The sequence below is a fragment of the Somniosus microcephalus genome, chromosome 7 (assembly GCF_052327205.1).
Source record: "Somniosus microcephalus isolate GS21.2 chromosome 7, FLI_Smic_1.0, whole genome shotgun sequence".
NCBI classification, from domain to species: Eukaryota; Metazoa; Chordata; class Chondrichthyes; order Squaliformes; family Somniosidae; genus Somniosus; species Somniosus microcephalus.
The window spans coordinates 51,052,785-51,196,963 of NC_140993.1; positions in this window are offsets into that span (position 1 = coordinate 51,052,785).

Consider the following 144,179-nt stretch of genomic DNA (forward strand, 5'->3'; position numbering starts at 1 on the left):
ACACTGGTTGTCCTATTTCGAAACTCCGAGTGGTCTTGTTATTTATATGCTGGAACTGTTTGTTTTCAACTTCCCTCCGCACATTTGGTTTTAACAAGTCCAACCTGGACCGCAACCTCCTGTTATAGAACATCATGGCAGGACTTTGGTTTGTCACTGCATGAGTGGCGTTTCGATATGCCAGTAGGAATTTGTCCACCTTGTGTTGTAGTGGAATCTGATCTTCGCTCATGGCCTTTATTGCTTTTTTGAACGTTTGTACAAATCTCTCGGCCAACCCGTTTGTAGCCGGATGATATGGGGCAGAGGTATAATGTTTCACCCCATTCTTCTTCATGAATTTCTGGAATTCTTCTGACACGAACTGCGGTTCATTGTCTGAACATATTTGTTCTGGCAATACATTTCTTGCAAATATCGTTCTTAGCACCGCGATCATCTTTTCCGAGGTAGTGGTAGTCATCTTAATCACTTCTGGCCATTTAGAATGTGCGTCCACCGCAATTAAAAACATGGAGTCCATGAATGGACCAGCAAAGTCAATATGTACACGTTGCCATGGGGTTGAAGGCCATTCCCATGGATGCAGCGGTGCAATCGGAGGTGCATTTTGCACTTTTTGGCACCCTGAGCAGCTTTTCGTCAGATCCTCTATCTGTTGGTCGATACCCGGCCACCACACATAAGCCCTAGCAAGGCTTTTCATCTTGACTCCCCCCAGATGACCTTCATGCAGTTCCTTTAGAACTCTCTCTCTTAACTTAGGAGGAATAATCACCCTTGTTCCATACATCAATGTTCCTTGACAGACGGACAGCTGTTCTCGTCTTGCTGAGAATGCCGGTAACAGTGGATCACCATGTGCTGGCCATCCCTTCACTGCCACTTCGTAGACCTGGGACAGTGTCGGGCCGTTCCTGGTTTCTCTTTCAATACTTGCATTGGTGACTGGTAAACATTCGATGATGGTCGAGTGAAATAACTCAACAGGGTCAACCGTCGGTGCCTCCTCCTCTGTAGGTAGTGGCAGGCGCGACAGCCCATCAGCATTACCATGCTGCTTTGTACCTTTGAATTCAATCTGATATTGATGTGCCCCTAGGAAAAGGGACCATCTCTGGAGTCTCTGTGCTGTCATCGCCGAAACACCCTTCTTAGGGTTAAAAATGGATACCAACGGCTGGTGGTCTGTCAGAAGCGTAAACTTTTGGCCCTGCAGGTAATGATTAAACTTCTTTACTCCCCACACAAGGCTGAGAGCCTCCCTATCTATCTGAGCTTAGTTGCGCTCAGTGGAGGTCAATGATCTGGATGCGAACGCAACTGGCCTCTCCAGGCCATTTGGCAACTTGTGTGAGAGTACTGCCCCAATACCATATGGAGAAGCATCACAAGCCAAACGAATAGGCAGCGTTGGGTTGAAGTGAGCCAACACTTCCTCTGAGGTGATCAATGCCTTGCTTTTGCGAAAGGCCCTCTTACAGTCCTCGCTCCACTTCCATGGTACTCCCTTCTGCAAAAGAGCGTTCAGCGGGTGCAGCACCGTGGATAAATTTGGCAGAAACTTATGGTAATAGTTAATCAACCCTAGGAACGACCTCAACTGGGATACATTATCCGGAGCGGGTGCGTTCACAACAGCTTCGATCTTGTCAGGAGACTTATGAAGCCCCTCCTGGTCAATGACATGACCACAGTACGAGATCCGCTTCTGAAAGAACTCACATTTCTGGCGATTAACTCGAAGTCCATATTCTTTCAATCTGGTGAGCACTAGTTCCAAATTTGCAAGGTGTTCCTTGTCATCATCTCCTGTAATCAGAATATCGTCCAGGTAACATTGTGTGCCTGGAATTCCCTGTAATACCTGCTCCATGGCCCTCTGCCAAATTGCTGGAGCTGATGCCACTCCAAAAACCAGTCTATTATACCGGTACAAGCCTCTATGCGTGTTGTTCGTGAGATACTGGCGTGACTCTTCCTCAACTTCCATCTGTAAGTACGCCTGCGCCAGGTCTATCTTGGTGAAGTGTTTCCCGCCAGACAACGAAGCGAAGATATCCTCAATCCGCGGAAGCGGGTACTGCACCTTGTGAAGCATCGGATTAACAGTGATCTTGAAATCTCCACAGATGCGAACCTTCCCCGGTTCCCCCGGCTTGTTGCTCGATGAACGCTTCATGACGGGGACAATGGGTGTGGCCCACTCACTCCAGTCTACCTTAGACAGTACTCCTGAATGTTCTAGCCCTTCCAGCTCAGCTTCCACAGCAGGTCGTATCGCATAAGGTACCGGTCTGGCTTTGAAAAATTTCGGGTTTGCATGTTCTTCAACCTTGATGCTTGCCGTAATTCCTCTCAGTGTTCCCAGTCCCTGTTGGAACACCTCTTTAGCATCGTCCAATATTCTGGACAATCGTTTATGTTTGACATCTTTTTTACCGGAATCTACCGTTAGTGCTTTTAAGGAATGCCAGTCCATATTTATTTTCCTAATCCACTCCCGTCCCAGTAGTGGTGGACCTCCCTCAGGTAGCACATATAAGTCCATTCCGCGGCTTTCTTTGCCCTTGTGGACCACCTTTACCTCTATCTTTCCGATGGGGTACACTCTTTGCCCCGTGTATGTTTTCAATACAATCTCCGTATCCCGTAGGGGAATATGTGGGAATAACCTTTTGTAATCTTGCTTATTCATGACCGTCAATGCCGATCCAGTGTCCAATTCCATCTTCACTTGGACTCCTGCTATCTGAAGTGTGACCCAGATTGTTTGGAGGTCTGCTTCATTACCAACATTGTGTACTCTTAGACTACCCAGTTCATTACTGCTGGAGTCTGAATTTGACTTCTGTTCATTCGAACTGTTCTCTGTCACCTTGTGTACCTTTCTGTACTTTTCCTGCGGTGACTTTTTGCTGCTGGTCTTCTTTCCTGACCGGCATACTTTAGCTATGTGACCAAGCCTGCCACATTTTCTGCATTCCTGATTTTTGAACCAGCACTGGTTCTGATCGTGCGTTGACTTTCCACAACGATAACATTTTACTGTACCCAAGACCATTTGATTGGTGCTGAGTTCCGGTGACCGTAGCTGCATTTCCGCAGTGCCTCTCGCTGCGGCTTCGTGCGATGCTGCAATAGTGACAGCTTTATCAAGCGTAAGATCATTCTCCTCAAGCAGTCGCTTTTGTGTTCCTTCTTTTAACAATCCACACACAAATTTATCTCTCAGCGCATCTGCTAGTCCTGTTCCAAACTGACAGTACTTTGATAGCTTACGCAGTTCAATTAAAAATTCAGCGTTGGTTTCGTCTTTCAGCTGCGTTCTTCTGTAAAATTTAAATCGTTCCGCTATCATCAGCGGCGTGGGGTTTAAATGATTTTTCAGGACAGTAACAATATTCGCGAAAGTCTGATCCGCTGGTTTATCTGGTGACAGAAGGTGCTTCAATAGCCCGTATGTCTTCGCACCCATTGAGCTTAATAAGGTTAGTGCTTTCTCATCATCTGGTACCTTATTTGCTTTACAATAAACTTCCATGCGTTCTACATACGTGGTCCAATCTTCGCTATCGCTATCAAAGGTATTAATGTTCCCATGTTTAGGCATCCTTGCAAGTTTTTAAATTTTTCTTTTTCTCAAAATGGCGGCTTCCCGCACTTGTCTTCTTCCCCCGCCTACAAAATGGCGGCTTCCCGCGCTTGGTGGTCTTTCCCGCGCTCGTCTTCTTCCCCCGCCAACTACAATGGCGGATTCCCGCGTTTGCCTTCTTCCCCCGCTGGCTGCAATGGCGATTGCCGTGCTGCTGCCGTTCTCGCCTCCCCAGCGGTTCTCAATTCCCCGACGCTGCTTTTACTCCCCCGCGGTTCCCGTGGGCATTCACGCTTCCCCTGCTGTTGCGCCTCTCAGCCCCGCATGCAGCCCAGTCCTTTACACCGGCTGCGTTTGAGTTCTCCGCGGCTCTCATGCCTTAAGCTGCCCCAGTCGCTGCGCCTCTCAGCCTCGATTGCAGCCCGGCCCTTTTCACCGGCCGTGGTCGAGTTCTCCGCCCTTTTTCCTCCGTTTTCCCTCCCCCACTCCACAGTCAACGCGGCCGACTTTCTGCTCGTGTCGCTGATCGGCTTACCCACCACCGTGGTAGAAGGGATGATCACTGCCTGTCGCTGATGGAGGGCTTCGTGGTCAGAATTTTGCTTTTTAACTCGGGTTCTCGATGCCTCCCGTGCGATGGTGCTCAGCAGGATGATGAGGGCGGATGCCTCTCCTCGACGCCCATTCTGAGGACGAAGCTGCCTTGGATGTAAAACTGCCGCAGGGTAAGTTCGGACTCGTCGCCACTGTTAAGTCTGTGTGTCCCAGTTATGCTTATTATAAATCACTGGACACAGACCACAAGAATAACTTTAACAGGTCTTTACTATTCGGAGGTCAGGGCTGAACTGCCCAGCAAATCCCTACACAACACTTATATACCGGTGTGGTCACAACCGATATTACAGTATACAGCAGCCAAGAGAAAGTAGTACATCTCTTAAGGTAGTTCTCTTAAGGTGGAACAGGTTACATACACCGCAGTATCAGCACTACCTCTTTTCATATTCCAACACTTCTATTCCTTCACAACTCTTCCAATGTATGATGAAAGAGACATTTTAAAGGAACCCCAAAAGTCTGCATTGTAAATGAAGTGCTCTGACATTTCTTCTTCTTTGGCAGTACCTCAGAACCGAGGATGACCTGCTTCCACATTAACAATGAGTTTGCAGGTGACTGATGAGTCCAATGCAGGACCTACAGTCTCTGTCACAGGTGGGGCAGACGGTGGTTGAAGGGGCGGGTGGGTGGGGTGCTTGGGTTGACTGGCGCTCCTTCCGCTGTTTGCGCTTGGCTTCCGCTTGCTCCCAGCGAAGAGACTCGAGGTGTTCGACGCCTTCCCGGATGCTTCTCCTCCACTTTGTACAGTCTTGGGCCAGGGATTCCCAGGTGTCGGTGGGGATGTTGCACTTTTTCAAGGCGGCTTTGAGGGTGTCCTTGAAGCGTTTCCTCTGCCCACCTGGGGCTCTCTTGCCGTGTCAGAGCTCTGAGTAAAGCACTTGTTTTGGGAGTCTCGTATCGGGCAAGCGGACAATGTGACCCATCCATCGGAGCTGATCGAGCGTTGTCAAAGCTTCCATGCTGGGGATGTTGGCCTGAGCGAGAACACTGACATTGCTGCGTCTATTCTGCCAATGGATTTGCGGGATCTTGCGGAGGCTGTGTTGGTGGTACCTCTCCAGTGCTTTGAGGTGCCTGCTGTACATGGTCAATGTCTCTGAGGCATGCAGGAGGGCGGGTATTACTACTGCTCTGTAGACCATGAGCTTGGTGCCAAGATTGAGGTCCTGGTCTTCAAACACTCTCTTCCTCAGGCGACCGAAGGCTGCACTGGCACACTGAAGGCGGTGTTGGACTCCATCATCAACGTCTGCCCTTGTTGACAGTAGGTTCCCGAGGTATGGAAAGTGATCCACCATGCAGTGTGTACCATCTACAAGATGCACTGCAGCAACTCGCCAAAGCTCCTTCAACAGCACCTTCCAAACCCGCGGCCTCTACCACTTAGAAGGACAAGGGCAGCAGACACATGGGAACATCACCACCTACAAGTTCCCCTCCAAGCCACACACCATCCTGACTTGGACCTGTATCGCCGTTCCTTCACTGGCGCTGGACCAAAATCCTGGAACTCCCTTCCTAACGGCATTGTGGGTGTACCTACACCATATGGACTGCAGCGGTTCAAGAAGGCAGCTCACCACCATCTTCTCAAGGGCAATTAGGGATGGGCACTAAATGCAGGCCTAGCCAGCGACGCCCACATCCCATCAATGAATTAAAAAAAAAGTTTAAAAAAAAGGCCTTGTCATGGATTTTGATAATCGGGATGGCAGTACTGTGTGGCGGGTGCAGGTTGGTAGAGGACCTTTGTCTTACAGATGTTTAGTGTAAGGCCCATGCTCTCATACGCTTCGATGAAAGTGTTAATGATGGTTTGGAGTTCGGAGGTTGAACAGTTTCCTGTTTGTTCTGTAATTTAGCTCCACTCCAGCGGGGAGCTTACTGAGAGTGAGATGGTACATTGCCGCAAGGAAAATTGAGAAGAGCGTTGGTGCGATGACACCGCCTTGCTTGACCCCGGTTCGTACATGAATTGGGTCTGTGGTGGATCCGTTGGTCAGGATCATGGCTTGCATGTTGTCATGAAGCAGGCGGAGGATGGTGACAAACTTTTGAGGGCAGCCGAATTTGAAGAGGACACTCCATAATCCCTCACGGTTGACAGTGTCAAAGGCCTTTGTGAGGTCAAAGAAGGCCAGGTACAGCGGTTGGTGCTGTTCCCTGCATTTCTCTTGTAATTGGCGCGTGGTGAAGATCATGTCCATTATGCCCCTTAGTGGGCGGTATCCGCACTGTGACTCTGGGAGGAGCTCTTCTGCCACTGGGAGAAGGCGATTGAAGAGGATTCTTGCAATGACTTTCCCTGTGGCAGACAGCAGGGAAACTCCTCTGTAATTACTGCAATCGGATTTGTCACCTTTCTTGAAGATGGTCATGATTACAGTGTCTCTGAGATCCCCTGGCATGCTCTCCTCCTTCCAGATAAGAGAAATGAGTTCATGAATTCGTGCCAGTAGTGCTTCTCCACCATGCTTTAGTGCCTCGGCAGGGATTCCATCTGCTCCTGAGGCCTTCTTCTTCTTCAGTTGTCGGATGGCCTTTTCAACCACATGCCGGGCTGGGGTTGTGCTGAGGTGGTGGCGGCTAGCATGCTGCGGGATGGAGTTGAGAACACTTGCGTCAAAAACAGAGTCTCGGTTGAGCAGATCTTCGAAGTTCTCCTTCCAGCGGGCACTGGCTGCCTCCCTGCCCTTGATGAGTACCTCTCCGTTCTTGGCCCGCAGTGGGGTAGGACCTTGGGTGCTTGGGCCCTAGACGGTCTTGACTGCGCTAAAGAATCCACGCACGTCATGGTTGTCGGCTAGCTGCTGGATCTCCTGCACTTTCTCCACCCACCACCTATTCTTTAGTCGCGAGTTTTTTTGTTGGACCTCGGCCTTCAGGCATCTGTAGAGCTGCTTTCTTGCTCTCAAGTTGTGTTTCTGTTTCCAGATCAGGAATGCCTTGCGCTTGCGGCTTATTAGCTCCTGGATCTCCTGATCATTCTTGTCGAACCAGTCTTGGTGTTTCCTGGTCGAGTGACCGAGCGTCTCTTCACAGGTGGTCTTGACTGCACTAAAGAATCTACGCACGTCGTGGTTGTCGGCTAGCTGCTGGATCTCCTGTGCTTTCTCCACCCACCACCTGTCCTTTAGGTCACGTTTTTTGTTGGACCTCGGCCTTCAGGCATCTGTAGAGCTGTTTTCTTGCTCTCGAGTTGTGTTGCTGTTTCCAGATCAGGAATGCCTTGCGCTTGCGGCTTATTAGCTCCTGGATCTCCTGGTCATTCTCGTCAACCCAGTCTTGGTGTTTCATGGTCGAGTGACTGAGAATCTCTTCACAGGTGCTGATTATGGAGGCCTTGAGTGCAAGCCAGGTGCTGTGGACACTCTGTGTCTCTGCATCACTGGGAGTCGTCAGGTTGTTTGTGAGGCGCAGGCTGAATAGGGCTTTCTTAGCAGGGTCTTTGAGTACACCAGTGTCGATTTTCCTGTGGCATTGTTTCTGTTGCTGTCACTGTTTTGGGGCTACGTTGATGGAGTTGACAGAGTGGATTAGGTGGTGTTCTGTCCAGCAGTCGTCAGCTTCTGTCAAGGCGCGGGTGATGCAGATGTCCTTGTGGTCCCTCGCTCGGACGATGACGTACTCCAACAGATGCCAGTGTTTGGTTCGAGGGTGCTGCCATGAAACCTTGTACTTGTCTCTCTGCCGGAACAAGGTGTTGGTTATGACAGTATGCTCTGCTACTTAACCAACCTGAGTGGGGAGTGAAGACCATGCAAGGAAGCAATCTAAGCTGAGACCTTGTGTCACGTCCGGCATAGAGGTAAGTGCTCAAAGGGATTCATGTGAATTCTAAATCAGGACCATTTCTGCAGTTCCTGTATGTGCTGAACTTACTTTGTAGTTCTCAAAACATCCCTCCTGCTAAGAGAATTCCAAAGTTCAGGTCAGCTATAAAAAAGAAAATAAGATCTTATCCAGAGAAATAGAGCATAAAGTCCCTTAAAGTGGGGTAATTTTAACATCGCCAGGCAAAAAAAAAATTGGAAAGAAAATTGGATAAGGTATAAAATGGTAAGCTGATTCACTCTCACCCATCTTTTGTCCATTGATAAGAGTTAAAATTAGCTCCACTGCATATCTACAAAGCACTATCCGGACTCAGCTAGAGTTTGGGTACAGTTCGACTCACTGTCCTGAAGTAGGGTTATTCCAGCATTGGAGAGACTGCAGGAAAGGACCTTGGATTTGGCACCTTAGCCATGAAGAGCAATCATAGCAAGTGGGAATATGTATAATGGAGAAAAGACGGCTCAGATGAGATCAAATCAAAATATTCACAATTCTAAGAGGTATAGTTAAATTGAACACTACTAGTTTGGAATAATTGCAAATTGCACAATTGGTTAGAATCAAGCTTAGAGGAAGGAAGGTGAACAGACTACTCTGATTCAATTACTTTACATGGAGGGCAGTGATGTTTTTTTAATTCATTTATAGGATGTGGGCGTCGCTGGCAAGGCCACCATTTATTGCCCATCCCTAATTGCACTTGAGAAGGTGGTGGTGAGCTGCCTTCTTGAACCGCTGCAGTCGTGTGGTGAAGGTACTCTCATGGGGTTGTTAGGGAGGGAGTTCCAGGATTTTGACCCAGCGACGATGAAGGATTGGTGATATACGTCTAAGTCAGGATGGTGTGACTTGGAGGTGGTGGTGTTCCCATGCGTCTGCTGCCCTTGTCCTTCCAGGTGGTAGAGGTCGTGGGTTTGGTAGGTGCTGTCAAAGAAGCCTTGGCGAGTTGCTGCAGTGCATCTTGTAGATGGTAGACACTGCAGGCACGGTACGCCGGTGGTGGAGGGAGTGAATGTTTAAGGTGGTGGATGGGGTGCCAATCAAGCGGGCTGCTTTGTCCTGGATGGTGTCGAGCTTGTTGAGTGTTGTTGGAGCTGCACTCATCCAGGCAAGTGGAGAGTATTCCATCACATTCCTTATATAGAACACTTGTCCAGTGAGGCACATGAAGAAGAGGGAAATGGATAGGTATTTTTTAAAAATGATTAAATATCCTGCTGATGCTCCCTCTCTGGGCTCAGATATGCAGAATGACCACTTGGATAAGATGATGCTGATACCCATAAGACCATATGCAATTTCACTAGACAATTATCAGGAGTGGAAATGTTGGCTGTTATTTTATATCCCTCTCCTTATCCCAAGGACACTAAATGCAACACTGTCTGAGATCCGCTAACTCAGCACAGACCGAGGATCAAACCAGTGGCCTTCCTGACCGGTATGGTTTAGTGTCAAATCTGGTGGTGATACAATTACTTGCACTTTGTAACTCTTTGCGGGCGAAAGTCAGTCTCATCAGGAAACAAAGAGAAGAAAGCATGGGCACATTGAAAACCGGATAGATGGACCACGGAAGTCTTTTATGATTCTAAACATTTCTAAGTTCCTATATTTAACATTGGCAGGAGGCAGCGTTGGCCTTTATTACAAGAGGATTTGAGTATAAGGGTAAAGTCGTCTTATTGCAATTATATAGGGCCCTGGTGAGACCACACCTGGAGTATTGTGTACAGTTTTGGTCTCCTTACCTAAGGAAGGATATATTTGCCATAGAGGGAGTGCAACGCAGGTTCACCAGACTGGTTCCTGGGATGGGGGTATTGTCCTATGAAGAGAGATTGAGTAGACTAGGCCTATATTCTCTAGAGTTTAGAAGAATGCAAGGTGATCTCATTGAAACATACAAAATTCTTACGTGGCTTGACAGGGTAGATGCAGGGAAGATGTTTCCCCTGGCTGACGAGTCTAGAACCAGGGCTCACAATCTCAGAATATGGGGTCAGCCATTTAGGACTGAGATGAGGAGAAATTTCTTCACTCAGAGGGTGGTGAAGGCTCAGTCGTTGAGTATAATCAAGACAGAGATCAATAAATTTTTGAATATTAAGAGAATTTTTAATTTTTTTTATTAATTGATGGGATGTGGGCGTCGCTGGCTAGGCCTGCATTTAGTGCCCATCCCTAATTGCCCTAATCAAGGGATATGGGGATAGTTCAGGAAAGGAGATGAGGTAGGTGATCAGCCATGATCTTATTGAATGGCAGAGCAGGCTCGAAGGGCCAAATGGCCTACTCCTGCTCCTATTTGTTAGATTATGTTCTTATGTTATCACTTTACATTGGTCTTTGAAGACTATAGTAATAAATTCTCCTCCAATGACTTGCAAAGTGCCAGTAACTGCACTGTCCTGTACAATACTAAAATCATACAGATCAGAAAGGCTGAAGATTTGATCCTCACTGTTATCCCTTCTTGGTCTCCTTCAGTTCTTCCCATCATTTACACCGTTGACCACACCATTCTCCTCCATAGCTTCTCCTTTACTGTCCGGCCCCATGGGACTCCTACTTGTCCCATTGCATTTCTACCAAAGGCATAATTGCTTGGGAGTTCTCACAGATAAGGCCTTGTTCCCCCTTCCCTTCCTTATCTACATACTGTCCCTTGGTGATATCACCCATATGCATGCTGACTAAACCTTGCCCTACCTCTGCACCACTTCCCTTAACCACACAACCACCTCTGTGATCTCCGTCTGCCTGTCTGACATTAGGTTGTAGATGAGCTCAAGTTTCCTCCAAATGAAGACCAAAGCCATCACTTTTGGCCCTGGCTGCAAACTCAGCTCCCAGCTTCTGGTTCTTTCTCCCTTCTTGCCAACTCATTTAGGGTAATCGAGGCAGTGTGAAAACTTGGGATCCTATTCAACCCAGAGCTGAGCTGCAACCTTCTATTTTATCTATCACTAAGACTGCTTATCTGCAACATTATCTGCCTCTGACCCCACCACCAAGTTGCCAAGAAGGAACATTGAATCAGGCGGCATAAAGGGATTTAAGAGGAGTTAAATGCGTGCGATTGAGGAATATCCTGCAAAGAAGGGTTGATAGGGCCAAGAACTATAAAAAGGGCTAAGCTTATTAAACTATATGGGCTTTTCCTGAATGTACAAATACTCATGCCCTTCATTTGCTCAGCTATTTCAGAGACACTTTCACCCCAGTATCTGGGGGGTTTGAAACACTGCAGGATTTTGGATGGGCTAAGTGAAAAATTAAATAGCATCTTAACTGCAGACGGTAAAGTTGTGTATATATGCAGTCAAGGAAGAGATTAAAAGCCCTATTCGTTTCACTTGAGGGACAGTTTTGCAGATCAAAACAAGAACTTAATCTGTTACTCAGTCTGTTAGAAATTAATTCAACCTGCAGAACTAGGAAACCTATGGCCTCTGGTTCTTGACAGCTCGTGGTCATTGTATTGATTTCTTTGTGGGTTCAATGACGAGACATTTATGAAAGAGAATGTCTTTTAATCTAAAGTCTGTTCAACTCTTTATACAGCATTTCAGGAGACACCATGCTTGTGATGCATCTAGAACGAAACTGAAACTAAACTCAACTGCCTTGCTAGTCTCTGTCACATGCCCTCTGCTGGTCAGGCACAAGCAATCAATACATGCAAACATGCTGTTAAGGCATCATAATCGAACAGGCAAATACCATCTCTATTTGCTGATATCATTACATCTCCTTTTCTTAAAACAAAAGTATTTTACTTTTAACTAACAACATGTTTTCTTTGTATTAATCTGCATTTTAACTGTAACACTTAATGAACTTACATTACCATTATCATGATCAAGGTTTTTTAACCTTGCTTTGTGTGTTCACATGAAATATGTCAATACACTAGAACTTGAAGAAAGAATAAGATAACATTACTTCCTTCTATAACAAGAGTCCTTAAATTTGCTCAATGAGTCTCTCAGGAGGCTTCACATGCCTTGAGGATTTTCTGATTGATTGTCCTTGAATCTGAGTTGTTGCCTCAGATGATGGTTTCTTAGCTGTGTGATCAGGTTGTTCAACAGTATCAGTCTCTTGACCTGCTGTGGCTGGTCCCATGAGAAGATCTCGATGATTTCTTCTCAGAACAGCACCCTCATCTGTCTGAATGGTGTATGATCTTGGTTGAACTTCACTCAGGACAGTTCCCTTCTGAGTCCATGTGTTTGTTTTGTCTTTCAACCTTACTTGGTCACCAGTGTGGAGTTCAGGTAGGTTTTGTGTTCCTCTGTCATAGTAGTACTTTTGCTTTTCTTTCTGTTGTTCTTTGAACTTCCTCACTTTCTCCCCCTCTTTTGTTTTCAGGAGGTTCTCCGGGATGGGTAGGTTTGACCTTAGCAGACGTCCCATCAGGAGTTAGGCTGGTGACATACCACACTCGAGCGGCATTGTGCGGTATACAAGCATGCTCTGGTAGAAGTCAGTTCCACTGTACATCAGTCTTTTCACTGTCTGGACCGATTTTTCCACTAGACCATTGGACTGTGGAAAGTGAGGACTTGACGTTGTGTGGACAAAGTCCCACTCTTTGGCAAAGTGTCGGAAACTTGCATTGTAAAACTGGGGTCCGTTGTCTGTGAAGACCTCGCTTGCCACGCCATGTCTGGAGAATATGGCTTTCATACATGTTATCACAGCATCTGCAGTGGTGGTGTACAGTCTACAAACCTCTGGATACAGGGAGTAATAGTCTGTGACTACAAGATAGTCCTTCCCTTGACATACGAATAGGTCAGCGCCTACCTTCTGGTAAGGTCTGTCTGGCGCTGGGTGTGGCTTTAGTGGTTGTACCGGATTGCTTGCTCGATATTTCAGGCATATTGTGCAGTTTGACACCTCATTTGTCACATCTTGGTTGATTCGTGGCCAGTAGATCACCTCTCGTGCTCTTTTCTTACACTTTTCGATTCCCAGATGTCCTCCATGGATCTTTTTTAACATCTCTTTTCTCAGACTCTTTGGGATAACTATTTTACTTCCTTTGTAGATGATGTCTTCGACCACTGAGAGTTCTGCCCTGCAGTTCCAGTACTCTGCCATGTCAGGTGAGCAGTCTTGCTTCATGTTGGGCCATCCATCCAAGATGCTTTTTCTCAGTCGTCTCATTGTTTCATCTTTGTTTGTCTCAGTCTTTATGAGCTCCATTTTTGCATCTGCTATGGGCAGTGCACTTGTGATCATGTCCACGTAGGCATTCACTTTTTCATCCATTGTGGTGTTTGCGGGCTCACTTGGGTCAACAGCTCTGGACAACGTGTCTGCTGTATACATCAGTTTACCCAGTGTGTACGCAACATTCAGTGTATAGCATTGCAGCCTGATCATCATTCTTTGTATTCTAAGCGGACAGCTATATAGTGGCTTTTGAAACAATGCAATCAAGGGCTTATGGTCAGTCTCTACACTGATTGCTTGTCCTGCCACAAACTGGTGAAATCTTTCACAGGCGTATGTGATGCTGAGCAGCTCCTTTTCTATTTGAGCATATCGCGTCTCCGCGTCTGTCATTGAGCGCGATGCATATGCAATAGGTTGCCAGTAGTCATATTGTTGCAGAAGAACGGCACCGAGCCCACTCTGTGATGCATCTGATGATATCTTGATGGGTCTCGCTGGGTCATAAAACCTCAGAACTGGCTCCTCTGTGAGCAGTTTCTTTAGATCACTCCATGACTTCTCATGCTCATGATTCCATTCCCATTCTATGTTCTTTTCAGTTAGTCTTCTCAGTGGCGCCATCTTTTCTGAGAGGTTGGATATGAATTTCCCCATGTAGTTGATCATTCCATTAAACCTCTGCACGTCCTTTTTGCATTGTGGCTTTGGCATATTCTCAATGGTGGACACCTTTCTGGGATCTGGTCTGATGCCCTCACTGCTAAGGATATCTCCCACGAATGTCAGTTCTATCACCCCGAGCTGGCATTTCTCTCTATTCAGCTTCAGGTTTGTTTTCCTTGTTGCTTCCAGCACTTTTTTCAGTCTCTCGTCATGCTCAGTTCTCGTGGTTCCCCATACTATGATGTCATCCATTGATGTATCAACTCCCTCCAGGTGCTCATAGATCATATGGATAGTTTTGTGATACACTTCAGGAGCTGAGGCAATGCCAAATGGTAACCTTCGGAATCTGTATCTGCCAAATGGACTGTTGAACGTGCACAGTCTTGAACTTGCTTCATCCAATTTCACCTGCCAAAATCCTGATGATGCATCTAACTTGCTGAAATACTTTGCATTTGCAAACTGTGCCATGATTTCCTCACGTGTAGGAAGCTTGAAGTGCTCTCTCTTTATTGCTCTGTTTAGATCTCTTGGATCCAGGCAAATTCTGAGCTTTCCATCCTTTTTGTCCACTACGACGAGGGAACTCACCCACTCAGTTGGCTCATCTATCTTCTGAATCACGTTCAGGCTTTCCATCCTGTCCAACTCTGCCTTCAGTTGCTTTTGAAGAGCAAACGGAACTTTTCTGCATGGATGTATGACCGGTGTCATACTTTTATCTACTCTGATCGTGTGTTCACCTGGAATGCAGCCTACACCCTTAAGTAGGTCGTTGTACTCTTTCATGAGTTCATCATAGACTGTCTCTCCTTCGCTTTCCACAACGAGGACTCTCTTTACCAGGTTCAGTCTCTCACAGGCTTTTAAACCTAGTATGGCTTGCACATCCTTTGGCACCACGATTAATGCTAGCGTGTGCTCTCTGTCCTTGTGTGTTACTTTGACAATGCATCTTCCTTTCACTGGTATATCAGTACCTGAGTATCCTGTCACTTTCACTTTTATTCCATGTATCTTTGGTCTGGGTCTAATTTTCTTAAAATCAGTCTCTGATATCACATTAACTTGTGCTCCAGTATCCAATTTAAATGGAATATGTATGTCATTCACTTTTAGTGTCAACATCCAGTCTCTTTCGTCTTTTTTGTTTTCAGACACAACATCTACATTGAACTCCTCTATCTCGCTTTCATCTACTGCATGGACCTTGCTTTGTTGCGCTTGGTTCTTGCAGCAACGGGCATAATGGTTGTTTTTGTTGCAACTATTGCATGTTTTACCATATGCTGGACAATTTTTTGGTGTATGCTGTGTACCGCATCGACTACATGACTTTCGATTGTCCCTTTCATTTTCGTTTGCTGGCCACGCCTCTTTTTTCACTTTGGCGCTCTTTTTGTTAAACGGTTTGTATCCGTCCTTTCTCACTGCATCCACGTTGCAGCTACTGTCACTGAACAGCTCCTTTGCCTGCGACTTCACAGTTTCTGTAGCCCTACACAGTGCTATGGCTTTTCCCAGGTCTAGATCTTGCTCTCTTAGCAGTCTTTCCCTTAGACCATTATCTGGAATACCACACACCAGTCTGTCTTTTATCAGCGAGTCTGTCAGTCCCCCAAATTCACATGTTTTGCTTTGGTTTCTCAGTTCAGTCACATACTGATCAATAGTCTCACCCGTTTTCTGTACACATGTGAAAAATCTGTGCCTCTCAAACGTCACGTTACGTTTAGGTATACAGTAGGCCTCAAACTGTTCCATTATTTTATCTAGCTTCATTTTGTCTCCATCAACAGTGAATGTGAAGTTATTATACACCTCCAGCGCTTCAGCACCCACGACATGTAAGAACAGTGACGATTTCCTTTTATTACTTTTCTCGTCAGCTCCGATTGCCGCTAAATACAACCCCACACGTTGTTTGAATCTCCTCCAATTTTCAGCCACATTACCTGTCAACTGAAGCGTCGCCGGTGGGTGTAAACCTTCCATTTTTCACTTTGTTAGCTATTCTCCAATGGTAAGCAACGATGTTCTCTTTTGGCTTGCTAATTTGTGGAGAGCTGATTTAACTTCAGATTTTTTCTCTTCATCTCTTTCAATCCCACTTCTGACACCATGTATTGATTTCTTTGTGGGTTCAATGACGAGACATTTATGAAAGAGAATGTCTTTTAATCTAAAGTCTGTTCAACTCTTTATACAGCATTTCAGGAGACACCATGCTTGTGATGCATCTAGAACAAAACTGAAACTAAACTCAACTGCCTTGCTTGTCTCTGTCACATGCCCTCTGCTGGTCAGGCACAAGCAATCAATACATGCAAACATGCTGTTAAGGCATCATAATCGAACAGGCAAATACCATCTCTATTTGCTGATATCATCTCGTGGTCATCTCTGCGAGCCTTTAATGATTACATTCCAAAATGCCTGAATGTTCTCGGTTGCATTTCTTTTTAAATTAAAATAGTTGTTCCCCCATGGTGTTACTCAGGAACAAAAAATAAAATAATGTCTCTCTCTTCTTGTAACTGTGTTTATGACCCACTCTTAAAATCTTTTCTGTTTCCATTGTGGTGTCTATTTGTCTTCCAATCACTATCCCTCTCACACATTTATTGATGTCCCTATATCTTTTTTTCCTGTTTGTTCTTGAGACGTGGCAGCAGTTATTGCCCTAGCTTTCCTTGAATTATTAAGAGCCAACCACGTAGAGTGGTACTTCAGTCGCATGTTATCTTCCCTGAAGGCCATTAGTGAATCAGTTGAATTTTTATGACAATCCATCAGCTTCCATGATCATTTTACTGGTGCTGGTTTATTGAATTCAATTGCACAACTTTGTGGTCTTTGAATTCAGCATCTCTGGGTTGCTAGTTCAGTACCATAACCAATATACTACCATTCACCTGTATGCTTGTTCTTTTCTACAACTCTTTCTGTCTCCTCTCTTGTATATCTGTATGCCGATCATGTATTCCTTCACTGATTTTCTGAATTTTGTATCTTTTACCTTTTTCAAAGATTAGCCCATCGATCAAGGTGAGAGCAAACATGCCCAGTTGGAGGTGTTGATCTGGGGCAGGTGGGGAGAGACTATTGAGAAGGTTCTAAAACATGCACTGTTGGAAGAGGTAGTTGTGTTCTCACCTGAGGGAATGGTGGCTCTGGTACTGCAGCCCTGTTATTAGTGAATTCAGTACTACTGCAACACATGGAAGTGATATACAAATTGAAACAGTGGCCTTTAAAGCAGTGGAACTATCATGCTTCTGAGGCTAGAGCAGGAATCTGAGTTTGGAGAGAATAAGGCCCAGAATTCATACCTGGAATAAAAGGAAGTGCACTGAGTTTAGGAGCTTGAGGCAGGAGCACAGCGGAAGGGGAGCGTGGAGTAAGGCTCAAGAGCCAAACATGGAAGAAAGAGGATATGTTTCTGTGGTACTGATTGCTTTGTGCTTGGTGGCCAGGGGAGTTTTGCTGGTGATATGAAATGTGACAGTAGATGGGCAACAGCCATTTTGAGAGACTCAGTAAATGTCTGGTGCGCTGATCCTGTTGTGCTTCACTTTCATTTTTCAGCAGCACCGGCCGCTGTGCTTGGCAAATGAGCTCATCTATCAATCGTAAAGTTAAATGAGGATGTCGGTCTGCTTAAGACCTGCACTCCCAATGAACACTCAAAACTACTGCCTCTACATAAAGAATACATAGATATCCTGCCTCTCCAATCATGAACATCCAAATTTTGCCTCTCCATAAAGAATACTCAAGAACACAATGGGCTCGATTTTGTCAATGGGGAGCTTTTGGAGGCTGGACTCCCACTTTTTGGGTTGTGATCCCGCCTCCATCGACTTGTGGCCAACGCACGCTATTTTCCCTTGATTGACAATTCTGCAATTTTCCCACCACTCCCGTCTCCAAACCCACCTCCTCGTGGCTTGGAAAAGCCTGCCCAGAGCTTTTGACAGATGAAAAATCAGCGTTTGACAGCTCTGTGGAGCTATCAATCACGGACAATCTGTCTTCTAGCTTGAGTCCTTCTACTCAGACTCAGTTAGACAGCTCTCCAGACCAGAAAGCAGAGGCTGCAACTTTTGACAGTTCAGCGGCCATTCTGCTTTCTGTGCCGGTGAGCTGAGGGACTCTCGAGAACTGAAGGAAGGAAGCCTGCAGGAGAAAGTAAAGGTAAGTAAAACTTATTAAAACACTTTACACTTACCTCACACACTTACCTCTGCACACATGCACCCATCACTCACCTGCACATCGGACATCTCGACCCCTCCAACCCCTGCAGACCGATGGTCCGCCTTGCTAACTTGGGGTGGTTCGGAGCAGTCGGATAGCCCACACTTCAGGGCTAAAAATAGTGATTAGGCAATTAACTACCTGCTAATTGGCACTAATCCCCTTCCTGCCTCGGGGAGGCGGCTCCCGGTACAGGTCGGGTACCCACCTCCTGGGACATCGGTACGGAGGCGGGTTGGGGGTGGGATGGGTTCCTGCCCCCCAATTCTGCAATTTTCCCAACACTCCCGCCTCCAAACCCACCTCCTCGAGGCTTGGAAAATCGAGCCCAATGTCTTTGTCAAGAATACTTAGATGTTCTATTTCTCCATCAGGAGCACTCACACCCCTATCCTCCATCAGGAACACTAAGACCCCTATCCTCCATCAGGAACATTAAGACACCTATCCTCCATCAGGAATACTAAGATCCCTATCCTCCAACAGGAATACTCAGACCCCTATCCTCCATCAGGAACACTAAGATTTTTATCCTCCATCAGGAACACTTAGATCCCTATCCTCCATCAGAAACACTAAGACCCCTATCCTCCATCAGTAACACTCAGACCCCTATCTTCCATCAGGAACACTAAGACCCCTATCCTCCATCAGGAAAACTAAGACCCCTATCCTTTATCAGGAACACTAAGACCCCTATCATCCATCAGGAACACAAAGACCCCTATCCTCCATCAGGGACACTAAGACCCCTATCCTCCATCAGGAACACAAAGACCCCCATCATCCATCAGGAACACTAAGACCCCTATCCTCCATCAGGAACACTCAGACCCCTATCCTCCATCAGGAACACTCAGACCCCTATCATCCATCAGGAACACAAAGACCCCTATCCTCCATCAGGATCACTAAGACCCCTATCCCCCAGGAACACTCAGGCCCCTATCCTCCATCAGGAACACGCAGACCCCTATCCTCCATCAGGAACACTCAGACCCCTATCCTCCATCAGGAACACTAAGACCCCTATCCTCCATCAGGAACACTAAGACCCCTATCCTCCATCAGGAACACGCAGATCCCTATCCTCCATCAGGAACACTCAGACCCCTATCCTCCATCAGGAACACTCAGACCCCTATCCTCCATCAGGAACACACAGACCCCTATCCTCCATCAGGAACACTCAGGCCCCTATCCTCCATCAGGAACACGCAGACCCCTATCCTCCATCAGGAACACTAAGACCCCTATCCTCCATCAGGAACACTAAGATCCCTATCCTCCATCAGGAACACTCAGACCCCTATCCTCCATCAGGAACACTCAGACCCCTATCCTCCATCAGGAACACTAAGACCCCTATCCTCCATCAGGAACACTCAGACCCCTATCCTCCATCAGGAACACTAAGATCCCTATCCTCCATCAGGAACACTCAGACCCCTATCCACCATCAGGAATACTCAGACCCCTATCCTCCATCAGGAACACTAAGACCCCTATCCTCCATCAGGAACACTCAGACCCCTATCCTCCATCAGGAACCCTAAGACCCCTATCCTCCATCAGGAACACTAAGACCCCTATCCTCCATCAGGAACACTCAGACCCCTATCATCCATCAGGAACACTCAGACCCCTATCCTCCATCAGGAACAATCAGACCCCTATCCTCCATCAGGAACACTAAGACCCCTATCCTCCATCAGGAACACTCAGACCCCTATCCTCCATCAGGAACACTAAGACCCCTATCCTCCATCAGGAACACTAAGACCCCTATCCTCCATCAGGAAAACTCAGACCCCTATCCTCCATCAGGAACACTAAAACCCCTATCCTCCATCAGGAACACTAAGGCCTAGAAATTGGGTATAGCCCCGCTTGAGGCGTTAGAACTGGCGATGCGCTAAGTTTATAGCCAGACGAGAGCTATCCGCGCCTGGGGCGATATTGGGTTGCATCGCCCCCAAAGGGGATTCGGGCACTAAATCAGCCGTTGCACGGTGCTCTTAAGGCGCAAAAGGTCAGTCGCTACTCAATTTCGACGGGGACGGGCGCAGCGCAGGTGAACTCAATTAGGGTAAAGCACGAGACCTGCAGGCGCCGGCCAGCTCTTAAAGGGGTGGGTTAGTCAGACTGAGCTTCAACACCCAAGCCTCAGATTCGGCGCTCGCCCTTGTCTGGCGGTACAAAGTTCATCATTATGGAGAAGGTTAGGCAGAGAGCAGAGCGCTTCAGCACTGAGTCTCTGGACCAATTGGTGGCTGCAGTTGAACACCGTCGACAGGTGCTGTACCCGGATAATGGCAAGAGGCCAAATCAGAAGGCTTACCGACGATCTTGGAGGGAGGTTGCTGTGAGGGTCAACTCCAGCAGCATGGCGACCAGGACCCCTGTTCAGTGCAGGAAGAAATTCAACGACCTCACACGGATCGTTAGGGTGAGTGATGGTTTACCAAACTTGTGCTTCCCTCCATCTGCAGCTGACTTCGGGCACCCTGCTGCAATGATGCGCCACTGGCCATCTGTCAGTATGCACCCATGGCCCTTTCTGGGCAGACACATGGACAGATGTCTCAAGGCCTCATGTAAGGGCTCTTGCACCATGGGGGGCATGCGATGATGTCTCAAGGCCTCATGTAAGGGCTCTTGCGCAATGGGGGGCATGCGATGATGTCTCAAGGCCTCATGTAAGGGCTCTTGCACCATGGGGGGCATGCGATGATGTCTCAAGGCCTCATGTAGCAGAACCTCCCCTTCTTTCCCCTGCAGTTGAAGATGGCGCAGATTAGAAAAGAACAGCGTCGAACCGGTGGCGGACCTGCACAAGTGGTCACTCTCACGGATATGGAGGAGAGAGTGCACCAGATACTTGGAGGACGTCTGTCTTGTCCAGTGACCACTGCATCTGCCAACCCCATTCCCGACAGCGAGGGTAAGACTCTCATCTTTTCCACCTGTTGCCTTCCACTTGGTCCCCCCGCCAGCATGCATCCTCAGTGTGCAGCCATGTCAGAGCCATGCCGAAATCTGGCATGCCTTTCAGCAAACCTGTCCTTTTGCTAAAGCCATTCTTCCACCTCCCACTTTCAGATGAAGTAGCACCAACTCAGGCTCAACGCGCTGAAGCTGCCAGTGCCAGTGCCACCGGAGGTGAGGACCAGGAGGAATCTGGACCAGCCGTTGCAGAATCCGGGGAGCTGAGACATCTGCAGACTGGGGATAGTAGTCCCCTGGAGGGGAGGGGGGGTTGCTCTGAGGATGAACCAGTCGCCGGACCAAGCGGCATGGAGCAACGCAGGGGGGATAGGCAAGTTCGGCCACCGTCTCCCTGCAGGGCAAGGCAGGTCGTCATGACTGCTGCACAGAGTGCAGATGAGGCCCGGCGCCTGGCAGAGATGAGCAAACAGGCCCGGGTCAGACACACGGAGCTGATGGCTGCAGTGGAGAAGATGCCTGAGTCAATAGATTCATTGGCTAGGAGTGTGTTGGACTTCGGGGCAACAATGGAGAGGTCTCTGCAGGGCTTTGGCGCAACAATGGAGAGGTCTCTCCAGGTGTTCGGGGAAACAATGGACAGGTCTATCCAGGGCTTCGGGGCCACAATGGACAGGACTATCCAGGGCTTCGGCCCAACAATGGAGAGGACTGTCCACGGCTTTGAGTCGGCAATGGAAAGGACTGTTCAGGGCTTCGGACAATCCCTGGAAAGGTCTGTGCAGGGCTTGTCCGAGGCAGTGGAGCGGTCAGCTCCTGCCTTGTCCGAAGCCATGGGAAGAACTGTCCAGGCCTTCTCCGAAGCACTGGCACCTGGCACACAGGTCCTCACTGTTGCCACGCATTCACTTGCTGGGCTCCTCCACAGCCAGATTGACGCAACGCGATGTCTCACTGCAGCCACCCTCTCTGCATCAGATAGGATCACCCCGGGCCCTTCCACTCCCGTACAAGGCCAGGAATCCGTGGAGCCTGCGATTGTGGCGGATGAGCCGAGCCGCTCCCCTCAGATAGCCAGTGTGTCGTCCGACCATGGTGCAGGTGTCCTCTCTCGGCAGGAGACCATTGCACATGCCAGCGCTGGGACGCCTGCATTGCAGCTGCCACCACCTGCAGGCCACACTGCTTCCAGCCATGGTCACATCAAGCATCCTGCGTCCTCACCCTCCAAGCCCAGAGGTCGGCCAGGCCGTCCCTCAGGGGCTTCTGCGCTTCCAGACAGTCAGCAGGCATCCCCCAGCCTTGAGCCCGCCACTGGGGTCCAATTACTTAGGAGCAGCAGGGAGGGAAGGGGCCGGGCGCGAAAGAGAAGTTGTTCTCCCTCAAGGGGCCAGTTGTAGAGGGAGGTGCTGAGACGTTTGTTTGTCCAAATTCAAGGACACCCTCACCTGTTGTCATATTTGTAGAAGGTTTGTTGAGTTTTGCGGCTTTGCCGAACAGTTCACAGTTATTTTGAAAGTTATGGTTTCTGTTGACATTACGTTGTTTAGCTGTAATGAAAGACTTTTGTGCCAATAAACAGAAGTTTCAATGTGGCATGGTGCATGTGACTAGTTTCAGTGATGCTGGCATTCAGAGGCCCTCAAACATCCAAAGTGCGCATGAGTTAAGACTCTCATCATTCCGCCACAGGGGTCTCGACACGAGTCCAGATGAGCCTCTGACGCATGGCCCTTCCACTTTCAGCAGCCCTTCCATCTTCCTCCTCCTCCTCCTCCTCCTCCGCCTGCTCTTCCTCCTCCTCCTCCTCCTCCTCCTCCTCCGCCTCCTCCTCCTCCGCCTGCTCTTCCTCCTCCTCCTCCTCCTCCTCCTCCTCCTCCTGCTCTTCCTCCTCCTCCTCCTCCTCATCCTGCTCCTCCGACTCCTCCTCCTCCGCCTGCTCTTCCTCCTCCTCCTCCTCCTCCTCCTCATACTCCTCCTCCTCCGCCTGCTCTGCTGGTCATTGAGGGACAGCTGGAATTGGCTGGGTGCGTCGATTCGCCAAATTGTGGAGCATGCAGCAGACGACGACGATGTGTCCCACTTACTGCGGCGAGTACTGCAGGGATCTCCCCGAATCTTCCAGACATTGGAAATGCTTTTTGACAACACCAATAGTGTGCTGTTTACTGTGCCTGGTCGCCTGATGGCCGCTGCTGATCAGCTCTTCTGCTGGGGTGTCGGCCACACGGAGTGTTGTCATCAGCCATGGCCAGAGAGGATAGCCCTTGTCCCCAGTAAGCCAGCCTCGTCTTCGAGGCAGCCCCTCAAAAAGATAACAAACTGAGGTCAACCGCAGGATAAAGGCATCGTGGCTGCACCCTGGGAAATGCGCGGTGACTGCCATGATGATTTGGCGGTGGTCACAGACCAGCTGCATGTTGAGGGAGTGGAACCCCTTGCGGTTGCGGAAGTCCTAAGGATGATGGCATGGCGCCCTCAAAGCCACGTGTGTGCTGTCACTCGCCCCCTGCACCATGGGGAAGTCCACAATAGAAGCGACACCCTGCGCGCCCTCCGCCTGCTTGTGCAGGATCCGAGGGAAGGTAATGAATTGACGCCTTCGCCTATAAAGGGCATCTGTAACTTGCCAGATGCAACAGTGGACTGCAACCTGAGCGACAGTCGCAATGTCCCCAATGGCTGGCTGAAAGGATCCGTTGGCATAAAGATGGGGGCCATCAGTCAGTTTAGCCATCACGGACAGAGAGGTTCTGCAGCGTTCACGTGGCTGCAGATCCTGACCAAGCAGGTGGCGCAGATCAGTAACAATGTCCCTCCAGAATCGGAGCCTTCCCAAACACTGCTCCTCCGACATGTCAAGGCTTGTCACCTGCTGCCTAAGGACCCTCGCAGCTTCCCGTCGGATTGGCCGGCCTCCATTTCCCCTCCTCCTTCTGGCCAATCCCGGCCCTCTCTCCCGCCGTCTCTCTGCCCCTTCACAGTGTTGGGCGATGAGGCCGTCGCCCTCCAAACAAGCTCTCATTCCGATGCCAGCTGGTCAAAAGGCTTTTAGGTGTAGTGCTGCAAGTGCTTCGGACAGGGTTGAGGGTCCCAAGTCCTGTGAAGCTCAAATCCCAGAACTCCGCTCCACATTAGCTCGCCAACTCTCTCTAGCAGCGATCGCAATGTGCAGGCCAAGTGGCAGAAGATTCTGCACTAGAGCTGTCCCCTTTAAATAGCGCCCCCCTACTCCGAGAAGGGCCTGTTAGCCCTCCCTCGAACTGTCACTAATAGCGCTGGGCGCTAAGGCTCCGGGCGCCACCCAATATGCGCTCAGGCGCTCCTAACAGGCATTGCACACTGAAATTACGTCATGATCCGCTTGCGCTCGCGGGCGCGCGCAAACACTTAGCGCAGGCACAAAATGTATAGTCAATATCTGAGTTGTTGCTATCTTCATAGCGAATGCCCCAACATAGGGTATCGCCCCAATTCTAGGTCTCTTTAGGCGTTCAGCGCCGGCGCTACCAACCGAATTTCTAGGCCTTAGTGTTCCTGATGGAGGATAGGGGTCTGAGTGTTCCTGATGGAGGATAGGGATCTGAGTGTTCCTGATGGAGGATAGGGGTCTGAGAGTTCCTGATGGACGATAGGGGTCTGAGAGTTCCTGATGGACGATAGGGGTCTGAGTGTTCCTGATGGAGGATAGGGGTGTTAGTGTTCCTGATGAAGGATAGGGGTCTGAGAGTTCCTGATGGACGATAGGGGTCTGAGTGTTCCTGATGGAGGATAGGGGTCTTAGTGTTCCTGATGGAGGATAGGAGTCTTAGGCCTAGAAATTGGGTTGGTAGCGCCGGCGCTGAGCGCCTAAAGAGACCTAGAATTGGGGCGAAGCCCTAAGTTGGGGCAAGCGCTATGAGGATAGCGCCGACTCAGAAATTGACTATACATTTAGCGCCTGCGCTAAGAGTTTGCGCACGCCCGCGAGCGCAAACGGCTCATGACGTCATTTCAGTGTGCAACGCCTTTTAGGAGCGCCTGAGCGCATATTGGGTGGCGCCCGGAGCCTTAGCACCCAGCGCTATTAGTGACAGTTCGAAGGAGGGCTAACAGGCCCTTCTCGGAGTAGGGCGGCGCTATTTAAAGGGAACAGCTCTAGTGCAGAATCTTCTGCCACTTGGCCTGCTCATTGCGATCGCTGCTGGAGAGAGTTGGCGAGCTAATGTGGAGCGGAGTTCTGGGATTTGAGCGTTACAGTACTTGGGACCTTCAACCCTGTCCGAAGCACTTGCAGCACTACACCTAAAAGCCTTTTGACCAACTGGCATCCGAATGGGAGCTTGTTTGGAGGGCGACGGTCTCATCGCCCAACACTGTGAAGGGGCAGAGAGACGGCGGGAGAGAGGGCCGGGATTGTCCAGAAGGAGGAGGGGCAATGGAGGTCGGCCAATCCGACGGGAGGCTGCGAGGGTCTTTAGGCAGCAGGTGACAAGCCTTGACATGTCGGAGGAGCAGTGTTTGCGAAGGCTCCGAACCTAGAGGGGCATTGTTACTGATCTGTGCCACCTGCTTGGTCAGGATCTGCAGCCGCGTGAATGCTGCAGAACCTCTCTGTTCGTGATGGCTACACTGACTGAAAGCCTCCATTTTCATGCCAACGGCTCCTTTCAGTCAGCCATTGGGGACAATGAGACTGTCGCTCAGGCTGCAGTCCGCTGTTGCATCTGGCAAGCGACAGATGCCCTTTATAGGCGAACGCGTCAATTCATTACCTTCCCTCGGACCCTGCACAAGCAGGCGGAGGAGGAGGAGTATGAGGAGGAAGAGGAGGAGGAGGAGGAAGAGCAGGCGGAGGAGGAGGAGGAGGAAGATGGAAGGGCTGCTGAAAGTGGAAGGTCCATAGGTCAGAGGCTCCTCTGGACTTGTCTCGACACCCCTGTGGCAGAATGATGAGAGTCTTACCTCATGCGCACTTTGGATGTTTGAGGGCCTCTGCATGCCAGCATCACTGAAAGTAGTCACATGCACCAAGCAACATTTAAACTTCTGTTTATTGACACAAAAGTCTTTCATTACAGCTAAACAACGTAAAGTGAGCAGAAACCATCACTGCCAAAATAAAAGTGACCTGTCCGGCAAAGCAGCAGAACTCAACAAAAATCTGCACCCATAACAGCAGGTGAGGGTGTCCGTGAATTTGGACAAACAAACGTCTCAGCACCTCCCTCTACAACTGGCCCCTTGAGGGAGAACGACTTCTCGTTCGTGCCCGGCCCCTTCCCTCCCTGCTGCTCCGAAGTAATTGCACCCCAGTGGCGGCCTCAAGGCTGGGGGACGCTTGCCGACTGTCTGGAAGCGCAGAAGCCCCTGAGGTACGGCCTGGCCGACCTCTGGGCTTGGAGGGTGCGGACGCGGGATGCTTGCTTTGAGCATGGCTGGGAGCAGTGTGGCCTGCAGGTGGTGGCAGCTGCAATGCAGGTGTCCCAGCGCTGGCATGTGCAATGGTCTCCTGAAGAGAGAGGACACCTGCACCATGGTCGGACGACACACTGGCTATCTGAGGGGAGCGGCTCGGCTCATCCGCCACAATCGCAGGCTCCACGGATTCCTGGCCTTGTACAGGAGTGGAAGGGCCCGGGGTGATCCTATCTGATGCAGAGAGGGTGGCTGCAGTGAGACATCGCGTTGCGTCAATCTGGCTGTGGAGGAGCCCAGCAAGTGAATGCGTGGCAACAGTGAGGACCTGTGTGCCAGGTGCCAGTGCTTCGGAGAAGGCCTGGACAGTTCTTCCCATGGCTTCGGACAAGGCAGGAGCCGACCGCTCCACTGCCTCGGACAAGCCCTGCACAGACCTTTCCAGGGATTGTCCGAAGCCCTGAACAGTCATTTCCATTGCCGACTCAAAGCCGTGGACAGTCCTCTCCATTGTTGGGCCGAAGCCCTGGATAGTCCTGTCCATTGTGGCCCCGAAGCCCTGGATAGACCTGTCCATTGTTTCCCCGAACACCTGGAGAGACCTCTCCATTGTTGCGCCAAAGCCCTGCAGAGACCTCTCCATTGTTGCCCCGAAGTCCAACATACTCCTAGCCAATGAACCTATTGACTCAGGCATCTTCTCCACTGCAGCCATCAGCTCCGCGTGTCTGACCCGGGCCTGTTTGCTCATCTCTGCCAGGCGCCAGACCTCATCTGCACTCTGTGCAGCAGTCATCATGACCTGCCTTGCCCTCCGGGGAGACGGTGGCCGAACTTACCTATCCCCCGTGTGTTGCTGCATGCCGCTTGGTCCTGCAACTGGTTCATCCTCAGAGTACCCCCCCTCCCCTCCAGGGGACTACTATCCCCAGTCTGTAGCTGTGTCAGCTCCCCGGATTCTGCAATGGCTGGTTCGGATTCCTCCTGGTCCTCGCCTCCGGTGGCACTGGCACTGGCAGCTTCAGCGCGTTGAGCCCGAGTTGGTGCTGCTTCATCTGAAAGTGGGAGGTGGAAGAGTGGCTTTAGCAAAAGGACAGGTTTGCTGAAAGGCATGCCAGATTGCGGCAAGGCTCTGACATGGCTGCACACTGAGGATGCATGCTGGCGGGGGGACCAAGTGGAAGGCTTCAGGTGAAAAAGCTGAGAGTCTTACCCTCGCTGTCAGGAATGGGGTCGGCAGATGCAGTGGTCACTGGACCAGACAGACGTCCTCCAAGTATCTGGTGCACTCTCTCCTCCAGATCCGTGAGAGTAACCACTTGTGGAGGTCCGCCACCGGTTCGACGCTGCTCCTTCCGAATCATCGCCAGCTTGGACTGCAGGGGAAAGAAGGGAAAGTTCTGTAACATGAGGCCTTGAGACATCATTGCATGCCCCCCATGGTGCAAGAGCCCTTACATGAGGCCTTGAGACATCAAGGCATGCCCCCCATGATGCAAGAGCCCTTACATGAGGCCTTGAAACATCATTGCATGCCCCCCATGGTGCAAGAGCCCTTACATGAGGCCTTGAGACATCTGTCCATGTGTGTGCCCAGAAAGGGCCATGGGTGCATGCTGACAGATGGCCATTGGGGCATCATTGCAGCAGGGTGCCCGAAGTCAGCTGCAGATGGAGGGAATCAGAGGTTGCTAAACCATCACTCACCCTAACGATCCGTGTGAGGACGTCTAATTTCTTCCTGCACTGAACAGGGGTCCTGGTCGCCATGCTGCTGGAGTTGACCCTCACAGCAACCTCCCTCCAAGTTCGTCGGTAAGCCTTCTGATTCAGCCTCTTTCTATTATCCGGATATAGGACATCTCGACGGCATTCAACTGCAGCCACCAAGTGGTCCAGAGCCTCAGTGCTGAAGCGCTCTGCTCTCTGTCTAACCTTCTCCATGCTCAACAAGTTTGCAACGCCAGACAAGGGCGAGCGCCGATTCTGAGGCCTACAGGGCGTTGGTTGTTGAAGCTCAGGGTGACTGACTCACCCCTTTAAGAGCCAGCCGGCGCATGGAGGTCTCGTGGTTTCCCGTAATTGAGATCACCTGCGCTGCGCCCATCCGCGTCGATATTGAGTAGCGCCTGAACTTTTGCGCCGTAGGAGCACCGTGCAATGGCTGAATTAGCGCCTCAATCCCCTTTGGGGGCGATGCAACCCAATATCTCGCCAGGCAGCGATAACTTTCGTCTGGCTATAAACTTAGCGCTCCGCCAGTTCTAACGCCTCAAGCGGGGTTATACCCAATTTCTAGGCCTAATTAGTGTTCCTGATGGAGGATAGGGCTCTGAGTGTTCCTGATGGAGGATAGGGGTCGAAGTGTTCCTGATGGAGGATAGGGGTCTGTGTGTTCCTGATGGAGGATAGGGGTCTTAGTGTTCCTGATGGAGGATAGGGGTCTTAGTATTCCTGATGGACGATAGGGGTCTTAGTGTTCCTGATGGGGGATAGGGGTCTTAGTGTTCCTGATGGAGGATAGGGGTCTTAATGTTCCTGATGGATGAAAGGGGTCTTAGTGTTCCTGATGGACGATAGGTGTGTTAGTGTTCATGATTGACAAAAAGGTTCTTAGTGTTCCTGATGGAGGATAGGGGTCTTAGTGTTCCTGATGGAGGATAGGGGTCTTAGTGTTCCTGATGGAGGATAGGGGTCTGAGTGTTCCTGATTGAGGATAGGGGTCTGAGTGTTCCTGATTGAGGATAGGGGTCTGGGTGTTCCTGATGGAGGATAGGGGTCTTAGTGTTCCTGATGGAGGATAGGGGTCTTAGTGTTCCTGATGGAGGATAGGGGTCTGAGTGTTCCTGATGGAGGATAGGGGTCTTAGTGTTCCTGATGGACGATAGGGGTCTGAGTGTTCCTGATGGAGGATAGCGGCCTTAGTGTTCCTGATGGGGGATAGGGGTCTTAGTGTTCCTGATGGAGGATAGGGGTCTTAGTGTTCCTGATGGAGGATAGGGGTCTGAGTGTTCCTGATGGAGGATAGCGGTCTTAGTGTTCCTGATGGAGGATATGGGTCTTAGTGTTCCTGATGGAGGATAGGGGTCTTAATTTTCCTGATGGAGGATAGGGGTCTGTGTGTTCCTGATGGAGGATAGGGGTCTTAGTGTTCCTGATGGAGGATAGCGGTCTTAGTGTTCCTGATGGAGGATATGGGTCTTAGTGTTCCTGATGGAGGATAGGGGTCTTAATTTTCCTGATGGAGGATAGGGGTCTGTGTGTTCCTGATGGAGGATAGGGGTCATAGTGTTCCTGATGGACGATAGGGGTCTTCGTGTTCCTGATGGAGGATAGAGGTCTGAGTGTTCCTGATGGACGATAGGGGCCTTCGTGTTCCTGATGGCGGATAGGAGTCTTAGGCCTAGAAATTCGGTATAGCCGCATTTGGGGCGCTAGTCCTGGCGATGCGCAATGTTTAGCGCCAGGTGCAATTTAGCGCCACCTAGCACGATATTGGGTTGCAGCGCCCCTAAAGGTGATTGCGGCGCTAAATCAGGCGCTGCACGCTACTCTTAATGCGCCATCCCGGCGGCGCAACCCAATTTCGCGGCGGCGGGGCGCAGCGAAGGTGCTGTCAATAATCACTTTCCCTGAGACACACTGGCGCCGGCTAGCTCTTAAAGGGGCAGGTCAATTGGCATCACCAGACACACTCACTGCCTTGTAGGCCTTCAAAGCGGTGGGAGCCTGCCTGTGGTGCACCAGCCTAGCAAGACATGGAAAGGGTGAGACAGAGGGCGGAACGCCTCACTGATGGGGCATTGGATGCTTTGGTTGGCGCAGTGGAATCAAGGCCAAGGAAGATGGTCGGAATGTGATTTATGTTTTGGACAGTCTCCCGGGTGTGAGATCCAGTTATGTGTCAATGTATTAGTTTTGCTTTCTGTTGCCATAGCTTTCTCATGTTTGAAGGAACCACATTTTGTGTAATGAAACACTTTCTTCATTTACAATGGCCATGCCTTCTATTTACATGCATCTTGCCCTTCACAGGCTTGGGGGTATCAGACCGGTTCCATTCCTGTTCTTGGAATGGCAGCAAGCATTCCGTGAGAGGGGCCTAGAAGCTACTTCTGATCAGCCTCTGACGTGCAGCCTGAGAAGAGCCACTCGTGTAGAAGTTCAGGCCAGCAGGCATCTTCTCAGCCACCGACAGAGATGTCCTGCACCTTATCTGAGGCTGCAGATCTGGCTGAAGCAGCTGGCACAGCTCAGTCACCACCTCCTTTCTAAATCGCAGCCTTCTGACACACTGCTCCTCCGGCACGTTCATGTCGGAAAACTGCTGTCGGAAAACGCTGCCAGGGTAAGGTCTGCTGTGGCGACGTCTGTTGGCCCTCCTCCGTCTGGCCATGCTCACCTCCCTCTCCCAGCATCTCAGTGCCCTTTCCAGATGATTCAGCAGCAGGACGTTCCCCTCCAATGCAGCCCCCATAATAAGTGCTCACAGGAAGGTTCCCCGTTGTCAAGGCTCACCAACAGCAAGGTGATGGTCAGAAGGCTGAAGATCGTCTGACTGCGCTGGCTCAGTGGTCAAATGGCTCTCAGTGTGCAGCTCAGCAACTCTTTGTAGCTCTCGAGGAAGTTGTGCTCCAAGGTGACTGCCGCTTTTAAACCACACCAGTCCCCTTTAAATAACGCTCCTCCAGCCCGAGAGCGACTTGGTAAGATTCAGGTAAGCTGTCACTATTAGCACCAGGCGCTACGGAGGGGGGCGCCACTGAATTTCCGGTCCGGGCCCCCAAAAGGCGTTGCACACTCAAATGACGTCATAATCAGCCTGCGCCCATGAGCGGGCGCTAAGATTTAGCGCCGGCGCTAAATGCATGCTCAATATGGGGCGAGGCGCTAGGCGCCTTGCGCCCGGCTGGAAATTGGCTAGCGCCGCACTTCTCGGCCTCTTTAGGCGTTAATCGATGGCGCTAACAACCGAATTTCTCTCCCTAAGGCTCTTACCCTCCATCAGGAACACTCAGACCCCTATCCTCCATCAGGAACACTAAGGCCTAGAAATTCAGTTGGGCGCGCCAGCCGTTAGCGCCTTAGGAGGAGTAGATCTCGAGTGCTAGGCGCTTATCGCCCGGGCGCAGCGCGATCTGCGCCTCTCCCCAACTTCAGGACACATTTAGCGCCGGCGCAAAGTCTTAGCGCGCGCCCTGCTGCGCGCGCAGATCATGACGTCATTTAATAGTGCAACACCCTTTGTGCGCCGCAAACCGGAACTTCACTCGCGCCGCCCCATTGTGCGCCGGGCGGCCCTAACGACTGTGAAGTGGAACGGTACACAGCCGAGCCGGGCCGCGGGGAGCGCAAATTAAAGGGCACTTACCCAGCACTATAAAGGCCAGCCATTTTGCAGCATTCATTCTTGTGCAACGGTTTTTTGGAGAGAGACCAAGGAGGAGAGTTTACTGGTTTGGACCAACACTTGGACAGGTATTTTTGGCTCAGGCCAGAGCTTAGCAATTATCTTTGCCTTCATTGAGATCTCAGTGTTTGCCAGCATATAATGGGGGCTGCATTGGGTGCCAACGCTGAGTTTCAGTCTTATGCCGGAAGGGCTTACAGACGCCGTGAGAGAGTGGCAGCCCTGGCTAGACGCAGAGGGGGCAACAGGCGTCGCCAACTGAGGCCTTACCCACCCAGGGTATACCGCCAGTAGTCCTCCTATCTGACCATGTCTGCCGCGCAGTGTGTAAGGAGGCTGCGATTCAGAAGGGAGGTGGTTGCAGACATCTGCCAGCTGCTGCACAGAGATCTGCGTCCACAGCTGATGCGCAGGACGTCTCTGTCGGTGGCAGTGAAGGTGACGGTGGCTCTCAACTTCTATGCCACCGGCTCCTTCCAATCCGCTGCTGGGGACATCGCTAACATCTCCCAGTTCGCCGTGCATTGCTGCATCCGCCAGGTGACCAATGCCCTTTTCAGAAGGAGACATCAATTCATCTCCTTCCCCATGACCCTGGAGAAGCAGCAGCAGCGTGCAGTGGGATTTGCAAGAATAGCGGGCTTCCCCATGGTGCAGGGCGCCATTGACTGCACGCATGTGGCTTTGCGGGCACCTCTGGAGCATGCCGAGGAGTACCGCAACCGGAAGGGCTACCATTCCCTCAACGTACAGCTGGTGTGTGACCACAGGCAGCGCATCCCAGCTGTCAATGCCAGCTTTCCAGGCAGCAGCCACGATGCCTTTATCCTGCGACAGACAACTGTGGCTGACATGTTCCCGGCACAGCCTCACCCAAGAGGATGGCTTATCGGGGACAAAGGCTATCCTTTGTGTACCTGGCTCATGACCCCGCTCCGCGCGCCCACGACCCCTGCTGAAGAGGCATACAACGAGAGCCATCAAGCGACTAGGAACATCATAGAACAAACAATCGGCGTCCTCAAGCAACGGTTCCGCTGTCTGGATCGCTCCGGGGAGCCCTCCAGTATTCGCAGGAGCGAGTCTCCCAATTCGTCGTCGTTTGCTGCATGCTGCACAACCTGGCTATCCGCAGGACTCAGGCACTGCCACCTCACGTTGGACCACCACCTCAGGAGGAGGAGCAGGAGGAGGAGGAGGACGAGGAGCACCAGCCCAGTAGGGAGGCAGAAGGTCCAAGGGCCGCCCGCCGGCGGCTTATTGACCATCACTTCTAGGCCCCCTGTCAGGGAATGGCTTGTGCCAATGAAAGAACACGATTGCAGCCGCTCCGCAAGCCGTCAGCCGGTTAAGGCAACAAACACTTCAAAAATCAAACATGGACAATGTGAATAAATAAAATGGTTTATTTTACAAACTCAGGGCCCTTCCCACATGAAAACCAAAAACAGACGAAACCCCCAAAAAACACTCACACACATGACTCACTCCCACAACCTGGGGAGCATTAACAAAAGATGTAAACAAAAATGGCCTTCATCCTCGGCCTTCACAAAACACACATTCCCGAAAACACAACATTTGGACACACCCTCTACTTAGTGGCCCGCGAGGGCGATGCCTTCCGCAAACTTTGGCGGCCCCTGCACGCCCTGCTGCTCCTCCTCAAAGTGAGGCCATTGGCTGCTGCAAGGCTGGGGGCAGGCTCCTGGGGGGCACATGACGTGACGGCAGATGCGCTTGGGGGTCGGCCTAGACGAGGTCTGGCCGTCGAGGGGCCGGCTGGTGAATGCTGCAGCTGTGGCTGGCCAGCATCAGTCGCTGCAGCAGCTCCTGGCAGCTCCACTGGGGGAGTGGCAGTGGCGGCTGGAGGAAAGGGGGCAAGCTGGCGGATGGCAGGTGCTCGCGGGTCACCTGAGACACTGGCACTCGGCCGGGCCAGCACTGCAGCATGCACACCAATCTGCCGAGGGACAGACCGCTGTGCTGCTGCAGCGCACCGTGTGCCCTGGCGATGCCTGGCTGACACAGCGAGTGTGGCAGCAGTGAGTGCCTGTGTTGACCTGTTCAGTGACCGCATCAGAGCACCCAGTGACTGCATGGCACCACTGATCACCTGGCCACTCGCTGCCTGAGCTGCCCCGAATTCCGCCCGACTGGTGGCCTGTGAGGCCCCGAAATCGGTCACACTCCGAGACAGGGACTCGATGGCCTCAGGCAACCGTGCCACTACCCCCATGAGCTCCGTGTGCCGGTGCTCCGAGTCCGCGGACAAGTCCTCGAGGCGGCGCATCTCCTCGACGTTGGCCGTCTCCGGACTGGAGGCCGGACTCTCCCTCTGGGGAGAAGGCCGCCGAGCTGGCCGACCCTTCCTGCGTTGCTGGACGCCGCTGGGCCCAGCAATTGGACTCCCCTCCGACCCTTCCCCCCTCTGGGGAGAAGGCCGCTGAGCTTCCACCCCCCTCCCGCGTTTCTGCAGGCCGCTGGTCCCAGGAGCTACCCTCCCCTCCGACACTTCCCCCACGCTCCCCTCCAGGGAAGACGTGTCCCCTACATTGGCATGGGTTGCCGCGGCTGAGGGTTCCCCTGATGGGCCGCCTTCGTCTTGCTCCTCCTCCTCCTCCTCTTCTGAGAGGCTGTCACTGGCAACTTCAGGGACCTCCTCCTCACCATCTGAAAGCAGGAAGGCACAAGAGTAGCTTTAGAGTGAGGAGAGGGAGTCAGCGAGGGATGCATGAGTGGTGGCATTCAGCGCATTGGTCGGACAGTGGCAAAGGATGTAGATCTGATGCGCAAATGGGACGAGAGAGGTCCAAAAGGTGATGTCCTTACTATTGGTGCCCAGAACAGGGTCAGCATCTCCAGATGCAACGGGCCCAATCACCCGGGCACCAATGATGCGCTCCACGCGATGTTGCAGCTCGGTGAGCGGCTGGATCTGGGGTCCGCCTCCCCCGGTCGCAGTCCGGCTCCTCTTATTATTGGCCAGCTTGGCCTGCAAGAGAAAGGACGGCCTCTAAGTACAGTGTGTAGCCCTGATCTTGTGTGCACTGCATCCCATGGTCGAATAGCCTGGCCAGTGTGTAGCCCTGATCTTGTGTGCACTGCCTCCCATGGTCGAATAGCCTGGCCAGTGTGTTAAGTGCACAATGTGCAATTGATGTTCATGAGTGTCCCATAGCTGCTGCATGAGGGCTGGCCATTAGGGCTTTCAGGTCCCTTTGCCCATAATGTGAGGTGCACATGCAAGGATGAGGAGGACACTGGAAAGGGTACTCACCCTGACAATCCTGGCGAGGTCATTCAGCTTTTTGTGGCATTGGACACCGCTCCTGGGGACCTCGCTGTTGGATGACACCTTGGTGGCGACATGCCTCCAGGCTCTCCGGTAGACGCGGGCCGGTGGCTTCCTGCCATTGTCCGGAAACAAAATATGGCGTCTCTTCTCCACAGCACCAACCAGCACCCTCAGATCAAGCTCTGAGAAGCGCTGCGCTCGTTCACGGGCCTTCTCCATGGTTTCAGGCGCTATTTGGGTCCAGCAGCAGTGTTCAGGCCTAGCTGCAGGGCTCCACTATCAAGGGCGTGGCAGCAGACCAAGTCGACCCTTCCCCCTTAAGAGCTGGCCGACGCCAGGGTGTCTGCTGTCACTCAAGAAACGGCCGCACCTGCGCTGCGCCCGGCCTCGGCGCTCTCGTTCAGCACCTCCGGCTTAGCGCCTAAAGAGAGGCGTGCATCGCCAGTTTTAGCGCTCAAGCAAACTCTTAGGGCGAAGCTAATGAATATCGGAGAAGTGGCCTTGAATTTGCGCCGGCGCAAACTTTAGCGGCCGCCCGACTTTACCGCCCCAAAAGTGGCTATAATGAATTTCTAGGCCTCAGATTCCAATCCTCCATCAGGAACACTAAGGGCTAGAAATTGACTTTGGGGCGGCCAGCTCGCTTGCGCCCAGAAATTACCGCTGCGCGCGGAGCCACTTGCGCCCGCCGGAAATTCAGTTTCAGCGCCCCAAGTCGAAGCCGGCCGCAAATCAAGGGTTTCGGCGCCCCTGCTTGAGGCGCTGAAACTGAATATCGGCGCTCTAAGTGCCGCAGCGCCACCCGCTGCGGAGCGGCAGGCTGCGGTACTGCAGGCCTTCCTCCCTCTCTTAAGGGGGAGGTGCCTGCAACAGCGCGATCGCCGCTCGCTAGTGCCGGCAAATGAGCCCGGCACCACGGAGAAGTGCCGGGCTCCCAGAAAACAGCCGGCAATGCCGCGGGGGGGTGGTGGAGGAGGCCGGGGAAGGAGGTGCGGGCAGGCGGCCGCCAAAAAAGCGGCCGGCTGCACATCCGCCTTAACTCGCCCCACTACCGCATCAGGTAGGCCCCGTTTTCTGGTCGCTGTTTGCGGCCGCCGCGGAAGAGGCGGCCGCAACTCAATATGGCGGTCGGGCCGGTAGCGGGGCGGTAGCGGGGCATTGCGCACACCGATGACGTCATCGGTGGCGGCGCAGCGCTACTGGCTAACGCCGCCATTACCGCACCGCTGAATATCGGGGGAAGTTTAGCAAGTGGCGCAAAAGCCCTCTTTGGGCGAAAACTGGGCGCAAAGCCAACCGAATTTCTAGGCCTAAGACCCCTATCCTCCATCAGGAACACTCAGACCCCTATCCTCCATCAGGAACACTCAGACCCCTATCCTCCATCAGGATCACTAAGACCCCTATCATCCATCAGGAACACTAAGACCCCTATCCTCCATCAGGAACACTAACACCCCTATCCTCCATCAGGATCACTAAGACCCCTATCCTCCATCAGGAACACTCAGACCCCTATCCTCCATCAGGAACACTAAGACCCCTACCTCCATCAGCAACACTCAGACCCCTATCATCCATCAGGAACACTAAGACCCCTATCCTCCATCAGGAACACTAAGACCCCTATCCTCCATCAGGATCACTAAGACCCCTATCCTCCATCAGGAACACTCAGACCCCTATCCTCCATCAGGAACACTAAGACCCCTACCTCCATCAGCAACACTCAGACCCCTATCCTCCATCAGGAACACTCAGGCCCCTATCCTCCATCAGGAACACTCAGACCCCTATCCTCCATCAGGAACACTCAGACCCCTATCCTCCATCAGGAACACTCAGACCCCTATCCTCCATCAGGAACACTCAGACCCCTATCCTCCATCAGGAACACTCAGGCCCCTATCCTCCATCAGGAACACTCAGACCCCTATCCTCTATCAGGAACACTCAGACCCCTATCCTCCATCAGGAACACTCAGACCCCTATCCTCCATCAGGAACACTCAGACCCCTATCCTCCATCAGGATCACTAAGACCCCTATCATCCATCAGGAACACTCAGACCCCTATCCTCCATCAGGAACACTAAGACCCCTATCCTCCATCAGGAACACTCAGACCCCTATCCTCCATCAGGAACACTAAGACCCCTATCCCCCATCAGGAACACTAAGACCCCTATCCTCCATCAGGAACACTCAGACCCCTATCCTCCATCAGGAACACTCAGACCCCTATCCTCCATCAGGAACACTCAGACCCCTATCCTCCATCAGGAACACTCAGACCCCTATCCTCCATCAGGATCACTAAGACCCCTATCCCCCATCAGGAACACTCAGACCCCTATCCTCCATCAGGAACACTCAGACCCCTATCCTCCATCAGGAACACTAAGACTCCTATCCTCCATCAGGAACACTAAGACCCCTATCCTCCATCAGGAACACTCAGACCCATATCCTCCATCAGGAACACACAGACCCCTATCCTCCATCAGGAACACTCAGACCCCTATCCTCCATCAGGAACACTCAGACCCCTATCCTCCATCAGGAACACTAAGACTCCTATCCTCCATCAGGAACACTAAGACCCCTATCCTCCATCAGGAACACACAGACCCCTATCCTCCATCAGGAACACTCAGACCCCTATCCTCCATCAGGAACACTAAGACTCCTATCCTCCATCAGGAACACTAAGACTCCTATCCTCCATCAGGAACACTCAGACCCTTATCTTCCATCAGGAACACTAAGACCCCTATCCTCCATCAGGAACACTCAGACCCCTATCCTCCATCAGGAACACTCAGACCCCTATCCTCCATCAGGGACACTCAGACCCCTATCCTCCATCAGGAACACTCAGACCCCTATCCTCCATCAGGAACACTAAGACTCCTATCCTCCATCAGGAACACTCACACCCTTATCTTCCTCAGGAACACTAAGACCCCTATCCTCCATCAGGAACTCTAAGACCCCTATCCTCCATCAGGAACACTAAGGCCCCTATCGTCCATCAGGAACACTCAGACCCCTATCCTCCATCAGGAACACTAAGACCCCTATCCTCCATCAGCAACACTAAGACCCCTATCCTTCATCAGGAACACTCAGACCCTTATCTTCCATCAAGAACACCAAGACCCCTATCCTCCATCAGGAACACTAAGACCCCTATCCTCCATCAGGAACTCTAAGACCCCTATCCTCCATCAGGAACACTAAGGCCCCTATCGTCCATCAGGAACACTCAGACCCCTATCCGCCATCAGGAACACTCAGACCCCTATCCTCCATCAGGGACACTAAGACCCCTATCCTCCATCAGGAACACTCAGACCCCTATCCTCCGTCAGGAACACTAAGACTCCTATCCCCCATCAGGAACACTCAGACCCTTATCTTCCATCAGGAACACTAAGACCCCTATCCTCCATCAGGAACTCTAAGGCCCCTATCCTCCATCAGGAACACTAAGGCCCCTATCGTCCATCAGGAACACTCAGACCCCTATCCTCCATCAGGAACACTAAGACCCCTATCCTCCATCAGCAACACTAAGACCCCTATCCTTCATCAGGAACACTCAGACCCTTATCTTCCATCAGGAACACTAAGACCCCTATCCTCCATCAGGAACACTAAGACCCCTATCCTCCATCAGGAACTCTATGACCCCTATCCTCCATCAGGAACACTAAGGCCCCTATCGTCCATCAGGAACACTCAGACCCCTATCCTTCATCAGGAACACTCAGACCCCTATCCTTCATCAGGAACTCTAAGATCGTTAACCTCCATCAGGTACACACAGACTCTCTAACACCATCAACACCCAGGCGTCCTACCTCTTCATCAAGAACAGCCAGTTCTCCTGACTCTCCATTCAAAAATAGCTAGAGGTCTTGCTGTCCATAAAGAACACCCAAAACTCCTGCCTATCTATCAAGAACACCTAGGGGGAGAAATTCAGTGGAGCCGCAAACGGGGCGCCAAGCTCGCCTGGGCGCCGGAATTAGCGTAGCAATCGGAGCAGTTGCGACTGCCGGAAATTCATCTTGAACGCCCCAGAGGAACACGGGGCGAGGCTCAAGTCACTCCGCGTCCCTCTTAGGCCGCTGAAACTGAATATCGCAGCGCAATGTGCCGCAGCGCCACACACTGCGGCATGGCACGCTGCGGTACTGCAGGCCTTCCTCCCATTCTTAAGGGGGAGGGGCCTGCACCAGCGCGAGCGGAGATCGCGAGTGCTGGCAAAAGAGCCCGGCACCGAGGAGAAGTGCCGGGCTCTCAGAAAACAGCTGGCACTGCCGCGGGGGGAGATCAGGAGGCCAGGGACGGAGGTGCTTGCAGGCGGCCGCCGAAAAAACGGCCGCCCCGCACCTCCACCTTAATTTGTGCCACTGCCGCCACAGGTAGGCCCCGTGAACCGGGCGCGATTTGCGAACAGCGCTACAGAGGCGGACGCTACCGAATATCGAGATCGGGGCGGTAGCGGGGCGCTGCGCACACCGATGATGTAATCGGTGGCTGTGCAGCGCAACAGGCTAACGCCGCCATTAGCGCCCCAGCTAAATATCGCGGGAGGCATGGCCAGTGGTGCTAAAGCCACTGAGTGCCCTCTTTAGGCGCTAACTGGTGGCGCAGCCCACCGAATTTCTAGGCCCTACTGTTCTAGCCTCTCCATTAAGAACACGCAAATGGCTTGCCTCTCCATCAAGGATAACTAGATCCTCAAACTCTACAATTAAGAACATCCAAACCTCATGCCTCTCCGTCAAGAATACTCAGACTCCTTATGCCTCCAGCCAGAACACTCAGATCTTCTGGCTCTCCAAAAAAAAATGACAAGAACACAGGGATGTCTGTTAAAAGCATCCAGACCTCCTGTCTTCGAGCAAAAATTCTGAGAACTACTGATTCTTAACAAAGTTTTAGAGGCAGGACTCTTTTCCAGTTCTAAATAATTTGCAATGGCAATAATATAAGAGACCCATTGTCAGAATCTTTTTCAGTAAGTTCTTCTATATTCAATGAGTTTCCCTTTGACATAAAAAATTGTATTCAGAAAGAAATAAGTTTCTCAGACCTAATTAACTACAAAAGCGATTTAGTTGAGGCTGATTGAAAATATATGATGCTTAGGAATCCAATCAAGCTTGGAATTGAAATAAACTACATTGAATCTTTAATTATTGTAAGCTAACTAGTAGATAAGATGGATAACACTTTGGTTTGAATGTTTAATTTTGGCTCTGAGCTATTCGCAGTATTAATTTATCCAGTGCCTTCATACAGCTTAATTATTGTATTTTGCCTGCACTCAGTGTGTTATTTTGCCAGCTATTTATTAAGGTATTTGGTGTCTAAACTCAAAATGTAATACTTGAAATGTCAAATTATAGAGTAAATCTATTGTTTGGATTCATTTCACATACTCCAAGACCTTTTTTAAACTTAATTAAACTGCAAAAATGATTTATCATTTTTATTTATAGTAAGAGTAGAGGATTATGATAATATGTTTAAAAAAAGTCTCATTAAAACAACCTCATACGTAATTAAATCAAGCACAATGTGAGTCCTCTTCAATTACCATGCTCCAACAGCACTGCAATAAAGTATTTATAGATGAAGCAGGCTTTCTGTTGGGTCGTTTCATTGTTGTTTAATTGGCAGCCCATTAAAAAGACAGGTGATGGAGTTCTTTTCTACCGGCTGTGCTCACACTCTATTTAATTAAAAGCGAGAGAGGGAAAAAAGAGCAACAGCTATCACCCAATTATGAATTATTTTCTTATGCATTTCAATTAGGATACACTCCACCTTCATGGTAAGACAGCTAATCAAGCACTACGACACATCATAGACATCGAAGAAATAGTTGGATACTATGATGGGAGGACTGAAGGTTCCGTATGGACGCTGGAAATCTGGAAATCTCTCTCCCCGAAGACTGTGGATGTTGGCCGAATTGAAATTTTCAAGATCGATAAAATTTTGTTAGGAATATGGAGCAAAGATAGGTAAATGGAGTTCGGGTGCAGATCAGCCATGATCTAATGCAATGCCAGTACAAGCTCAAGGGGCTGAATGGTCTACTCCTGATCCTATGGTGAGCGGGTATAGGCCGACTGGCCTTCCTTATCTTTTTCTATCTTGTAATATTGTCTGCATTTGACTACAAGCCATTTAAAATTAGCAAAGGCTTTTGGTGATGCTACATTTGACAATATAGTTTTGCCGTACCGACATTCATTGAGGAATTCAGACACGACGAACAAATATGATTCTGGATTTAGGAATCACATTTAAGATATATACAGAGCTAAACTTGCTCTTGTTGGAAAAAAGAAAAATGAGGGAATGACATGAATCAAATCTTTAATATGTTGAGTGGCTTAGATAATGATATAGAATTCAAAAAATAAATATGAGAGAAACGTATTTACAACAACAACAAAAATTTGTATTTTTTAGCGCCTTTAACGTAGTAAAACATCCCAAGGCGTTGCACAGGAGTATTATAAGACAAAAAATTTGGCACCAATCCACATAAGGATAAATTAGGGCAGGTCAAAGAGGTAGGCTTTAAAGAGCGTCTTAAAGGAGGAAAGAGAGGTAGCGAGGCGGAGAGATTTAGGCAGGGAATTCCGGAGCTTAGGGCCGAGGCAACAGAAGGCACGGCCACCAATGTTGAGTCATTATAATCAGGGATGCTCAAGAGGGCAGAATTAAAGGAGCGCAGATATCTCGGGGGCTTGTGGGGCTGAAGGAGATTACAGAGATAGGGAGGGGCGAGGCCGTGGAGGGATTTGAAAAGAAGGAAAACAAATATTTACCCAAAGAGTGGTTAAAACATGGAACTTGCTATGACATGGAATAGTTGAGGTGAATAGCATAGATGTGCTTAAGGAGAAGCTAGAGATGTACATGAGGGAGAAAGGAATGGAAGGTTATGCTGATAGGGGAGGTAGCGCTTGTGGAGCACAAACACCGGCATAGCCCAACTGGGCCGAATGGTCTGTTTCAGTGCTGTAAATTCTATGGGCTGGATTTTGCCAGACCCGAGGAGATGGGAATGGAAGCGTGTGTGGTGTTAAAATTGCAAAAAGTGGCGGGCGGGCCCAACCCCACCTCCATCCCGCCTCCAAGCAATTTTCCCAAATGCGTGGTTTCTGATCCCATCTCTGTCCCGCCTCCAAGAGGCAGGATAGGCCCTTAGGGCCCTTATCAACCATTAAATTGCCTCTATAATCCAATTTTGAGAGGCCTTTCTGATTTTAACACGTTTCCCACGTGATTCACGTCTCCTCTGAAACACGACGGTGAAACCTGGAGGGAGCACAATTGGATTGCTGACTATCAGCTGCAGCTCCACCATTAAACAGGAGATTTGATCAGTCATCATTTTCAGGTGGCAGAACTTTGTTGTCTCAGGTCTGGGGGAACTTTTAGCAGGCATAACCATAGCCGTGGAAGTTTGGAGCCTGACACCCATCTCCAGTGTGACCTCCTGGGAAACCCCTCTCGCCACCTTGACTGAGCGCTTCCTCAACTGAGGCATCTACCAGAAGCATGGGAACCATTTATTTCCTTTCCTCCTGGACATCAGATTCGGACGAAGACCAGCCGCAGCAGCAACAGAACCATGAACAACAGCAGCACCAACAGCAGCGGCAATAACAGGAGCGCCAAGCTGCTGCTCACCCACCTGAAGCTGCACAGGCCAGAAGGCGCCAGCCCATGGAAGGCCGTCGGCGCAGGAGATACCCCCCAAACAGGGTCTACAGACAGAGGATCAGCTACCACAACATGAGTGAGCAGCAGTGCCAAGGGTGGCTCCAACTTTCGTGAGAGGTAGTGGGTGACATCTGCGCAATGGTGCAGCAAGACCTGGAGCACAGAGGAGCAGGTGGACAAGCATTACCAGTGGCCGTCAAAGTCACCACCGCACTCAACTTTTTTGCTTTAGGCTCATTCCAGGGATCAGCAGCAGACATCAGCAGCATCTCCCAGGCGGCCACACACACTTGCATCACACAGGTAACCAATGCCCTCTTTGCCATCGCGCACAATCACATTCATTTCTCCAAGGATCAAGCAAGTGTCACGGTGTGAACGGTTGGATTAGATAATCTGGCAGGCTTTCCAAGGGTGCAGGTCATCGTTGACTGCACACATGTGGCCCTTAAGGCACCCCATCACAATCCAGGTATTTTTGTCAACTGCAAGGGCTTCCACTCCCTCAACGTGCAGCTGGTGTGTGACCACAAGAAGGAAAGTTTGCATATTTGTGCCAAGTACCCTGGTAGTTGCCATGACTCCTTCATATTGCGCCAGTCTAGTGTGCCTCTGCTCTTCAGTCCACCAGACCAACTTAACGGATGGCTACTTGGAGACAAGGGCTATCCCCTGAAGCTGTGGCTAATGACGCCATTGAGGAGCCCATCCAACGAAGCTGAGGAGAGCTACAACTACAGCCACATTTCCACCAGATCCATAATTGAGCAAACCATCGGCATGCTGAAGATGCGCTTCAGATGCCTGGATAGATCAGGTGGAGCCCTGCAGTTCTCAGCAGCCAGGGTCTCCAGAAGCGTCATGGTTTGCTGTGCACTTTAGCACATGGCACAGCGTCATGGCTTGCAGATTCCTGAGAAGCAAGTGGCTCCTCACATATCCTCCTCAGATGAGGAGGAGGAGGAGGAGGAGAGCAAAAATGAACATCTTGCAGAGACCCATCAACCAGCGGCAGCAGTACGCGACAACATTGCTGCCCGGGATGCAAGGAATGCACTCATCTTGGCCAGATTTGCTTCGCCTAGCCTAGCCAATCAAGCACTTTTGCCTCACAGCTTCTTACCAGAGCATTGACAATGGCCAAGAACCAGCGGATTCCTAGCACTCTGACCACCATACTGACAATTGCAAGTAATCCTAAGCCCTCAATGTGGAAGTCCCATTTATGAAATGACACATGCCACAACTGCAACAGTTGCCATCAGAATTTTTATTTACAACAACCAACTGATGGCATTTTAAAAATAAACACATTTCACCCAAGTGACTACCCTTGTGACTATTTGTGCAGCATCTTTCTCTTACGCGTGCTCCTATGTGGTGCTTCCCCATGGCTTCAGCAGTTGTGGAGGCCTCTTGCTCACTTAATTGCTCTCCTGTCTCGACACCTTTGGCGGGCGTCCTCTGGGGTTGTGAACCTGTGAGGGCGCGGCAACATTCTGCTGCTCCTGTGGCTGTGCAGGGGTTGAGATGCCGATCTCAGTTGGGTGGGGACTCTGGTGGGGCTCTGACCGAGGACTTGGCAGAGGCATGGAAATGTGAGCGCTTGGAGAGGAGCCCCCACTTCCTTGTTCTCTGCCACCAACATCCCTCTCATGGTGTAAGATTAGGATCACAGGCTCACACACAGATTACACAACAGGGCTTTAGAAGTTGTAAGGCTTTTATTAAAGAGCTACAGTTTTAAAGCATAATCAGATGTTACATATGGTTTAAGCCGAGTATAATAGACATACAACCCGTGACAGTAGGAGTGATCTACGACTCCCGAATCGGAATGCCACGACTGGACGGACGGGGAGGCAGTATGGTGGTCTCGGATTGGGTGGATTCCTGCAGTTTGCTGCAGCGGTCACTTCCGTTGGGTCATCTCTCAAGCTGCTGGAGGTGTTAGGCCATCAGCCTCCTCAGAAGCTAAACTTGACCAAGGTGTTAGGCCGTAGCCACCTTGGGGAAGCCTTCGCCCCTGACTGCCTGATTTCCTCTCTCGGTCATCTATATTTATAGTTATTTTGGTGGGCTTGTAATCAACTGGTGTCAATCATTTGATCCCCATCCTATTGTCCAATTGTGAAGCAGGAAGGCAACCCTCACCGTCCCTTTCTGCATGACTGACAAGGCCTTCCTCTTATCTTTCTGAGGAATGTTTTGTCAAGTTTCTTCAAGGGCATTTTATGGCTTCGTGGCTCCTCGTTATCTAGCAGGTGCTATCCTCCCTGTTTCCTTGCATTTTACGATTCCCTTATCGCTTCTATTTGTCTTTTGATGCTTGATATTCGACCTTGCTGGCATTTATGCTATCTGTTCCTGGTTGCATGTTGTCAGTCTCTGTTCTAAGAATTAAAACCCATCTTTGAATCTAACAGCTATTTCTTACAATGGATCAGGTCCACCTCAGTGCTTGCAAGTGGCTTGAGAGCAGCTTGCTGCACATCAGGGGGGCCATGGGGACCAGCATCTGCACTGGCAGTCCTACTCAGAAGGACTTCCATGAAGGTCTGGTTTCTCTGTTCAATAGCTGACCATCGCTGCTCCAGAGATGTCAATCTATTCTGAACACTCACCAGGGCCCCGATTTTCCCGGAGCCGTTGGGCGGGATTTCAGATGGACGGGGGCTGAAAATCGCAGAAATAGGGGGTCGCGATCCCCCCGCCCCACCCGATTTTCGCCCCCGTCTTTCAGCGCGACCCGAATCAGTCCCGCCCGCCGCAGGCGGGAATGGTCGGCGGGAGCCTAATGAACAATAATTGGCATGTTTAATCCTATTTTCAGTGGCCCTTGGAATTTTCAGCCTTTCCACACGTAAAACACGCCAGGTGGGAACACTGCTGATGAAACCTGGCGTGAACAATGTCGGTTTGCTTGCTTTCAGTTGCAGGTCAATCAGGACTGAAGAGATTTAATCAGCCAGCATTTGTAGGCTGCAGGACCTTGTTGCTCAAGGCTTGGTGCAACGTGTTGAAGGCTTAGGCACAGCTGTGGAAGGTTGGAGCCTCACACACTTCTCCAGTGTGAGCTCCTGGGAAGCCCCTCTCAGCACCCTAAATCAGCGCCTCCTCAACGGAGGCATCTGCCAGAAGCATGGGAGGCCTTTTGTTCCTTCCCTTCTTGGCATTAGAGGATCTCCAACAGCACAGGAGGCTGCAGCAGATCCAGCAGCAACAGCAGATCCAGCAGCAACAGCAGATCCAGCAGCAACAGCAGATCCAGCAGGAGCGACAGGCTGCGGCTCACCTACCTGAGGCAGCACAGGCCAGAAGGGGCCAGCGCATGGAAAGCCGTCGGCGCAGGAGATACACCCCAAACAGGGTCTACAGACACAGGGTGAGCTACCTCAACATGACTGAGCAGCAGTGCTAGAGGCGGCTGCGACTTTCGCGAGAGGTAGTGACTGACATCTGCGCAATGCTGCAGCAAGACCTGGAGCCCAGAGCACCAGGTCGACACTCCTTACCAGTGGCCATCAAAGTCACCACCGCACTCAACTTTTATGCCTCAGGCTCCTTCCAGGGATCAGCAGCAGACATCAGCGGCATCTCCCAGGTGGCCGCACACACTTGCATCAAACAGGTCACTGATGCCCTCTTTGCCCTCGCGCACAATCACATCCATTTCACCCGGGATCGCGCAAGACTGAGGGCGCGTGTAGTGTCCGCGTATCAATAACACACGGACTGCAGGAGAACGGTAATAACAGGTGTTTACTGAACAGAGGGTATGCTGGAACTGAAAGTACAGAAGCCTGCTACGGCTTTATATACAGGTGTGGTCACTGCCGGTACTACAGTATAAAAGCAGTTCTCTCTTAAAGGTACATACACAACAGCGCGAGTGATTGGATTAGCTCAGCTGGCAGACTTTCCAAGGGTGCAGGGCATCATTGACTGCACACATGTGGCCCTTAGGGCACCCCACCGCAATCCAGGAGTTTTTGTCAACCGCAAAGGCTTCCACTCCCTTAACGTTCAGCTGGTGTGTGACCACAAGAAGGCGACTTTGCATGTTTGTGCCAAGTACCCTGGCAGCTGCCATGACTCCTTCATACTGCGCCAGTCTACTGTGCCTCCGCTATTCAGTCCACCAACTGAACTTCAGGGATGGCTACTTGGAGACAAGGGATATCCCCTGTGCTCCTGGCTAATGACGCCGTTCAAGAGACCAGCCAACGAGGCTGAGGAGCGCTACAACTCCAGCCACATTTCCACCAGATGCATTATCGAGCAAGCCATCGGATTGCTGAAGATGCGCTTCAGATGCCTCGATAGATCAGGGGGAGCCCTACAGTACTCCTCAGCCAGGGTCTCCAAAATCGTTGTGGTACGCTGTGTGCTTCACAACATGGCACAGCGTCGTGGCTTGCCGATTCCGCAGGACCAAGAGGCTCCTCACAGTGCCACCTCGGATGAGGATGATCCTGAGGATGATGCTGAGGAGGAGGAGGAGGAGGAGGAGGGGGACGGGAACGAGCATCCTGCAGCAGGCCACCAACCAGCGGCACCAGTGCGCGAGAACATTGCTGGGCGAAATGCAAGGAACGCACTCATCTTGGGCAGATTTGCCTAGCCTGGTACATCAAACACTGCAGCCTCACTGCTTCTTAACTGACCATGGACAGTGGCCCATGCCTACGTATTTCTACCTATTTGACCAGCTTGCTTACATCTGCAAGTTATCCTAAGGCCTCAATGTGATATCCCCATTCGCCAAATGACAGACGCCATAACTGCTGCAGCTGCCACCAGATTTTTTATGTCCAAGAAAGTGATGGCATTAAAAATATTTACAAGACTTTTCACCCAAGTGACTACCCTTGTGATTAGTGGTGCTTTGTTTTTCTCTTACGCGTGCTCCTACATAGTGCTACCCCGTGGCTTCAGCAGATGTGGAGGCCCCTTGCTCACTTTCCTGCTGCTCCTGCCTCGACACCTTTGGCGGGCATCCTCTGGGGTGGCGAGCCTGTGAGGGCTCACCAGCAGTCTGCTGCTCCTGTGGCTGTGCAGGGCTTGAGACTCCTATCTCACTGGGGCGTGGACTCCGGCGGGGCTCTGACCGAGGGCTCTGAAGTGGCATGGAAGTGCGAGCGCATGGAGGGGAGCCCCCACTTCCTTGAGGTGTGCCAACAGCCTCCCTCTCATGGGTCAGCTCCCCCTCAGCGCTTGCAAGTGGCTGGAGAGCACCTTGCTGCACATCAGGGGGGGGCCATGGGGACCCGTCTCTGTACTGGAGTCCTGATCAGAGGGACTTCCATGAAGGTCTGGTCTCGGTGCTCAATAGATGCCCATCACTCCTCAAGAGATGTCATTCTATTCAGAGCACTCACCATGTTTTCGACACCCTGGCGACTAAGCTCCTCCATGGCCGCAGCCGTCCTCTCCTCGGCTGCAGCCCTCCTCTCCTCGGCTGCAGCCCTCCTCTCCTTGGCTGCAGCCAGCATTGCCACGGAGGTAGCCATCCTTTCCGTGGTGATGCTTTGATGCTCCACTGACTCCAATAAGGCTCTGCTCATGCTCGCCATGGACTCCTCCATTCCTTCCACACTCGCAGCGACCCTGGAGACAAAACCTCCCAGAGACTCCTGCATCTGTGCATGGAGATCCATCACCTCCTCTCTTGCGGATGGACCCGGAGGCATAGGGTCGACATGCAGCTGAGCTGAGCTGGCAGAGCCCTGCGCCCTCCGACGAGGACTCTCCACTGCTGTCCCTGTCTCCACAATCTGCTGATGCTCACTTGTGAGCTGTGATACACCAGGTGACAACACTACTCTATGTCCCGAAGGTCCCACCGAGGTGTGAGTGTCTGCGCTGGTGCTGGGTGCGCTTACTTCTGCTGACGATGTGCCCTCAGAGGCTGGAGCTTCCTCTGAGGAGTCTGGCTGCAAAGCCTCTTCCTCCTGGGCAGTGGCGGCGGGCGCTCCGGATGGTCCTGTGGGGGAGTAAAGGAAAGAGTTAGAGATCTGATGCCAAGGCTACTTGCACATTAGATTTGGCAGATGCTCATAAGTCCAAATGATGTGGCTTCAGAATTATATCAGCAACTCATGCTATGTCAATGAGAGAGATGGGGAACTATTCTGTCACCAGCTTGCGGGCTTGCTCCTGTCTCTCCTGCCCCAGCTTCCTCAGGCATGTCAGCCCCAGCAATCTCCAAAACTGCTTCTTCCCAGGGGGTCAGGTGGGCGATTGAGGGTGGTCCTCCTCCAGTCCTCGCTCGCTCTCTCCTATTGTGAGCTCTCTTTTCCTGTAATGAGGAAGACAAGTGGAGTTTGAGTGAGAATGAAGGAGTGAGTGTAGAGATTGCATAGCAAAGATACTTAGAAGGAGACAAAGATGGTGTGAGGCTGCAAGACCAAGGGCCCTCCCTGTGTGTTGTCAGTTGTGTTACAAGCATCAGAGTGAGAGGCAGTGTGAGGGCTGCATGGTGGAAGAGTTATGTGAATGTGAGCATAGATAGAGAGAGAATGGGCAAGGGTGCATGGATGTGACTGTGAAGTTGGATGTGGAGGAGGTGATAGCTGAAGCTGAGTGCTGTTGGGGAAAGGCAATGGGGAGCAGCCTGAGGGTGATGGGAACTTCATACTTACTTTTCCTGTGTGGTGTAGGTCATGGAAGCGCTTCCTGCACTGCATCCACGTACGACGGGTCACTCCCACAGAGTTCACCTCTTCAGCCACCTGCATCCAGGCAGCACTGGTCTCTTTGGGAGGCCTCTTCCTCCCTGAGATAGGGTAGAGGACCTCCCTGTGGGCCCTAACCCCATCCACCAATGTCTGCAATGATGTTTCGTCGAATTTTGCGGCAGCTCGGCCTCTGCCGCTGGCAGCAGCTGGTGCAGGCTCCTCTGCCATTCTGATAGACTGGATGGGAAGCCTGCAGAGGTTGAAAAGCTTGCTGGACACTTTAAAAGCATCATGAATGATGACATCATACTGTGGGGCTTTCTGACTGGAAATGGACACTTAGCAAGGGTCCCCACATGCTGGAAATTAATTGGCCACTTGAGGGAAAATTGCATGCAGCTGGCTGACCCATTTATATTCGGGTCAGAACCCGACATTCGGGAACCCGAAAATTTCCCACGCGATCGGGAAAATCAGGGCCCATGTTTTCTACACTCTGGCGACTTAGCTCTTCCATGGCCATAGCCATCCTCTCGTCTACTGTAGCCATTCTTTCCACAGAGGTTGCCATCCTTTCTGTGGTGCTGCGTTCATGCGCCAATGACTCCACAAAGGCTTTGCTCATATTCGCGATGGACTCCTCCATTCGCTCCACACTCACAGTGACCCTGGAGACAAAACCTGCCAGAGACTCCTGCACCTGTTCCTGGAGTTCCAGCACCACTGTTCTTCTGGATGGACCCAGAGATAGAGGGTTGACATGCAGCTGAGCAGAGCTGGGAGATTCCTGTGCCCTCTGACTAGGACTCTCCACTGCTGTCCCTGTCTCCACAATCTGCTGATGCTCACTTGGGAGCTGTGATACACCAGGTGACAACACTACTCTATCTCACGATGGTCCCACTGAGGTGTGAGTGTCTGCGCTGGTGCTGGGTTGGCTAAATTCTGCTGACGCTGCACCCTCAGAGGTTGCAGCTTCCTCTGTGAAGTCTGGAGGCTCAGGCTGTTCCTCCTGGATAGTGGGGACGAGTGCTTGCGATGGTCCTGTGGGGGAGTAAAGGAAAGAATCAGAGATGTGAGGCCAAGGTTACATGCACATTGCATATTGCAGATGATCACAAGTCCATCTGTTAGAGCTTCAGAATCATTATCAGCAACTCATGTAATGTCAATGAGAGAGATGAAAAACTATTCTGTCACCAGCTTTCTCTGATGCACCTGTCTGTTCGCCCCCCACTTGAGCATCGTCCTCAAGTCCCACGATCTCCAGGACCGCCACCTCCCAAGGGGTGAGGTGGGCTACTGAGGGTGGCCCTCCTCCTGTCCTCGCTCTTTCCCTCTTATTGTGAGCTCTCTTTTCCTGCATTGAGGGAGACAAGTGGAGTTTGAGTGAGAATGAAGGAGTGAGTGTAGAGAATCCATAGCATAGGTGCTTAGAAGGAGACAAAGATGGAGTGAGTTGGCAAGACCAAGGGCCCTCCCTGTGTTTTGTAAGTTGTTTTCATAGCATCACAATGATAGGGAGTGTGAGGGCTGCATAGTCGAATAAGTTGGTGAATGTGACCATAGAGAGAGGGAATGAGTAAGGGTGCAGGGATGTCAGTGTCAAGTGGGATGTGGAGGAAGAGGTTGCTAAAGTGGAGTGCTGGTGAGGAGAAGCAATGGGGATCAGATTGAGGGTGATGGCAAAATCATACTCACTTTTCCAGTGTGCAGAAGGTCATGAAACCTCTTCCTGCACTGAATCCAGGTTCTGCGGATCATCGACAACGAGTTGGCCTCCTGGGCCACCTGGACCCACACAACCTTCGTCTGCTGGGGAAGCTTCTTCTTCCCTGAAGAAAGGAAGAGCACCTCCTTACTAGCTCTTGCTCCCTTCACCAAAGCTTGCAGGGCGACGTCATCAAATCTGGAAGCAGACTTAGGTCTCCCGCTGCTCATTCTGCCTCCAGGTACCTCTCACTGTAAAGGCCAAAAGGTGGGCACTCTGCAGAAGAAGCAAGGCTTCTTGCAGACCTTAAATGCAGCAGCAATGATGACATCATCGGAGGCGAGTTTCAGACTGAAAAAACTAACGCTGGAAATCAATTGTCCAATTATGTGAAAATCGCATCAATCTCCCACATCGATTTGGAATCGGGTGGATAACACGAAAAGCGGATGACACGACCCCAGCCCGCCCCATGCCAAAATCCAGCCCGATGTAATTTTATGTAATGATTTGGAAACGTGAAGGTTATTTAACTTAGATTGTGAAAAGCCCACTTACAAAATTAACAAGCCTCAAGTGAGACTAGAGATTAGGAGCAATATTTTTACAGAATTATGAAATAACCTCACAGCAGAAGTATTTAATGCAATATCAAGTAATACTTTAAAAAAATAGGAAGATAAATGTGGTAGGAAATACGATTAAATATTATGGGGATAAGTATATAGTATTACAATAGCAAAATACTGCGGATGCTGGAAATCCGAAATAACAACAGAAAATGCTGGAAAAACTCATCCTTTGTTCCTTAACCTGTCCCATTACCACCTCCTCTTGCCTTGGATATCTCTTAATGTCTCTCAATGTCTCTTAATCTCTCCTGCTTTCTATCCTATCACTGACCTTCCCTTTTGTTCTTTCATCACCTCCCCCTTTTCCCAGCCCCTAAACTGCTTTCTATTTCCTGCTTTTTTCTAGATTTGACGAAAGGTTTTCGACCTGAAATGTTGACTCTATTTCTCTCTCCACGGATGCTGCCTGGCCTGCTGAGTTTTTCCAGCATTTTCTGTTGTTATTAAGTATATGGTATGATGGTCATAAAATTCCATTAAACACAATGTGCGGTGGGCTCCAAGGAAAGATCTTCTATTCAAATTGACCAACCAAGGTTACCAAGATAGAGGTCATGAGGCTGAATCGGTATTTATGAATTTGGCTAAATTACCTTAGAGGATCAGGGAGGATTTTGCCAAATTTTCTCATGAGATGAAAGGAGTTGGATAAACTCCACGATTGGGTAGATTGCACATAATCTGTGGACAAAGTGGGCTCAATGACACAAATAATATTTTCTTCACTCAATACTTTCTCATGTTCATTTAAAAAAAATATTTAGTTCTAAATTATGAATTTTGTTCTTTAAAGTTCCTTCATTTTCTCTCTTCTAAAGATATTTGCCCTCATTTCTTTTTATTCATGTCACGGTGGCATAGTGGTTAGCACTGTTGCCTCACAGCGCCAGGGACCCGGGTTCAAAATCTGGCCTTGGGCGACTGTCTGTGTGGAGTTTGCACATTCTCCCTGTGTCTGCGTGGGTTTTCTCCGGGTGCTCCGGTTTCCTCCCACAGTCCAAAGGTTAGGTTGATTTGGCTATGATAAATTGACCCTTAGTGTTAGGGGATTAAATACGTGGAGTTACGGGGATAGGGTGGGATATGTGTCGGTGCAGGCTCGATGGGTCGAAATGGCCTCTATCTGCACTGTAGATTCTGTGATGTGCTTCATCTGAGAGAATGGGAAGGAAGTGACATGCTCTCAGACTTTTCGATCAGGCACTTTACAGCCTTCTGGACTCAACATTGAGTTCAACAATTTCAGACTATACCCCTGCCCCCATTTTTTCAGGCAGCAGCTGTTGTAAGGGGTTTTAGATCGCAGAGGTTTCTCTCTCTAGAGGCCTCTCTCTCTTGCACAGTAAAACCTTGAGTGGTTCGACCCACTCGCCTCTTAGGTTCTAGACACTGGACTTTGATGCAGGAACTACAATGTAGAGAATAGGCCAGGTTTAATGGAAACAAAATGAAATTTTATTGCATAGAGAAAAACAAATCAAATGCAAGTCAATAAAAAGTACATGGGAGGGAAAACAAATTCATAATACATTACTAACTGAGATAGATACAGGCATATTATGCTTTACAAAAAGTCATCATGAAATGGGGAAACACACAGAACATTGAGGGAAACAACTCATTGTTAAAATTACCCCTTAAATGCCCCCCCCCATAAACCTATCTAGATCAGATTGTGAGGGGCCAGAAACATGCTCACCAATCCAGTTGGAAAGTATCGAGTTTTGAAACAGGTCTGCGTTTTGATCCTTTCAGGCGTCCTGTCTCCACGTGGTCAATGCTGCGGGCTGCGACACTCTCTCTCGTCTTCCTCGAGGTGAAGGTCACGGACAGGCTGGACACTTGCAAGCCTGGATGTCGGCGGGGACGGCGACCACCTGTTTGACCATGGTTAAAGAGGTCTCTTCACAGAGTCTAGCTGATTACCATTTTCAGCTAGATTTCTTCTGTAGGGCTGCTGTCCTTTGTCTCGTCAACGGCCCGGGGTTTGTCGATGATCTCCCGATTGTTACCCCGGGGCGGGACGCAGACTCAAATCACCTTCTTGGTCTCCGCATCGACGTTCCTCCACGGCTCTTAAAAGAACACGCTGGCTACCAAAAGCTGTAAAAGCTCCAAGCTCCAAAAAGCTGCACAAAGCAAAAGCAAAAGCTGCAAAAGCTACCGATGGCTACCCCGGGACTCCAGTTATACTTCTCAAGGAAGCCTTTATCTCCCGCCAAATCAAGGTTAGTCTTTGTTTAACTTTTGGCGGGCTTGTATCACAACGGGGTAGTTATTATATTTAAACTGCTTTCGGGATGGCCGGTGATGGCCATCTCTGGTCTGGAATGACCTTGTATTGTTTTGAATGTCTTCTTGATGTCTTTAATGGGTCTTTGATGCTCCCCTTATGAAAATAAAACTGTTACCCTTTGTCTGGGTAAACATTTAGATGGCCTTTATCTGCAGGCTGATCTGACTGGATCTGCATCTAATCCATATGTATGTGGTTCTGTCTGGTTTTGTTTTCTCTGAAACGGCCTTCCAGAACTTACTGTGGGCTGAATCCACAAAGGCTGTCTGGGGACTGCAGGAGCCATTTTAAAGTGTCCAAAAAGCTGGTCACGGGGTCTGGCGGCCATTTTGTATGCCCCTTTTCTGGGCTTCTTTTAAAACCGTCTTTAAAAGTAAAGGCCTCTTCTGCCAAAGGACCCTTATCTGACAATATTAATTTTGCAAATTTTACAGTCCCCCCTGATGATACTATAACTTGCTTGAAGTATCATAATTCTGGGTGAGCAACATTTTCTGACTCTCCACAATCAAACCATCCCCTGTAATTACCTATCCATGATCCCATGACACATGTATTTCCCATTTCAGAAAACCTACAGTGTACATTAAGCATCTATAGATGGCAATACATTGGATTTAAAATCTGACACACTCATTTCCAGGCATGGAGGGGGGCCTAATACCCCTACACTACTTGGCTTGCACACATTGGCCTAGAAATTGGGTATAGCCCCACTTGAGGCGTTAGAACTGGTGCTGCGCAAAGTTTATAGCCAGACGAAACTTATCGCTGCCTGGCGAGATATTGGGTTGCATCACCCCCAAAGGGGATTGAGGCGCTAACTCAGATGTTGCACGGGGCTCTTAAGGCGCAAAAGTTCAGGCGCTACCCAATATCGTCGTGGACGGGCGCAGCGCAGGTGATCTCAATTACCGGAAACCACGAGACTTCCAGGTGCCGGCCAGCTCTTAAAGGGGTGGGTCAGTCAGCCTGAGCTGCTACACTCAACGCCCTGTAGGCCTCAGAATCGGTGCTCGCCCTTCTCTGGCGCAAGAAACTTGGTGAGGATGGAGAAGGTGAGACAGAGAGCAGAGCGCTTCAGCACTGAGGCCCTGGACCACTTGATGTCTGCAGTTGAGCGCCGTCGAGATGTTCTGTATCCTGACAATGGCAAGAGGCTGAATCAAAAGGCTTACCGGTGATCTTGGAGGGAGGTTTCTCAGTGGGTCAACTCCAACAGCTTGGCGACCAGGACCCCTGTTCAGTGCAGGAAGCAATTCAACGACCTCACTCGGGTCGTTAGGGTGAGTGTTGGTTATGCAAACTTCTGATTCCCTCCATCTGCACCTAACTTCGAGGACCCTGTTGCCATGATGCCCCAATGGCCATCTGTCAGCAAGCACCCATGGCCCTTTCTGGGCACACACATGGACATTTCACTCAAGGCCACATGTAAGGGCCCTTGCACCATGGGGGGCATGAGATGATCTCTCAAGGCCACATGTAAGGGCCCTTGCACCATGGGGGCATGAGATGATCTCTCAAGGCCACATGTAAGGGCCCTTGCACCATGGGGGGCATGAGATGATCTCTCAAGGCCACATGTAAGGGCCCTTGCACCATGGGGGGCATGAGATGATCTCTCAAGGCATCATGTAAGGGCCCTTGCACCATGGGGGGCATGAGATGATCTCTCAAGGCATCATGTAAGGACTCTTGCACCATGGGGGGCATGAGATGATCTCTCAAGGCATCATGTTACAGAACTTCCCCTTCTTTCCCCTGCAGTTCAAGCTGGCGATGATGCGGAAGGAGCAGCGTCGAACCGGTGGCGGACCTCCACAAGTGGTCACTCTCACGGATCTCGAGGAGAGAGTGCACCAGATTCTTGGACGTCTGTCTGGTCCTGTTACCACTGCAGCTGCCGACCCCATTCTCGACAGCGAGGGTAAGGCTCTCACCTTTTGCAACTGTCTCCTTCCACTTGGTCACCCCGCCAGCATGCTTCCTCAGTGTGCCGCAATCTGCCATGCCTTTCCGCCAACCTGTCCTTTTGCTAAAGCCACTCTTCCACCTCCCTGCTTTCAGATGATGCATCACCAACTGGGGCTCCACGCCCTGAAGCTGCCAGTGCCAGTGCCTCTGGAGGTGAGGATCAGGAGGAAGCCGGACCATCCGCTCCAATCTCAGAGGAGCATACACATGTACAGACTGGGGATAGTAGTTCCCTGGAGGGGAGGGTGGGGGGCTCTGATGATCAGGCAGTTGCCGGACCAAGTGGCATGCAGCAACGCAAGGGGGGTAGGCAAGTTCGGCCACCATCTCCCCGGAGGGCAAGGCAGGTAGTGATGACTGCTGCACAGAGTGCAGAGGAGGTGCGTCGCCTGGCTGAAATGAGCACCCAGGCCCAGCTCAGGCACACTGAGCTGATGGCTGCAGTTGGGAGGATGCCTCAGTCAATAGATACACTGGCAAAGCGTGTGTTGGACTTTGGGGCAACAATGGAGAGGACTCTCCAGGGCTTTGGGGCAACAATGGACAGGGCTCTCCAGGGCTTCGGGGCAACAATGGACAGGACTCTCCAGGGCTTCGGGGCAACAATGGAGAGGTCTGTCGAGGGCTTTGGACCAACAATGGAGAGGACTGTCCAGGGCTTCGAGGCCGCTATGGAAAGGACTGTTCAGGGCTTTGGACAATCCCTGGAAAGGTCTGTCCAGGGCTTGTCTGAGGCAGTGGCACGGTCAGCACCGGCCTTGTCCGAAGCAATGGAAAGAACTATCCAGGGCTTCTCCGAAGCACTGGCACCTGGCTCACAGGTCCTCACTGCTGCCACGCAGTCACTTGCCGGCTTCGTCCACACCCAGATTGAGGCAACGTGAACTCTCACTGCAGCCACCCTATCTGCATCAGCTAGGATCACCCCGGGCCCTTCCAGTCCCATACAAGGCCAGGAATCAGTGGAGCATGTGATTGTGGCGGATGAGCGGAGCCAGTCCCCTCAGAGAGCCAGTGTGTCATCCGACAATGGTGCAGGTGTCCTCTCTCGGCAGGTGACCATTCCACATGCCAGCGCTGGCACGTCTGCAGTGCAGCTGCCACCACCTGCAGTGCTCACTGCTTCCAGCCATGCTCAGATCAAGCATCCTGCGTCCGCACCCTCCAAGCCCAGAGGTCGGCCAGGCCGTCCCTCAGGGGCTTCTGCGCTTCCAGACAGTCAGCAGGCATCCCCCAGCCTTCACCCCGCCACTGGGGTTCAATTACGTAGGAGCAGCAGGGAGGGAAGGGGCCGAGCGCGAAAGAGAAGTAGTTCTCCATCAAGGGGCCAGCAGTAGAGGGAGGTCCTGAGACGTTTCTTTGGCGAAACTCAAGGAGACCCTCACCTGTTGGAATTGTTGGAAATAGTTTGTTCAGTTTGGCGGCTTTGCCAAAGAGTTTACTGTTATTTTGTTTGTTATGGTTTCTGTTGACATGACATTGTTTTGCTGTAATGAAAGACTTTTGTGACAATAAAGAGAAGTTTAAATGTGCTATGGTGTACGTGAATAATTACAGTGATGCTGGCCTTCAGATGCTTTCAAACATCCAAAGTGCGCAGCAGTTAAGACACTCATCATTCCACCAGAGGGGCCTCGAGACGACTCCTCATGAGCCAGTGACGGATGGCCCTTCCACTTTCAGGAGCCCTTCCATCTTCCTCCTCCTGCTCCTCCTCCTCCTCGTCCGCATGCTCCTCCTCCTCCTCCTCCTCCGCCTGCTTCTCCAGGGTCAGAGGGAAGGTGATGAATTGACGCCTTCGCCTATAAAGGGCAGCTGTAACTTGCCGGATGCAGCAGTGGACTGCAACCTGAGAGATATTCGTGATGTCCCCAATGGCTCACTGAAAGGATCCGTTGCCATAAAAATTGAGGCCAACAGTCAGTTTAGCGGCCACCGACAGAGAGGTCATGCACCATTGACGCGGCTGCAGATCCTCAGTAAGCAGGTGGCACAGCTCAGTAACAACGTCCATCCCGATTTGGAGCCTTCGCACACACTGCTCCTCCGACATGTCAAGGTATGACACGTAAAGACCCTCGCAGCATACCCTCGGATTGGGCAACCTCCATTGCCCCTTCTCCTTCTGGCCAATCCCGGCCCTCTCTCCCGCCGTCTTTCTGCCCCTTCATAGTGTTCGGCTAGGAGCCCGTCGCCCTCCAAAGCATCTCCCATTCCGATGCCAGTTGGTCAAAAGGCTGTTAGGTCTAGTGCTCCAACTGCTCTGGACAGGTTTGAGGGTCCCAAGTACTCTAATGCTAAAATCCCAAAACTCTGCTCCACAGTAGCTCCCCAACTCTCTCCACCAACGATCGCAATGAACAGGCCAAGTGGCTGAAGCTTCTATACTAGAGCTGTCCCCTTTAAATAGCGCCCCCCGACTCCGAAAAGGGCCTGCTAACGCTCCTTCGAACTGTCACTAATAGCGCTAGGCGTTAAGGCTCCGGGCGCCACCCAATATCCGCTCAGGCGCCCCTAAAAGGCGCTGCACCATGAAATGACGTCATTATGTGCTTGCGCTCACGGGCGCGCGCAAACACTTAGCGCAGGTGTTAAATGTATAGTCAATATGGGAGTTGTCGCTATCTTCATTGCGCCCGTCCCAACATTAGGTAACGCCCCAATTCTCGGTCTCTTTAGGCGCTAACCGTTGGCGCAAACATCCAAATTTCTAGGCCCTTATCTTTTATTAACAACAACTCACTTAATGAACTTCAACAATAAAAAATAAAGTACACACAAAATTACACATGAACAACCATCAAACATAGAGGAGGGAGGGAAACTTTAACTTTATACATAGCAGCAAAAATCGAAACGGGTGTCTCCTCATCTACCCGCACATAATGCTCCCTCCATTCTCCTCTGTTCTCATATTTCTGCGAATGTCTGACCTTTTTACAGTGTATGAAGAGTAAATAGATCACCACAAAAACCTAACACACTACAAGGATGTGGGAGGCTATCCTAATCCAAGAAGGGACTTCTATATTAGTGAACAGATCCCACCACTGTGGGGTCACTATATCTAATATGTCTGCCCCTATTTCTAACGTCTTCTGCTCCAGTGTGTAGAAATGTTTCTGTGAAACGGCTTTTAGTATCTTGGTGATGTGTTCAGGGAGAGGGAGAATGATATACCCAAAATGTGCAACGAATCGTTAAAGATCGGTGAAATTTTCTTTCACAGTGAGGTGAACAGTGGAGGGTTCAGGAATGGGAACAATTCGCTCTTGGGCCACTTGAACTTCTGCCTTGGGTTTGAAGCAGAAACTGCTGTCACTCACCGGACACCAGCCGTGCTGTCCATGGTGGTAATGGGGCACTGCAGTGGTGACACAGTATGTCCCACCTCCTATATATGCCACCTGCAGGGGCACATGGCCTTGTGCCATTGCCTCCATGGTGCAATTTATAGGCTTCGCGCCAGCAGCTCTGAACCCACACTGTGGCTTCGAATAGGCATTCAAGTGCTGGGGACACAGGATGATGTGTGCTCCCTGGTTCCAGCACCCCGAGAGGTCAGTACCCATCATTGCATGCTCCCATCGAATGACGTACGGTGGGACCGCTGTTTAGCGAATGTGTGCACCCCCTTGAATGACTCCAATGTTCTTCACCCTGTATACCAGGGCGGGTTTTGCTGTCTTTCCCATTACCGGTATTCTTACCACTATACCCATAATGGTGTGATTAGACCGCCCACAGTCCACTGGGACTGGGTAGGCCTCTGAAGCTAGTCTGAGCTGGCACGGACTCAATGCATTCTCAAAAGGGTGGAGGGCTGCGAGGTGCTTGTTGCTGATCCAGGAGGGGACCAAACCTTGTTTCAAATCCTCCAGATTACTGTGGCCCTCGCCCAGTAACCACGCCCCATGCAGCACGCACGCCTCGTTCTGCGCAGCCTGATCGGATGCATTCCGATCCTCCCTGATGAGAGCATTTACCATTTTAGCGTGTTTCTCCAACTCAGCTATAATTTCTTTTAAGTGTAGTTTCATGGCCTGGTCCTCATGTAACTCAGAACCCACTACCTTATTCTCATCCGTCAGTATCTTTCTTAACCGCCCTTTTAAATCATTGATCTGAGTCTGCAGCTCCACATTATCCAGAGTGTTGATGACGGAAGTCCCTGTGTTAAAAGCTGTAAAAATATCATTTACTGTACCCCTTCTTTGTCTCCCTACCCTGTCCAAAACCTCATGTGGTGTGGTGTACAATCAGGCTCTGTCTACATCAGCAAAGTCGAATTCATATAACTGTCTGAACATGTTTGTTAGCAGGACCTGGTACAATTGCTCCGTTTCTTTGGGGCACAACTCTGGCAATCGTACCTCAGTGAGGTTTAAAATCACCGAGGCCACCGCGTAGTGCACCCCTTAGTACAGCACCTGACATGTGGGTACTAATACCAATCCGTTCCCAGGTCCCTTGGTAGTAGTGGGGCACCCTTCCTTGCGGGCTTTGGCTACTGGAATCGTGGGCAGGGGCGGGTGATGAGCTCAGTGGCATTCACGGGGATCTGAGAGTATGGGACTCCACATGCCCGTGTGCTGACGTCCCATCTCATCCCTTTTCCAGCATCCTGCCACTGTCTTTGGAAAAAGATGGAGACGCCTGTGGGGCAGACGCGTTCTGAACCCCACATACAGATGTAAATCCCCTCATCTGGTTCCCACCATTTGTCCCAACAGACACTCAACCCCCCATGCGACCCCGTAATAGTCCGATGGGTATTGTTGCCCAGTCGCTTCCACTCGACCGTAGAGCTCTTAATGGTCTTACTCAACTTCCTGAGCCACCACCATCGGTCCAAAGGAAAATGTCCCGTACAGTTCAAACAAATCTTCTTCCCGCCGGTAACGCTGACTCTGGGTGTGATGATCCTCACCCTGGGACACATTAGAGAAGTCTCTCTGTACTTAAAACCTGACTGGCTGGAGTACTCTGTAGAGTTCGACCCCAGCCATCCTGGCCACCTCCCTTCATGGAAATAGGTGGCTGTCTCCTCAACGTCACGCGCGCCCGACCCATCCATCGCGATGGGGGCTGTGTCCCCAGAACATCCATAAACTATGGAGTCCTTGGTGTGGCCCCAATAGGCCCAGCTACACCTGATCACCGCGAACGCGATGAGAATCTTTTCCATTACCCTTTTGGTTCCTGTAACAAATTAAACGATACAGCCAGGCTCCCGAGAGATTCTGGCCTAGGTGAAGGCATGATCGGGTCTTTCGACTTCGATCCAAACAACACACATGCTGGGCAGATTCCAAAACTATTACTTATACACATTATTGCCTTAAAATTACACACCTTAAGCTTAAACTTAAAATTAACTAAACTTAAACTTAACTTATGTACAACGCCGCCCGTCCCCGGGCGGCCTGCCTAATCCCTGTTTGGACTGCAGCTCACCGCTCCCTGTGGCGGGGCTGCACTGACCTGTAGCTTGGGTCCCTTGCAGCCTTTTGCTGCCAATTGGGGACTGCATTTTTCCAGGGGTTTGCCAAGTCTGTGTCTGCTGACGTAGGGGGAATCTGGCCAGAGCTTTCTTGGCTGAGGCGTTCAAGACGACCTGAGAGAGGGTGCCTTGGGCGAGGCTCCCTTAGCGAGTGGACCTGTGGTTGGGACTTTAGCCCTCACAGCCTGTGGCTCCTCCACAACTGCCGGCTTCGGCTCCCTTCCTTCAGGTACGGCCCCTTTGGGATTTGGGTCTGTGGCAGGCGACTTCTCCCTACCTGTCCCTACAGGTGGAGAATCTCCGCCCCCAAGTTCTACCTCCCCTACGCCTGAGACGAGGGCGGGACCTCCGTCCTCCGACTCCAACTCCTCCAGAATCATGTCAGGGGTGGGACTTAGCTGTTTGGGCTCCCCCCCGATGGCGTTCGGATCAGGGGGAGGGCCTTGGTCTTCGGGCTCCTCCTCGTCCGAGTCCCAGGCCAATGGGGAAACCTCCCAGGTGGGCGGGACAGCTTCTCCCTTCAAGCAGGCTGCGGTTCCAGCCTGTGTGGTCTGTGACTTATTGCACGCCTCAGCCTGAGGATCTTTACCCTCAGACTTGGCTTCAGTTGTTGGCTCTTTTACACCCGGCTTAAACAGTTTGCATTGATTGATGTGAAACCATTTAGTGCGTCGGGGCAACTTCACTATGCTGGTGGCGGGGACCGGTGGGTCTTGCACCGACTCCCGTCTAGCCTCTTCTATGACTCTTTCCCCAGCACGGATGGTCAGACCTAGGAATTTTATTTCCTGCCGACCGACCAGTGCCTTCTTTGGTTTCACCTTGAAACCCTCTTTTCCTTTCTCTCCCGTACTCGCTCCCCAGAGACAATGATTTCCCGTGTTCTACTAGGAAATCGGACCCATGGATCCCCTTTCCACCCCCTGTCTCCCACTTCATTAGGCTACACTTCCACGTGGTGCGGAGTGGTCCTAAACGAATGGAGAGGGGAATGGAAAATGCGCCAGCCTGTTCTTCGCCTGTGAAGCCCGATAGCGTATCTGAGTGGATCACGGTGCACGATGCCCCCGTATCGAATAGATAGGTCCCCTGCACCTCCTTCACCTCCATCTCCATGATGGGGCTTTTCCATACATCATATTGCAGTGCGCACAGGTAGACGGGCTGCGCTGGCTCTAGTCATTTGGGTGCAGTGGTCGTGGCTGCGGGAATGACAGGACCGGTGGTGACGGCTATCCTCCCCTGCTCTATCATAAGAGACCGCATTGTCTCTATAATTGACTCTATTGTAAGGGGTTTTAGATCGCAGAGGTTTCTCTCTCTAGAGGCCTCTCTCTCTTGCACAGTAAAACCGTGAGTGGTTCGACCCACTCGCCCCTTAGATTCTATACTCTGGTCTTAGGCGCAGGAACTACAATGTAGAGAAAACTCTTGTAGACCAAGTTTGATGAAACAAAAATGAAATTTTATTGCATATGGAAAAATAAATCAAATGCAAGCAGATAAGAGTACATGGGAGGGAAAAACACAAACAAATCATAATGATACAATACTAACTAAGGCAAATACAGGCATCTTATACTCTACAAAGATCATCATGAAATAAGGAAACACACGGAACATCGAGGGACAACAACTCATGTTAATTGTACCCTTAAATCCATCCCCTTAAACCTATCTAGATCTGATTGTGAAGGGCCAGAAACATGCTCACCAATCCAACTAGGAAGTGCAAGGTTTTGAACCAGTCTGCGTTTGATCATTTCAGGCGTTCCGTCTCCACGTGGATCGTGGAGCCCCAGCGAGCTGCGCCACACCTCTCTCCTGAGGTGGGGGTCGGGGGCGGCTGGACACCGGCTGGTTCTGACTGTCGGCGGGGTCGGGGATCGTCGGCTCGACCCCGGTCAAGGAGCCTTGGGCTGGTTCCCATCGTTTCATCAGTTCGTTTTTGTCTCTTCTCCCGAGTTGGGTCGATGGCCTCTCGTTTCGGCAACGGCCCGGGGATGGTCGATGATCTCCCGATGTGTTTCCCCGGGGCGGGACGCTGGCTCGAGCGGCCTTCTTGATGTTGGTTTAATTCTTCTTCCTCCTCCGATGGTGGAGAGGAGTTTGCTGATCTTCTCCCGAAGCGATTCCTCTTCACCCACTGCTGTCTCCAACTGTCTCCGCAACTACAACTCCGGTGTCTCCTTCAGTGTGTCTGTACCACTTCAACTCCTCCAGTTATACCTTTCTTCAGGAGTTTCCACTTCCCGCCCAAAATCAGGTTCGTCTTTGTTTAACTTTTGGCGGGCTGGGAGCACAGCGGGGTAGTTATTATATTTTAAAATGTTTTAGATGGCCGGTAAAGGCCCATCTCTGGTCTGGAATGACCTTCATTGTTTTTAATGTCCTGCTGATCTTGTTATCTAGTCCTTGGTGCTGTTCTCATGAATATGAAATTGTCCCCTTTTGTCTGGGTCAACATTTAGATGGCCTCTGTCTCCAGGCCGGTCTTGACTGGATCTGCATCTAATCCATATGTATATGTGTGGGTCTGGTTTCGTTCTCTCAGAAACGGCTTCCAGAACTTACTGTGGGTTGAATCCACAAAGCTGTCTGAGGATTCGCAGGAACCATTTTAAAATGTCCCAATGAGCCGGTCACATGATATGGTGGCCATTTTGTATGCCCCTTTTTCTGGGCTTCTTTTAAAACAGTCTTTAAAATCAGGGCCTCTTCTGCCATTTGACCCTTTTTAATGTAAAGTTCTATTTTGCGAATCCTACACTATCGCAGCGGGATCCATAGCTGCACCGGTTCCTCTTTCAGGGGCAGGGGCTGCATCTTGGACCTGGACTCGTGCTGGGGCGGCGGTCTGGGCTTGGGCTCGGGCTGCGGGAGCTTTTCCCTTATTATCCTTCCACGAGTTTTTACAGTCCCTGCACCAATGTCCATCCTTCCCACACCCGTAACAATTGAGCTTGGCTTGGGCAGGGCGATTCCCCTCCTGACGCCACTCCTTCTTGCTTGGGGCTGCGGGCGTTGCCTCATGCACCTTTCCCTTAGAGGGAGGTGCCTCCTGACTTCTACAGTTCTTGTACGCAATGTTAAGCTGTCGGAGCACGGTCTCCTCCGTGATACCGGGACCTTGGGGGTCAAACCACGATTTGGCTAGGGTCCGTATCTGGGGCAGGCTGTTAGCAACCCGACAACGGAGCCAATGAACCCACTGTTTGGCGTTCATTGCGGCTCGTTCCGGCATGCCCGGACAACTGTGCCGATACACTGGCCACAGCCTTTCTGCGAAAACCCGCGGGGGTTCTCCAGTTAGCTGCACAGTCCCTTCCATGTGGAGGAACGGATTACCGTCATCCACTCCCAGAACCTCCAAGACCTCGTCCCTGAGTTCCACATACCCTGTCCGTCCCCTCTTACTCCCGTCTGAGAGGCACTGAAGGATTGTGCTATCCAGGGAGAAGAGCAGCATCTTTGCCTGTTCAAGATCATCACAATCATTGATGGCGGCTGTTTCCTCTACCTCCCTGAAATGGACTGAGGGATCTCCCTTCTCGGAGAGTTTTGGGAGGTGGCTTATCATTGCTCTGAGTTGTTGGGCACCGTGGGGCACCACGAGCTGGTTCATGTGGGGTCCATCCGCGCCATTTGCGGCGGTGGGACCGAACCTCTGGTGCCGAGTAGGACACATTGGTGCCGGCTCCGGCTTTACTACCAGGGGTTGTTCCTCCTCCTGCTCCGTCTCGGCTACCCTTTCTTTCACCACCTCCCCTTCTGGTCAAGACTCACCGTAGCTCAGTGGCGCTGAGGGCTCAGTGGCTGGTGCCACAACTACTTCACAAGGAATCGGATGTTTGGATTCCTGCAAAAAGTCTATGTGACTTGCTTTTGGGCTTACGAGGCATACCATGCCTTTTGCCTTAACCAAGGCCATTCTCAGGTCCTCTATGGTCTTTTGGCAGGGGCCATGGTCGGCACTCTCAAACCCGTGCTCAAGGGCCAGCTTGTAAGCTGCCTTAACCTCTACTACTCTCTCCTCTTGCGCTCTTAGCTGTTGTGCGAGGCGGGTGTTTTTCTCCCGTATTCTCGCTTCATGGATCTTTGCCTCAGTAACCTGGCATTCCAGATACTCTATTCTAGCCTGGTGTTGGCTGGCTACAACTTGGCGTTCCTGATTCAACGCGTGAAGCGCTGTGATGAGTTTTTCCACACCCATGGCCTTTTCCTCTATTTCTGCTTCCTGTGCAGTGATCTTGGCTGCCTGTGCTGCAACGACTCTGTCCAAAATCTGGACTTGTTTCTTGTAGCACACCAGCCACACTGCCTTTTCCACTGACTTTTTATGTTCTTTGCTCTTTGTCCACCTGATGGCTGCGTCTACCGGACGCCCATCCAGTAAGAGATCGGAAATCCACTGCTTAGTGAGATTTAGCTTTCCAAAGACATAATCCGCTATCCTCGCATCCATAACATTTCGACCATTCAAACCTGGGTCTAATACATTGCAATCCTGCCGCCAGTGTCCTGCTGCAGTCGCCATTTTCTGTAAGGGGTTTTAGATCGCAGAGGTTTCTCTCTCTAGAGGCCTCTCTCTCTTGCACAGTAAAACCTTGAGTGGTTCGACCCACTCGCCCCTTAGGTTCTAGACACTGGACTTTGATGCAGGAACTACAATGTAGAGAATACTCGATAGGCCGGGTTTAATGGAAACAAAATGAAATTTTATTGCATAGAGAAAAATAAATCAAATGCAAGTCAATGAAAGGTACATGGGAGGGAAAAACAAATTCATAATACATTACTAACTGAGATAGATACAGGCATATTATACTTTACAAAAAGTCATCATGAAATGGAGAAACACACGGAACATCGAGGGACAACAACTCATTGTTAAAATTAACCCTTAAATGCCCACCCCCTAAACCTATCTAGATCAGATTGTGAGGGGCCAGAAGCATGCTCACCAATCCAGTTGGAAAGTATCGAGTTTTGAAACAGGTCTGCGTTTTGATCCTTTCAGGCGTCCTGTCTCCACGTGGTCAATGCTGCGGGCTGCGACACTCTCTCTCGTCTTCCTCGAGGTGAAGGTCACGGACAGGCTGGACACTGGCAAGCCTGGACGCTGGTGGGGACGGCGACCACCTGTTTGACCATGGTTAAAGAGGTCTCTTCACAGAGCCTAGCTGATTACCATTTTCAGCTAGATTTCTTCTGTAGGGCTGCTGTCCTTTGTCTCGTCAACGGCCCGGGGTTTGTCGATGATCTCCCAATGGTTACCCCGGGGCGGGACGCAGACTCAAATCACCTTCTTGGTCTCCGCATTGACGTTCCTCCACGGCTCTTAAATGAACACGCTGGCTACCAAAAGCTGTAAAAGCTCCAAGCTCCAAAAAGCTGCACAAAGCAAAAGCAAAAGCTGCAAAAGCTACCGATGGCTACCCCGGGACTCCAGTTATACTTCTCAAAGAAGCCTTTATCTCCTGCTAAATCAAGGTTAGTCTTTGTTTAACTTTTGGCTGGCTTGTATCACAACAGGGTAGTTATTATATTTAAACTGCTTTCGGGATGGCCGGTGATGGCCATCTCTGGTCTGGAATGACCTTGTATTGTTTTGAATGTCTTCTTGATGTCTTTAATGGGTCTTTGATGCTCCCCTTATGAATAAACTGTTTCCCTTTGTCTGGGTAAACATTTAGATGGCCTTTATCTACAGGCCGATCTGATGGGATCTGCATCCAATCCATATGTATGTGGTTCTGTCTGGTTTTGTTTTCTCCGAAACGGCCTTCCAGAACTTACTGTGGGCTGAATCCACAAAGGCTTTCTGGGGACTGCAGGAACCATTTTAAAGTGTCCAAAAAGCTGGTCACGGGGTCTGGTGGCCATTTTGTGTGTCCCTTTTCTGGGCTTCTTTTAAAACAGTCTTTAAAAGTAAAGGCCTCTTCTGCCAAAGGACCCTTATCTGACAATATTAATTTTGCGAATCTTACACTGTTGATGATTCTGCCATCCCCATTTGGAACATTTAATCTCTCCTGCCTTTCACCCTAGCACAGACTGTCCCTTTAGTTCCTTCCTCTCCTCACACCCCTGCCCTTCCCATGCCTCTGCACCTGCTTACATCCCTAACTTTTTCCAGTTCTGATGAAGGGTCCCAGACCTGAAACGTTAACTCTGTTTCCCTCTCCACGGATGCTGCCTGGCCTGCTGAGTGTTTCCAACATTTTCTGTTATTTTAAGTTAGTTGGAGGCTGGTTGGTGGGTGTGCTAACTGCTGACCTTTCACCTCCAGAGACCAAATCATAGTCTCCTTTGTTGGGTCTTATACCAAATGAGTTTTGACAGTCAAACTCCTGTTCCAAGTCAGCATATGTCCAAAGCACAAAACTGCTAGTAATTGGCAATCTCAGATGGCATAAAATGGCTGATATGGGAAATAGAAAAGAAAGTATAGTGAAAAATGCTTTTTTGAGGTTGAGATCGAGGCACACGATTGCAGTAATGTGGGAGCCCAGGAACATTACTCCACATCTATCCATGTCGTACCTGACCAGAAGTACTGGATGCTGGTGCTGTCTGTCTGAAATTGAAGCATTCTGTCGCCTTGCACTAACATCCCTCATCTTGAGGAACACAAAAAAGTTTAAAGAAACAAATAAATAATAGTTCATTCAGACTTTCCAGCTAGCAAAATTTAAAGCTTTGTTCCTAATATTTGATCATACTTATGTCCTGCCAGTTCAGTCCTCAGTTTTGCAATTCCAGGTTAAATACAATAAACTCTTCTCTCTGTTAATCCATCCTCTATCAAGCAGGATTGGAAATTAAAGCTGCACAGGTCCAAACTAGATTGAACCAGTCTCAGCTGTTGCAAGCAGTAAAGGACTAATTAATGACGCTCGTTGAGAAAAGGGAATAGGTTATCTCCATACTTTGCAGTGATATGTCCCTGAGGGTGCAGCAGCTCACTGTGTACAGTTAGAAACATAGAAAGGAGTAGGCCATTCAGCCCCTCGAGCCTGCTCTGCCATTCAATTAGATCATGGCTGATCTGGACCACAACTCCATTTACCTGCCTTAGCTCCATATCCCTTGATACTTTTGCCAAACAAACAGCTATTGATCTCAGTCTTGAAAGCTTCAGTTATCCTAGCATCCACAGCCTTTTGGGGGAGAGAATTCTAGATTTCTACTACCCTTTGTATGGAAAAAGTAATTCCCCTCCTAAATGGCCTAGCTCTAACTTTAAGGTTATGTCCCCTCATTCTTGAATTCCCCCATCAGAGGAATAATTTCTCTATCTACCCTATCATATCCTTTTAACATTTTATGCACTGGATCAGATCACTTCTCAATCACCTATACTCCTATAATCAAGGGAATACAAATTATGCAACCTGTCCTCATAATTTAACTTTCTAAGTCCCTCAAGCTTTCCTTTCCCCAACAATAGTTAGGGACACTTACTTTGGCATTCCTCCTGAAACCAGTAAACATCTTTCCCATTGAAAACGTTCCAGGCTATCGCAATTAATGTTTACAATTCCCTTCAGAGTTCATCTTCAGGGCCACAAGATGCTCAAAGATGTGCCACTTGCCACAATGCCCATTGGTTTGCCACCATTCACATGATTTTTATCTTCTTCTCTGCATTGGTTTAAGGAGCTTCTCCTCATTCCTCTTTACATTCATCAGCAGCTGTTGAGTTCTTACTTCAAATGTATCATCAGCAACTCAGAGATTATGAAGATCGTTTGGGGAGGATGAATGCCTGTAATGGAGCCTCCTACTTCAACAATAACAACATGCATTTACATAGCACCATTAATGGAGCAAAATGTTCCAAGGCGTTTCACAGGAGAGAAAGCCGATGAAAATTTAGACCGAGCCAAAGAAGGGGACATTAGGACAGGTGAGGTCACAGAGATAGGTTTTAAGGAGCATCTTAAAAGAGGAGCGAGGTGGAGAGGCGGAACAATTTAGGGATGGAATTTCATGGCTTCGGGCCAAGACAGCTGAAGCCACAACCACCAATGGTGGGGCGGAGAAAGTGGGATATGCACAAGAGGTTAGAATTGGAGGAACACAGGGATCTGAGAGGGTTGTAGGGCTGGACGATGACACAGAAATAGGTAGGGGCGAGGCCAGGTTGAAAAGGATGAGGAGGGATAATACACCATGGTCAAAGTCACAGAGGATGTAATTTGTGACTTTGATTAGAGCCATTTTAGAAACCTGATTGGAGAAGTTCGAACATGGAGTTACAGGAAAGATGGGTTTGGATTTGGGAGGCGGCAATACGTTCAAGGACTTTAGTGAGTAAAGGGAGGTTGGAGATGGGGCAGTAGTTTGCAAGGAAAGAGGGGTCGAAAGTAGGTTTTTTGAGGAGCAGGGTGATTACGGCAGATTTGAACTTGAGAGCAACAGTACCTAAGGAGAAGGAACCATTTACAATGTCAGCTAGCATGGGGACCAGAAAGGGAAGTTGGTTGGTCAGCATTTCCATCCATTTGTATAATTGGATAGAAAGTTAGACAGGCTCCGTTACAATCATGCAAGATTTTACAAAGTATTAAAATCTGAACTTCTGGATCTTCATCCATTGTTCATTTTTGCTTCTGGCTCCTTCCCATCCCTTTAGTGGTCTCTACAGAGGTTAAGATACAATAAGACAATGCGGCCTAGAAATTCACTTTGGGCCCGCCAGCTGGCGTGCGCCCAAAAGTTAGCGCTGAGCGCGGAGCCAGTTGCGACCGTCAGATATTCAGTTTTTGCGCCCCAAGTCGGAACCGGGTGCTATTCCAGGGTGTGCCCGCCCCCGCTTGGGGCGCTGAAACTGAATTTCAGCGCTCTAGGCGCCACTGCGCCACCCGCTGCGGAGCGCCAGGCTGCGGTACTGCAGGCCTCCTCCTTCTCTTAAGGGGGAGGTGCCTGCAACGGGGAGATCGCCGCTGGATAGTGCCGGCAAATGAGCCCGGCACCACGGAGAAGTGCCAGGTTCGCGGAAAGCAGCCGGCAATGCCGCGGGGGGGGGGAGGTGGAGGAAGCCGGGGAAGGAGGTGCGGGCAGGCGGCCGCCGAAAAAGCGGCCGGCCGCACCTCCACCTTAAAGCGCCCCACTAAGGCTACAGTACGGCCTCATTTTCTGATCGCTGTTTGCGGCCGCTGCGGAAGAGGCGGCCGCAACTCAATATGGGGTTCGGGCCGGTATCGGGGCGGAACCGGGGCACTGCGCACACCGATGACTTCATCGGTGCTAGCGCAGTGCTAACGGCTACCGCCGCCATTACCGCTGCGCTGAATATCAGCGCAAACTCCTCTATTGGCGCAGAAGCCCTCTTTGGGCGGTAACTGGCCGCAAAGCTGGCAGCGCCTTACTGAATTTCTAGGCCTGCATTCTTTCCTATCTCAAACTGGCCCATATATTTAAGATTGAGACCATCCAATCAGCTGCCTCTGCTGCTTTCCTACCTTCCCCTAGCCCACCAGGCCATACTTCCTCTAAGGTTCCCCCTGCCCTAGCCCTGAACTAAGTTTTCTCTAGTTTTCCTCCTATCTCCCCTTTTGCCCTCTCTGAGCTCATCATGTCCATGGGACCCACCTCCTGCTGTGTCGACCCTATTCCCACTAAACTGCTGACCGTCCAATTTTCCTTCCTGGCCACCATGCTAGCTGATATTGTTAATGGTTCTCTCTCCTCAGGCACTGTCCTCCACTTCTTCAAATCTGCCGTCATTACCCCTCTCCTCAAAAAAACAACTCTTGACCCCTCTGTCCTTGCAAACTACTGCCCCATCTCCAACCTCCCTTTCTTCTCCAAAGTCCTTGAACATGTTGTCGCCTCCCAAATCTGTACCCATCTTTCCTGGAACTCCATGTTTGAATCCCTCCAATCAGGTTTCCGCCCCTGCCACAGTACTGAAATGGCTATTATCAAAGTTACCAGCCTTTGACATGGTTGATCACACCATCATCCTCCAATGCATCTCCATCGTCATCCAGCTGGGTGGGACTGCACTCGCCTGGTTCAGTTCTTATCTATCCAGAGAATCAGCTGCAATGGCTTCTCTTCCCACTCTCGCACTGTTACCTCTGGTGTCCCCCAAAGATCTATCCTTGGCCCCCTAATATTTCTCATTTACATGCTGCCCTTCAGCGACATCATCTGAAAACACAGCGTCAATTTCCACATGTACGCCAACGACACCCAGCTCTACCTCAATACCACCTCTCTCGACCCCTCCATAGTCTTTGATTTGTCATGTTGCTTGTCTGACATCCAGTATTGGATGAGCAGAAATTTCCTCCAACTAAATATTGGGAAGACTGAAGCCATTGTCTGCGGTCCCCGCTACAAACTCCGTTCCCTAGCCACTGACTCCATCCCTCTCCCTGCCAGCTGTCTGAGGCTGAACCACACTGTTCGCAACCTGGTGTTATATTTGACCCCGAGATGAACTTCCAACCACATAGCCGCACTATCACTAAGACCGCCTATTTCCACCCCCGTAACATCGTCGGACTATGCCCCTCCTCAGCTCATCTGCTGCTGAAACCCTCATCCATGCCTTTGTTACCTCTAACTTGACTATTCCAGCGCACACCTGGGTAGCCTCCCACTTCCTGCCCTTCGTAAACTTGAGGTCATCCAAAACTCGGCTGCCCATGTCCTAATGTAGGATTCGCAAAATTGGGCTTTATATTAATAAGGGTCAAATGGCAGAAGAGGCCATGATTTTAAAGATTGTTTTAAAAGAAGCCCAGAAAAAGGGGCATACAAAATGGCCACCATACCATGTGACCAGCTTATTGGGACTCTTTAAAATGGTTCCTGTGCAACCTCAGATGGATTTGTGGATTCAACCCACAGCAAGTTCTGGAAGCCGTTTCTGAGAGAACAAAACCAGACCCACAAGTATGCACATGGATTAGATGCAGATCCAGTCAAGATTGGCCTGGAGACAGAGGCCATCAAAATGTTGACCCAGACAAAAGGGGACAATTTCATATTCATGAGAACAGCACCCAGGACTAGATAATGAGATCAGCAGGACATTAAAAACAATGAAGGTAATTCCAGACCAGAGATGGGCCTCTTACCAGCCGTTTAGGACATTTTAAAATATAATGACTACCCCACTGTGCTCCCAGCCCGCCAAAAATAAAACAAAGACTAACCTGATTTTGGGCGGGAAGTGAAGCCTCTGAAGAAAGTGTATAACTGGAGTCACAGTTGAAGGGGGTTACACGGAGTCAAGCTGGAACACAGACAAAGCTTGGAGACAGTGGCAGCTGGATGAAAGCTTGAATCCGGACACCCAGAAGAAGAAGCAGGCAATCGCAGGAGGAAGAAGAAAGCCAACATCGAGAAGGCCGTCTCGAAACTGGCGTTCCGCCCTGGGGAAACACATCAGGAGATCATCGACCGTCCCCGGGCCGTTGCCGGAACGAGAGGCCATCAACCCAACTTGGGAGAAGAGACAAAAAAAATAAAGGTCCCAAGAGAAGAAACCTTCCAGCCACCCCGGCTCGGGAGAAGAGAGAAAAGAAAACTGAAGAAGCGATGGGAGCCAGCCCAAGGCTCCTCTAACCAGGGTTGAGCCGACGATCCTCGACCCCGCCGACATCTAGGCCCGCCGGTGTCCAGCTGCCCCTGACCCCCACCTCAGGAGAGAGGTGTGGCGCAGCTCGCAGGGGCTCCACGATCCACGTGGAGACGAAACGCCTGAAAGGACCAAACACAGACTCGATTTCAAAACCTTGCACTTCCTAGTGGGATTGGTGAGCATGTTTCTGGCCCTTCACAATCAGATCTAGATAGGTTTAATAAGAGGGTGGATTTAAGGGTACAATTAACATGAGTTGTTGTCCCTCGATGTTCCGTGTGTTTCCTTATTTCATAATGATCTTTATAGAGTATAAGATGCCTGTATTTGCCTTAATTAGTACTGTGTCATTATGATTTGTTTGTTTGTTTTTCCCTCCCATGTACTCTCTTATCTGCTTGCATTTGATTTGATAATTTTCCTTATGCAATAAAATTTCATTTTGTTTCATCAAACTTGGTCTACAAGAGTTTTCTCTACATTGTAGTTCCTGCGCCTAAGACCAGAGTATAGAATCTAAGGGGCGAGTGGGTCGAACCACTGAAGGTTTTACTGTGCAAGAGAGAGAGGCCTCTAGAGAGAGAAACCTCAGGGAAGTCTCTCGAGGAAAACCCCTTACACTAACTCGCATCAAGTCCTATTCGCACATCACCCCTGTGCTCGCTCACCTAGAATGGCTCCTGGTTTAGCAATGCCTCGATTTTAAAATTCTCATCCTTGTTTTCAAATCCGTCCATGGCCTTGCCCCTCCCTATCTCTGTAATCTCCTCCAGCCACACAATCCTCCGAGATATCTGCGCTCCTCCAATTCTGGTGTCTTGAGCATCCCCGATTTTAATTGCTCCACCATTGGCGGCCATACCTTCAGTTGCCAAGGCCCTAAGCTCTGGAATTCCCTCCCTAAACCTCTCCGCCTCTCTACCTCTCTTTCCTCCTTTTAAGACGCTCCTTAAATCCTGCCTCTCTGACCAAGCTTTTGTTTTAATTTCTCCTTATGTTACTCGGTGCTGAATTTTGTTTATAATGCTCGTGTGAAATGCCTTGGGACATTTTACTACATTAAAGGCGCTATATAAATGCAAGTTGTGTTTGTTATCGTTCAATCACTGCTCACTGAGCTTGATACAAGCTTTTAACAAGCAACTAGATGCTTAGAAAATTCAGTAATAACAACATACATTGTTTCACATGGTTGACCAAAACAAAAGCTGCAGCATAATTGCTAACTACTAACAATCCTCCCCATTAATGGCCATCAGATTTTTTTATTATCAGCTGGGTAATCACTATCATCGCTTTTGCCCTCACACCAGAATGAAAATTGGCTTATTCCTTTTCGTTTAGAGTACTCTACAATTATTGTAGCAGAAGTCTTGCTCTCATAACTTTTCATTCTATAATTACTAGCCTTGTACTGCAAATTCCTGAACAAAAAATGCTGCTAACACTCAGCAGCTCAGGCAGCATCTGTGGCGAAAACGGACAAGTTACCGTTTCAGGTGTGGAGCCTTCGTCACAACTGGAAGATATCACCGATGAACAACATTTAAAAAAGAATCGCGGAAAGGAGAGGAATAAACTCAGCAAAATAAATAGAAAATGACCTGTAAAGTGCTTAAGTGTGGAGCAGGAGATGATTAAATGACGGAAGTGACGGCATGAGACAATAGGAGGCATAATGAGAGAAGTGAAAGACATATCCGAGACACAGAGCATATAAATAGCTTAAAGGGGTGAAGGATAGACAGGTGGAAAGGAAAGCAGGAAAAATTAGCACAGTGGCTCCAACAGCATTAGCAAATGAGCAAAGTGGCCTGGCAGCACAAACTTCTGCTTCTTCCAGTCTTTCGGTGAAATACTGGATATCCTGAGTTGGTACTGCAAATTTACATCTACTTAGCAATGTAAGAAAGTCTCGAGCAAGAGAAGACCATTTGTAACCTGTGTGATACTGTGAGTGATTGAGTGAGTGAGTGAGTGAGGAGGGGAGGACGATGAAGAAGCAAAAGTACCAGCACTAAGCTCAGGAACAACTCCAAACTCTCTTTGTCCCTCCCCATCCTAATTCTCCTATGGCCTCTGCATCCTCTTAACTGGCCTGCAACTGTAGGCCTTCCTTGATACACCGCAATTTCCTCCTCTTATGCAAAGTGTCTCCGGAAAGTGGGTACAAAGTGAAGAGATGCTAAAAGTGTGAAAAGGCTTAAGGAACCCAAGTTTTACTTTGGTATTGCCATGGGCTGCGTGAGACCCATGCATCAGGACGTGTGACACAAAGCCAATGGAAAAGGAGCTTAAAAGCCCAAGATGGGAGAACTTCTCACAAGCCTTGAAAATACAAATATATTGGCCGGGAATGTATTTGTAGCCGGCAAGTTACACTAAAATTTACACCAGAATTTACGCCAATCTTGCCGTCAGCAATTTACACTAAAATTTCCTGATGGATTTAAAATTAATGGATGGAATATCATTGGCTGCAATGATTTGATCTTTAATGGTACACCTTCTTCCTACATAGCTTAAACAAAATTATCTCTTAATGTGGTCAGCATTCCCCATTCTACTGTTAAGACACATTTTAGTTATCTTCACTGACTGACCTTTATATATCTCCCAAACCTCATTGGCCCGGAATGTACAGTCCTGATGACGGCGAACTGGCAGCGTTCACTGTCATTCCGCCTTTGAAACTGACCATAACTTCAGGATTTAGCGCACGCTCAGCCTAACGCGGAAATCCTGAAGTGACGGTCTGTCATTCACTGCTCCGACACAGGCTGCGCTGTGCCCCCGCAGAGCCGGCAATCAGTGTAATCTGTCAAATCATGGAAACTGACGAAGACTTCGACTCTTCCGCAGTAATACCGCTGTTAAATTCCCCTTTAAATGTTAGACCCTTTTGGATTCAGTGTAACTGGGATTTTAACAGCGTATTGACTGCTAAACAAAGGTTATGGCCCTGAAAAACTAATTTTAATTTTGTGGAGTGTCAAATTTATCCATTTTAATATAATTTTTTTTATCAAGTTTGTTCATCTTTATTTCAGGTTTGTCTTTTCCCCATGTGAGAGCCCAATCTTTTTTTTTCTCTCTCTAACATTTTAAAAAGTTAGAATCAAAGGAGCTTACCCACTTCCTTATTCGCTGTATTCTGCGTTTTGATTGGCTGCTTGGACAGCTTGTTGACATCACAGCAGCACTTTGCTGGGAATCCCCATTAACTTCCGTTGATTTGAATTATGCATCGGAAAACCCCAAATTCTCACCCCAAAGATTGCAAGATCTTTGTGCGAAGCTCACTTCGGGGCCAGCGGCAAATACCTTTGCTTCGCCACTGACTGCAAATTACGGGCCATTACATTTTTATTTTTGACTTGTTGAGCCAGATTTTTTTGATAAATTAACAGTGTCTGAACAACTGACACCGTTATTAATGCACAAATCGGCCAGCAACATGTAGCGAGGAAGTGATATCCCATGAATTACAAACTGCCACAAGTTGCTAGTGAAAATGGCATCTCGCACTTAACCTCCCCGTGATTTTCATGAAGTTGCTGCATTTGCACATTAATTGCGCATTAAACTCACCACAGAAAGTTACGTCTAGTAATTAATAGCATAAGTACCCTTTTAATGATGTGATAATTGTTAATGACTGCCAATCAACTTCTCCTGTCAGAAAGTAATCAATTATAAGTGTGGCGTCTCATTGCTTCAGGTTGTGAATTGTTCTTGGAGATTTTAAAAATGTCAAATTTTAAATTCTTTAATTTTTTGTCTTACTTTACCTTTTTTTTCTCTCTTAATCCAATCTTTCGTTCCCTCTCTTCATTTCTCTTTCTGTACCTGATTTGACATTGAATTCACCCACTCTAATTCACCCGCCTTCTCAGTCCTTCCTCTCCTTATTTCTCAATCCTTTAATCTCATTTGTTATGGAGATAAACTGTTTGTCCCATTGTTCACCAAGGTCCCAGCTGCTATGTTACCCTCAGTGCGCCATTATCAGCTCGCAGTTCCTGCAACTTTGTAGACATTTTTTAAAAACCTAAACCTGCACAAATAAGTCATATGAACGGGGCACACCGCAAAATGCCCCGCTCTGGCAAAATACAGACCATTATGTTTTATTGAAATAAAAATAAATGAAATGAGTTAGGAACATAGGAACAGGAGTAGGCCATTTAGCCCCTCGAGCCTCTTCCACCATTCAGTGAGATCATGGTTGATCTGTGACCTAACTCCATATACCCGCCTTTGCCCCATATCCCTTAATACCTTCGGTTAACAAAGATCTATCAATCTCTGGTTTAAAATTAATAATTGATCGAGCATCAACTGCTGTTTGCAGAAGAGAGTTCCAAACTTCTACCACCCTTTGTGTGTAAAAGTGTTTCCTAACTTCACTCCTGAAAGGCCTGGCTCTAATTTTTAGACTATGCCCCCTAATCCTAGACTCTGCAATCAGCGCAAATACTTTCTCTCTATCTATCCTATCTGTTCCCCTCAATATCTTGAAAACTTTTATTAAATTACTCCTTAATCTTGTAGGGGGTTTCTCTTGCTTGCTCTGGTCTCCTGCCAGGCTTCTTGCAATAATTACCCGTGAGTGGTTCGACCCACTTGCCCCTACGGTTCTAGACCTTGGACTTAGGTGCAGGGAGCTGTAGTGCAGAAAAACTCAATAGACCAGGTTGAATAGCACGAAATGGATGCTTTTATTAAACAGTTTGCAGCATTATAAAATACATGTCATATGCACAGATTAAAGCAACTACAAGCATGCACACATCTATAAACTTAACTATGGAAATGGGGAACACACGGCACATCGTAAAAGGGGTAACTCATTACAACTACCCTTAACCCCCTCCCCTAGGCCTAACTAAGTTTCGACTTGAGGAACTCGGGATCATGCTCACCACTTTAAGAATTGCGAAAAAGGGGTTTGCAGCCTTTTGACACAGCTTTCCGTCGTCACATGGGTTTGGAAAGTTCTGGCGCAGCTTGTTTTCCTCTTGGTTCTCCTGCGATGAGGCAGTCGATACAGCCTTGGTGAGCGCTCGCCACGGATGAATCCGTTACCGACGTGACTTTAAGAACTGGATGCACATGGGTGAATCCATTATCGATGTGATGTTGAGACACTGGAGTGCTGGGCCCTGAGTGTTTTCTCCTCCGGCCTGGGTCGTCGATCTCCCGATGGTCTTCCTCGGGGCGGGACGCTGGTCCCAAAAAGCTTTCTTTATACAGTCATAATGTCCTTCTGATTTGAAGGAAGGGCTGGAGTACAGGGTGTCTTCTTCTTCGGCCTGGGTCGTCGATGATCTCCCGACAAAAGTACCCGGGCCACCCTCGTCGTGGCCGGGCCTTGCCTGCCCGAGCACCGAACACGGTCCGAACCGAAATGCTGCTTGGTTCCGATGGAGTCTGTCCTGAAGCATTTTTGAAGCGTCCAAGAAGTGAAGCCGAAGTGAAGCTCGAAGTGAAACGTGAAGTGAAGCGTCAAGTGAAGCGTACTGATGGACTTTTTCAATCCACAGTTATACCTTTTTGGAACATTCTTATCTCCCGCCAAATCATAATCCTGTCTTTGTAATAATTTTGGCGGGCAGAACTCTCTGCAGGGGTGTTTTGTCTTCATAACGGGAGTCGGTGATAGCTGAACTGGCCTTCCTGGGCCGATAATGTCTTTGCTTTGTCACCGTAACTCGGTTTGTATATTGATCGGTCTGGAGATGGCCCTTGATGGCTGTTAAACGGCTTCTCTTTGTACAGTAGATGGGTTAAAGTGTTCATTCAATTGTCCGCCCATTTCTTGATGGGCCTCATCCTGCTACCCAAATCTGTCCTGTACTTATAATCTAATCAATATGTATACTCAGTTCCATGAGTTTCGGTTTCCCGAAACTGGTTTTTCGCGGGCTTTAATGTCCTCAATCCACAAGCCTGTCTGGCTTGCAGTAACAGAAATTCAAACGGTCCCAGAAGCTGGTCACGAGGTCTGGTGGCCATTTTGTGTGCCCTTTTATCAAAGGTTTCTCTGCACAAGCTTCTTTTGGTCAATAAAGCTGTCTTATCAACCCTAACTTCTTGCGTGATTATTTATGAAAATTTCGCGAATCTTACAATCTTCTAAATTCCAAGGAGTACAACTCTAGTTTTTGTAATCTCTCCTCGTAATTTAACCTTTGGAGTCCGGGTATCAGTCTAGTAAATCTACACTGCACAGCCTCCAAGACCAATATATCCTTCCTACGGTATGGTGCCCAAACGTGAACACAGTACTCCAGGTGTGGTCTAACCAGGGTTTTGTATTGCTGCAGCATAGCTTCTAACCCCTTGTATTCTAGTCCTTTAGGTATTCTAGTCCTTTAGATATAAAGGCCAGCCGTTCATTAGCCTTTTTGATTATTTTCTATCCATGACAATTTAATGACCTATGATTTAGGACCCCTAAGCCGCTTTAGACCTCCACTGTTTTTAGCTTTTCACCATTTAGAAAGTACTCTGATCTATCTCTTTTTGGTCCAAAATAGACTGAGTTCTGCATGGAGTGCTATTTTCTTCTTCTTAGACAGTCCCTCGGAACCGAGGATGACTTGCTTCCACGTTAAAAATGAGCTCGCAGATGACTGATGAGTCCAATGCGGGACTTACAGTCTCTGTCACAGATGGGGCAGATGGTGGTTGAAGGGGCGGGTGGGTGGGGTACTTGGGTTGACGTGCGCTCCTTGCGCTGCCTGCGCTTGGCTTCCGCTTGCTCCCGGCGAAGAGACTCGAGGTGTTCGGCGCCTTCCCGGATGCTTCTCCTCCACTTTGTGTGGTCTTGGGCCAGGGATTCCCAGGTGTTGGTGGGGATGTTACACTTTTTCAAGGAGGCTTTGAGGGTGCTATTTTGGGCTCATGCTCACCAGCTAAAGGACTTTCAATGTGTTCACATGCTCTTAAAGCTTTTCCAGTTCTGAAAATAAATTATCAAGGAGATAAAGGTTCAGCTTACCTTTTTACCTTAAAATTGCAAAAAGGCTTAAATTTAAACCCATTGGTAAAATCCATTGCACAAGACTCAGTGCGTATGAAACAGACTAGACATTTTTAGAAAGTTAATAATATAAGAGATTTAACAGGCTGTTTCCAGATACAGTCTTGAAGAATGTGAAAATATTGCAGAGACAGAAGCTAGTGCTGGTATTATTCTAAGAGGATAGTTGTGGATTTGTACAGCACAGAAAACAGATTGATTAATATCTCACCAGGCTGGGTGAACCACCTTGGATTCCATTAAAACAGAGGAGAAAAATGCTTAAGAAACGTGCTGCCTGATAAGCCCTACTGTTGCCTTTTTATTGAATAGGGCAAAACTATAAATGGAAACATAACCTGGCCTGACAAAGGGCTAACCTCTTTTCAGATATAACCGACCTGCTGTATATTTCCAGCACATCCTTGGCTTTCCTTTGAAGTATTCTATACTTTACTTCTTGACCGTCTTCCCTTCAGCGAGCTTGTGTTTTTTTTAAATCCCTTTTTGTTTCCTCTTGATGTGTCGGCTTGGTAGCGGTAGCACTCTCACCTCTAAATCAGAAGGTTGTGAGTTCAAGTCCCATTCCAGGACCTGAACACAATCTCTGGGCTAATACTTCAGTAAAGTGCTGAGGGAGTTCTGTGTTGTCTTCGGATCAGATGTTAGACATGGGTGCCTCTGCCTGTTCCAGTGAGTGCAAGAGATCCCGTGGCACTATTTGAAGCAGAGCAGTGAGTTTTTCTGGCAAACATTTATCACTCGACCAACATTACCAAAAGCACATTGATTGGTAATTTGCTGGTCATGAGACCTTACTATGCACAAATTTGCTGCCATATTTACCTACATAACAACAGTGATAACATTTCAAAAGTAATTCATTTACTGGGAAGTGCTTAGGGACATCCTTAGGACATGAAAGATGCTATCTAAAAGCAAGTTCTTTAGTTTCTCTCCCTCTCTCTTTCCTTCTCTCCCTTTCCCTTCCTCCTTTACAGCTGTACAGATAGTAAAACTAGGCAGACACCTCCTTGAATGTAATTGTATAGTACTGACAGAATACATTGTTGGAAGTGCTGTTTGCTTGTAATGTGATGGAGCTGTAATTTTTTATTCAATGTATTTGAGTAAACCCTGAACTGTTGCATTAGGCAGAGTTGAGTCACGGCATTGTGTTGCTTTGACTTGAGTGCAAAATTTAAACTGGAAAATCAGTGCAGTACTAAGCAAGAATTGTATTCTCAATTATGGCCCTGAATTTGCGGTCGGAGGCTTTTGTTGCTCAATTTTGGCCCCAATCTGTTTCTGGGTGATATATCAAAGATGAAGTGCAGTGAACATAGTATCTTTCTAAATGTACACATTTACTTAAGAACATAACAAAGCATGGGATGAAAGAAAGCTATTGGGCACATCAAGCCCCTTCCTCCTGCAGATCATGTATGTTTACCTTATCATGAACTCTACTACTTCCATTTAATCTCCTGAAGTAAAATACTCCCTGATCCCAATGGTAACCAAGCAAAACTCCAGAATATTCATTCACCTCCACTGTTCAACCGGCTGCCTAACAGACTCCACCAGCACCATCTGATCTGATCATTTCAGTCTATTACTATAGAAACATAGAATCATAGAAGATAGGAGCAGGAGTAGGCCATTCGGCCCCTCGAGCCTGTTCCGCCATTTAATGAAATCATGGCTGATCATCCAAATTCAGTACCCTGTCCCTGCTTTCTCCCCATATCACTTGATCCCGTTAGCCATAGAAACATAGATAATTCCCAATTCCCAATATTCCCAATACCACAGTCCCATTCCCAGCCAAATAATTATCCATATGCTTACTAAAGGAATTCATTATTTTAGTCATAACTGTTTTTTCCCAGGATATTTCTTGGAAAGTTGTGCTTTTGATTGATCAATCCAATTGTGGACAACCTGGGCATTAGCTGAGGAAGTCTTGTGTTAGAATGTTTCTCCCTTTTGAGCCATTTATCTGCTGCAAATTCCATTTAGCCACCATCCATCTTTTTGGGAGACTAAATCTGAAGGGCAAATAAGAATAATACTCTACGATGCCTGCCTCCATTTGATATGAAACATCAGGTAGGATTCCTTTTTAAATCCCCACCAGCTGCAGATGTTCATTTAGACTCTGTCAACGGGCCAAGCAATAATTTGCCAGTTCTATCAGTGGTGAAGACAGATCAAGTCTGAAGTGAGCCCTGAAATAACATTGTCACTGCTGTGGATTTTTCATAGAAATGCGATCGCGGAGGAGGTGACAGTTTCTATGAAGCATCTGAGGGAGACTGAGAGCAGGAGATAGGTGAAAAAAAGCAACAATGTCAAGCAGCTGGGAAAGGAGAGGTGGAAAGGTAGGAATTAAATAAAAGCAGAGCAGGAGAGTTCGGATGCAAAGTAAAGCTACACACAGCAGGAGAGCCAGAGAATAAACTGATAGATAGATAGCTAGATAGCTAGAGAGATAGAGAAATAGATAGATAGATAGAAAGATAGAGAGATAGAGAGATAGAGAAAGAAATGGGAATAAACTGAAGACAAATAACAGCAAGAGAATGAGAAAGAGAAATAAGCAGAAACAGACAACAGTTGACCTGAAGAGTTAGGTGATGGAGAAAGAGAGAGACAGATGAAAAAGAGAAAGTGGTAGACCTGGATAATGAGATAAGAAAGATTTGCATTTATACAGCACCTTATCACATCTCTCAGAAATATCCTAAAGGATCTCAAGTACAATGAATTACTTTGATGCGTGGTCATATTATTAGCTGATGGAGAAAATAAGAGACTGACAAGAAAGGGAGAAAATAGTAGATGCAGAAAATGAGGTGATAGAGACACAGCAGTGCAGGTTGAGAAGAGAGAAAAAACAATACACCTAGGAATCAGGAGAGCGAGGAAAAAAATGCAGACAGAAAGAAAAAGATCATCTGTGGTAGTGCTGGAGAACTCCGGGTTTGGGAAGAAAGGGATGCATATTAGCATAGGTAGAGAATTAAAAGCAGAGAGCGCAGTTGAAAGGAAATAGTGATTCACTGGCGCAAAGGAGAATCTGGATTCAGAGGAATAAAGAGAGACTGCTGGAATCAAAGCAGGTAATATGTATGGTATATTTTCACTTTTGAAAAAACTATTAAAAGTACATTTTTCAGACTTGACAAGCAAAAGGGAGCATTTGAACTCTTCCCATTGGATGGGAACAGGGCGAGCAAGCAGTTAAAATCATAGATCGGTGGTGTTAGAATTGTAGGTCAGTGGCAAAGGAATGGCTCCATTTCCCACTCTGTACCTACTGATCAATGATTTTAATGCTGTTGATTTTGACAGCAGATGAGGCATTTTAACTTGGGGGGGCGGCCAGGCTGAAGCAGGTTGGCAGCTGGTGGGAAGGACAAAGAGGACCTCCAGGTAAAAAAAAAATCCATAAGGGGCCAGGATGAGCAGGCATGCTCCTCTGGGCCCCAGAAGGAAATTCATGGATTCTACTGCCCCGGATACCTCCCTGCATCCCCCCCCCAACGCCCCCCCCCCGCCTGCTCCCCTCCCCCGCACACCTTCCCTCCCACAAAACCTTCCTGAAATGCTTTCCCCAATCACTAACCTGCAAGCCGGTTGGTGGCCAAGGATTGCCTGATTTTCCCTAGCCAGCAATCGCTTTGCACTCTCTTCCAGCCTGTTCTAGGTGGGAAGTGGACCGCCAGCATTTAAATAAGGCCCAGGAGTTAAAATACCCAGGGCCTGAAATGTCGGCCAATGAGTGCGTTTTTCACACGTCCTGTCTCCTGCCCTCCCAAAACCCGCTCCGGGTTAACATTGATTCCAAAGCAATATTATGGGGTAGAATTTTTGTGGAGGGTTCTGAGGGGGTTGGCGGGGGTGGGGAGAGGGGTGGTTCTCCCAATTGTCTGCCATAACTTTGGTGGAAGACCCAGAGGAACCATGGAGAAACACTGTAAATGCTGTTTATGCCATTTCTCCAGAATTTCTGTCATGCACAAAATGTACGTTGTGTTTACATGCATAGCAACTGTCACTTCCGTTCATTGCATGTGAACTACTTTGAGACATTTATAAGAGACGTGAAAAATACAAAGTTTTCTTCCCTGGTGAAACAAACCCCAGACGATACGGCCAAACTGAAACCTGAGGGAGGGTGTTACCGCCATTATTCCATGGCAGAGACTGTGAATGCCACGATTGTCTTTCTCCTTACAATCCACAGTCATCTGAAGCCCAAGTTTAATGCTGCTTCTTGATTTACTCAATCCACGCACCTATTCCTCTCAAACCTGGTGACAATCTGAACTGTGGGCCTTGGCTCTCCACCACAGTTTCTCAAGTTAAAAAGAGAGTATTGGATTAGGGAAAGGGAATTCCACTGGACTACTCCCTGTTGATCACTATACAAGGCACCCCTATGTGTGTATTGATTAGGGACAGGATCAGGCTCAGCTGTAATGTTCTCGAAGTCGAATAGTCCCTCTGCTCTCACTATAAAAGGTCACATATGAACAACTGCTTCATGGGTTAGGTATCGAAGGGTGACCATTGAACTGTACCCCAGCTAGGGAATCCATGCCTTCAGGAGAGGAGAGGAGAGAATTGGAGGGAAAAAAAAACGTGATTGAGGACAGAAAAAGGAATGAAAGCAAAGGTGGCAGCTCAGAGTAAGAGATAAAAGAAATAAATATGGGTGGAACGTTAGAGGGAGAAAGAGAGAGCAAAATGAAGGCAGAGTCAGAGCAAGATGAAGAGAGAGAAATGGATTTAAGCAATTTGAGGGGGAAGAGAAAAAAATGAGACCGCAAACATTTGTTCAAGAAGATTTTCTCCTCCATGGAAGAAAAAGAATCAACTAGGAGCAGAGAAGAGAGAGATAATCTAAACTGCATAATCCAATAGAAAGATGGAACATGCAGACAGGATGGGATGTGAAATTAATGATAGACGGAAAGATAATGAAATATCAGTTAATGTGAAGTAGAATCAGACTGAAACTGCAAAATGGATCAAAGTGTACAAGCAAAGAGCACACAAGGTAAAGGCCTTTGTACAGTTTTATCACTTAATTAAAAATCTAATTAGTTCCAAGTAAAATGATATTCGGTTGAAATGATTTATCACAATTGACCCGTGATCTCTGGTGATTAATGTTCTATATGTGCATTATAATTTATTGCAATTTAAATTATAACTAATTTGAATGGCATTGTATTTAATATGATTCAATTACTACAGTGATGAATTAACTGTAGTTATTAACGTCAATCTACTTTTAACATGTGAACGATTGTAAAGAACATTGGGCTATAACTTCCTGAAATTAATCATAAATGTAACTAAGTTAACTGCGATAAAAAAAAATACTGTTAAAATTATGCAATGGATTTGAGGAACTGGGCAGTGCACTGACCTTTCAGCCCTGGAAGCTGGATTCAAATCCAGCCTGAATTGATAGGGTGAAAGCCTAGTCTGTAGACAGGCGATAAGGGTTCTGTTAGGTTTAGGATACTCACTATCCTTCCCTTATAATACAGACATATGAATTCTGATTAATAATCTTTACTGATAAACACACTGATTACATGCAGTGCTCATGAGATCGGTACATAGAATCATAGAATGGTTACAGCGCAGTAGGAGGCCATTCGGCCCATCGAGCCCGTGCCGGCTCTCTGCAAGAGCACTTCAGCTAGTCCCACTCCCCCGCCCTTTCTCCATAGCCCTGCTTTTTTTTTCTTTCAGGTACTTATCCAATTACCTTTTGAAAGCCACGATTGAGTCTGCCTCCACCACCCTTCCAGGAGGTGCATTCCAGATCCTAAACACTCGCTGTTTAAAAAAGATTTTCCTCATGTTGCCTTTGGACCTTCTACCAACATCCCAAAACACTTTACAGCTGAAGTACTTCTGAAATGTAGTCACTGTCATAAAATAGGAATAGCGACAGCCAATTTGCGCACAGCAAGGTCCCATATACAGCAGTGAAATAAAGACCAGATAATCTGCTTTTAGTGATGTTGGTTGAGGGACAAACATTGGCCAGGACACCGGGGAGAAATCCCCTACTCTTCTCCGAATAGTGCCGTGTGATCCTTAATGTCCACCTGAGGGGGCAGATAGGGCCTCGGAAAAGCAGGAATGGGTCTCAGATTTCCTGTTATTTAAACTGGAAAATAATTCTAAATCAAAAGAACAGAGAAGCGTATGAATGAACTCATGAACAGAGAACTCATTGGAACTCTTACAGGCTCCATGTGAAATAAATTTAGTTTGGGCAGTCCCAATCCAGTTCCTTGTAGACATGGCACACAGCATTAAACGACCCCTGGTTTGACAACAATTCACATTTAATTGGCCATCTCACTCAGAGAGGTCAAAAGATGGCTGCTTAAGAAATGCAAGATTGTTACACTGTAAGGAGCAGTGAAATCAAAGTACTCCAACAATTTTGCCTATTTAAACATAAATAATAATTTCCTTCTGAATTTCCCCTTCAATAAGCAAGGATTCCGCAAATAACTTTGTACAATACAGGAGAGGTGAGGGGGGGATGCATAAAATTGATTCAGCTTTCCTAATTCAGCTGGCACTTTGCCCTTCAGCCAGGCACCTCTTGCCCATCTTAATTTTGAATGGAAAAATTGGTGAAATTGTAAAGTCTACTGCTAAGTAGACTTTCAGGTGCATGGGAAGACTATCACCTCCAAGTTCCCCTCCAAGTCACACACCATCCTGACTTGAAATATATCGCCGTTCCTTCACCATCGCTGGGTCAAAATCCTGGAACTCCCTCCCTAACAGCACCGTGAGTGTACCTTCACCACAGGGACTGCAGTGGTTCAAGAAGGCAGCTCACCACCACCTTCTCAAGGGCAGTTAGGGATGCTGGCCTTGCCAGCGACACCCACATCCCAGGAATGAATTTTTAAAAGTTTTTAAAGTCCACCTTCCACATTAGTAACTCAGCAGTAAGGAAAGTAAAGACAAAACATAAGAAAGTTTGGAGCAAAAAAAGGCCATTGAGCCCATCAAACTCACGCCATCCAGAGTCCATTTATATTTATTCCATCATCAACTACCCCTTACTCCCCAATACCTATTGATCACTTAAGGACCAATGAGTCCCTTCCCCAACCTTCTGTGGAAAAAAAATCAAACAGTGCTATTATTATCTCTTTAATTTAAATACCATTATCTACAGATTTGTCTTCATTAATAGAGGAAGAGAGAACAAAAGCAAGGATGTTATGCTAAACTTTATAAAACACTGGTTAGGCCTCAGCTGGAGTACTGTGTTCAATTCTGGGCACTACACTTTAGGAAGGATGTCAAGGCCTTAGAGAAGATGCAGAAGAGATTTAATAGAATGGTATCAGGGATGAGGGACTTCAGTTATGTGGAGACTAGAGAAGCTGGAGTTGTTCTCATTAGAGCAGCGAAGGTTAAGAGAATATTTGATAGAGGTTGATGTAAGAAAACTACTAGGCACTTGGCCTGAGTATTAAACAAGGCTTTAATCAACTGTTTTTCAATATCAGCAAATAGTGATGATATTTGCCTGTTTGATTATTTATGCCTTACCAGCATATTTGCCTGATTGATTATATATGCCTGACCAGCAGAGGGCATGTGAGAGACAAGCAGTTTAGTTTTAGTTTTGTTTTAGATGGATCTCTAAGATGGTGTCTCCTGTAATGCTGTTAACTGAGTTGAACATACTTTAGATAAAAAGTCATTCTCTTTCATGAATGTGTCGTCATTGAACCCACAATACAAAACAATACATGGTGTCAGAAAGGATTGAAAGAGATGAAGAGGAAAAATCTGAAGTTAAATCAGCTCTCCGCATATTAGCAAGTCAAAAGAGAACATCGTTACTTACCATTGGAGAATAGCTAACAAAGTGAAAAATGGAAGGATTACACCCACTGGCGAAGCTTCAGTTGACAGGTAATGTGGCTGAAAATTGGAGGAGGTGCAAACAACGTTTGGAGTTGTATTTAGCGGCAATCGGAGCTGACGAGAAAAGTGATAAAATGAAAGCGTCAGTGTTCTTACATGTCGTGGGTGATGAAGCGCTGGAGGTGTATAATAACTTCACATTCACTGCTGATGGAGACAAAATGAAGCTGGATAAAATAATGGAACAGTTTGAGGCCTACTGCATACCTAAACGTAACGTGACGTTTGAGAGGCACAGATTTTTCACATGTGTACAGAAAACGGGAGAGACTATTGATCAGTATGTGACTGAACTGAGAAACCGAAGCAAAACATGTGAATTTGGGGGACTGACAGACTCGCTGATAAAAGACAGACTGGTGTGTGGTATTCCAGATAATGGTCTAAGGGAAAGACTGCTAAGTGAGCAAGCTCTAGACCTGGGAAAAGCCATAGCACTGTGTAGGGCTACAGAGACTGTGAAGTCGCAGGCAAAGGAGCTGTTCAGTGACAGTAGCTGCAACATGGATGCAGTGAGTAAGAACGGACACAAACCATTTAACAAAGAAAGCGCCAATGTGAAAAAAGAGGCGTGGCCAGCGAACAAAAATGAAAGGGACAATCGAAAGTCATGTAGTCGATGCGGTACACAGCATCCACCAAAAAAGTGTCCAGCATATGGTAAAACATGCAATAGTTGCAACAAAAACAACCATTATGCCCGTTGCTGTAAGAACCAAGCGCAACAAAGCAAGGTCCATACAGTAGATGAAAGCGAGATAGAGGAGTTCTATGTGGATGTCGTGTCTGAAAACAAAAAAGAAAAAAGAGACTGGATGTTGACACTAAAAGTGAATGACATACACATTCCATTTAAATTGGATACTGGAGCACAAGTTAATGTGATATCAGAGACTGATTTTAAGAAAATTAGACCCAGACCAAAGATACATGGAATAAAAGTGAAAGTGACAGGATACTCAGGTACTGATATACCAGTGAAAGGAAGATGCATTGTCAAAGTGACACACAAGGACAGAGAGCACACGCTAGCATTAATCGTGGTGCAAAAGGATGTGCAAGCCATACTAGGTTTAAAAGCCTGTGAGAGACTGAACCTGGTAAAGAGAGTCCTCATTGTGGAAAGCGAAGGAGAGACAGTCTATGATGAACTCATGAAAGAGTACAACGACCTATTTAAGAGTCTAGGCTGCCTTCCAGGAGAACACATGATCAGAGTAGATAAAAGCATGCCAACGGTCATACATCCATGCAGAAAAGTTCCGTTTGCTCTTCAAAAGCAACTGAAGGCAGAGTTGGACAGGATGGAAAGCCTGAACGTGATTCAGAAGATAGATGAGCCAACTGAATGGGTGAGTTCCCTCATCGTTGTGGACAAAAAGAATGGAAAGCTCAGAATTTGCCTGGATCCAAGAGATCTAAACAGAGCAATAAAGAGAGAGCACTTCAAGCTTCCTACACATGAGGAAATCATGTCACAGTTTGCAAATGCAAAGTATTTCAGCAAGTTAGATGCATCATCAGGATTTTGGCAGATGAAATTGAACGAGGCAAGTTCAAGACTGTGCATGTTCAACAGTCCATTTGGCAGATACAGATTCCTAAGGTTACCATTTGGCATTGCCTCAGCTCCTGAAGTGTATCACAAAACTATCCATATGATCTATGAGCACCTGGAAGGAGTTGATACATCAATGGATGACATCATAGTATGGGGAACCACGAGAACTGAGCATGACGAGAGACTGAAAAAAGTGCTGGAAGCAACAAGGAAAACAAACCTGAAGCTGAATAGAGAGAAATGCCAGCTCGGGGTGACAGAAATGACATTCGTGGGAGATATCCTTAGCAGTGAGGGCATCAGACCAGATCCCAGAAAGGTGTCCGCCATTGAGAATATGCCAAAGCCACAATGCAAAAAGGACGTGCAGAGGTTTAATGGAATGATCAACTACATGGGTAAATTCATATCCAACCTCTCAGAAAAGATGGCGCCACTGAGACGACTAACTGAAAAGAACATAGAATGGGAATGGAATCATGAGCATGAGAAGTCATGGAGCGATCTAAAGAAACTGCTCACAGAGGAACAAGTTCTGAGGTTTTATGACCCAACGAGACCCATCAAGATATCATCAGATGCATCACAGAGTGGGCTCGGTGCCGTTCTTCTGCAAAAATATGACGACTGGCAACCTATTGCATATGCATCACGCTCAATGACAGACGCGGAGACGCGATATGCTCAAATAGAAAAGGAGCTGCTCAGCATCACATACACCTGTGAAAGATTTCACCAGTTTGTGGCAGGACAAGCAATCAGTGTAGAGACTGACCATAAGCCCTTGATTGCATTGTTCCAAAAGCCACTAAATAGCTGTCCACTTAGAGTACAAAGAATGATGATCAGGCTGCAATGCTATACACTGAATGTTGCGTACACACCGGGTAAGCTGATGTATACAGCAGACACGTTGTCCAGATCTGTTGACCCAAGTGAGCCCGCAAACACCAAAATGGATGAAAAAGTGAACGCCTACGTGGGCATGATCACAAGTGCACTGCCCATAGCAGATGCAAAAATGGAGCTGATAAAGACTGAGACAAACAAAGATGAAACACTGAGATGACTGAGGAAAAGCATCTTGGATGGATGGCCCAACATGAAGCAAGACTGCTAACCTGACATGGCAGAGTACTGGAACTGCAGGGCGGAACTATCAGTGGTCGAAGACACCATCTACAAAGGAAGTAAAATAGTTATCCCAAAGAGTCTGAGAAAAGAGATGCTAAAAAGGATCCATGGAGGACATCTGGGAATCGAAAAGTGTAAGAAAAGAGCACGAGAGGTGATGTACTGGCCACGAATCAACCAAGATGTGACAAATGAGGTGTCAAACTGCACAATATGCCTGAAATATCGAGCAAGCAATCCAGTAAAACCACTAAAGCCACACCCAGCGCCAGACAGACCTTACCAGAAGGTAGGCGCTGACCTATTCGTATGTCAAGGGACGGACTATCTTGTAGTCACAGACTATTACTCCCTGTATCCAGAGGTTTGTAGACTGTACACCACCACTGCAGATGCTGTGATAACATGTATGAAAGCCATATTCTCCAGACATGGCGTGGCAAGCGAGGTCTTCACAGACAACGGACCCCAGTTTTACAATGCAAGTTTCCGACACTTTGCCAAAGAGTGGGACTTTGTCCACACAACATCAAGTCCTCACTTTCCACAGTCCAATGGACTAGTGGAAAAATCAGTCCAGACAGTGAAAAGACTGATGTACAAGGCAAAAGACAGTAGAACTGACTTCTACCAGAGCATGCTTGTATTCCGCACAACGCCGCTCGAGTGTGGTATGTCACCAGCCCAACTGCTTATGGGACGTCTGCTAAGGTCAAACCTACCCATCCCGGAGAACCTCCTGAAAACAAAAGAGGGGGAGAAAGTGAGGAAGTTCAAAGAACAACAGAAAGAAAAGCAAAAGTACTACTATGACAGAGGAACACAAAACCTACCTGAACTCCGCACTGGTGACCAAGTAAGGTTCAAAGACAAAACAAACATATGGACTCGGAAGGGAACTGTCCTGAGTGAAGTTCAACCAAGATCATACACCATTCAGACAGATGAGGGTGCTGTTCTGAGAAGAAATCGTCGAGATCTTCTCATGGGACCAGCCACAGCAGGTCAAAAGACTGATACTGTTGAACAACCTGATCACATAGCAGGTCAAAAGACTGATACTGTTGAACAACCTGATCACACAGCTGAGAAACCATCATAGGAGGCAACAACTCAGATTCAAGGACAATCAATCAGAAAATCCTCAAGACACGTGAAGCCTCCTGAGAGACTCATTGAGCAAATTTAAGGACTCTTGTTATAGAAGGAAGTAATGTTATCTTATTCTTTCTTCAAGTTCTAGTGTATTTACATATTTCATGTGAACACACAAAGCAAGGTTAAAAAACCTTGATAATGATAATGTAAGTTCATTAATTGTTACAGTTAAAATGCAGAGTAATACAAAGAAAACATGTTGTTAGATAAAAGTAAAATACTTTTGTTTTAAGAAAGGGAGATGTAATGATATCAGCAAATAGTGATGGTATTTGCCTGTTTGATTATTTATGCCTACCAGCATATTTGCCTGATTGATTATTTATGCCTGACCAGCAGAGGGCATGTGAGAGACAAGCAGTTTAGTTTTAGTTTCATTTTAGATGGATCTCTAAGATGGTGTCTCCTGTAATGCTGTTAACTGAGTTGAACATACTTTAGATAAAAAGTCATTCTCTTTCATGAATGTGTCGTCATTGAACCCACAATACAAAACAATACAGAGATCTAGTTGTGTCCTTCACTAGTTCCTGTTAAAGAATATCCTGAGCAAGCTGGGCCCATGCCCGAGTATTTATATTCTCCCTGGACAGCGCCACCAGCAGGCTGCCCAGTATTACTTTTAAGTCATTTCACATGAATGACAAGATTCATGTCAGAGGTGTTCAAAATCATGGACAGTTTTGATAGAGTAAATAAGTAGAAACCGTTTCCAATGGCAGAAAGGTCGATAACTAGAGGACACAGATTTAAGGTGATTGGCAAAAGAACCAGAGGCAACATAGGGAAATATTTTTTATGCAGCGAGTTGTTGTGATCTGAAATGTACTGGCTGAAAGGGTGGTGGAAGCAGATTCAAGAGTAACTTTCAAAAGGGAATTGGATAAATACTTGAAGGGAAAAATTTAACAGGGCTATGGAGAAAGAACAGGGAAGTGGGACTAATGGATAGCTCGACCAAAGAGCCGGCACTGACATGATGGGCCGAATGGCCACATTCTGTGCTGTATCATTCTATGATATCGATCCAGCTCCCTCGTAAAGGTGTCTGCTGAATCTGAATCAGCTCCTTTCTCTAGGAGTCTATTCTAGATATTCATTAATGTTTGGAATAACCTGGCTCAAGGCCAGGAATAATACCAACAGATGTTTAATAAACTTACTGCATCACAAATAGTTTCTCCATTAGCTCAATTGGTTATCACACTGTCTGATGTGGTACTGAGTCATACAGAACAGAAAGCCCCAGGCTCTATCCTCAGTCTATACAGGATTAGTTGATCTCAGCAGTGACAACAGTGGAGTGCTACATTTGACCTCACCACCTCTTGGATAGGCACAGTGGAAAAATCCTCCTGTTCCTGAGCACTACCCAGTGACCCCTGCTGCTGGTGCATGTATGTGAATGGTGTGTGTGTGTGTGTGTGTCTGTGAATGGTGTGTGTGTGCGTGCATGCTTGTGAATGGTGTGTGTGGATGTTGAATGGCCTGCGTGCATGTATGTGAATGATGTGCGTGTACGTGCATGTATGTGAATGTTGTGTGTGTGTGCATGTATGTGAATGGTGTGCATGTGTGTGTCTACACCTGTTTGTGAATGGTGTGAGTGTGTGCATGTGTGTGTAGCATGTGTATTTTTAGCTGAACTTTTTGAGGTTTGGATTGGCTCTGATGCTTCCATGTTTCAATACCCTGCACTGTAGAATGTGGGATTACAAGACAGAAGTCCGCATTAATATCTTTGTATTCTGTGTGATGGAGGCTACCACAGACATTGAGGGGAATTTTAACCCCAAAAAACAGGTGGGTTGGGTTCAGGTGAGAGGTTAAAGTGTTAAAAACCTGAATCCCGACTCCACTTCCAACCCGCCCACTTCCAGTTTTAAAGGATGCGGAACGGGTTGAGCAGCCAGCCCAATGGCAGGAAAGGTGTTGGCACTTTAAATATTATAATGAGGCTCCATGCCTCATGGTAATCTACCATTTTAAATTTAACTCTGGCTGGTCGGGTTTCCCGGGCCTCAGGGAACCCGTCTACTAAAGGGAGGCGAAGTCTGCTGGAACAAGTGCCTTTCCACTTGCCAGCTAGATCCAGCATTCCTGCCTTGCCAACTCCCCCAATCAGACACACACCCAACCCTATTGACCTCCCCCTGAGCTCTCCCTGAGGCCTCCGAACTATTAAATCTGTGTGTTAATGGAGACACGGAATGCAGGAGTTGGTTCAACAAGTCTTTACTGAATGGAGACACTCTGGAAACTGAAACCACAGAAGGCTGCTAGCGCCTTTTATACAGGGGTGGTCACTGCCGGTACTGCAGTCTGAGACCAGTTATTCCCTTAAAGGGACATACACAACAATTCCTCCCCTTTTAGATAAACAGTACATAACATTCATTTAACAACTAAATGATAACTAATTACAATTATAATTACGGTTGCTAGATACATTGGTTGAGGTTAAGCAATTATAAGTTCAGTCTTTGAGGAAGCTTCCTGATTCTGTCTGGATAACGCCTCTTTGGGGTATCAGGTTCTTCTGGTAAAGTTGAGTCGGGATCAATGTCGTTGTTTGGTTCATCTGCTTCCAATATCACTGATTCTGCGGTAGATGCAATTGGTACGTCGGCTTCATCGCCAGGTGTATCAGATCGTGGTGTGGAGTTGACGTTTTCCAGTGACTCTAGAATCTGGTCAGCATAGCGTCTTACAATGCTCTCTCCAATGTCCACGGTATACATGAGAGGTCCTTGCCGTGTACAGATTGTTCCTGGCTGCCACTTCTCTGTGCGGTAGTCCTGGGCCAAAACTGGTTGACCTATCTTAAAACTCCTGGTCGGCCTTTCATTCATATTCTGAAACTGCCTGTTCTCCACATCTCTTCTGATGTTCGGCTTAACCAAATCCAAGCGGCATCGTAGTCTTCGATTGAAGAACATCATGGCTGGAGTTTGATTGGTAGCCGCATGTGTCGCATTCCGGTAGGCAAACAAGAAGTTGTCCACCTTGTGTTGTAGGGGTATATCTTCATTACACATTGCCTTGATAGCCTTCTTGAATGTTTGAACAAACCTCTCGGCCAATCCATTAGTGACTGGATGATATGGGGCGGATGTGTAATGCTTAACACCATTGTTCTTTAAGAACCTCCAGAATTCTTCAGACACAAACTGTGGTCCATTGTCAGAGCAAATCTGTTCAGGCAGCCCATTCCTGGCGAATATGGTTCGTAAGACTGTGATAGTTTTTTCTGTGGTGGTTGAGGACATTTTTCTTACCTCTGGCCACTTTGAATGTGCATCCACCGCAATTAAAAACATCGAGTCCATGAAGGGACCAGCAAAATCAACGTGCACCCTTTGCCATGGAGATGAGGGCCACTCCCATGGATGTAGAGGGGCTTGTGGTGGGGCGTTTTGGACCTTCTGGCATCCTGTACAGCTCTTGGTCATCTCTTCGATTTCTCTATCGATTCCCGGCCACCACACAAACGCTCTCGCTAAGTTCTTCATTTTTACCCCTCCCAGATGACCCTCATGAAGCTCATTGAGCACTCTATCCTTCAATTTGGGTGGAATCACTACTCTGGATCCACACATCAAGGTTCCTCTGCACACTGACAGCTGTTCTCTTCTCAGCGAGAATGCTGGCAGCAGTGGTTCGCCATGTGCTGGCCATCCCTTCACCGTTAAATCGTAGACCCGGGATAGTGTCGGGTCATTTCGTGTTTCCTTTTCTATGTTTGCATTCGTCACAGGGAGACATTCGACTATGGTCGAGTGGAATATCTCCATTGGATCCAATGCAAGTTCTTCTTCCACCGTCGGCAACGATAGGCGCGACAATCCATCAGCATTCCCATGCTGTTTAGTTCCTTTGTACTTGATGTCATATTGGTGTGCCCCTAGGAAAAGGGACCACCTCTGTAGCCGTTGTGCTGTCATTATCGGTACACCCTTCTGAGGGTTGAAAATGGAGACAAGAGGTTGATGATCAGTTATTAGAGTAAATTTTTGACCGTGTAGGTAGTGATTGAACTTCTTCACCCCCCACACTAGGCTGAGGGCCTCTCTGTCAATCTGGGCGTAGTTACGCTCGGCTGAAGTTAACGAGTGTGACGCAAAAGCTATCGGCCTCTCTAAACCATCAAAGAATTTATGTGACAGCACCGCCCCAATGCCGTAGGGAGACGCATCTCACACCAGTCTTATCGGTAGTGATGGGTTGTAGTGAGCCAATACTTCTCTTGAAGTGATTAAGTACTTACTCTTCTGAAAGGCCCGCTTACAGTCATTGCTCCATTTCCATGCTACTCCCGTTCGTAGTAGGGCGTTCAGTGGGTGCAGAATTGTCGGCAAATTCGGTAAAAACTTATGGTAGTAATTCACCAATCCGAGGAATGACCTCAGTTGCGACACATTTTCAGGCGCTGGGGCCTTAACAACCGCTTCAATTTTCTCAGGGGACTTATGTAACCCCTCTTCATCAATCACGTGGCCACAATACGATATCTGTTTCTTAAAAAACTCGCACTTGGGGCGGTTGGCTCGTAGCCCATGTTCACGTAGTCTAGTGAGCACCTGTTCTAGGTTGTTAAGGTGTTCACTGTCATCTTCATCTGTCACTAGGATGTCGTCCAAGTAACACTGAGTCCCCGGAATCCCTTGCAGGACTTGTTCCATCACTCTTTGCCATATCGCCGGAGCTGATGCTACTCCGAATACCAATCGATGATACTGGTAAAGACCTTTGTGAGTGTTTATCGTGAGATACTTCCTAGAGGATTCTTCAACCACCATCTGTAAATATGCTTGTGCTAGGTCAATTTTTGTAAAACGCTTCCCTCCAGATAGTGAGGCGAAGATGTCTTCTATCCTTGGAAGAGGATATTGTACTGTGTAAAGGACTGGGTTCACCGTCACCTTGAAGTACCCACAGATGCGAACCTTCCTTAGCTCCTCAGACTTATTGTTTAACGTTTTCTTCATGACAGGAACGATGGGTGTCGCCCACTCGCTCCAGTCTACCTTAGACAATACGCCTGCATTCTCCAGATTCTTCAGCTCTGCCTCGACGGCTGGGCGAATTGCATATGGTACCGGTCTTGCTTTGAAAAACTTGGGAATTGCATTCTCTTCTATTTTTATCGAGGCGGTTACGCCTTTAAGAGTGCCCAGTTCTTGTTGAAATACCTCTTTGGCGTCAGCTAAGATTGTTGACAATCGTCCAGGAGTGACATCGTCATCCTTTTTACCAGCCACAGTCAGTGCCTGAATGGAGTGCCAGTCTAAACTTATCTTTCTGATCCATTCACGTCCCAATAACGGTGGCCCACCATCTTGCAGAATGTAGAGATACAATTTCCGTATTTTCTTGCCGTTGTATTCGACAGGCACCCTTAATTTTCCTCTGGGGTATACTTTTTGCCCCGTATACGTCCTCAAGACAATGGCTGTCTCTCTCAAGGGTATGTGTGAGAATAGCCGCTCATAGTCTCGTCAATTTATGACGGTTAGAGCTGATCCTGTATCCAATTCCATTTTGACTTGGGACCCTGCTATCGTGAGGGTCACCCAAATGGTTCGGTGATCCTCTTTTGCGATTACGTTGTGAAGTTTGAGACAGCTTAGTCTCTTGTTCCCGGATTCACTATTGCTCATCTGGTCTTCGGAACTACTGTCTGTCATCTTTTGTACTTTCCTGTACGGTTCCTTAGTAGCCTTTTTGTTGTCGTTGGTCTTCTTCTCAGACCTGCAAACTCGTGCAATGTGTCCCATCTTTCCGCATTGCCTGCATATTTTGTCCTTGGACCAGCAGTCCTTCTGGTCATGGTTTGTTCTGCCGCAGCGATAACATTTTGCAAATCCCCGTGTCATTTTGTGGGTGCCGTATTCCTGTGGCTTTTGTTGTATTTCCGCAGCTCCCCTTGCTGCTGCTTCGTACGATACTGCCACGCTGAAAGCCTTATCTAGCATCAGCTCTTTCTCTGAGAGTAACCTCTTCTGGGTTCCTTCACTCAGGAGTCCACAGACAAATTTGTCCCATAAGGTATCTGCCAGTCCTGCTCCGAACTGGCAGTGCTTTGATCGCTTGCGTAGTTCCGTAAGGTAATCAGCATTGCTCTCATTTTTATGCTGATTTCTCCTGTGGAATTTAAATCTTTCTGTTATCAGCAGCGGTGTAGGATTTAAGTGTTCCTGTAGGATAGCAACAATTTCGTTAAAACTCTTCACCTTCGGTTTGGCTGGAGTAATCAGGTCCTGCAATAGGCCGTACGTTCTTGCGCCCATTAAATTTAGCAATACGGATGCCTTTTTCCCCTCGGCTATTTCGTTTGCCTCGCAATATACCTCGACTCTTTCCACATAAGTGGTGCAGTCTTCTATTGCATTATCGAAGGCAGTGATATCGCCAGTCTTTGGCATCTTGAAAATCTAAGATGGCGTCTCCCGCGCTTTTCCTTCGTCCCCGATGGATCAAAATGGCGCCTCCCGCGCTTTTCCTTTTTCCCCCCCGAGTTAAGATGGCGCCTCCCGTGCTTTCCCGCCGCTGCCGCTGCTGTCAATGCCGCTCTCCGATGTATTTTTATTTTTAACCATTCCCTCCCTCTTCTTAGGTCCGAACGCTGCCCGGCTGTGAAGCACCGGCCGCGCCCTGTGTGCTCCACCCTCTCTCTCTCTCTTTGCTTCCCGACTCGCTGTCCGGCCCCGTTGCAGAGCCACCCGATCGAGCTCTAGCCCGCCGCAGCCCAGGAAGGATCAGTGCACTACCTGCCACCAGCCCGATTAGCTGGGAAACCACAGACTGGGGAACCAAGCCTGGCTCTTGACAGTCTCTCCTGCAAGTTTTCAATCCGATGATTTGGAGGGCGGTTGTCCACGGTCGACGCCCGTTTCTCGAGTTTCTTTGGATTATATTTTTTTACTTTCTTCTGGCTTCGACCTTCAATAACGTCATCTGAGTTGCTGCCGAGTTGCAGGTAAGTTCGTTTCTTACTCGTCGCCAGTATTAAACCTGTGTGTTAATGGAGACACGGAATGCAGGAGTTGGTTTAACAAGTCTTTACTGAATGGAGACACTCTGGAAACTGAAACTACAGAAGGCTGCTAGCGCCTTTTATACTGGGGTGGTCACTGCCGGTACTGCAGTCTGAGACCAGTTATTCCCTTAAAGGGACATACACAACACGAACCCTCCCCCCCCCACCGGAGTGAGGGTTCCGATCACCCCTCCAGCCTTCCAACCTCCCCACTCCGGCCCCCGATCAGACTCTGACCGCCCCCTCTGGCCCTTGTTCACCCTCTGGCCTTCCAACCTCCCCCTCCGACCCTGATCGCCTTCCAACCGCCCCCTCCGACCCCAATTAGTCTTTGACCTCCCCCTCAGGCCCTTGCTCACCCTCTGGCCTTCCAACCTCCCCCTCTGACCCTGATCGCCTTCCAACCTCCCACCTCCAATCCCTCCCTCCCCCCTCTCTGCAGCCTGGTGCCGCAGGCCTACCCACCTGAGAGTCAGACTTCCTCTCCATCTGGCTGGCTGTGGACAGGAAACAGTGATTCCAAATACTAACTAGGCCCTGGGTTTCCCGACCATTTTCCAGCCATCCCCGATTCCCCCCCCCACCCACCACTCTCTTCCCATCTCCAAATTAAAATTCCGGTCATTGTCTCAGCACCCACATGAAGCATGGGCATTTGGGGAAGTTAGCATGGAGACTCTGCACTCTGAACATACCCCATGATAAGTCTGTGCCTTCAGCAGAGGAGGGGACAAAACTGGAAGGCTCAAAAAAAATCTGCTTATTCAATTTTACTGTTTAAAAAAACAACAATATTGTTTTCACTGGTTTAAGAAATGGATATGGAGCATCTTTATAGTGGTGAACACTATTCTTGCCTGTTCAGCATTAATTTACATTCCTGTTTAAATTCCATAAGAAATCTGTGGCCTTTTGTGTCAGCTGTGAGTCAGTGGGTAGCACTCGCACCTCTGAGTCAGAAGGTTGTGGGTTGATAGTCCCACTCCAGAGACTTGAGCACAAAAATCTAGGTTGACACTCCAGTGCAGTGCTGAGGGAGTGCTGCACTGTCGGAGGTGCCGTCTTTCAGATGAGATGTTAAACCAGGACCTCGTCTGATCTCTCAGGTGGATGTAAAAGATCCCATGGCACTATTCCAAAGAAGAGCAGGGTAGTTATCCCCGATGTCCTGGCCAATATTTATCCCTCAATCAACATCATTAAAAAAGATTATCTGGTCATTATCACATTGATGTTTGTGAGAGCTTGCTGTGCACAAATTGGCTGCTGTATTTCTTACATTACAACAGTGACTACACTTCAAAGAGTATTTAATTGGCTATAAAGCACTTTGAGATGTCCGGTGGTCATGAAAGGTGCTATATAAATGCAAGTCTTTCTTTCTATCTTTGCCCTTTCCACTCCCAGGTTTTCACCTTGGGGGTGGGGGTGGGGGAAGTAGATGAGGCAGAAGTATATTGGTGAGGAAATGCTGGAGTCTTTGGTAATCTCCATACCATTTTGTGGAGGATGCCTGTGCAGTAAGGAACATGTCTTTGAGTTGTCAGGTGTCCTGCAGTGCCTTTGTGGGTGCCATCAATCAACACTGACAGGTACAGGAAAATTACTTTGCATCCACAGACCACCTGATGTTTTCTTTGCATATGAAAACATTTTTATGCTGCAGCAAGGAAGCCATTAACAGCTAATGATTTGTTCCTTGAGGTGGGGTAATTGTAAGGGACAGAGACGTAATACTGTGTGTATGTCAATTTTTTTTGTACATTTCTTTTTTTCCCCCTTTTTATTTTGACCAATTTTCTTAGCAGATTACATCTGTCCAAATTTTCCCCAGGGCAGTAGCCTTCCTCCAGACACTGAAACCAACCCAGAAAAATCTGAGTCGAATGCAAAGTGAAGGGCAGAGGTCGGGAATGGAAGGGAGCACAGCTGATACTGCTGACAGCAGGCACCATGCAAGATGAAGGACTTGGATTTGTTCCATATTTTACTCTCTGTGGGCATTTGAAGTTCTCGTTGGGAATTTTTTTTTGTCTACAGCACATCTATAATAAAATGTCCACTTCTTAACAACGGCAGCAACTTGCCTTTAAGGTAGTAAGAGGTAAAAAAAAAGGCCTGCATTTTTATTGTGCTTTTTATGACCTCAGGACATCCCAAAGCACTTCACAGTCAATGGAATACTTCTTCAAGTATAGTCACTGTTGTAATGTAGGAAACGCGGCAGCCAATTAGTGCACAGCAAGGTTCCACATACAGCAATCTGCTCATGACCAGATAACCTATTTTAGTGGTGTTGGTTGGGAAAATACATATTGGCAGGAAGTTCCTCTGCTCTTCTTCGAAATAGTGCCGTAGGCTCTTTTAAATCCACAATCTTTTAAATTGTTTTCAAATCCCTCCATGGCCTCACCCCTTCCTATCTCTGTAATCTCCTTCAGCACAGCCCCCCGAGATATCTGCGCTCCTCTAATTCTGCTCTTTTGAACATACCTGATTATAATCACTCAACCATTGGTGGCTGTGCTTTCTGTTGCCTAGGCCATAAACTCTGGAATTCCCTGCCTAAATCTCTCCGCCTCACTACCTTTCTTTCCTCCTTTAAGACGCTCCTTAAAGCCTCCCTCTTTGGCCAAGCTTTTGGTCATCTGCACTAATTTATCCTTATGTGGATCGGTGACAAATTTTTTGGCTTAAAATACTCCTGTGCAGCGCCTTGGGACGTTTTACTACGTTATAGGTGCTATATAAATACAAGTTGGTATTGTTGTTATGTCCTCCTGTGAGGTCAGACAGGGCTTCGGTTAATGCCTTACCTAAAGGACAGCATCTCTGACAGTGCAGTACTCCCTCAGCACTGCACTGAAGTGTCAGCCTAGATTTATGTGCTCAAGTCTCTGGAGTGGGAATTGAACCCACAACCTTCTGACTCAGATATGAGAGAGCTATCAACTGAGCCATGGCTGACATGTCAAAGGACTGCGAACAGAGAAGTGACTGAAAACATTGTCTAAAAGGTAAGGCTTGAGTAGCCATTTGCTGAAGGGGAGATAGGTAGTACGGTCGAAGAGTTTAGGGACAACATTCCAGAACACGGGGTTCAAACAGCTGAAGGTGAAGCAGAGAGACAGCAGATACAAAGAAGGACTGTCAAAAGAGCCAATGATGCAATCTGGCACATAGGACTGTAGGAAGTTGCAGAGATAGCGAGGAGGGAGTCTGTGGAGTGACATATCGATGAGGACAAGAATTGGTTTGGAGGTAGGAGACAGAGTAGGGATAAATGGTTTGTGCTCTGATTGTCGGTATGTGACAAGTGGTGTTTCCCAAGGATTTGTACTGGGGCCTCAGCTTTTCACCATATGTATTAATGACTAGCAGGGGGTCCCCGGCGTTGCCAGTGCAATTTTGGGCCGCACTGTCTCCCTGCCGCTGTCTGTCCCCTCTCTCTCTCCCTCCCTCTCCCCCTCTCTTCTCCTGTCCCTCCCTCCCATCTCTCCCCCTCTCTCTGTCCCTCCCTCCCCTCTCCCTGCGTAGCGCCTCAGGCCCGGTGCCGTTGTGATAGTGGCTGTGCGGGGCTAGCGGTTGAGGGCCGGCCGGGATGTCGGGCCGAGACGGACCCGAGCTGAGCTCCCCAGGGGATCGTGCGCTCCCCCACCCGCTGCGTGTGTCGGGCCTAGCGCTTGAGGCCCGGCCGGGCTCTCGGGGCGAGACAGACCCGAGCTGAGCTCCCCCGCGGGTGGCGTGGTTGACGGGCGGCCACTGCCGATGAGCCGCCCGCTGTGTGTAAACTTACCTGCCGCTCCCGGATTCACAATGTGGGGGTTTGTTTGGCTGGTGCTGTCCCTGTGGGGATGAAAAAAATGGTGGCGAAGTTTAGGGAGACTGGAGGATTAAGTCCCGCCTGTGATGCACCGATTGGTCAACATCAGGTCACTGAAGTGTAGGATTGGTCAAGCAGCACGTCACTCAATGCTAATGAGAGGTAGGATTGGTCAACCGCTAATGAGTGGATTTTTGAGGATTTTTAAACGTTTTTTGTATACTGTCCGAACAATTTTTGTCTGACCAAAAAGTAAATATGCCTATGAGAGTCCCCTAATGATAAGCTTTCTTTTGATATAACATATCTGTAGGTACGCTCTATAACTTTTGATTGTATAACCGGACAGACAGAAAGATGGAAAGATGGAAAGACAGACAGAAAGATGAAGGAATAGCGAGTTGTCTATCCAAGTTTGCAAATGACACTGAGGCCTAGAAACTCGATGATGCTTTGCCCATTTTACATGCATAAAAACGGGCATCAAAACATCCAATATGAGAGGTGGCATATGTGCATGAGCCGGAAGTGCGCCACCCACCCTATTAGTATAAAATCAAAGAGGCATCCCATGCCCATGCCCGAAACAGGCGTTAGACCCTTTGCGCAAGTAAATAATGGGCCCAATACCTGTTTTGTGCCTCCTTGACCAAGTTGGTTCGCCCTGAACGCGGTACCAATTCGGGTCAATGCTGCAGGCGCCTAAATAGGTCAGCATCAGGACCATGGCAAATTGATTGACCGCCCTTTTTAGTATAGTACAGATGAGCAGCGGGCACAATTCATGCCAATAGAGGTGGCTCGGACACAGCCGAGGGTCTCAGGCGGGTCCGGTGGGATGAGGCGATTGGGAGTGGGATGAGAGAAGGCCGGCAGCGGTCCACAGTTTTAATGTGGAGCCAGGAGGTGCACTCCTGCTCCTCCTGGCTCCACAATAAGGCAAATAAAAAAACTTTTAACTTACCTTTCAAGTGGCAGCCTCCAGTGGTCCCTTTAAGGACCCCTAGTTTGGCTGCTGAGCGCCTGCCAAAACTGATGGCCGCATGCACAGCAGATACTGCAGTCATTCGCAGTCCCGTTTTGCAAAGGGGCCTGAAACAGTTTCAGGTGTACACCCTGGATGCCTACAGAGGATCCCTAACCAATATGGCAGGCAGCGTACTTCCGGTGGGGAATGAGCGCCCGCACTCCGCTCACCATATTGGACTCTTAGGCACCTATTTTATGCCTGTAAAATGGGCACAGCTCGATCCAATTTCTAGGCCATGGTACGCTACTAGAAATAACACATTGGTGTTAAATTCATCCACTATATTAATAAACACTTTTGTTAATAGAGCTGACAGCGGAATTTTATGTCAGTACATTGGTGCATTCATTACTAATATCACTCAGCACAATATTAGCTCAATAGGGCCCTGAGTGCTTCAATACATTGATTTACTGAATTTGCTTAGTTCAGAGCTGGTTACTCTAGTTCTTCCCAACAGCATACACCCAGTGCTAAAGACTGAGTTGCGTTTCTATTAAAAACAGTGATGTTGGAATTATTTTTGAAAGTGGAGCCACTTTTCCTTTCTATACACTACTTTATCAACTAAATATTAACGTGCTGTGTGAACATGCCAAAGTTCAGCAGAAAGTGCCTTCTAAAATCAACAGTAAAAATAGAATGGTGATGAGATTAAAGGAGAATAAGGCAAATGCAGAAAGTCTGAAATAAGAAAAGTAAATGCCGATAATGCACAGTAGTGGTAATGCTCAGCTTCAGAGGAGAGGAATGATGGATCTAAGTTCATGGTAGAGCCCCTTCCTCTGAATTTGAGGGAGGGGGCTAAACCATTCAGAGTTAACATGCATGTACACCTGACTATATTATTGAATGTATACTTTCCTGGGACATTACACAAGCTGGACAACCTTCAGAGCAATGGAGCTTAGCTATACATTTTGGTGTGCTTCCTTATTTGGTACTACAATAAATTAATAAAGTAAAAACGAGCAAAGGTGTTTATTTCTAATTGTAAATTATGATTATTAAGATGATGGAGACTCAAGTCCTGAAATCTATATGGTCAATTGTGCCACAGTTGCACCAATGAGCCATTGATTTTCTGCAGAGGTGAAGCCACCATGACTTGCGGGGTGAGCTCATATAAATACCCATTGGCGGTTCTTGAGTCCAAATCCCCTGTAAAACAGGAGTACCGTGCTGGGGATGCTCGGAAATTAGAGTGCAGCCTTTAAAAAGTCAAATCTGGCTGAGATTGCAGCAGTAGGCTGGGGGAGTAGCAGGTGCATAGGGAAACGCTTGGCTCACTCAGCTGACGGGTAGGTAGCTGGACTATATGGCTCATGTGTGATTTATTCCCACTTTCCAAGAGTGTCTTTCACTGGATGATCTGGCAGAGACAGCCAAAGAAGGATCAAATGCATTGCAAAGAGGAACAAAACAAAACTGGACTGTTTCAAATGAGAAAAACCTGCAAAACCTCTTTGAAGGAATTCAGCAAAGGAGAATGAGGAACTTTTGAAGGTCTCCATGGGAGGAAGCCACAAAAAATCTGACTCATGCCATGCGGAGGGAGGTGGCCCTGGAACTGAGTGCTAACTCTCTCACCCCCCAAACTGTAAACCAGTGCCACAAGAAGTTCAATGATATGATGAGGTCAGACAAGGTAACACAATGCCCATGCTCCCTTTTCTTCCTTAAGCACTTTTGGTGCCAGCATACTCTTTACCCTCTAAAATCAAGAGCTGCACAGAACCCTTCACACTGCATTCTGGTTAAGGGGTCACTAACGCAGGATCGTACCCTTCATCCACTTTATTACCAGCAGATCTCTTACATCAACTACCTGACGCCACACAGAAGACATTCCTTAATTGCTAGCCTACACCTTATTCACTGGATCCTATTGCAGGAGAAAATTGTGCAGGACATCAGAGGGGTAGCCCCAACAGTAAAGAACTCAACCCCAATGAGAGGCAATCGGGGACAGTCAGAGACCATGCATACCTACATCGAGACACTGGGGGGCTGGGATGTAGGCTGTTATCTCTCCGTTCTTTCAATATCTGATAACTGCCACTAGACCAACCAGCAGCGGCCCCCTCTCTGGAGCAAGATGCCATTGGGTGGAGGTCCACCTCAGTCCCATAAGTCTTTGTAATACAGGAGTAGCTATCAATCTCTTGCGATGCTGGCTCTCAGCAGCACCTAAAAGAAGCATTAGGATTGGAGAAAGAAAAAATGTTTAGTCACACAGTGTTAAGAAAGTGTAAGTCAACTTCTGCTCACTCTGGAGTTTTTTGCACTAAAGGAGAATGTGCACTTGTATTGTGCTTTTTTTATTCGTGAACATTGTAATATAGGAAAAGGTGCATTTATTTTGTGCTGACTTAATCAATCAGGTGACTCTTATTGGTTTAGTGATGTACGAGCAAAGAAGTCCGATATACTGCAATGTTCTAGGATGGGTACAAGATTAAAGAAATGCTCCTTTAAGGGGAGAGAAGGAGGAACTGTGAGCACTTTTGGGCACCACACCTTAGGAAGGACATATTGGCCTTGGAGGGAGTGCAGCGTAGGTTTACCAGAATGATACCTATGTTCCTGTGTTACTATGCATATTTCTGGCGGATGTTAGCTGCACGCGGCTAGCGCCTTCACCAAGAAGGTGTCCAGTGCGATTCATGACAGAAGTGGTCCCCAAACAGCATCCTTAGCACCAAAACAACGGACACTACCGAGCCCAATTGTGCGCCCAGTAAATCTGGGAGCGTATGTGCTGGCCATGAAATCTGCTGGATTTTTGTCGTTTGCTAATGTCCTTCAAGAGGGGAAGTTGTCATCCTTACACAGTGTGGCCTACATGTGACTCCAGGTCCACGCTACTTAGTTACTCTTAATGCCCTCAAGGCAACTAGGGATTGGCAATAAATACTGTCTTGCCACTGTTGCTGACATCCAAAGTACCAATTAAAAAACACTTCACTGATCAATTGTGCTCTGATGTCCCTTGCAGCCATCACTGAAGAGTCCTCCAAGTGACAGTCACCCTGATGTTCTTGTCCATGTAATTCTACCATCAAAGTAACTAGGGCTGCCTCCCCAGCAATGTCCATTTTCAAACCTTTTTGTATGGAAGAGTTGTGCAGGGCACAGTAGGCTACAACTCTGCAGAACACATCAACAGCAGAATACTGCAAAGCCTCTCCAGACCTGCCAAGACAGCAAAAGTGTTCCTTTAAGACTTTGATGAACCTCTGGATGATCACTCTAATAGAGACATGTACTCATTGTAGCACACCTCCACTGCTGGTCATGCAACTCTGTGAGGCGGCTTTATTCATGACAGTGGGGATACACCAGGTCATCCCACAAGCTATTGTTGACATGATATTGGTCTAAAGAACTAACCTGCATGGCTATGTAACGACAACCCACTTTTCTGGTGTTTAGTTTTTTTTGTGAACTGTCTCCAACACTCCATTTGGAATCCAGTTACTGAAAGGAGGTCAGGGCTATGATGGACTAGAGACGCAGTAGGAGATGAATGGGCTTCTGTTATCCATACAGAACTTAATTAATCTTTGGGCTAGTTTAGTGTTCTGGTGATGTAAAATTTCCACAGTTAAGAAAAAGAGAGCCAGTATGTAAACGTGAAACTAAATGAGGGTCAGGAAGAGACCCAGGGGGAGAAATTCAGTATCGCCCCATTTGGGGCGCAATTATTGGCCAGGCACAAAGATTAGCGCCTGGCGCTAATTATCGCTTCCGACTGCAAACTTGGCTTTTATTGCCCCTGGAGGTGATTGGAGCGTTAAATCAGGCACGACACACCTGTCTTAAGGCGCAAAGGCCGAGGAGCGAGGCGCTACCTCAGAGCGCTGGCGAAGCTCATGTGATGTCAGTCAGCAATGGAACACAGACACACTGGCGCCGGCCAGTTCTTAAAGGGGAGGTCGATCTTGCTCTCCATCCACACCCTGCTCATTGCTGCCTTGAATCTTGGCCTGGAGAAACATGTACATCAAACCTGTTGGAAAGAACAATGGAGAGGCCCAGAGAAAGGGGTCAAAGTGCAGCCCCCATAATCTCTTCTAAATCGATACAAGGAAGATCAAATCAGAAAGTACCTGCAAAGTGCTGCTCAGTAACCAAAACTCCTCAACACAGCTTTGAATATCTCCTGCAGTCTCTCTCTCTCACTCAGAATGCATGGTGCAAAAATTTTGCCGACAAAAAAAGTCAGGAAGCGGTCGCCTTTAAATAGCGCTCCCCCAGTCCCTTCCCGACTGCAAAACGCTCCCCTCAACCTGTCGTTGCTAGTGGCAGGCGGTAAGACAGGGGGCACCGCTCAATATCTGGTCCGGGGTGCTACCGGGGCGTTGCACGCTCGACTGAAGTCATGATCTGCCGGTGCAGGAGATTGTGGCAGTAGTGTTTAGCGCCACCGCGAAATGTCTAGTTAATTTTGTGAGCGGTGCCAACATTGCCGCGCACGGGCGCTAGTTGCTTTGCGCCCCATTAGCGCCCTCTTAAGGTGCTTACGGGAGGCACAAACCAACTGAATTTCAGCCCCCCCCGCCTCGTTCTTCTAAGGGGTAGGGTACATTTTGTTATATAAATAGGTATTCTTTTTCTAAGTCCAATAACTAACCAAGGATCTGTTTCTTCCCCTCCTCCTAAAAGCTTTACCAACCTCCCTTTTTAAACACGCTAAAATAAATCAACAGCCACGAAAGCCTGTCTTCAGCTATGCTGGTACTGTGTGCACTGACCTCTGGTGTGACTTAAGTCATAATTATAGACTGGAAAAGCATGTCAAATAATTGTTTGTTCTGGTGAAGCTGTGTTTCAGAAAGCTATCAAGTGAGAATGGGAAGAAAAAAACATTTCATACACAAACATCAGACTTCCCATAGACAATAACAGGGTTGCAAACGAAGTAATAAAACATAACTTGAACAGTTCGAATGATGAGCTTGCACACTTACTGTTATCTCCACTGAATATTGTGTTTGTTTAAGGTTAATTGACCTAAAAGTTGGGTTATAAACCAGTTTTTGTCTTGTACAGAACTTTGACTTTCACTTTATTGAATAGCCCATGTTTTTTTTAAATCACCTATAAATCAGTAAGTTATTGGCCCGTATTTTCCAATGCCTACGGGTGTGTATGAGCTGTGTACACACCCGTAGGGATCTCACAATTGCCGGTTTCAGGCATTCGAAGTGCATGCACGGGAAACCGGCACTTCCGATCTGTCAATAATCCTCTTGACAGAGCGGATGCCTGCCCTGGAGAAGGGCCTCTGTGAGTGGAGAGTTCCGCTTTCTGCAGAACCTCCGCCTGCTGAAAACACTTAAAACTCATATGCCTGGTAAAAGCAGGCATAAGGCCTGCTTTTACCAGCATAAGAGTTAATAAAAATTAAAAAATATTTTTTTTCACTCATTTATAATGTAAAAATACTTTTAAAAAAGGTAAGTTTATTTTTAGCACCGTAAAAAATGTTAATTATTTTTTCAAAAAATTAAATTTTTGTTTAAAATATTTAATTTAATGTAATTTTAACTCACTTTAAAAACATGATTTAATTTTTTTTAAATTTAATGTTGCAGTGTCTTTTTTCAGTGATCCCTACTCATACTTCTGAAAGGTCTACCTGTCAAAAGTATGAAGGGGATTCCCTTCTCCCATTGGCTCGCCTGGCCCTGGGCCTCTGCACATGCGCACCAGGAGAGGCCCAGTATTGGAAGAGTCCGGACCTCGGGAGCCCTCAGGTAAGGGCGTAGATTTTTTCCTGCTAAGAGCCATCGCACGCAGGGTGCCTCCTATCAGAAATTACGGCCCATTAATTCACAGACATAGAAAGGTAAGATTTAAAAGGATCTTATTATATTGAAAAGTAGCTAACTAAACTTTTTATAAAGCAGATTCAAAGTGTATGACGCAGTGATATAATTCACACGAGGATGGTGTGATATCGATCAGACATTACAAAGTCACCCGTGACTGAAATCAGCTTTGTATTCTCCTAATGTTTTATTATGGTTCCTAATAACCCACCATCAAATGATAAAAGATTTACAACTCATTTTATTATAGTAAAACAACTTTATTAATCTTGCAGACTGTCTAATTATATGTTTACTTACATGGCGCTAAGAGACTTTCTCCAAGTTCTTACTTAAATTGACATAATTGCAATCGGGACACTTGCAACGTGTGGTTATTTTATCATCGTCCGTAACATGTAAACTATTCACTCTTTAAAATTCACATGGTAGCATGACAAAATGCGATATGTTACAGAGCAGCATTGGCTGATAACTGGAGCTGAATTGCCAACATTCATGACTCCTGCAATGTGCAGATGTTCTTGCATGCAGCTTAAGCAGGAAGATCAAATACAGATTTCTACTTGTTTAAATTTCTTGCATGAATCGCAAGCCTAGAATAATATAATTTCCACTCGTCTCATGAGCGAATCACAAATATCGACAATGTAGGAGAGTGTGTAATGTAATAGGTTAGCAGCCTGGTATAGTTAAAGAGCATCATCGGTTAATTAGTCTAGGGAGCTACAGTGAGAGCTGAGAGAGTGAGAGAGAGGATATGTAGTACAGCGTGTATGCTGGCAGGGATATTCAGGCCGACCTTCAAGTCGGAGACATCTCTGTGCAAAACAGACAGCTTGAGCAAGCTAAGGTATGGAAGCAGAACCGAAGGTAACTAACCACAATACTGGCTAAACCTAGTTATAGATAAGTAGGGTGCTTAACTTAGTTGGAACTTATAGATCACATAACTTTGATAGTGAAAGGGTGAAAAGTATTGTCTTGGACAAATAATTAGAGCACTGCCATGGACACAAAGTTCAGGCCTAGTGGAAAAGTGTTGGGAGTAGCTCGAGCAAACAGTTCGGGCCGAGATTTATCCACCCTATGACTAGATCCCCAAACGATACATTGATTTTCATGGCGAAAGAACTGTAATCCTGGAAAGGGTTGGAGAGTTTATAGATAAGTATATTGCTCACCATTGCAGCAGCACCCTGCAGCCAGTGGATTACAATTCCTTCCCCATTAAAATCAACGTATTGTTTGGGGTTCTAGTCCGAGGGTGCATAAATCACGACCTGAACAATTACCTTGCTTCTGCCATGGTTGACATTTAGATTGGATCGATACCGTATAGGATCTCCAGTCCAGTCCTAAGAAAGTCAACTCTAGAGACAAGCAAGCTTTCAAGATTTATTGAAAAATTAGTTAAGTAAATTACGTGAACATTCTTTGGTTCACAACACGGATTTATCACGTAACAATTGGCACTTCTAAATTCATCACCCATAACAGGGAATCAATAATTTTAGCTGTATCAGCGTAAACAAGGAGTGACTGTTCAGTATAATTAAGGTAACTGGAGTAGTTATGTTAAATATTGAAGAACGTGAATATAGTTAGTGTCTAAGAAAACCTAGATAAAGTACAATACATGAACAAAAATAATGCATTAGGAGGATTAATTTCAAATTAATACAGTGCCCCAAAATCTTGGGAGGTTTAAGGACTCATACCCTTGTGCATGAGACAGTGTTAGAAAACACTATTTCTCATTTTAAACTAGATTAACAAAAGTTTTTTCTTCCACAACAGGATTGTATTAATTCCTCACTGTATTTATTAACGACTTAGATGATGGGATAGAGAGCCACATCTCCAAGTTTGCTGATGACACAAAGATAGGAGGCATTGTAAGCAGTGAAAATGGAAGCATAACATTACAAAGCGATATTGGCCCAGAAATTCAGGTCGGGGGCTTCCCGCGGGTGCAAGCCCCCGACCTGCACTTACCTACTGCGCCGGCCATTGAGCTGTGGGCCCCTGTGGAATTCCGATCCTGGGCCTCCTCCAACTGCCGGTGCACAGTGCTTGCGTATCCCAGGGGCGCAGTTAGTTCGATGCGTCCCTTGGGATCACGTGGGCCATGGAGAGCCAATGGTAGCAGGGAATGCTTCATTCATAAGTTTGACAGGAAGGCTTGTCAAACTTACAAATACTAAAAGCCCCAAAACATCACTAAATCTTCAAATAATTTTTTTTTTAATCTCAATTATAAATAAACTATAAATTACATGAAATAACTATTTTAAACAATAATTTAAATTTTTGAAAAAAATAATTTTATTTTCTAATGGGGCTAAAAATAAACTTACCTTTCTTTAAAGTATTTAAACATAATAAACCGATGGAAAAAATGTTTTAATTTTAATTAATTCACCACTTACCTTGTAAAAAGCAGGCCTTGCGACTGCTTTTTACATGTCTAACTTCTGGAGACGTACCGTCCCGGGAAAACCTGTAAAAAAAAACGTAAGTTCGATGCGCACGCACAGCCTCTCCTGCGCACGCGTTCCACCTCTTAACCCTTTCGTTCAGGGGAACGGAAGTGTCTGTTCCCCACGCATGCGCAGTGCATGCACGAAACCGGCACTTCCATTGGGCTTACGGGTGAGTACCCCGTGCGGACTCACCCGTGGAGACCCAAATTTCTGGGCCATTAATAGATTAATGAATGGGCAAAACTGTGGCAAATGGATTTCAATATAGGCAAGTGTGAGGTCATCCACTTTGGACAAAAAGGTAAATCAGCGTACTTTTCTATATAAAAAGAAATATAAAAACAGATTGTAACAGCTTCTACAAGTACAAAAAGAAAGAAAGTAGCAAAAGTAAGTGTTGGTCCCTTAAAGGCTGAGACAGATAAATTATAATGGGGAATAAAGAACTGGCAGAGACCTTAAAGAAATATTTTGTATCTGTCTTCACAGTAGAAGACACAAAAAGCATACCAACAATAGTGGGGAACCAAGGAACTAATAAGAGTGAGGAACTTAAAGTAATTAATTTCGGTAGAGAAAAAGTACTAGAGAAACTAATGGGACTAAAAGCTGACAAATCCCCTGGACCTGATGACCTACATCCTAGGGTTCTAAAAGAGGTTGCTCCAGTGATACTGGATGCATTGGTTGTGATCTTCCAAAATTCCCTAGATTCTAGAATGGTCCCAGCGGATTGGAAGGTAGCAAATGTAACCCCACTATTTGAGAAAAAACAGGGAACTACAGGCCAGTTAACCTGACATCAGTCATTGGGAAATGCTGCAATCCATTATTAAGGAAGTGGCAACAGGGCACTTAGAAAATCATAATATGATTAGGCAGAGTCAACATGGTTTTATGAAAGTGAAGTATGTTTAACAAATTTATTAGAGTTTTTTGAGGATGTGACTAGCAGGGTAGGTAAGGGGAACCAGTGGATGTAGTATATTTGGATTTCCAAAAGGCATTCGATAAGGTGCCACATAAGAGGTTGCTATGCAAGGTAAGGGCTCATGGGGTTCGGGATAACATATTAGCATGGATAGAGGATTAGTTAACAGACAGATAACAGAGAGTAGGGATAAACAGGTCATTTTCTGGTTGACAGCCTGTAACTAGTGGGGTGCCACAGGATCAGTGCTTGGGCCGCAGCTATTTACAATCTATATTAATGACTTAGATGGGGACCACACAAGAGGTTGGTGAACAAAATTAAGGCACATGGAATTGGGGGTAATATACCAGCATGGATTGAGAATTGGTTAACAGACAGAAAACAAAGAGTAAGGATAAATGGGTCTTTTTCAGGATAGCAGGCTGTGACTAGTGGGGTACCGCAAGGATTGTTGCTTGGGCCCCAGCTATTCACAATCTATATCAATGATTTGGATGAGGGGACTAAATGTAACATTTCAAAATTTGCTGATGATACAAAGCTAGGTGACAGTGTTAGTTGTGAAGAGGATGTGAAGAGGCTTCAGGGGGATTTGACAGGCTCAGTGAGTAGGCGAGAACATGGCAGATGGAATATAATGTGGATAAATGTGAAGTTGTCCACTTTGGTAGAAAAAACAGAAAGGCAGAGTATTTCCTAAATGGTGAAAGATTGGGGAATGCAGATGCTCAAAGGGACCTGGGTGTTCTTGTACATGAGTCACTGAAAGTGAATGTGCAGGTGCAGCAAGCCATTAGGAAGGCAAATGGTATGCTGGCCTTTATTACAAGAGGATTTGAATAAAGGAGTAAAGAAGTCTTACTCCAATTATATAGGGCCTTGGTGAGACCACACCTGGAGTACTGTGTACAATTTTGGTCTCCTTACCTAAGGAAGGATATACTTGCCATAGAGGGAGTGCAACGAAGGTTCACGAGATTGATTCCTGGGATGACTGGACTGTCGTATGAGAAGAGATTGAGTAAATTGGCCTGTATTCTCTTGAATTCAGAAGAATGAGAGGGGAACACATTAAAGCATACAAAATTATTACAGGGCTTGATAGGGTGGATGCTGGGAGAATGTTTTCCTTTGTTGGGGAGTCTAGAACCAGGGGCCACAGTCTCAGGATAAAGGGTAGGCCATTCAGGACTGAGATGAGAAGAAATTTCTTCACACAGAGGGTGGTGAATCTTTGGAATTCTCTACCCCAGAGGGCTGTGGAGGCTCAGTCATTGGTTATATTCAAAACAGAAGTTGATAGATTTCCGACTAGTAAGGGCATCAAGGGATATGGTGATAGGGCCGGTGAATGGAGTTGAGGCAGAAGATCAGCCATGATCTCATTGAATGGCGGAGCAGGCTCGAAGTATAAAGTATCCAATTTTGCTGATGATCTAAAGCTAGGTGGGAAAGTAAGATGTGAGGAGGACACCAAGAGCATGCAAAGGGCTATAGAAATGTTAAGTGTGTGGGCAAAAATTTGGCGGATGGAGTATAATGTGGATAAATGTGAGGTTATTCACTTTGGTAGGAAGAATAGAAAAACTGAATATTTTTTAAATGGTGAGAAACTATTAATTGTTGTTGTTCAGAGAGATTTGGGTGTCCTTGTAAAGGAAACATGGAAAGTTAGCACACAGGTACAGCAAGCAATAAGGAAGGCAAATGACATGTTGGCCTTTATTGCAAGGGGCTTGGAGTACAAGAGTAAGGAAGTCTTACTACAATTATACAGGGTGTGGAGATGCCGGAGTTGGACTGGGGTGGACAAATGTAAGAAGTCAGACAACACCAGGTTATAGTCCAACAGCTTTATTTGAAATCACAAGCTTTCGGAGCGCTGCTCCTTCTTCAGGTGAAGTGGAGAAATGCATAAAGACACAGCTTATATAGTCAGAGAATCATGTCAGATGTTTACAGGTAACCTTTCCAACTGCCATTTATCGCACCTCGGCAGAGAGATAATCACAGCAGTCAAAGGTGTGAATGGTGTCCAAACAGGTCAGTCAGGGAAACATTACATCAAAGAACAATGAGGTGGGGTCACAAGGGGTCAAATATTGCAGATGCTGGGGTCTGTATGAAAAACAAAAAAACAGACAAAAAACATATTTTTTGGCTGGAAATCACAGCAGGTCCGACCGCATCTGTGTAGAGAGAACAAGCCAATGTCGACTCGAGTCTGGATGACCCTGCATCAGGTGGGGTTACATGTAGCGTGACATGAACCCAAGATCTCGGTTGAGGCCGTCCTCATGAGTGCGGAACTTGGCTATCAGTTTCTGCAATTATACAGGGCTTTTGTGAGACCACACCTGGAGTACTGTGCACAGTTTTGGTCTCCTTATCTGAGGAAGGACATATTTGCCTTAGTGGTGGCGCAACAAAGGTTCACTAGATTGATTCCCTGGGATGAGAGGGTTGTCCTATGAGGAGAGAATGAGTAGAGTGGGCCTATACTCTCTGGAGTTTAGAAGAATGAGAAGCATTTGAACATACAAGATTCTGAGGGAGATTGGCAAGGTGGATGCTGAGAGGTTGTTTCCCTTGGCTGGAGAGTCTGGAACTGGGGGGCATAAGGGGTCGGCCATTTAAGACTGAGAAGAGATTGAGTAAATTGGCCTGTATTCTCTTGAATTCAGAAGAATGAGAGGGGAACACATGAGGGTTGTGAATGTTTAGAATTCTCTACCCCAAAGGGCAGTGGATGCTGAATTGTTGAATATATTCAAGGCTGAGACAGATACATTTTTGGACTCTAGGGGGAATCAAGGGATATGGAGACTGAGCAGGAAAGTGAAGTTGAGGCCGCAGATCAGCCATGCTCTTATTGAATGGCGGAGCTGGTTCGAGGGGCTGTCTGGCCTACTCTTGATCATAATTCTTATGTTCTTATGTTCTAAATAGTGAAAAGCTAAAAACAGTGGAGGTCCAAAGAGTCTTAGTGATCCTAAGTCATAGATCATTAAAATGTCATGGACAGGTACAGAAAATAATTAAAAAGACTAATGGAATGCTGGCCTTTATATCAAGAGGACCAGAATACAAGTTGGAAGTCATGCTACTACTATACAAAGCCCAGTTCTGGGCACCACTGCTTAGAAAGGCTCAGTTCTGTGTACCACACCTTAGGAAGGATATATTGGCCTTGAAGGGAGTGCAGCGTAGGTTTACCAGAATGATACCTGGACTCCAAGGGTTAAACTGCAAGGAGAGATTACACAAACTAGGTTAGTATTCCCTGAAATTTAGAAGTTTAAGGAGTAATTTGATCAAATCTTTCAAGATATTAAGGGGAACTGATGGGTAGATAGAGAGAAACTATTTCTGCTGGTTGGGGAATCTAGGACTAGGGGACATAGCCTAAAAATTTGAGCCAGGCTTTTCAGGAGTGAAGTTAGGAAACACTTCTACATGCATAGGGTGGTAAAAATTTTGAACTCTCTCCCACAAACGGCAGTTGATGCTAGGTCAATAGTTAATTTTAACTCTGAGATTGATAGATTAGCCAAAGGTATTAATTGATATGGAGCAAAGGAGTTAGGTCACAGATCTGCCTTGATCTCATTGAATGGCGGAACAGGATCGAGGGGCAATATGGCTTTCTCCTGTTCCTATATTCCTATAGTGCTACACGGGTTTACCAAAATATGAAGGGTAACAATAGTAGTAATGTAATTAATCAACTGTTCGTTTTAACAGATTTGCATTTCCTAACGATGCAAGTTCTTCAATTGTGGAACCCTTCTACTTGTATAGTTATACAGACAACATATGGTGCTGTCATTTAATGTAGCAATGTTAGAAATTGGGAAAGCTTTAGTGCCTTCAATAACAGTATTTGTAATTAAAGATGAGTAACCTAGATCCATTTAGGCCAAAATGTATTTGGCAGAATTCATATGCACTTGATTAGGCAAATCATACCTGTGACTTTAGGGTATTGGGATCTTTGTGCAAGGTTATTTTACATTAAATTGAATGCAGTAAGTTTTATAAATCCACAGGAAGCATTTCTAGACAATCACCATGAGCACCTCATGCATTTGAGCGCTCATGGAGGAGGAGGGAGTTTGGGAATCATCTTAGTTACCTCCATGGCTAAGGTCCCCATCAAGCAGGTATTCTGAAAGTGAAGAATGCCCCAGGTCACAATGGATCATCTTTTGTGAGCTTTATTACAGATGATTGTGATTCTCAGGACTGCTTTAATGGCAGTGGTGGAGGACAACCAAGGGTATTTCTTTTACATGAAGGCAGTTCCAGAGATTTACAGAGTAGTCTATACCTAAAAGGTGATGGTGCAAGATGGGGATCCAGCAGTATTAATGTGAGCGATTCATATAAATATGACTGATAATCTGCAGAATCAGAAAATAAAATTTTGGAAAGTTAAGAAGGGCAAGTGAAAGGTAAAACTGTGAATTCATGGGAGATGGTTCCCCACCATGACATGTATAAGTGAGCCACAATGTGCACAGTAAGATCTCATAAACAGCAATCTGATAATGACCAGATAATCTGTTATTTAGTGATGTTGGTTGAGGGATAAATATTGGCCAGGACACTGTTAAGAACTCCTCTGCTCTTCTTTGAAATACTGCCGTGGGATCTTTTACATCCACTTGAGAGGCTCAGACAGGTTCTCAGTTTAACAATTCAACTGAAGGACCGCACCTCTGGCATTGCAGCACTCCCTCAGTACTGCAGTTAAGTGTCAGTCTGATTTTATATTCAAGTTGCTGAGCATGGGTCCTCAACCCTCAACCAACTGACTCAGAGTTGAGAGTGCTACCACTAAGCCATGGTTGAGACCAAGAATTGTGCAATGATGTGCGTTACGAGATTGTACCAGTGGGTTTTAATCTATCAGCTATAACCATGACAAAAGGCCATGTAACCCATGTAATTGTATGAACATTTTTATATTGCTATGATTCCGGAAATTGTGCCTTAGTTTAATCGGGGAAACGGAGGTGGAGACTTAGAGGAACCATGACCTACAATTTTGTAAGCAAAACAAAGTAAGAGAGATATTGGGAGAATGGTTAGCTATAGAAGCAATGGCAGGAACTGAAACCTGCAACCAAGTGGACATTGAATTATTATGGGAGCATGATGAGGCAATGCAGAAACAGCTGAAAGGTCTACTCAAAGTGGGGACCTTATAAGTGAAAGACCAAAAACAGTGTTATCAGTGAGGGAAATAGCCGTTGCCATGTATAAGGTGAAGGATTAAGATCAATGAAATGATTAATCAATGCAGAATATCAGAATACCGGCATACCATGGCTGCAGTGTGTACCATCTACAAGATGCACTACAGCAACTCCAAGGCTTCTTCAGCAGCACTTCCCAAACCCGCAACCTCTTCCACCTAGAAGGACAAGGGCAGCAGGTGCATGGAAACACCACCACCTCCAAGTCACACATCATTCTGACTTAGAAGCATATCGCCGATCCTTCATCGTCGCTGTGTCAAGATCCTGGAACTCCCTCCCTAACAGCACTGTGGGAGTACCTTCACCACACGGGCTACAGCGGTTCAAGAAGGTGGCTCACCACCACCTTCTCAAGGGCAATTAGGGATGGGCAATAAATGCTGGCCTTGCCAGTGAGGCCCACATCCCATATATGAATTTAAAAAAAATCAGGACTAGAAGGTGTCAAAAGCAATTATGTGTGACATGTATGGAGGGTTTATATTGAATGAGATCCAAAGGGAATTAAATTATATAGAAATAATAAATTGCGTAATTTCGTGAAGGAAAGCCATTTAATCAATTGACATCCAGACAGTAAACTTCAAGATTGGTGTAAAGCGAGACACTAAAAAACCATGCAGCCGATCCGAGAATACATGGGGGTTAATACCTGTTGCGGTGGCGGTACCGCAGTTGGAGGGCTATAAAGCTTTTAAAGTCGAGTCAATAGGAGTGACTGAGTCTTGTAACTGTTCGAATGTGATGAAGCAATATGTGAGTTATCCAAGAACTCTAGTGAGGGGAGAGGAGTCTGGAAAGCCCTTGTAAGTATAATAGATGTATTTTCTTGCTTGTAATCACACATATGTTCAATAAATCTTGAACATTAACTTGTCTCTAGAGTCTCGAGCCTTTCTTAGTATCAATCCAACAGACAGCATTGCTAGAGCAGATCCATATTTGGAGAATCTGTGGACAGACTCAGTTCTGGAGTAGCAAAGGAAAAGAAAAACTATTTCAAAAATATACCTTGACCCTCTGGAAAAGCTGATGTTGCAGTAGATGCTACAGCAGTGTAAATAACAACTATATATTTAGTTGCTTTAATTTTAGATTATACTGTATAAAGTTCAAATTGTAAAAATGCTCGCTGATGCGAATGCTGTGTGATTGCACTAAAACATCATTACTCACTTTACTATTTACGTCCCCGGTAAGTTGTCTTGCAAGTCACATTTTACCAAAGAGTAATGCTGCCTTAATCATCTGGAAATTGTTCTAGAGTCACTGCTGTGTATAATCACTAGTATGTGTCCTTCAAACGATCATCTTCTTTATTCTGTGTCTACCCTCAGGAATGTACTTAGGCTGCAGGCTCACAATCCAATCCAAATGTTCCACATTTATGTGTTCATCTTGTGTATTTGATCTATCATTGCACTGAGTGCAGCGATTTATTCTGCCCATTGTGTAAGCCCTGCTTCTTCTACTGTCTAAATTATTCCTGTGGTGTTCTGCTGCAACAAACCGTTTATTTAATCCTGTAATGATTTATCGTATGTGCCTTGCTGTGTTTAATCTACAACTTCATTGTAAAATCCTGACCCTTCTGCTGTAGTTACTGCCACTGCTGGTAAAAGAAGCAGAGTACCTGTATTACAATGTGACACAGTGGAACATCTGTCTGTATCAAATAAAGGAAGATCTTACATCCCCAGGATCTGCAATTTTGTAATTCTACAGCCTTGAAAGATTTCACTTCATTCAGGGTTTGCCAGAAAAATGGAAATATCTGTTGCCATCTTCTAAATTTGTGAAAGATCATCTGATAAAAGAACGCAAATGCACAGTCACTTGTTTTCGCTGCCTATCTTTCTCGGTCTAACAAGAGAGCTGCACAAAACTAAGGAAGTAAAATGCTGAGAGGACCCTCAGATCTGTAAGTATGTCTCTGTTGGCCTTGGTTCGTAACTGTCACTGATCATTTTGGGTGATTGGAATATGTCAGGCCTGGAGCATCAAAGATGGTGCAAATCCCTCCAGCAGCAGTACTTTCTCCTTCCTTTCCAAATACGTGTCATTGACATCGGGTTCAGAGCAGCACAGCAAATGATGCCGCTGTGAGCAGCTCAGCACATCCTTTGCTTTCCAATTGTATTGTTCAATGTCAGTAGGGAACCAGAGATGAGATGAGGAGAATTTTTTTTTTTTACGCAGCAAGTTGTTATGATCTGGAAAGCACTGTCTGAAAGGGTTGTGGAAGCAGATTGAATAGTAACTTTCAAAAGGGAAATAAATATGTGCTTGAAAAGAAAAACCTTGAAGGGGTAAGGGGAAAGAGCAGGGGAGTGGGACTAGTTGGATAGCTCTTTCAAAGAGCCAGCACAGGCATGATGGGCCGAATGGCCTCCTTCCGTGCTGTAAGATTCAATGATTCTATGAAACGTTGGACTCTGGCTGGTTACTTTGTACATCGAGAGGGCAGCTCATAACTGCCTTGGGCAAGATGCTGGTCTTATGATAAAAGGTGACTGCTAAGACCAGATGGCTGACGGTCTCTGTTCTACAATTGATAAGGACAAGATGTTCAGCTGCAAGAAAGATCTCACTGACCCTGAAGCCTATAAAGTCTGCAGACATTTTAAATATAATAGTGCAGTGCACTTAGTAATAAAAAAAAGCTGTCAGCAATGTAGCAGGAGTAAGGCAGCTTTCATGGCCACATTAAATCACGATTCCAACATGGATATGGTAGTGTAGTGGTTATGTTACTGGCCTGGTAATTCAGATGAAACTGAGTTCACATCCCAACACAGTAGTATTTGAATTTAATTTAAAAATAAAAACCTGGAAAGAAATGAGAAGCTTGTATCAGTAAAGGTGACCCTGAAGCTGTCTGATTGTTGTAGAAATGCTACCAGTCGGCTGCAAAAGTAGAATTGCAGCAGTTCTGGAAGAGAAACCCACCACCATCTTCTCAGGGTATCTAGGGATAGGAGTTAAATGTTGGCTTTGTCAGTGATGCTCACTTCCTGAGAATGAGTATAAGAAAATCTATGATTTCAGTTTTGTCAAATTTGTTTTTAAAATTGCACTTTTGGTTACAGTTGAAATAAGTGTGTGTCTTACAAATGACCTGAAATTATAATAATAATTCTAGAACAGAGCAATCATGATTTACTGGACATGTCCGGGCTTACTGGCAACAGTATGGCTTCGATAAATTGAAAGGAGAATAAATTATCGGAGGCAGAGAAGGTGATTTTCCACCTGGCCGGCATTAATAGTTAGTGTTGCCAACCTGTTCGTATTATCTGGGAGTCTCCAGGAATTGAGGAATGATCTCCCGGGCACTGATGTTTACAACTCGTGAGTACAGTACTTTGCATTCGCAGTTCGACCTTGCGTGGGTTTGTACTTTCACTTCCCGCCCCCACCATCATACCCGCCTCCCTGGTGCTTCAGGCTCTGCGGGTTCAGCTGTCTGTCTTCTGTTGATAGGATCCCAGCTATTCACTGCCTCTCATTTCAAGGAATGGCCTGGAATTTCACCATAGTTGCTTTCGTCCCACCACCATTACTTCAATGAAGTGTCGGCAACAAAGCAGGACCAACCACGAAGAAATTCCCAGCCTACTTAATACAAATTCCAACTCTTTCCAACTGCGACTGGTAAGCAAACAACAAAATACTGCAAGTGCTGAAAAGTTCAAACATAAACAGAAAACACTCATCACGTTAGACAGTGCCTGTGAAGAAAATGTTAATGTTTCTGGCCTTCATCAGAACATGAAAATATTACAGATGAATCGCTTACATGAAGAAACGGAGCAAGGGAAATATGGTGTCGATGTGGGGGGTGGGAAAAGCCCAGATACACAAGAAAAGATAAAAGATGAGCTGTTAAATTGATTGAACGGAGAACAGGAGATGGTTGGCTGTCAGAAGTGATAATAGCGTAAGACAAAAAGGGGCATAATGAGAAAAATTACAGATATAAAAGGTATATATGAGACACAGACAATGGGCAAATTGTTAAAGCAGATTAGCTGCTACATCCATCCTTCATTACCAGAACCTAATGTCAGAAAGAAAATGGGAGCTGTGGTTGAGGTCTGAAGTTGTTGAAGTCAATATTAAAGCCAGATAGCTGCAAACTTTTTTCACCCAGAGAGTGGTGGGGGTCTGGAACTCATTGCCTGAAAGGGTGGTAGAGGCAGAAACCCTAATCACATTTAAAAAGTACTTGAATATGCACTTGAAGTGCCGTGACCCGCAAAGCTACGGACCAAGTGCTGGAAAGTGGGATTAGGCTGGATAGCTCTTTTTCGGCTGGCACAGACACGATGGGTCGCATCCTTCCTTCTGTGCCGTGAATTTCTAAGATTTTATTAAGTGCCTAATCGAAAGGTGAGGTGCTGTTCCTCGAGCTTGCACATTAATGTTTGGGACGGGGTCGCCCAGCGGTCCACCACTGGCAGGGTGGTCTTCACCCCTGGTATTGAGCAGCCTTTTTCTTCCACCAGATGTCTGCCCCACTTTGCCAGGTTTTCATATCTCATCCCACCAACTTGGCTAACCTGATTTAACAATTCACACATTCTCTAGATCTGGTATAAGCTTTTTATTTCCCTAATTTCTCTCATCGTGCCTCATTTTGTCTTGTATCAAGTCGTGTGGGCAAATGTAGGGAAGTTACTGGAATCTATCATCAGGGACAGAATGATTGAGCACTTGGACAAGTATGAGCTGATCAAAGAGAGTCAGTATGGAGTTATGAAGGGCATCTGACTATTCTAGTTAAATTTTTTGAGGAGGTCACCAACATGGTGGATAGTGGAATGTCTATGGATGTTGTCTATATGGACTTTCAGAAGGTATTTGAAAACACAAGAGATTATTAGCAAAAATAAAAGCATACGGAATTGAAGATAACCTTGTGATAATTGTTTGGGAGGTAGGAGACAGAGTAGGGATAAAGGGAATGTGACAACTATGGAATATGACAAGTGTTGCTCCCCAGAGATCTGTACTGGGGCCTCAGTTTTTTATCATATGTATCAAAGAATTGGATAAAAGAATAGAGAATTGTATATCCAAGTTTACGGATGACACTAAGTGGTAGCAGCTATTGCAGCAATGCAACGGCTTAGTGCTGTAATGGAGTGAGTGGTTGCTGCCGTCCAATCTCAGAGTGTTCTCCTGCAGTCTCAGATTGATGTCACGCAAGCACTGACAGCTGTCATCTTTGCTGGGTCGATCACTATCCACCAGGGATCTCACGGTGCCGCAGCAGGCCAGCAATCTGTGCTCGAGCAGATTGCTCCGGATGCTGAAGTTCTGCCCTGGGGGAGTGGCAGTGTGTCGGTCGAGCAGGAAGGTGCTGTCCTCTCTCAGGATGACAGCATTCCTGCTGCCACCACTGCCACTCTGCCATTTCACTTGCTACAGCCTGTAACACAGCCAACCCAGACTGCTGCCACCCATGCTGAGTTGGTGCAGTCTGCACGCGAGCCCTCCAGGCCCAGAGCTGATCGAGAGCATCCTGCAAGCTCATCTGCAGTCTCTGGCTCCCAGACTCAGCAGCCTTCCACCAGCCCTGCTGCAGCCACTGGGGCCACATTACGGAGGGGCAGTAGGGTTGGGAGGGGAGCTCAAAGGGGAGGGAGATCATTGAAGAAGGGGGAGCAAAGAATATTTTAGTAGCAAATGGAGGTAGTGCGTGTTAATAAATTGATGTGTTTTTAAATATATTGTGTTTGTGAACAAATAGTTATGCTTGTAAATAAATATTTGCGTTTGGTAACAAATAGTTCAGTTTGATAAGAAAGAATTGTGCTTGTTGATAAATGGTTGTGTTTGTTTATGAATAGTTGTGTTGCATAGGAGAGAGTAGTGTTCGAAAATAAGTTGTTCATTTGACGATCCACATTTTGTGATGTTTATTTGACCTTTGCCCGGTGATAGGGGCTGCGAGCTGGATGTATTGGTGTGGTTGTGCTGCGCAAACGCCGTGTGATATATCATTGATTGGAAGCGCTGTCTAATGAGGCTCTCACGCACGGCCCTGGCAGAAGCAAGATTGAGTGCCTCACTCCTCCATTGCTGCTGCTCCTCCTCCGCTTCATCCTCCTCCTCCGCCTCCCCCTTCTCCTCTCCCTCTTCCTCCTCCTGAGGTGGACCTTCAATCCCTGGTGACAATGGCTGGGCCCTCAGAATGGCCAGGTTGTGCAGCATGCAGCACACAATGAAGAAAAGGGAGACTCGATCAAGGGCGTACTGCAGGGCTCCTCCAGAGCGGTCAAAGCAGCGGAACCGTTGCTTTAGCACCCCGATAGTCTGTTCAATCAGGTTCCTGGTGGCAGTATGGCTGCCATTGTATGCATGCTGAGCAGGCGTGTTGGGGTTGCGGAGGGATGTCATCAGCCAGGTGGCGAGCCTTGCCATAACCCATCAGCCAGCCGTGAGCTTCATGTGGTGGGTGGAACAGTCCTGGGACAGGATTAATGCATCGTGGCTGCTGCCAGGATAACGGGCATTGATGGCGAGGATGAGCTGTCTGTGGTCGCACACCAACTGAACGTTCAGAGAGTGGTAGCGTTTGCGGTTACGGAACACCCTCTGCACTGTGATGAGGTGCCCGCAATGCCACGTGGGTGCAGTCAATGGTGCCCTGAATCAAGGGGAAGCCACATGAGCATCATCCTACTTCTCTCTTGGGATGGGGAATGAGATGTATTCCCTTCTCCTTCAGTAGAGAGCGTCTGTTACCTCCCGGATGCAGCAATGGATGGCGAACTGCAAAATGTTTGCAATATCCCCTGTTGAAGCTTGGAAGGAGCCGCTTGCATAGAAATTGACAGCAACTGTAACCTTAAATGCCACTGAGAGAGACGTCCTGGTCCTGAGCTGAGGTTGGAGGTCTGGCTGCAGGAGGTGGCAGAGCTCTGTGACCACCTCCTTGCCGAAGCAGAGCCTTCTAAGGGACTGCTCCTTTGAGAGATGAATGTAGGAGAAGTGCTCCCGGAAAACCCTGGGAGGGGAAGGCCTCCTTTTGCGAGGTCTGTCGGCCCTCCTCCTACCTCTGGCCACATTTGGCAATCTCTGTCTCTGCATCCGCTGCCTCCGACGTAGTTGCCAGTACAGGCCCCATAAATGAGAGAAAAGAGGACGTAGAAATGTTCAGAGCAATACAAGTGGAAAAAACTGTTAGAACAGCAACAAAGCAAAAATGGAGAAAATGTGAACGCAGCCAAAACGCTATCTGACAAGCCAACAATGAATCTGACCTCACAATGAACTGGTAAGTGATCCCTTTAAATAGCGCCCGGGAGCGGCAATCCCAGGTTTCTGTCGTTCTCAGCGCCAGGCGGTAAGTCGGGGAAGTGACTAAATTTTGCATCCAGGCTGCTAACGGAGCATCGCACACTCATTGACGGCACAGTCTGAGCGGCGCTAGAGGGCCAGGCACTAAGTATTAGTGCCGGCGCTAAATGCCAACTAAATTTCACGGGCAGCGTTCAAATTGCCGCGCCCGGGCGATAAGCACTTAGCGCCCTAAGGTACCGAATTTCTAGCCCCTTGGGAATTGTGCAGGAGCAAATTTAGGTGTCCATGTACACATGTCACTAAAAGCAAGTGCACAGGAACAAAAATTAATCAAGACGTCTAATGGAATGTTGGCTATATCAAGGAGGGGGAAGTATAGAAAGAGCGAATGGTATGCTTCAGTTGTACAGAGCTTTGATCAGACCCCATCTGGACTACTGTGTTCAGTTTTGGACACCGCATCTCAGGAAGGTCTTGGAGGGGTTACAGTGCAGATTTACTAGAATATCAGGCTTAAAGGGTTAAATTATGAGGAAAGGTTGAATAAACTTGGCTTGTATTCTATTGAGTTTAGAAGATTGTGGGTGATCTGATCAAGGAGTTTAAAATGATAAAGGGGATCGATAAGCTTGATACAGAGGAACTATTTTCTCTGGTGGGGGAATGCAGAACAAGAGGGAATAATCTTAAAATTAGAGCAAGACCATTTCGGAGTGAATTCAGGAAGCACTTTTGCACACAATGGGTAGTGGACATCTGGAACTCTCTCTGCCAAAATGCTGTTGAAACATAGAAACATAGAAGATAGGAGCAGGAGTAGGCCATTCGGCCCTTCGAGCCTGCTCCGCCATTCAACGAGATCATGGCTGATCATCCAAACCCTAGCACCCGGTCCCTACACCGACAGCCATCCCACCCAAGCCCTATCCCCGTAACCCCGTAACCCCACGTATTTAATCCCCCCTAACACTAAGGGCCAATTTTTTTATCATGGCCAATCAACCTAACCCGTACATCTTTGGACTGTGGGAGGAAACCGGAGCACCCGGAGGAAACCCACGCAAACACGGGGAGAATGTGCAAACTCCACACAGACAGTCACCCGAGGCCGGATTTGAACCCGGGTCCCTGGCGCTGTGAGGCAACAGTGCTAACCACTATGCCACTGTGCTGCCACTTGATTCTGGGTCAGTTGAAATTTTTGAGACTGAGGCCGATAGATTTTTGTTAGGTAAGGCTATCAAGGGATGTGGATCAAAGACAGCTAAATAGAGTTGAGGTACAGAATCATATCATAGATATGATCTGAGTAAATGGCAGAACAGGCTTGAGGGGTTAAATGGTCTACTCCTGTTCCTACGTTCCTAGAATACATCTAACCAGAGTCTGCAATCGTAGACACACTGCTGTGTGAAAAATTGGGAGCCACATTTGCTTACACAACAACAGTGACCATACTTTGAGTAATTGCCTGTGAAGCACTTTGGAATCTCCTGAGGACATGAAAGTACATAAATGCAAGTTCTTTCTTTTTTTATATAAGATGTTACCTTGAAAGTAGGTCTGGCAAAATATGTTCATATATCCAGGGTTCAGTACCAGTTACACAGAGGCAAATATCTGCTGCTGAAACTCCAACTGGTACACATACCATTCGAAGGAGTATGGAGTTTGCCCATGCTGTGGGCAGGAGGATGGTGGCAATTCAATCAACTATTTTATGGTCAGCTGCACTGCTCATCGCGTTGCTTGTGAGTAGTTCCCGGTGTCTGCTGGTGACAATTAAAGCCCTTGCTTGCCAGTTGACCATTTGGTGACTGTCCTCTTTGCGGGAAGTAATCAAAATCTCCTTGGGGTTGAATTGGCTCTAAGGTGATGCACTTGGCCAGAGAAGATTGAAACCAAGTCAGCACCTGAGGCAGGCAGGTTTGTCGTACTCCAAGACACTGCCCAGCTCCTGAAGCAGGCATGTCTGTAGTACTCCAGGGCACTGTTGATGATTGACCAGCAGGCTGGTTGATTAATAGGGCCTGGAAGGATAAACCTGTCCCTGGGACTCCAGATAACAACAGTAATCCAATGCACTGACAGATAGGATGCTCATGGCTGAACAAGTGGCAAGAAGCTTATCAATGCTCTATGTTGGTAAGCTGCACACTCCAGGGTCCCTAAGCCTTTCCTCTTGCTAATCTATGCTTAAACTACCTGGACTAAAATAAATGCAGTTTATACGTGAAGAGAGAGTGTAAAAACAGATTTCTCAGTAATTCAGTTTGGAGACTTTTAGCACAGGGATGCATTTCCACATGTGTCAGAGTTCTACCAACTGAGCCAAGCTAATTGTTATGTGATGGCAAGTTTGGGTTTTTAAAATATGCAGCTCACAGGAGGAATGGAAGACTGAAAGACAAGGAGCTGCCAGATACCCTCCATTACCTTCCATTAGAGGCTAGGTATTCTGCAACAAGTGTTTCACCTCTTGACTCCCCAAAGCCTTTCCACCATCTACAAGGCACAAGTCAGGAGTGTGATGGAATACTCTCCACTTGCCTGGACGAGTGCAGCTCCAACAACAGTCAAGAAGCTCGACAACATCCAAGACAAAGCAGCCCGCTTGATTGGCACCCCATCCACCACCTTAAACATTCACTCCCTCCACCACCGGCGTACCGTGGCTGCAGTGTGTAACATCTACAAAATGCACTGCAGCAACTCGCCAAGGCTTCTTCGGCAGCACCTCCCAAACCCACAACCTCTTCCACCTAGAAGGAGAAGGGCAGCGGGCGCATGGGAACACCACCACCTCCAAGTCACACATCATCCTGACTTAGAAGTATATCGCGATCCTTCATCATCGCTGAGTCAAAATCCTGGACCTCCCTACCTAACAGCACTGTGGGAGTACCTTCACCACATGGACTGCAGTGGTTCAAGAAGGCGGCTCACCACCACCTTCTCAAGGGCAATTAGGGATGGGCAATAAATGCTGGCCTTGCCAGTGACGCCCACATCCCATAAACTGTAGTAACCTGGGAGGTTATGAGTAACCTGATCCACCAGGTGGTGCTGTGGCAATTGGGTTCCTGAGTTAAGTCTGATCTGTACTGGTTGTACTCTTTGGTTTTGCTGCCTCATGGCAGAAGCTTTTATGTGCAAGTGTTGATTAAACCATGTTACGGAGTTAACCTGTGTCTGTCTCCATCTATGGCCACCTCAAGATACCACATATGGCGACGAGAATAAAGGACGGAAAAGTTTTGGTGGATCAGTCATAGTGAGGGAGTATTCGGAAGAGGTGCTCGGGTTGGTTAGCAAACTAGTCAGAAAAGCACGAGGCTAGGCCGCGGGAGTCGAAACGGAGTTTGATTTTTTGGCTGAAGTGACCGGAATCCAAGGATGGCAGGAACGGTAGGCTCCGTGGCACCTTTTGACAGCAAGTCGCAGTCTTGGGAGGAGTATTGTGAAATACTGGGCCATTTCTTTATGGCAAACGAGGTGGACAGTGCTGAAAAGAAAAGGGCCATTATACTGAGTTGTGTGGGAGCGCAAACCTATACACGGATGAGGAATCTGCTGAGCCCGGAGCGGCCAGGAGAAAAATCTTTTGACAAGTTGGTGAGTCTACTAAAGAATCATTTCAATCCGAAACCTAGTGAAATAGTACAGAGATGGAAATTCAATTCGAGGATTAGGAGGCCAGAAGAAAGCATTACTGAGTATGTGGAGGAGCTTCGGAAGCTCGTACAGGACTGTAATTTTGGAAATACGCTCACAGTCATGTTAAGGGACAGACTAGTATGCGGAGTTAACGACGACAGTATACAGCAAAGGTTGCTGTCAGAAGAAGGATTAACGTTTGAGACGGCACTTAAAAAAGCACAAGCCATGGAGACGGCTAAAAAGGACATTAAGGACTTAAACAGTATGAGCAAGGAGAAATGGAGTAAACCAGTGGGAGGAGCTGTTTTAAAGATGGAAGTTGGCGCGAAAAGTCCACCAGTCGGGGTTGGGGATTGCTACCGATGTGGCGGAATGAGCCATTATGCAAAGACTGCAGGTTTGCAAAGGCAAAGTGCCACAATTGTGGAAAAATAGGGCACTTAAAGAAAGTCTGTAAAAGGGCAGTGAGTGAGAGAAGCAGTGCTAAAGGGGCAAAGCATGCTAAAGGGGGGAGGGAGAAGTACACAAAGCGGGCAAATTACATACAAGAGGAAGAGTCTAGTGAGTCTAGTGAGGAGGTTTTCACTATATACAGTATAGACACTTCAAGGCCCAACGTACCCCCTCTCACTCAGGATTTGATAGTGAACGGAGGTCAAGTAAAGTTTGAGATTGACACCGGATGTAATGTAACCATAATGTCGCAGACTGAGTATGCCAAGCTATGGGGGGAAGCAAAAGTACCAGAGCTAGGTACATGCCCCATTAGTCTCAAAACCTACACAGGACAGAAGGTGGACATTTTGGGGGCGGCCGAAGTACAAGTGGAACACAAAGGAGTCACCAAAGAGCTTACGGTGGTAGTGGCAGCAGGGTCAGGGCCAAACCTGTTAAGGTGAGGGTGGATCAGTGAGTTGAGTGTGGACTGGCAGGCAATGAATAAAATGGAGGACAGTACAGAGGCACTGCAAGAAGTGCTGATGAAGCATGAGTTAGTGTTCAAGGATGAACTGGGCACCTTAAGGGGAGCCACAGCCAAGATTCATGTAGCCAGTGATGCCACGCCTCATTTCTTTAAACCAAGGTCGGTACCTTTTGCAATGAAAACCAAGGTGGAGGCGGAACTAGATCGCCTGCTAAAGGACAAAGTAATAGAACCAGTGAAATTTTCAGACTGGGTGGCACCAATAGCCCCGGTATTGAAGCCCGACGGTAACGTAAGGGTGTGTGGTGACTATAAGTTAACAGTGAACAGAGTATCATCACTGGAATAGTACCCCATTCCGAGAATGGAGGACATGTTAACATCGCTTGCTGGGGGACAAAGATTCAGCAAACTGGACATGAGTCATGCGTATCAGCAGATATTGCGAGATGAAGAATCAAAAAAGTTTGTCACGGTGAACACGCACAAGGGGCTGTTCACATATGCCAGGTTACCATTTGGTGTCAGTTCTAGCCCAGCAATATTCCAACGGACTATGGAGGGCATTCTGCAGGGCATTCCAAAGGTGGCCGTGTACTTAGGTGATATTCTGCTAACAGGAAGTGACGATCAGGATCACTTAAAAACACTGGACAAAGTGCTACAGTGGCTGGAAGAGGCGGGGCTACGCCTGAAACGGAGTAAGTGTAGTTTCATGGAGAAGGAAGTTACATTCCTGGGACATCGGGTGGATGCCACAGGCCTCTATCCATTACCAGGGAAAGTGCAGGCAGTGCAGGATGCACCTGCACCCACCTCAGTGACTGAACTGAAAGCCTATCTAGGGCTCCTGAATTATTATAACCGGTTTCTTCCAAACTTGTCGATGCTGCTGGCACCCCTGCACAAACTGCTGAGAAAGGAGGAGCCAAGGCGTTGGGGGCCAGAGCAAGCGAAAGCGTTTCAGCAGTCAAAGGAGCTACTTCATTCCAGCAGGGTGTTAGTGCATTATGACGAGAAGAAGGAGCTGAAAATGTCCTGCGACGCATCACCCTATGGAGTGGGGGCAGTGTTGGCCCACCGCATGCCAGATGGAGCGGAAAGGCCCATCGGGTTTGTTTCACGCACGCTCACAGCTGCGGAAAAGAACTATTCACAGCTTGATAAAGAGGGGTTGGCCATTATATTTGGAGTAAAGAAATTCCATAAGTACATATATGGGAGGAAGTTTGTAATCAGTACTGACCATAAGCCTCTTATTAGCTTACTGAATGAGATGAAAGCGGTGCCTCAAATGGCATCACAGAGAATAATGAGATGGGCAGTAATACTAAGAGCCTATGAATATGTGATCACGTACAGAGCCGGCAAGGAAAACGGGAACGCGGATGCTCCCAGCCACCTGCCCCTCTCAAAATCTCCTCGCAGTACTGCCCCTGAGGAGCACGTCCTGATGCTGGATCAGGAGATCAGTCCCCTGATGACTTCAGTGCAAATCCAGGGCTGGACAGCCAAGGACCCCGTTTTGTCAAGGGTCCGTGAGTATGTGTTGAAAGGCTGGCCAGATCACCGTGAGGGACCGGAGTTCGCGCCGTACAGACAGAGTTAGCATGAGCTCAGTGTCCAAGATGGATGTGTGCTATGGGGAGCACGCATCATAGTCCCAGAGCGGGGATGCTCTACTTTGATGGAACAGTTGCATCAATCGCACCCAGGAATGGCTAGAATGAAAGGACTGGCTAGGAGCTACCTGTGGTGGCCTAACTTGGATGCTGAAATTGAGTCAAAGGTAAAGTCATGCACTATATGTCAGGAACAGAGGAAAGCACCTGCCGGGGCACCACTCCATCCCTGGGAGTGGCCCAGCAAACCCTGGAGGAGAATTCACATAGACTATGCGGGAACTTTTAGGGGCAAAATGTTTTTGGTGCTGGTAGACGCTCACTCAAAGTGGATCGACATTTATCCAGTGAGCTCTGCAATGACTGATGCCACACTGAATTGTCTCAGGAACAGCTTCAGCACGCATGGTATTCCAGAAATGATTGTATCCGGCAATGCACAGTGTTTTGTTAGTGAAGGGAGCAAAGAATTCATGGTAAGGAATAGAATCACACATGTCACCTCGGCTCCATATCACTCAGCCTCAAATGGGTTAGCCGAGCGAGCCGTGCAGACTTTTAAGGAGCTCATGAGGAAGAGCTAAGGTGACACCCTGGAGACCAAGCTCAATAGAGCCTTGTTTAGTTATCGTATAACACCCCAAGCTACCACGGGGCTTTCTCCGGCTGAGTTGATGATGGGGAGAAAGTTGCGGTGCACGTTAGACCTGATACACCCAGATCTCAAAAGCAAGGTTGAGACAAAACAAACAAACCAAAAAGCGTACCATGACAAACATACTAAAGCTCGCCATTTCGCCATAGGGGACTCTGTGTACACCCGGAACTTCGGCTATGGACCTAAATGGACACCAGGACTAATCCAGGACATTACAGGACCTGTGTTGTACTCCGTGTTACTAGGGGATGGTCGAGGGGTTCGCCAGCATGTGGATCAGCTTTTCAGCCAGCAGCAGGGGGAACTGCCTCAGATGGAACAAAGGGCAGTCGAGGAGGCTGTTCCAGGACCCAGCATGGCTTATAGGGTGCCAGTGGACACTGGTACTGCCAGGCCACAGCGGGACAGAGTAAAACCTACATCAGAGACTACTCCAGTCTCAAGTGCGAGTGAATCTGAGAATCCACCACAAGTGGAATTAAGACGTTCACAAAGGATTCGCAAGCAACCAGAAAGACTTATACAAACCTGTTAAATTAGTCAGGGGTTAACCATGGTTAGAGCATACTGGTTAATTAAAACGTAGTACATAGTAAGGGTTATTGTTTAGGAATTGCATACGGCAATCTTAAGGGAGGAGGAATGTAGTAACCTGGGAGGTTATGAGTAACCTGATCCATCGGGTGGTGCTGTGGCAATTGGGCTCCTGAGCTAAGTCTGATCTGTACTGGTTGTACTCTTTGTTTTTGCTGCCTCATGGCAGAAGCTTTTATGTGCAAGTGTTGATTAAACCATGTTACGGAGTTAACCTGTGTCTGTCTCCATCTATGGCCACCTCAAGATACCACATAAACGAATTTAAAAAGAATTACCTAGACCAAGTGGCGAGCCTTTATTTGTGAGCTTAGTTAGTGAGTGTTGTCAAGCTAGTTTACCTTGTAGGGTTGTTAAGAACAGTCTGATTCTATCCTCACCTAATGTCTGCAGATGAATGTTTGCCAACAGAAGTGATGCATAGTGATCAGGGGCTGGGACACTGGCTCATGTTTCTCTCCCTAATTCAGCCATGCTAATTAATTTTTAATAGTTGCTCTCACCTGGGCAAATGAAGTCAGAAAGAAGCAGGCATGTGAATTATTTTAAAGTGAAAAAATAGTGGCAGTTGCAATAAGTAAGTATGCATTTAACAAAAGTGAAATTGAAGTTTTAAAAAAAGTGGAGAAGAGGGAAGAAATGAGAACTAAAGGAAGAAGGGACAACAGGCTGGACATAAGCAAAATCTTGTAAAATTCTGCTTTAGGTGTTTACGTTGGTAGTTTAGGATTAATATTACAATGGCAAAGCCATTTCTGAAGTTTGAGTAGCTTTATTCCTGTAATATTAATATTCATTTCAATGCTGTACTGCAATGAAACAAAAGCAGTTGGCTCAGGGCACAAGCGTTTCCTTGAACTGTGGGCAGTCGGAATGTTAAAATCAGGCTTTTGATGCAGCCATTTTGAAAGCCCGGTTATCAGTGAGAAACAGATGAAACTCATTGGGAGTAATTTTTGACTTTGGGTGATAGTGTAAAATAGACGATATTGGATCAGCCGCCCGTTATACAGCACTCCCGATTTTCATTTAGAAACATAGAAACACAGAAAAATAGAAACATAGAAAAATAGGAGCAGGAGTAGGCCATTCGGCCCTTCGAGCCTGCTCCGCCATTCAATATGATCATGGCTGATCCTCTATCTCAAAACCATATTCCCGCTCTCTCCCCAATAGATTCAAGTCATTGGAACTTAAAACCATGCGAGATGTATAACGGGCGGCATATTAAATATCGGCCATTTTATACTATCGACCAAAGTTAAAATTACCCCCAATAATTTCAACGGTGAAAGACCACAGACGGGGACAATTCTTCAGCAACCCCGATAAGCAATTCCATCAAAATGAATTATTTGGTCATAAGCGCTGTAAGATTTAAAAGCTACAGTTCCTCCATCTAGTCTAATTTCCTTAAATTTTGTTGGATATCTGTTATTTGTTTCCTTATTAATTTTTAACCATGACATTATATTCTGTATAAATAGCCTTACCTAATCCTGTCCTCATGCAATGTCTACACTTATACTTTCAAACAGGATTGCCGGTTATCAATCAAATAGAAACACTGAATGACTTCCCCATCCCTAATCAAGGGAAGCTGAGCCCAGTTGCAGACCCACTTTCCAGCTGAGATCAGCTGAGTCAGACGGACTGGAGATGTATCATTCATCCAACGTCAAAGGAGAGTAGATAGGTAAATGTCCCAGGGCTAACTGTTATTTATTAGTCCTGTTTCCAATGCTGATATGTAATTGTGTGCACCAAACCCCGCAAACAGCTGCTTACATATGGTAACAGAAGACTATGCTGTCTTAAGGGCTTGTCTGAAGTTGCTGGGAGGATCAGGCTCCTTTGAACAATCATCCTACTGTTATGTGTTGAAAGCTACTAATTGTGCTGTGCGGTATCTGTCAATATCTTCCCTTCTGTGCATCATGTATTTGTAAATAATTTAAATCAGTAGATTTAAGTGGATCTAGTGTATGATATTTTTCATCTTCCGGATTGACAAGAGCCATAGTAGCAATAAAATGTAAGTTCCAATGTGCAGTATTATGGCTAAATAGGGTAACTGTTAACCCTGACCTATGATAACTCAGTATAGTAAAGAGTCAATAACACAGCCTTCAGTGATAAAGGATTCAGGCTGCTAGCAGAAATGGTTGTCAGGCCATTTGTACCAGAAAAGAGTGTTGGAAAAAGCCCAAACTATAACATAAATGCATCTCAAAATTGCCTTCCCTGCCCTAGTATCCCTTATTTATAAATATTACAGTATTTATTTTTCCTCGGTGCTATCAAGTTTGTCAACAGACTTATATTTCTCAATGCTATTTTACTCTCCATTTGTCTATAAAGCACTGGGTATTGATATTAATCTTCTGAATCTACAAAGTATTTTTTTCATTTTTGTAAGATGCTCTATCTAATATACATATACACTAGCTGGGGGGAGCCCGGCTTTGCCAGGGCTGTTTTGGGCCGGGCGGTTTAAATCGAGTGCCAGGCTTTGGGGCCTCTCTGTGTCCCTCTGTGAATCTGCTGCCGAGCAACATTTTAAATCGAGTCCCAGGCTTTTGGGCCCTGTCTGTGTCCCTCTCTCAATCTGCTGCCGGGCAACATTTCGACCTTTTAATATCTTGAAAGATGAAAGTGAAAGTACTTATAAAACATTTTTGGTAAATCTTATGTTATTTTTAAAAGAGATACTAACTTTTTCAAAGCTGGATGATCAAAGTAGTTTGAGCTGGAAGCTGAAGTAATGGCAGTGAAACAATGGCTGCCACATCCCTGAGATGAAAACGATTAGTCCCGCCCACACACACACACCGATTGGCCAACCATCAGGGAACCGTACTGTAGGATTGGTCAATCGTGACGGCACAGGATTGGTCGAACCTTGACGTCAGTCAATCAATGCTAAGTAGCAGATAATGAGTTTAATTTTGAAGGTTTTTTGCATAAGGCGCGAACAATTTTCATCCGACCGAAAAGTAAATACGCTTACGACCGTCCCGGAAGCGTAAGCTTTCTTCGGAGGTAACGCGCGCGTAGGTACGCTCTATAACTTTCGAGCGCATAGCCGGACAGACGCACACCCGAGGACAGAAGGACATAAGAACATAAGAACATAAGAAATAGGAGCAGGAGTAGGCCAATTGGCCCCTCGAGCCTGCTCCGCCATTCAATAAGATCATGGCTGATCTGATCCTAACCGCCAATCCACTATGACAGGACTATCTCCTGAATCCAACAGAATTAGACACACGAAACAGGAGCAGGATCAGGCTACACGGCCCCTGGGCCCGCTCTGCTACCCACAGGGCCATGTCTGATCCGAACCTAGACTCATGTCCAAATTCCTGCCCGCTCCCCGTAACCCTTAATTCCCTTTTCTTCTAGGAAACTGTCTATTTCTGTTTTAAATTTATGTAATGATGTAGCTTCGACAGCTTTTTGGGGCAGCATATTCCATGGACCTACCACCCTCTGAGTGAAGTAGTTCCTCCTCATCTCAGTTTTGAAAGAGCAGCCCCTTATTCTAAGACTATGCCCCCTAGTTCTAGTTTCACCCATCATCTGGAACATCCTCCCTGCATCCACCCGATCCAACCCCTTCACAATCTTATATGTTTCAATAAGATCGCCTCTCATTCTTCTGAACTCCAATGAGTAGAGTCCCAATCTACTCAACCTCTCCTCATATGTCCATCCCCTCACCCCCGGGATTAACCGAGTGAACCTTCTTTGTACTGACTCAAGAGCAAGTATGTCTTTTCTTAAATGTGGACACCAAAACTGTATGCAGTATTCCAGGTGTGGTCTCACCAATACCTTGTACAACTGAAGCAATACCTCCCTATTTTTATATTCTATCCCCCTAGCAACGAAAGCCAACATTCCATTGGCCTTCTTAATTACTTGCTGCACCTGCATACTAACCTTTTGAGTTTCATGCACCAGGACCCCAGATCCCTTTGTACTTCAGTACTTTACAGTTTCTTGCCATTAAGATAATAACTTGCTCTACGATTTTTCCTGCCAAAGTGCATAACCTCACACTTTCCAGTATTGTATTCCATCTGCCAAATCTCTGCCCACTTGCTTAGCCTGTCTATGTCCCCTTGCAGGTTTTTTATGTCCTCCTCACTCGCTACTTTCCCTCCCATCTTAGTATCATCTGCAAACTTTGATATGTTACACTCGGTCCCCTCCTCCAAATTGTTAATATAGATTGTAAAGAGTTGGGGACCCAGCACTGACCCCTGCGGAACACCACTGGTTACTGATTGCCAGCCTGAGAATGAACCATTTATCCCAACTCTCTGCCTTCTGTTAGATAGCCAATCCTCTATCCATGCCAGAATATTACCCCCAATCCCGTGATTTTTTACCTTACGCAATAATCTTTTGTGTGGCACCTTGTCAAATGCCTTTTGGAAGTCTAAATACACTACGTCCACTGGTTCCCCTTTATCCACCCTATATGTTACTTCCTCAAAGAACTCCAGCAAATTTGTCAAACATGACTTCCCCTTCATAAAACCATGCTGACTTTGTCTTATTAAATTATGATTATCCAAATGTCCTGTTACTGTCTCCTTAATAATGGACTCCAAAATTTTACCTACCACAGATGTTAGGCTAACCGGTCTATAGTTTCCAGCCTTCTGTCTGCTGCCCTTTTTAAATAAGGGTGTTACATTAGCAGTTTTCCAGTCTGCCGGGACCTTTGCTGAGTCCAGGGAGTTTTGGAAGATTATTACCAATGCATCCACAATCCCTACCGCCACTTCCCTCAAGACCCTAGGGTGTAAGCCATCAGGTCCAGGCGATTTATCCGCCTTGAGTCCCATTATTTTACCGAGTACCACTTCCTTAGTGATTTTGATCATGTTTATCTCCTCCCCCCCTATAGCCCCCTGCTTGTCCAGTGTTGGGATATTCTTGGTGTCCTCTACTGTAAAGACTGATACAAAATATTCATTCAGTGTTTTTTCCATCTCCATATTTCCCACCATTAATTTCCCGGTCACATCCACTAAGGGACCGACATTTACTTTAGCCACCCTTTTTCTTTTTATATAACTATAAAAACTCGTACTATCTGTTTTTATATTTTTTGCTAGTTTACTTTCATAATCTATCTTCCCTTTCTTAATCAATCTTTTTGTTATTTTTTGCTGTCTTTTAAAGTTTTCCCAATCCTCTATCCTCCCACTAGACTTGGCTACCTTATATGCCCTTGTTTTTAGTCGAATACTATCCTTAATTTCTTTACTTAACCACGGATGGCTGTCTTTTCTTTTACACCCTTTTCTTCTCAGTGGAATATACTTTTTTGGAAGTTGTAAAATAACTCCTTAAATGTACACCACTGATCATGTATCGTCTTACCCTTTAATCTATTTTCCCAATCCACTTTACTCAATTCCGCTCTCATACCTTCATAGTCGCCTTTATTCAAGCTTAGCACGCTTGTTTGAGATACAACCTCCTCACCCTCTAATTGAATATGGAATTCAACCATGTTATGGTCACTCATTCCAAGGGGATCCTTTACTAGGACATTTTTAATTAATCCTGTCTCGTTACACAGGACCAGATCTAAGGTTGCTTGTCCTCTGGTCGGTTCAGTTACATACTGCTCAAGAAACCCATCCCTAATACACTCAATTAACTCATCCTCAAGGCAGCCCTGCCCAATTTGATTTGTCCAATTAATATGATAGTTAAAATCCCCCATAATTATAGATGTTCCCTTATTACAAGCCTCAACTATTTCCTGATTGATACTCCGTCCAACCGAGTTGCAACTGTTCGGAGGCCTATAGACTACGCCCACTAGTGTTTTTTTCCCCTTATTATTCCTTATCTCCACCCAAACTGTTTCATTATCCTGATCTTTTGACCCAATATCATTTCTCCGTATTACAGTGATTCCATCCTTTATTAACATAGCCACCCCACCTCCCCTTCCTTCCTGCCTGTCCTTCCTGATTGTTAAATAACCTGGTGTGCTTAATTCCCAGGCATTGTCACCCTGCAGCCATGTTTCTGTAATGGCCACAAGATCATACCCATATGTAGCTATTTGTGCCATTAACTCGTCTATTTTGTTACGAATGCTACGTGCATTCAGATAGAGAACTTTCAAATGTGTTTTGTGACACTTAGTTCCTGCTTTTGCCCTTTTTATTACTTTACCTTTTACTCCATACCTCCTGCCCCTTCCTGACACGCTCTGGTTTTTAATTTCCCCACTGCTACCTAAGTCTATGACCTTCTCTGTTGTCATTTTTATTATTTGTTCTCTAGGAACCTCCCCCCCACTAGTTAGTTTAAAGCCCTCTCTACAGCCCTAGTTAGATGATCCGCCAGGACTCTAGTCCCAGCACTGGCCAAGTGAAGCCCGTCCCAACGGAACAGCTCCCTCCTGCCCCAGTACTGGTGCCAGTGTCCCAGGAAGCAAAACCCATTTCTCCCACACCAGTATTTGAGCCACGCGTTTAACCCTCTTATTTTATTTGTCCTAGCCAAATTCGCTCATGGCTCAGGTAATAATCCAGAGATTATTACCCTTGAGGTTCTGTTTTTTAATTTGACCCCTAGCTGCTCATACTCCTTTAACAGAACCGGCTTCCTTGTCCTATCTATGTCGTTTGTACCAACATGGACCACGACGACTGGATCCACCCCCTCCCACTGCAAGTTTCTTTCCAGCCCAGAGGAGATGTCCTTAACCCTGGCACAGGGTAGGCAACACAGCCTACGGGACTCTCGCTCTTGGCTGCAGAGAACTCTATCTATCCCTCTAATAATACTATCCCCTACCACTACAACATTTCTATTTACTCCCCCCTCTTGAATGGCCCCCCGCTCCACAGTGCTGTGGCCAGGTTGCTCATCCTCCCTGCAGTCCCTGCTCCCGTCCACACAGGGAGTAAGAACCTCGAACCTGTTGGACAAGAGCAAGGGCTGCGGCTCCTCCAACACTACCTCCTGGATCCCCTTACCTGCCTCACTCGTAGTCACACTGTCCTGACCCTGGCCATGGGCTACATCTGAATTAGTTAACTTCATAGATGTGACCACTTCCTGATACACAGAGTCCAGGTACTTCTCCCCCTCCCTGATGTGTCAAAGTGTCCGAAGCTCAGACTCCAGCTCATCAACACGGAGCTGGAGATCCTGTAGCAGCAGACACTTGTCACAGATGTAATCACCGTTAGCCTCAATGGGCTCTACCGGCTCCCACACCTTGCAACAGTAACACATCACCTGCTCCATTCTATGTAATTAATTAATTTTTTTTTTTATTGTTAGTTATGGACACCCTCTGCCCAATTTTAGATGCTAGTATCCCCTTTAATTAATTGGATTTAAATTAAATCAATCCCTCTAATTACACCAGTTAAATGGTTTACCAACTGTCTCCACTACAGCACAGAGACCCTAGAAAAAAACCGCAGAATTTAAGCTTGTAATGAAAAGAAGAAAGAAATACTCACCAACCAATCCAACCAATCACTTACCTGCTTCCTGGTGACGTCACTCTTCGATTATTTTTTACCTCTCTCCTCTGCTGTTGAGTTGGTACGCCTCGGGTCGCTGCTGGTTATAGCTCCACCTTGCCTGACCTCACTGCTCACTCCCAGGTCCGATGCTGTAGTCGGGCCTCAGGTCGCTGCTGGTTATAGCTCCGCCTCGCATGACCTCACTGCTCACTCCCAGGTCCGATGCTGTAGTCGGGCCTCGGGTCGCTGCTGGTTATAGCTCCGCCTCGCCTGACCTCACTGCTCACTCCCAGGCCCGATGCTGTAGTCGGGCCTCGGGTCGCTGCTGGTTATAGCTCCGCCTCGCCTGACCTCACTGCTCACTCCCAGGTCCGATGCTGTAGTCGGGCCTCGGGTCGCTGCTGGTTATAGCTCCGCCTCGCCTGACCTCACTGCTCACTCCCAGGTCTGATGCTGTAGTCGGGCCTCGGGTCGCTGCTGGTTATAGCTCCGCCTCGCCTGACCTCACTGCTCACTCCCAGGTCCGATGCTGTAGTCGGGCCTCGGGTCGCTGCTGGTTATAGCTCCGCCTCGCCTGACCTCACTGCTCATTCCAGGTCCGATGCTGTAGTCGGGCCTCGGGTCGCTGCTGGTTATAGCTCCGCCTCGCCTGACCTCACTGCTCACTCCCAGGTCCGATGCTGTAGTCGGGCCTCGGGTCGCTGCTGGTTATAGCTCCGCCTCGCCTGACCTCACTGCTCACTCCCAGGTCCGATGCTGTAGTCGGGCCTCGGGTCGCTGCTGGTTATAGCTCCGCCTCGCCTGACCTCACTGCTCACTCCCAGGTCCGACGCTGTCCGACAGACAGACAGATAGATTCCTTTATATATATATATAGATACGTAGGATTAGGATTTGATTTAATCTCATGTGCTTGAAGGCTTTGGTTTCTTTTTTGACTTATAAATAGCTTGTAGATTTGTGCTGTAGCTAGAAATAATGAAATGGTTAAGTAATTCATTCCCAGGATGCTTTAGGGTTTAATGCATCAGTGCACAAGTTAGCTGATTGTGCTGTTTATTTGTTTGCTGGGTATCGGATGCGTTAATTTGTGCCTGTTGACTGTTTTGTCAATATTTTGTGAAACGATAGTGTAAAGTCTGTGGGTTGTACGGTTAATAACGACACAGACTTCAGGAGTAACAAACAAACAGGTCTTTACTATTCGAAGGTCAGGGCGAATCTGCCCTAGTAATCCTGTCACAACCCTTATATACTGGTGTGGTCACTGTCGGTATTACAGTATACAGAAGCCAAACAAATAGTGCCACACCTAAAGTAGTTCTCTTAAAGGTGAACGGTTACATTCAATAGTTCCCTTAAAGGTAGACGGGTACATACACTACAGATAGTATTGAGATAGGAAATGGGACAATGGGACTAACATGATTATTTACATGTTTATTGATAAACAAGATCTGGCGTTTGTGAGGAACTATCTCATTTCTGGGGGTCTTGTTCACAATAACACTATCATGCCATAATGAATCATCTAGGACAGTATGCATGATTAGATGGCTATAAAGATCCTGGCAGAGAAATTCGTCTGGGGCAGTGGCGTAAAACGGGCGGTATCGGATCGACCACCCATTATATGCAGCGCATGATATTCAGTTCCATCGATTGCACAATAGAATGAGCTTTATGCGGCATCTTTGATCTTAATTAACACAAAATGAATCAAAAATGGTCTAATATATTTCCGTGCCTTTACTGTTACATCCTACAACAAGGAACAGGCTGCATAAGCTCCGTGAACTAATATCTCCCCTTATGGAGATCCCTTGTCCGATATCATTCAAAGTTAAGGAAATTAAAATACCAATAGTCATTGCCTCACATTTTTAGAATTCATTCTAGATTTTTTTTTCAGGTTCAGCATCGCAGAGGCTGAGCCCTGACCCAATATGACTCAGAGTGTGCCTTTACCTGCCCAATATCAAGGTCATTTATAGTCAGCCTCGGGATCGAACGGGAAACCTTTGTTTTGTATTTCAGCTTAATGGTTATATTACGTGCGCTCAGCTGATTTCCTCAACTTTGGATGGCAGTAGAATAAATAATTCACTAAACTATACTTTAGGCTAACAAACACATTTACTAAACAGTAAATGGATAAATAAACAGGAGCAATGACTTATTGTAGATTTACAGTAGTTACAAGTTCCCTGAATATCAGCCTTTACATGACAGTTTATTGCTGACTGTCCACCAAGTCTCTGGGGTCGATTTTAACTCAGGTGCGGGCAATTGTCGGGTTCCCCGAATTTCGTGATTACCACACGAATCTAAATGGATGTGTGAGATTGATGCAATTTTAACTAAATTGGCCAATTGATTTCCAACGTGTGGGAAGCCTTTGCAAATGGGTTTTTCATGACTGCAAGTCCCCTCCGATGACGTCATCATTGCTGCTGCATTTAAGGTCCACAGCAAGCCTTGCTTCCTCTGCAGGCTTCCAAGCTTTCCCCTTATGATGGCACAGGAGCCTACAGGAACAATGGCCAGCAGGAGGGCAAGAGCTGCACCTAAATTTGATGAGGCATCACTGCAGGCATTGTTGGATGGGGCTAGGGCCCAGAGGGAGGTCCTGTTCCCTTCTTCAGGGAGGAAGAGGCCTCCCAGTCAGACCAGGGCTGTGTGGCTACAGGTGGCTGGGGAAGTCAACTCCTTGGGGCTCACATGGCGCACTTGGATGCAGTGCAGGAAAAGATTCCATGACCTTCATCGCACTGGAAAAGTAAGTATGAAGTTTCCATCACCCTCAATCTGATCCCCATTGCCTTTCCTCACCAGCACTCAGCTTTAACAATCTCTTCCTCCACATCCCACTTGACACTCACATCCATTCACCCTTAGCCATTCCCTCTCTCTCTATGCTCACATTCACCTAACTATTTGACCATGCAGCCCTCACACTCCCTCTCACTCTGATGCTTTGAACACAACTGACAACACACAGGGAGGGCCCTTGGTCTTGCAACCTCACTCCATCTTTGTCTCCTTCTAAGTATCTATGCTATGCAAGCTCTACACTCACTCCTTCATTCTCACTCAACCTCCACTTGTCTCCCTCATTGCAGGAGAAGAGAGCTCACAACAGGAGAGAGCGAGCCAGGGCAGGAGGAGGGCCACCCTCATTAGCCCAGCTCACCCCCTGGGAGGAAGCCGTCC